General features: G+C 34.6%; 5 protein-coding genes and 1 non-coding gene across 7 annotated transcripts; 3 read left to right on the top strand and 3 right to left on the bottom strand.

Moving 5' to 3' along the window:
* Positions 1–16,698: 16,698 nt before the first annotated feature.
* LOC140748946 (GILT-like protein 2) lies at positions 16,699–20,013 on the bottom strand. Its single transcript, XM_073081916.1, has 5 exons — positions 19,924–20,013; positions 19,775–19,845; positions 19,520–19,675; positions 18,674–18,859; positions 16,699–16,964 (listed from the first exon to the last, which is right to left on the bottom strand). The coding sequence occupies exons 1-5, from the start codon at positions 19,991–19,993 to the stop codon at positions 16,740–16,742; spliced, it is 708 nt and encodes a 235-aa protein (XP_072938017.1). The 5' UTR covers positions 19,994–20,013; the 3' UTR covers positions 16,699–16,739.
* A 25,902-nt stretch (positions 20,014–45,915) lies between these two features.
* On the top strand, positions 45,916–45,997 carry TRNAS-GCU (transfer RNA serine (anticodon GCU)). The gene has a single exon. It is a non-coding gene; the product is annotated as a tRNA-Ser (tRNA).
* Positions 45,998–47,058: 1,061 nt separating this feature from the next.
* LOC140753413 (uncharacterized) lies at positions 47,059–55,480 on the top strand. Its single transcript, XM_073087990.1, has 13 exons — positions 47,059–47,223; positions 48,718–48,959; positions 49,094–49,271; positions 49,561–49,721; positions 50,162–50,460; positions 50,694–50,953; positions 51,255–51,453; positions 51,882–52,151; positions 52,585–52,776; positions 53,183–53,338; positions 53,771–53,999; positions 54,362–54,552; positions 54,704–55,480. The coding sequence occupies exons 2-13, from the start codon at positions 48,727–48,729 to the stop codon at positions 54,841–54,843; spliced, it is 2,508 nt and encodes an 835-aa protein (XP_072944091.1). The 5' UTR covers positions 47,059–47,223; positions 48,718–48,726; the 3' UTR covers positions 54,844–55,480.
* A 2,671-nt stretch (positions 55,481–58,151) lies between these two features.
* On the top strand, positions 58,152–101,123 carry Roc2 (Regulator of cullins 2). Its single transcript, XM_073088003.1, has 2 exons — positions 58,152–58,411; positions 100,560–101,123. Exons 1-2 carry the CDS (start codon positions 58,258–58,260, stop codon positions 100,739–100,741), a joined length of 336 nt encoding a protein of 111 aa, XP_072944104.1. The 5' UTR covers positions 58,152–58,257; the 3' UTR covers positions 100,742–101,123.
* On the bottom strand, positions 60,600–64,107 carry LOC140753404 (facilitated trehalose transporter Tret1). Its single transcript, XM_073087981.1, has 3 exons — positions 63,942–64,107; positions 62,407–62,526; positions 60,600–61,870 (listed from the first exon to the last, which is right to left on the bottom strand). The coding sequence occupies exons 1-3, from the start codon at positions 64,026–64,028 to the stop codon at positions 60,605–60,607; spliced, it is 1,473 nt and encodes a 490-aa protein (XP_072944082.1). The 5' UTR covers positions 64,029–64,107; the 3' UTR covers positions 60,600–60,604.
* Tret1 (trehalose transporter BmTRET1) lies at positions 67,428–77,376 on the bottom strand. Of its 2 annotated transcripts, none has more exons than XM_073087962.1 (4): positions 76,827–77,376; positions 70,225–70,683; positions 69,486–69,599; positions 67,428–69,201 (listed from the first exon to the last, which is right to left on the bottom strand). In XM_073087962.1, exons 1-4 carry the CDS (start codon positions 76,899–76,901, stop codon positions 67,945–67,947), a joined length of 1,905 nt encoding a protein of 634 aa, XP_072944063.1. In that variant the 5' UTR covers positions 76,902–77,376; the 3' UTR covers positions 67,428–67,944. The 2 variants fall into 2 exon arrangements, with proteins under 2 accessions (XP_072944063.1, XP_072944070.1); XM_073087969.1 differs by lacking the exon at positions 76,827–77,376 and adding an exon at positions 76,302–76,438.
* Positions 101,124–119,650: the final 18,527 nt, after the last annotated feature.

The raw sequence follows: 119,650 nt of genomic DNA, 5'->3' as shown, positions 1-119,650 counted from the left end.
AATAATATACGTAATAAAGCTTATTCAGTGTACTTATTAGGATATGTGAATGTATAGTTGTGTTCGTAGATAAGTATAGATATCTCACCGCTTTGTAATTGAAGGAAGCCATTAAATGGCTTAAACGACTGACAATCCTGTCATCCATTTAATGGCATGGTGTAATTTACACGGAACAATGCCAACATGCGCAGTTAAGTGGTGCAAAAACACGAAATCGAAGAAGGAGGAATATCGTTTCATTCCTAAATGACCTAAAAACTTCATTTTTTTAATATTTTGAAACACGAAAATAGATGACAGTGACAATTTCAATGGTCAAAACTTCTGTTCTTGTTAGGAGTGAATAATCTTTACTAATCTATGGCTGTGTTATAACTCTTTAGAAACGTAAAGTCTAATAAATATCGTTACAAAAAATAAAACATTTACAACGTATGGATAAAAGTTATGTGATCCAGTGTTCACACAACTAGGTCATATAGCGATAAAAGTTGCAGAATACTATGAACTGTAACAGGGAAAAAATAATACTTAGATACGGCATATGGGCAAGAGTACCGTCCTGCGTAAAGGTAGAATTGTCCTCAGTTATGTATATGACAGATATCTCTGCCCTTAGGACTCACTGCACGAATTCTTTCTACTTTATAGCACCAATGAAGCGCTGTTATGTAGGTAAATAGGTTATCTCCATATGTGGTCAAGTGATCATTGTTTGTCACTATGCATTCAGTCATAAAGAGAAGCACCGTCCACTTGAACTAGGAAATATATCACAGAGGACCAAGATGGTAAATTAATAAAACTTCTTTATGCCTAATATGAGGCAGAGAAATACGAGTATGACTGTAATACAGAATTCTCTGATAAAGGAGCGTATTTCATGTAAAATTTTAATCATTCCTAAAATATTAAAATACAGCTTTCCTTCAAAGGGTTCGTACACAAAACTGCGATGCGACGTCGCATCGCAAAAATCTGCGAGCTCCCTCGACGCATCGCAAGAACTTGCGAATTGATTCGCATCGCACAGTGGTTGTTGTTGTTGGTCACCCTGAGAGACGCTACGCCGCACGATATCGCATCGCAGCAATTCGCATCGCAATTTTCTGCGTTGCGAATTCGCATCGCGTCGCATCGCAGTTTTGTGTTCGAGCCCAAAGCCGGAAATGAATTGACGAGTCCTCTGAAGTTGCAAATGACAACTTTCCGTCAGGTAGCCCTTCTGCGTTAACGTTGCGTAAATGTAAAAATCAGCAATTTTTTAAACGTCATATTTCTAAAATCTTAAAAGTATTTACAGAAAATTCAACAATGTAACACGTAAGAGGTTTTCATTGTGAGTAGTTTGTGGAAAATGTGTTCCTTGAAACTATTGAGAGCTGCCCACACAATGCGTTTCAGCAATTTCAGTAGCTAGCGACACATTAGTTTTAACGCTGCCATTACTCAGTTGTCGCGTTCGTATTTCGTAACGCACAGTCGTAATTCAATTCCGATGTGGTAGTGGTCAGGGTGAACACACAGATGCATAGATAACTGCTTCCATGCTGCTAACTACGCGATAACTTACTAAGTAATAAGTTACTTCACATTTTATTCGATTTGTATATAAAATGGTGTCTGTGTCCTAGAGGTAACTACGCATCGCGTTTTAAAAAAACACGGTTTAAAAAAGTCTAAAAACATGATATTTGGATTCCCGTAGGGTAAGCTTTTATTAATTAAAAAAACAACCTGGTGCAAGTAAATGCTTTTCGACTTTGAGTGTTCCTTTATTTTATTTTATTTTACAACCTTACATACCGAAGAACATCGATTACATGTTTACACATTAAGACAGTACTATTTCACCCGACACTCCAAGATTTTTTGTTTACATGCGTACGATATACAAAGGTGTGATCGGCACAGGATCGGCAGCCGTTCGTACAGACCACGCGCCGAAGCAGGTCACCGCTAACCTCGCGCATTGTCGCCGCATTAGCGCGCCGATTAGCGCTGACCGCGCGACCACCGTTTACATAATAGCGAACCTTGGCCTTACCTTAATATGCTGAGCTTCTAAATCTCTTCTAAATAAATATGTGTTTTAAATAATATTCAGAAAGAGCTGAAAACATTTTAATGAAAGTATTTTAGGGATTGCTGTTCACAAAATCTCTGTATATTAACATAAAGGTGCGATCGGCATAGGATCGGCAGCCGCTCGTACCGACCACGCGCCGGAGCAGGTCACCGCTAACCTCGCGCATTGTCGCCGCATTAGCGCGCCGATTAGCGCTGACCGCGCGACAACTCTTTACATAATAGTGGGCCTTGGCCTTGCCTCGGTTTGCTGAGCCTTTGGTTGTCACTCTTCTGAATACATATGCTTTAAGGAATACTATAACAGGAAGAGGCTGCAAACATCACACACATAATATAAGAAAAATATGTTAGGGAAGGCTTCAGTTAGATTAATTGCATTAGTTTAGTGATTAAATAAGTGTATAACATTAATTAAGCTTGGCCTGAAACCCGGGATCTTATACATAAATTACTGAAAAAATGTATTTTAAAAATCATTACCGAGCTGAGATATAAAATTACCTTCTTCCTAATGAGATGTATTCCCATTACCTGCGTTACTATTAAGTATTAAGAGACTTTCATAGAAACTACTCTGGAGCGCTTAACACATAAATACAAGCCGTATACATAAATAAGAATATGTCTGTATTATCGAGAAAAGTTTACCATCAGTCAGAAAATCACCCGCTTTGTGCAGCAAGCATTTTATTTGAGAGAAATTTAACTCCGTAACAAGAGGGGTGTAAAATTTGAGAAATACAGTATGATTTTTTTACATACGTTGCTTTGAAACTTCGTGGATTTTAGAATGTTTCGTCTTTAGTAACTATCTATAGTAAACTACAATAATACTTAATACATATTAAATATTTACAAATAATAACTTATTTGAATTAGTAATTACTTGCTACAATTATTTATGCCCACTTTAAAACATTTTTATGGTAAATATCAGACCTTGTAGAGTACGTCTCAGGTATTAACTATGAGCAAATCTAGATAGATCTCTCGTCTTATTTAGATTTAGTGTTAAATATTCATGGCCTATAGTGAACACTTAACAATAAGAGGATTACAATACGTGTGCGATACGTACATACTTATATATAAAAAATAATACACATTAAAATGAATTAAAAATGAAAAATATAAGTAAACCGTGAGGTAATCAAATTTTGTTATGTATTAAAGAAATGGTAGCCTAGTGGTTAAGAAACTTGGCCTCTCGATCGAGGGGTCCGAAGTTCAAATCCCAGGCATGCACCTCTGATTTTTCACACTTGGCCAGCGCGGTGGACTATGGCCTTATCCTTCTCATTCGGAGAGGAGACCAGGTGCCCAGCATTGGGACAGTGATGGGTTGATGATAATCATGATGAAAGAAATGTTAAATGCAAAATAATTTCCATCAGTGGCAAAGAAGTGTTAGAATTTTGACAATTATTTTGCTAATTAACGTGTAAGATTAAAAAAAAAAAACGGAAGCAAAATTTTGTTTACTATTACTTTTTTTTAATAAATTACTAAACAGAGTTAATAAACGGTGTTATTATTAAAAACTTGCGTTTTACAGAAAAGAGACGCAAGACGAAACACGCTTTATTCTGGGGGAGGCTTAACCCTTTCATTCCTGATGCAAAAATTCAAGCGTACTAGACCCTTCGTTTATTCGAGCCTAAAGCTTTTGTCCTACAAAATTCGAGTGAGAGGGAAAAGGGAGGTGAACTGTTCTATGCAAAAAAGATTGCGTTAGTTTAGGGTAAAGGTGGGTATAGCGGGTATGCACGTTGGTATGCATTTTTAACTGCTAAAGTTTCTATTTTATACGATGTAATGATTGTAATGATAGGTGGTAGAACACTTTGTTGTTCGACTCCAGCAGCACCACGGTCATACCTATTTGTACCTAATAACAGCAGTGTTAGGAGCTGCTGTGTTCCGGTTTGAAGGTTGTAGTAAGGGAGACATACTTTTCCAAAGCGTTCCAGCTTAGTCCTCAGGGGTAGTGGCGATCTCAGATAGGAATATCTAATCCTATCTGGGGTTGATTACAAATGTCCATGGGCGGTAGTAGCCATTTACCATCAGTTGGACTATTATAAAAAAATGTTGGTGATGTTACCTGTAACGTTATGCAATAATACCTTTAATAAATTTTAATTTTGTCATTTATTTTGTCGGAAGTTTATTAATAGGGGTATTTACTAAATTCAAATTCAAATTCAAATTCAAATTCTTTATAAAGTTATTCCTGACATTGTATTTCATTTACTACAATTTATCTCCAAATAATTTAATACTTTACGTACCAATTATTTTAAAATGAACCTAAATAGAATTTGATAACTTAGATAAGTTTATTAATCTAAGTTTTATAGAAGTTGTTCAATGTTTGTTTATTCATACTTAGTGTTTACGAGATTTTTCGACTACACTCGTTCACACGTACGTGACAATTTTAATTTTTGCCCAGAAATTGTATATATTTTGTAAGTATAAAGTAGTGTATAGTAAAATACAAGATTGAAAGATAACCACGTACGTACATACAAATGATCATGGCATTTGAAGATTGCACTGACTATTAACACATTCCATACATGAAAATACCTACAGACACTACCATTATATTTATTTGTGTAGAATAAAGATAAATGAGGCGGAAAGGAAGTTGTGTTTTTGCGGTGGCAGGGTCGAATTTCTACCGTGACCTCAAGGTTTCCGACAAACGACCCAATGAGCCGTTCATTGAAGGTGTAAAGTGGTTTGCGAACATAAGACATCTTCACTTCATGGAATAATGTCATGTAGACAGATCAAATTATCAGCCCATCTCGTGTTTACGATCATCACATGTACTGCAGAGATCAACTGCATTTGCGTCATAGGTTATATGTTTGATTGATAGTGTCAAGTTACTTATTGCAATTACTAAGCATGATTTAATCGTTATTCGTTCCCATATCATTTGTACTAATTAAATATCTAAATGAACAATACTGCGTAGGAAATAGACAATTCGCATACGTATACCTTGTGTTAACTGCGCATTGTTTGACATAAATACCTAACAGCGAAATCAGATAAGAAAAATGTTTTACTTAAAGTCAATCACACGTTCTATTCCTAATAACTCATGTAAATAATCGTCCTTTGAAACTAAAATTTAGATACCACCTATAACTATTAAAATTCATGGTGGTAGTGTCACCGCACTATTCGAACGTCCTCAAATTCTACGTTCTTAATCCTATGTGGATTGTAGCATCTACATAACTATGTGAACTTTAAGCTCCTGTAACTTTTTGATAAACCAACGGAACGTATCTCCTATCGGTATACGGTTTGCAAAATTAAATTGTACCTACATTCTAGTGGGAATACGCAAGGGTTGTCAAAGCTAATGATAAATGTTGTGAATGCATCCGCATGACATGACACACGCCGCGGAAATTCTTTGCTGCACGCACGATACCAGCACATAGTGCATAGGGCAAATGTATACTGCGCAACTTAACTATTTAAATGTAACCTTTGTTGTATGGGTTGCCTGCGAACAAATATTTGATTGATATATGAATTAAATTCAAATTCAAATTCAAATGATTTATTGCTCATGCTTATTATCATAGGTCTTACAAATTAAATATAGTGCAAGCATGCACCCTGCTAGGGTATTGCAATATAATATTTACAATTTTATTCTTTAACACGAAATATCTTTATCATTATTAAACAAATATTTTTAATTTAATTAATAGTAATATCAATAAACATACTAACATAGTCAAGAAATAATTAATCAATCAATTATTTTAAAGAATTAATATAAGGTTATAATCATAATAGTTAATTAGTCGTCGTTAATTAAACGCCAATAGTTAAGGGGTAGAAATAAATATGTATATCATTGTATAATTTAAGCTCAGTACGGATCATCTAGAGCATAGGTTAGAATTTGGATGTGGTCGATTTCTTTAAATTTCAAATTTCTAAGATCAAATTAACAATTACAATTAATTAATTAGCTGTGAGTACATTCCTTTGAATGTATGTTACCAGGGTGAGTACTGATCCTTCAACTGAAACGGCAATGAAAACCATCGTGGGTTGTAGAACTAAAAGTTCACCCCAGGAGGCAAGGGTGGTACCGTTGCAACTATTTGTAATGTTCTAGTAATTCTGCTTTTCGATTCAATGTTGTGGATGCTGGCTGTGACCAATTACCATTAGGTGGACTGCAAGCTCATTTGCTATCATTGAGGTAGCAATGTAGCGTATAGGTAGAGATAGCGTATAAAAACTGCTAAAAATACGGTTTCCCAAGGTAGAGTTACAGATTCAACATTATACATATTTTTTGTAACAGACATTACCGATAACACAAGTTTTGCCAGTATTTTTTATTCCAAGCTCTTAACATTGACTCCCAATACACGAAAACCAGACAGTTTAGTACGGCCATTGAGTACGCGCCTTACGCCGTGGTACGAATAAAAAATCGTGCACGCAGCCTACAAAATAAGGACCCGAGCGCTTTTTGAAATAGTTCCATAGTTCCATTCATACCAGTCATTAAAATACGGTAGCTCTGCCAACACTTTTACGCAAATATATTTTTTTGTAATGTATTAGACGCATTGAAAAATTGTGAATACCGTTTAACGTAGTTTTTATTTCAGATATTTTAGATACTTGATAGGTAATATTTTTTTATAAATATAAAACGCTTACGGTAAATGCAATCTTTTATCGACATTTTACCAGATTCTCTTTTGGCGCGTGAAATGAATGTAATACGATGTCACAAGAATATTTATTCACATTCGTTCCTACTCATTCGATTGGCATTCAATTGCCTAACACTTTGCAAAGATTTGGAATGTCCCATGAGTAATTCGACTGTAATTCTTAGTAATAAAAAAAAAATACCATTTACATATACAAGTTTACCATTAATTTATATATTGATGAAATTAAAGTAGAAAATAAACATCCAGTTATGGTGAGTGGTCACTGTTTAAAAACCTTTAACTCTTACTAGGATAGAAGCTGGTTGTCCCTGTAGTCCCGGGACTAGGGCTACGGTATCCCCTGCCTGTCATAAGAGGCGACTGAAAGGGGGTTTCCGGGGTTGCGGCCGGCAAGATTGGGAGGTCGAGCCGTCCAGCAAGCAACTCCGGGAAGGACGGTGGTATGTGTGGTCGCATACCGTCGTAAACACCAGATGGTGTGGTGAGTCCTGAAGCTCATCTAGGAGGAGCCCGAAGGGGCGACGCGTTCAGAGGACTCCGGTTGCGTTCCTTAGGAGATCCCGGAGTCCTCTTGGCAACGCTGAGGACGGCCACCAGGGGGGTTTTAGTGCGGTAAGAATCCCACATAACCCCGTGTCGCGCCCACGACACTGGGTGCCTTTTGAAGGTTTCCCCCTCGTAAGCAAAAAAAAAAGGATAGAAGCCGGTAGTCGGCTGCAGATGAGTCCTATCCTCAGGAATAAATTATAGCCTTTTTGTTTTGTTTCTTCATTATGATGACGTCATAATTATATTTTGGTTTTAAGAGTGTGAGAAGGTTACTTAAACGACGCGTTTTCATAAAAACTTAAGATATAACATTGTCTTAGATTGGTACCTCAATGTAGTCTTCAATAATCCGCTTATATAGATATATTTTAGCTAAATCTGTACATACTGGCTGGTAGATAAAAGAAATAATTGATTTGATTTTAATACAAATAGTTTTTGATAACTAAATGCACGAACGGGAAAAATGTAACAAAATTCAAAACCCAAATTCAGATAGTTCGAAATAATTTTTACGTAGTTATTGAAGATTTTAGTAAATTAACAGTTCGACTCTATTACTGGTATAATTACGCTCCGATTCCATTTGAAGCCTCTATCATATTAAATTAATTGAATTTGGTTATCATGTAATATATGCGGGTCCTCTAAACCAGTTCAATTTTTTGTTTGATTTTTTAAATCTGGGCTGAGTTGGGTCAATGATTAGATACCCTGTCACTATCCGGAATTTTAAAGAACCTTGTACAATAGGTTCGGCTTATTAATAGGAAAAAAATAGTCTTATTAATTATTTCATATCAAATAGTTGAATAGAAATCCATCGGCTACGGAAGGTACTTATAAAAGTAGAGTTCAGATAGAGTCGTTATTAATTAACACAGAAAGTACACAATAAGTGATCGTTAAGACCATTTAAGACGTCGTTTCCCGTCCCAGTATATATAAAACACCTACAAATACACTGTGTAGTCTATTCTTATAGATACAATTTGCTTATCATAAGCCAGGGACCGCTCTGTGTATGCATTGTCTGATATAATTGGACCTCTGGGCATTTGCAACAATGTTCAAGCGATGTTGAGAATTAGCATCATTTGATTGTTCCGTAGAATTTCTGATTGTTCTGTACAAGTTCCTTCGTAGTATTATAATATTGCCGGATTAAAAAATGGTTGACTGTTACCATAATGTAACCATAATTTAATGAGTTAAAATACGAAAAAAATCAATATAGCTTTATAAGTCTTTATAAGTGTGGAATAGCCAACGAACTAGCAGTCCACCTGATGGGTAGTCATTGCCGCCCATGGTTCTGAAGCTGATTACAATTGCGTTGCCACTTCCTAGGACTTAGTCGCTTCAGATACTAACGTTCATTCAGTCAGCTTCAGATACGATTCAGATTCACTAAAACGCAGGACATATTCATGCTAGAAATACTTGTATGTAGGAATTGTAGGGATATCTGTGGTCAAATCCAGACTGGCTTATTACATTTAAAATACTCAAATAAAAAAAGACAAGGAAAAACCAATTACAAAATAGTTACTGATTTGAAAACATAATTACGTGCAGTAACAGCTCGGTTTCCATTTTATAAAATTAGAAATATTTTTCCTCTATCCTCGTTTGTCGTTCCACGTGACGTGTTTCCCATACCACATGACCTGTAATCGATCATTGCCCTTAAATTCAATATTTTACCATTATGATCTGTAGTACGGTTACTCGGCCATTCCAAGCTTAGTCATAAGATAATCGAATGTTTCAAATATTTTCTTTAGTACTCATCAGTGCAGAGTAACACAGTTTTTATGTAAGTACCAACGTATATAGGTAGTATAGAACGAGGTCAAAAGGTATGCAATGTGAATTAAATAACCAAAATTAATGTAATCTTTATAGATAACCGAATCGGATAGTGGATAAGATTAGGAATTTGCAGAAATGTCTTAATTAGGTTAAGTATATGTGGACTTTATAAATATTGGCAGATTATAGATTAAGAAAATCATCACCAACAAAATATAATGAGTGCCTAAGGAAGTTAGATTTTCCTTTACTTTTTATTTCAATTAAGACACCTTACGTGAGCTAAAGTTCGATTACTTTGAATTTGCAGACCCAAAGGTATGTTTCGAATATATAAAAACGTTTCAGTAATGCCATTTAGTAAATCCATAGCAATAATAACTTTAGACGCAATATTAAAATCGGAACGCCTGCTTATATTAAGTTAGCAATATTTTGTATCCGGTTAGTAAGTGGTAAACAACAGAGATGGACCCAAGCAACTGACAGGCACTTTTAAACAATCATTTTGAATGCGGTAGATTTATTTGTGGTTGGTGTTTAGACCACCATCACACCTATTTCAGCCTAGTAACAACTGTTGTTTGTTGTTGTTGTTGTTTTGCGGGGCTATGTTCCGGTTTGAAGGGTGTGTGTTTGAAGGGTGAACTTTTTCGACACGTCACGATTTAGTCCTCGGGCTAGCAAGGACCATGTATCTGTCGCCAATCTCAGGTACGACTTTAATCTTATCTGATTTTAAATTAAAGATGACCATGGGCGGCAGTAGCTATTTACCATCAGATGAACCGCTTGTTTGTTTGTTACTTCTCTGTTATAGAAAAATATTGGCAATTAAATTGTAGGTTAAACTTTTACTAAATCAAACCTAATAACTACTTTACAAATGGCAGCAAACACAGTTGGGATAAAGTTTCGTGTTAATAAACAGCCATGTAATTGAATGTGTAATTATGTTCGGAAACAATAAATGCTGTTAGTTTGGTGTGACATCTAGGGTGACCAAATTTCTAGCATTAAAACAAAGATATTTCTTATGAAGTTACCGTAGGAATTAGACATCAAACATTGTGTCACAAAGTCATAATATTGAAGCATTGATATGTTTTATTTGGACTTTACAATTTACGGAGATAATTTTTGTATTAAAGAAAGTGTATAATCTAAGTAGAAAGATTTGTTAAGTCTAGAAATTATAGCCGCCAATTAAACTAAGGTAAAGAAACATGGGCGTACTTAGGGTTTTTGAGTAGGACTTGCTTTTAATTTTTGCAGCTTTTAATATTTGTAATTTAATTAGCTTCAGCTGAGCCTTCCGTTAGTGAAAGACTGCCACAGCCACTGCCACATAAAATATTAAATTCCCATGGAATTGCATGGTAATCGCTAATATCCTAACGAACTTAGCAACTTTGTCAGCTTTCTTCGTCTACTTATAATTTCGGGACTAACTTATTAGACTAACTAACAGGCTAGCCTCTATAGACTCATGTAGGGTGGGAATGCGTCTCCCACCTCCCGGAAGTGACAATGCTATCTTACATCAAATATACAACGTCTCGGTTAGTTCGGACGTGTGGAAACAGTAGTTACACCCTGACAGCGAGTGTGGGAGAACGGCCACATGCGGCGGAATTGCCAACGCTTCGTGGGGATTGTCGCCGAGTGAACAATAGTCGCAACCATTTACACTGGGATTTAGTGTACGAGTGTCGGACGGCGAATCGATTATCTTTGATAGCGACACTGAACTCTACTACAGCGTCTACAGCTAACTTCAAGATTTGTATGTGCTTGTGGAAGTGCAGGTTTATAGAAATTGATGTCGATTGTGTTCGAATGGACTATAAGCAAAATGTTCTATTTTATTCCTTATCTTTGTGCACATTTGTACGTTAAGTGAAATTTATAATAGGCGTTTTTCACATAAAAATAATACCTAGAAGAAAATACAGATGCAGGTACTTAAAATATATCAGCTATGTAATATAAAAATTGTTTTCGAATTATGTATCTTATTAAGAATAAAATATAAAGTAATGAAATTGTGAGATTTTTGTGTACTTGGATAAATATCAAGTTTTTATTTGGGTTTAGTTACAGTTGAATCTGACGAGTGTGACGGGCGACTAGTTTTAATAAATACTTAAGTAAATTCGCATCTTCATGGTCTTAATAAATACCTAAACGTTTAGTAAAATTCTCGATAAACTCTATAATTTTCTTTCTAAGCCCAACATCTTTAAATAATATAACTACAACCACTCTTTTAATTTTAATTCAGTGAGTCACCGTCACCCTTATAATTGTAATTCTATCGTATTAGATATGTAGAGAATAAATTTACTGTATCATATCAGACAGAACAATAGCAGATACAAGTGTCTCGACAGCAAATTGATTGTCGTGTGTGAGATACCGAATACCGGACAGCCGACTGGCAGGCGGTATAGACCGGAATAACATGAATTACATTTGTATTTCAATTGTGGATATCCGTTGCCTATTACTTTACAAATAGGCTTCATTATGTATAGTTTTTAATATGGCAGAACATTTGGATTTTATGGTCGTTCGATCGTCTGTATCTAAGGAAAACTGGTCGTTTTTTTTAATAAGACGAAAGTAGCAAACGAGCATTCGGTATATCTGATTGTAGGTGGACATCGCCGCCCAGGAGATGTGTTAGCAACTCCATATAGAACAGGGGTTCTACTTGGAGCTGACAGATACATTGACGTTTTGAGAACTAAGATTGTCGCCTCATTTGAACGGTTCTTCCAACGGTTCCGTTCGGAACCTTTCCACTAAAACGCAGAACAGCGCCAGGAATAGCAATCCGGAGTGACGGTATTACTTACTTCTCTGGTGAAACAATACATATTCTCCCACCTTCTATCTTCTTATCAGTTCAAAGCTGTAATTTGGCCTGAACTCTAGAATATCTTACGATTGTTATTAGATAGGTGAACAATCCGCACTTAATATCTTCTTATATTCAAAGGAGTAACGTGATCACCAGTGGGAGTATAATGATGCTGATGCTGATGATACCAAATATCAACGGTTTTGTGAACGCCCAAACCGCTTAAATAAGGACTTCTTAAATAAATAGCGTATCACATATGTTATTCCGTGCAACAAATCGATTATCGCAGGGTAGCCGGGGAAATGGGACCCGTTACACAAAGGGAATTGTATCCTGGCTGTTATCTTTTGTTTATACCGGGCTTTGTGTTAGCCGCACGTGGAACAGATTTTAAGTCCCGTGATTTTAAAACTTTAGGATTATTAATTTTGGAACACGTTTGAGAATTTGAGAATAGTGAACAGATGCTCTGGTCTGCGCGGTGTGGAAGGCAAGACGTTACATACTAACACATTAGGTATTTTACTTTACATTAGGTATTTTTAACGTAACTTTGTTACATAACAATGCTAACAATTTGATAGTGGAACTCTTCAGAAGCTACTTATAAACCCCATGAAGTTAGAGTTCATATCATTCGTTTTGACACGTCCAATGAGTCTTTTTTCAAAAGTCTCATTTAAAATAATTTGAGCAATAAACTAACACAATATTTTCTCTTAATATACTAGTCAAATATATCTCACGTAAAATCATGTCTATGGATGTTATTGGCTTACTTATATTAAAGTTCGGCCGATATACATTGAAACCATAACATCGTTGGCTGCAATATATGCACTTGCAGCAGTAAGTACTGAGTAGTGATGTTGACCGAGTGTAACACATATCGTATCGTTTGCCTGTCCTCAATAACGGCCTGGAGCCACATATCGGTCGAGTCGAGAAAGAGGAGGTCATAACTCTTAAGGAGCTCAGTGCCTCTGTTTCTCATACCCTTGCTATTGACTTCGAGGGGTGCATACAGAGTGATAAATCTAAGAAGCGTTTTAAACGTGTTTGAAATATCCGGCCGTCTCTTAGAAAGGTTGAACTGATTTTCATGTAAAGTTAGTCAGAGGAACAAGCCGCGGCAGGGATTTATTTCTAAATTGTTTACAGTTCGAAAAAAAATTGAAATTCTGTGTATAAGTGTGAAAGTTAGGATGCAAGCAGACAAAGTATTCAAAGGGTGTTTAAGGGTCATATTTGTAAATAGGTTTTTGCTTTATGAGTTGTAGGGGATCGGATTTTTAGGATGAAATGGTAGGAAGAAAGAATAGAACTGATAATAAATATATGGAGGATAAAACCAATTTTTTTGAATAACGGGAAGCTCCACTACATTATTTATTTAGTGACAAAGTAGAATATACCCATCTACATGTCAACATATATTCGGTAGGAATATTTTGGTGTGAAAGACGTAAATAACGCTTGAATATAAATGAACATACATAATATTTAGATATAAAACATAATTGTATGAAAACGACTATGAACGTGAACCAAGTTAAAAACCAGCGTTCATTCCAATTATTTGAAACAGAAGCGTCCGGATCGCGCGACTCGGCGCAAATTGTGCAGTAATTGTTGCCTCTCCGCCGACGTACAAGAGGTAATTATAACAGGCAACAGTCATACGGCACTGCACTCTACCGAAAAAATAACGAAAAGGTAAATCTCACTTTTAATGGTCGCAAAGTCTCAAAGGCAGGAAATGCAGACCGTAGTTGAGAATACCTATAATTACAGGTGTCTATAATATTTTTTATAAGGTTTCATAAAAATATGCAATCTTGGAGTGTTTGGGGTTGGTCATTAATGTGGACTTTTAGACTGTGCCTGGATTAGCACAGTCTTGAATTTGATTGTTTTTCTAGAATTGAGCAGCTTACTCGCCCCTTATCTATTACTGTCCGAAAGCTGGGCACGGGTCTCATTCAAAGTGAGAAGGGTTTAGGTCATAATTCACCATGTTGGTCAGGTGCGGATTGGTAGACACAACCTTAAGTTTTTTAAGAACAGCGTTCAGGCGTGCAGGCTCCTCAACATACATATATAATTGTATTGAAACGACTATGAACGTGAACCAAGTGTACAACCAGCGTTCATTCCAATTATTTGAAACAGAAGCGTCCGGATCGCGCGACGCGGCGCAAATTGTGCAGTAATTGTTGCCTCTCCGCCGACGTACAAGAGGTAATTATAACAGGCAACAGTCATACGGCACTACACTCTACCGAAAAAATAACGAAAAGGTAAATCTCACTTTTAATGGTCGCAAAGTCTCAAAGGCAGGAAATGCAGACCGTAGTTGAGAATTTCTATACTTACAGGTGTATTAAAGACATTGAATACGAATGTATAACGATTTTTATAGAGTTCTGTAAAAAAATAAACAAGCGTTTTAAATGTGCATAGGCAATTTTGCCTATTGCAACTTCTGGGTTTTTACTAGGCATAAGTGATATACTTATTAGACTTCTATCACAAGAATCAACCTTACTTCGTCGTCAATCTATACCTAATATCCTAATGCTAGGCACGGGTCTCATTCAAAGTGAGAAGGGTCTTAGAGGATTGGTAGACACATCTTTAAGATTTTTTCAGGACCGGAGTTCAGTTAGCCTGCAGGGGTTACTCACGATATTTTTACATACGCCGTTAAAGCAAGTGATAATTCATTTCTAATACGCAATTGAGAGGACGAGTTTCTCACCACTGGGACTTGATGATAGTATCTTACTTATACACTTCAATTAATAAATGAATACTTGCATAGCTTCATAATATTTATCACAGCAAATTTGTTATTAGGCTCTTCATTTTTTACACTCAATTTGAATAATAAGGTTATGAATTTGCATGTGACTTGCAAAAAATAGTTCTAAAATCTTATAGGCTCTCAACACGGCCCTGGAGGCACTCGGTCGAGAGTTATATGCTTGAAATGTATGCAAATTTGGAATGTGCCTCGGTTGGGGAAGGCGTCAAGTCATGTCACGGCACTTTATTAAATTTCAGACGAATTTTTTGGTCGAAAGATTTCATGTTGACGAAAAATCGGAATTTCTTCGCTTTACGAACTTAAGGTCTTGAATCTGCTTGTATGTGGCTATGTAGCTACATATACAGGGTTATATGTATACAGGGTTTAATGAAACTTAAAATATAAATTCATAATTTCCTAAAACTATTTTTTGTGCTAGATTTTCATAAGTGTATTTATCACAGAGTTGAACTATTTACCTGTCAACTTTTTATCAAATTATAACAAGTATTAAAAATATACTTTGGATAACATATATAATCTACTTTTGTTGTATGTGTAGCTATTTGTATGTCAAGAACAATAACACATTTTTTAATATAATGTAGGCACGCATACGTCAATAAATATTTTACAATCTGCTGGACTATGTACATACAAACATAAATTCGTAGAAATTAATGACTTTGTTTTAGGTAACTAACATTATTTAATGTACCTACATTGTATATTTATAAGTTGTATTCCGTAATGTAAAAATCACGCCAAACAATTGGTTAAATCCAGAACTGATAGGCGAGTTCAGAGGTTACAAAAAACATATTTTTTCCTTATATTGCACTCTATATATATCTAATAAACGAATAATTGTTTCGAGCTAAAAGATAATACTACAGTGAATAGTTGAAATGAATAGTCAATGTTCGCATGAAAAAATGATGATGCCCTTCTAGAAATCTATTCTATCTATATTGTAATCTAATCTATTTATTTTATATTGTACATAACTATTCATATCATGTCAAATCCCTATTCTAATTAATATTAGAACAACATGATAAAACATTGCGAACTTCCCAAAGTTTAGAAAATCATACTAACTACTATGTCTGTGCTTGTTTCTGTGTTTTTTTTTTCTTTCTTTTTGTTTGATTTATTATTGTGTATTATATTAACTATGTTACCTTTCATATTCCTTCTCCAACTTCATACACACTTCCCACTTTCCTCACTATCTTCCTTACTTTTCCATGCATAGGTTGTCTGGAAGAGATCGCTGCTTAGCGATGAGGCCGCCTATTGCATACGATTAACTATATAATTGTATATCATTGTTATGTTCTGTTGAAGTGTGCAATAAAGAATATCTATCTATCTATCTAACTAATGGCATATCAATGGATTCATCCTACAAAGTTATAAATTTATAATCTGAAATGTTATGACGAAAGAAGCAGCAGACAATTGCATTTACTGTCTAGTGCTTGGGTCGGGTTTCCTCCACAGACGAGTTTAGGCCATACTCGACCACGCCCAGTGCGGATTGGTAGACTACACGATTCAGATTTTTTTAAACAAGTCTAAGGCGCGAAGGTTTCCTCATAATATTTTCCCTTGTTATTAATATAATATAGCAAATGGTATTTGATTTCCAATAAGCACATAACTTCGCATAAGATTTGATCCTCGGACACTTACTACTTGATACTGAGCCTCTAATATCACTATGACTGCTATCCTTCCTATGACTATCCATTATGACTGTAGACCACAAGACGGAGGAAAAAGACTGATAGAACTTAAATATAACAATAAATGTTTAATTTCAATGTCATATAACTTAGTTACTTTTTTTTTTGTAATATTACAAAACCGCAATACACGGAGGAGGTGGATCGGCGAAAGCCGCGCAGACGTCCTTCATGAAGTTACTGCCGTTGCTCTCCTTCCCATTCACAAGGATGTACGGCACGTACTGGAAATGTGCTTTTTGGCTCTCATCTCCGTAATGTTTAAGAAGTTTTGCACCCTTATCGCCTTTTGCGCATGCTTTGATGGGGTCCGCGTCTATTTTCATAGATTCACCGCACTGAAATTAATATATTTATAAAAATATTGCAAATAAAAAGGTTACTGACCGTACCGTACCTGTTAGTATTTTTTAACCGATATAAACTTTGTTTTATTGTTAAAGATGATACTTATTGGTCTATTTATCTGTCATTGAACTCTGAATGTTATCTAACCTAAGACATTCAACTATAATATCTACGCACGTTATTATTTCTCAATTTTTTAATGAGGGCGGAAAAGGTATAACTTGTTTAATTATAACAGTCGATAGTTGTTTATTTAGTTATTTATATTTATATATATGATAAATAGTATGTATTAGTTTATTTATGTGTATCTGTATATAGGTATATTATAATGTATATTTATTTTATTGTTAAAATATGTATATTTCTTTATTTTTAATACATATTGATATATCTGCTGTTTCTATTATTGTCTATCGTTCTTTGTTACTTTCGCATAACACCTGCTGCAAATTCTCCTCATCCACCCAGGGTTGACTGGTAGAAAATGCCATCAGGCATTATGTTTGCCCTTTTGTACATTTCTTTTTAGAGGTGATGCAATAAAATTTTTAAATAAATAAATAAAAATAAAATAGTAGATCATACAGTATTAATAGGCCGAATGTGGGGAGGATGGCGACTTTTTTTTTATATTATAGGAGTAGCAGGAGAGCATGCAGTCCACCTGATGGTAAGTGGCTACTGCCGCCCATGGACATCTGTAATCAACTCCAGATAGGATTAGATATTCCTACCTGAGGTCAGCCACAGATGCGCTGCTACCCCTGAGGACTAAGCTGGAAAGCCTCGGAAAAGTCTGTCTCCCTTACCACACCCTTCAAACCGGAACACAGCAGCGCCTAACATTGCTGTTATTAGGCAGAAATAGATGTGGCGGTGGTGCCGCCGGAGTCGAACCACAATGGGTTCTACCACCTTCACAAATTAAATATATTCCACTATTAAATATATTCCAAACGTCAGTTAATCCAAAATGGTATTAAAATCTTGACATTGTCTGCCCTACGTATTTCATCTCTTTGTCTCGAAAAATATTTGAAAATTGCCGAAGCGTGTATATCATAGAAGTTCTGTCATTTATATAATACTTGACATAAACAAATACGACATTCATGGTTCAAGACGGAATACACCAGATTTCCAACCTGTAAGGCATAACGTAAGGCACTCTGAAGGCAAGAGTTCTCACAGCTCCTTCACTTATCCTTTCACTTGTTTACTTGAACGTGTGTAACTGAGGAACCATTCAGCTTCCAGCTGCATTGGTGACGTAAGACGGGCATCTTTATTTTGAAATTTCATTTTTGTACTTGCATTGCTTTTGTTCTTTCTTAGTAGAGAATTTGGCTACAGTATAGGAACAGTATACAGTCGATACAGACAAGTATGTACTAGACCACAATACATAATATTTCTTCAATAATTGGGAAAAAATATAAAATTCTGGAAAAAACTGATTTATCTTTTACATATATTGCACAAGACATAAACGAATTTTTTTGACATTTACATCCCCATTGGAAACATAGTAAGAAATCTCTACCCGTGTCCGTTTCACACTTGACCATTTCATACACATCAATTGATCTCGTGGTGCTTTGAGATGATAAATAATGTAACTTATTTTTTGTGAAATTAATGATTGATTATACTTTGTTCATTTAAAGTGATATTTTTATTTCTAAAACTTATTTACCTCCTCAGCTGCGATGTCGTCAGACCCGCGATTCTTTTGATTGAAGTCCATCATACACGAGTTGTATAGCAGAGCCTGGGTTTGATTCTTTATGACGTCAAGAGCGCATGCATGTAACATGTTCCCATAGCACTCGCTCGGACCATGCTGGCATTTAAACTTGTATTTACCATTGTCATCAATAGTCTGAAAAATAATCGTGCTACTATAATTACATTTAACTGAAACCTACTTGGCGTTACAAAACGTTACTGACAAAAGATTAATATTTTGAACGTTATTATATTATCTACAGATGAAAGTATGAAATATGTAATACAAAGTACCATATTATGCAGGTGGTAGAACCCTTTCTGTCTCGACTTTGGCACCACCGCCAGCAATATCTATCTTATACCCATAGATTAGTAAAGATTACTCACTCCTAACAAGAAAATGTAACCAGTTTTGAGAATTGAAATAGTTGCGTAAAAAAGTTTTGCCACGTCTCTGTGCTAAAATGTCCCTAAAATATTTGAAATAAATATTTATTTATTATGTAAATTACGCAGTATTAATTATTTATTCGTAAATTTTCTCTAAAAATGTTTTTATTTGTCAAGAATTAAAAAAAAATAACTTACTAATAAGCCGTTTGTGGCTTCATTCAATTTCAAGGCGGCGAAGTATCTTTACTAATCTATGCTTATACCATAAGTTTTATGCGTTGCTGTGTTCTCATTTGAATAGAGAGATATATAAACTATGAGGCGTTCCAACTTAATAAACACTGGTAGCAAGGCATTTTTATATCTATTAAAATAATTATAGTAGAGAAATTAAATAACATGATATCAATTGCCTTACCATGGCATTTCCGTACGGGTAGGTTCGAATATTTAAATATTTGTTCAACTGTACAACCACAGTTTTAAATTGTGTGGTGTCAAAATGTCTGCAATCCCCACATAAACATTCGTAATATAATTGTATGTTTACTACATCTCCTGTATTTATATAAGGCTGGAATAAAAAATATGAATACAATTTCTTATGACAATAAATTGCATTGTATATTTTTAACGATCTTTAAAATAAATGCCGCTATAAAAATTATTTTACCTGTTTATAGTGTCTACGCACATAATTATCGCTCCTTGTAATATGCTGCACATTTATATTTGATACAATTTCTGAAATTAAAGATAGGATACACGAAGGTAAAATATTCGAAACAATATCACTGATATTCACATAAAATATAAACTAACCTCCATTATAACTCGCAATAAAACAGAGTGCAATAGAAATTTGAAACAGAACGCGATTGGAAGGCAACATCGTTCTCGCTTCACTGACAATTAAACGATATCGTACATTTATATAGGTATGTACGAGTAGAGTTCATACCCTTTTATAATTTCATTACGCTTGTAATCACATACATTTGTTTGTTACAACGCATTTACACTTATGTATGAGTTCAAACAAGATATGTGCCTTAATATGTATGTCGAAACCCTGGCCATCTAAATAACATTGATACGTCTCACTGGAATTTTAAAAATAGTCGTATTCTCAACTTATCTGCTATTTGTATGTTACTAAAAATAGATTTAAGAAAAACAGTTTTCTATTGACATACAAGAATATCACTTATTATAACAGATTTTTAACACTAAGACAATTTTTACAATACCCAGTACTCCCAGAATCCCAGTTATCACAGAACAAAAACATTGCGGACTAAATACGAAATGCGACAATTCAAAAAGAAATCCGCCAGATTTACCACTTGCACGACTTGTTTCTTACACACTTTTCGCTTTTACAACCATTTGTGTTCCCGTAACGTGTGGGTACTCTTAAGTAAGAGTACGAGTACGTAGCTCCTTCACTTATCCTTTCATTTTGTTTACTTGAACGTGCGTAACTGTGGAACTGTTTAGTTTCCAGCTACAATGGTCATGTAAACTGTATTGCCGTCAACACATTAGGTACTGTGCCACCTCTGGGTGAGGGTGTCATTCAGACTGAGGGGCGTTTAGGCCATAGGATACCACGTTGGCCAATTGCGTATTGGAAGATTCACGCGCATTTTTCTAACGATTAGGTGAGTCGACTTTCTTATGCTTTCCTTAATTTATTAAAGCAACTCGTTAAAAGAAATGCCTGCGTCCCTAGGACATTGATCCCCCAGATGGGCCCAGATTAAGTGTCACAATTTCAATATGTTTATTTCGGTACAATGTTGCTCCTTTAGAAAGTGGCACTCGATTTCAGATCCACCGCTCTAAGGCACAAATTGTACTCACGAAATCTCACTCTTACATGTATTCTTTGGGGCATTGAACCTTGAAATTATTATGTGTTATTGCTCGTGTCAGAAATATGTTGCCTATTTATAACTGTTAAGGATGGCTGACTAGGCTTACGTGAATATGAGAAAACGCTTACATTATTCAAACAAATGGAAGCAATATTTGAAAGATGATATAGGTAAGTATGGTTCGACTGGGGGGTATCACCGCCTCACTTATTTTTAACGTGAAACATTCTTCAATGAAAGGGTGTGGATATGAAGCTACCATCTGACAGAAGACCTGGTCTACATGGACTTGGTAACAGCTACCTATGGGCGGTAGTGACTATTTAATTTCAGACGGCTTGTTTGATATTTTTGTAGTAAAAAGATTATCACAAGTATCTTTAAACCTATTTTAGTTTACGTTTAAAATTCACTGAATAACATTGACATAGAAATAAAGTTGGTGCATCAAAGAGGCGGAGAAGTAGAAAATACCTCTTATTCGTTTTATTTTTGAGTTAAATTTCTCTTACACTGTTAATTTCGTGAAGGTTGTTGGTACCGCATAAAACGAGGAGAAAACTCTTAGGAATGTACCTTCTCGTTTCTGAAGTAAACTAGCGTAAAACAGCGGATTCTGGGCATACCAACAACATGCAATTTAATTTTTAAATCTCTCACACTTTTACTATATTAATTGCTGTACACTTTGTGTTTGAATGTCAAAGAAATATTTAATGAAACTACGTTTAAATGCTTTAAATTAAAGAAATTGCGTGGTTTGTATTTGTCATACACATTTTTCACGGTATTATTTCATCGCAAATACGGATAGGTACCTACTACAAGGTAGAAATTAATAGAAGGGACAAGTTTTTTTGTTGTGGCTACTTAATACCTATATTTTCTCTTTTGTCAGCACATTTTCAATTTTAGTAGCTATTGACGAGTTCAAACGTATTCAATAAAAATATAAAATGGAAACAAGCAACTTTATTTATTTTCTTAAATATATACATATAAATGACTTCGCTCGAATTTCGAGCACTGGGCGAATGTTACTTAAAATAAATAATGTATCTGTAATTTTTAAAATCTAATATAGAAAGGAAAGAAAACCTACAAATCCTATCAGCTGTCGGTAATAAAAAATGATAAATCTAAGTCATTCAATGATTTATTGCTTATTTTATCGCTTGCCGTGGCCGTAAACGGATTGAGTTAATTGCGTACTTCACGATACCCGGTAATTATTTACTTTTTACCTAAGCGTCTCCTTGCATGGAAATGAGCGGAGTCATTAAGAATAAAAACTGGATGAATATATAAGGTAGAATATAATACGGCTAAAACATATTTACACGATACGAAGGTGCTAAGTTCTAAACATAAATAGTAGTAGGACCTTAAGGTGGTAGAACTCTTTATGGTTCGACTCCAGAGGCATCATCGCCACACCTATTTATCTATACTAATATTATAAAGAGGAAAACTTTGTTTGTTTGATTGTAATGAATAGGCTCAAAAACTACTGGACCGATTTTAAAAATTCTTTCACCATTCGAAAGCTACATTATCCACGAGTAACATAGGCTATATTTTATATGAAATATATTTGATAAATAGATTTTGAGGCGGTACAAAGTTTGCCAGGTCAGCTAGTGCTTAATAACGGTAGTTCTAAGAGCTGCTTCGGCTTGGTTTGTAGGGTGTGGTAAGGGAGATATAATAACCCGAGGTGTTCCAGCTTAGTCCTCTGGGGGTAGTAATGTATGTGTGGGCAACCTCAAGTGTCCTACCTTCTTAAGCTCTGATCGTATCCGGAGTTGATTACAGATATCCATGAGCGGCAGTAACTACTTACGATCAGATGAACTGCATGCTCTTTAGCTAATTAAATATTATAAAATTAAATACAGTAATTACATAATAATATATGTACCTATATTTCTATATATGGCGATGTATATAAATTAGTTAATCACAGCAGTCGAAAATACATACTCGAAATATCTCTACCTCCTCCTAAAAAGCCCTTTATACGGTTTATGGGTTAAAAATAAAAATAAACAACCCGGGTCAGTGCTCAGAGCAAAGGTGAATTGGATATTTTTTCGATTTTATACCGGCAACCGTCGCTTTCGTGTCAACTTTCCTGGCTTACAGTTGACAGTTTATTGCCGTAAAAAACTTTTAACCTACCAACTTATATTTTTCTGTATATTCTGTAGAACAATATATATGTATGTCGCATGAACGTTAAACATTATATATGTTTTAGTTTTGTAATGGATCAGCTGTAACTTGTAATCGTGTATGCTCATGGGCGCTTCCAGGATTATTTTCATGGAGGTGCATAGCCATTTGGACCGTAGCGCGTACTATCGAAATTGCCTTATATGGATTGTTTGGTCCTGGCGACCTTTTTAGGGTTCCGTACCCAAAGGGTAAAAACGGAACCCTATTACTAAGACTTCGCTGTCTGTCCGTCTGTCCGTCTGTCCGTCTGTCACAGGGTTATATCTCCGGAACCGTAATAGATAGACACATGCATTTTTTACAGAGGATGCATAACGATGGCAGCTATAACAACAAATACTAAAAATAAAATAAAGTTGAATATTAAAGGGGGTCTCCATACAACAAACCGGTATTTTTCGGCATTTTTCGATCTAACTCTTAAACCGTACTAAGAAGACGGTTTAAATGTTTACAATTCGTTTAATATTATAACTGGTATTATAATAAACACAAATAAGAACCATAAAACGTATTTTAATATAGTTAGTTTAATTTTATTGTACGTTGTTAACGTATTATTCATCATCACCCCACCCCAACGCCATCTATTTTTGGGTTATACAACTAAGTATTGTTGAAAATAATAAAATGAATAAAAATAAGTCATAAATAATGAATGGTGGTACGGAAGCCTCCATGTGCGAGTTCGACTCGTACTTGGCGAATTATCTTCATTGTCAATCCTATTGATTTTGTCTTTCGCTAATACACATTTCACCGATTATGGTCCCGACGATTTTATTTTTCTTGCTGGTAAAAATTTCTGAGATTCTTCGATATATACTTTCTTTCTGGCTGGGAAATGCAAGTGCACCCCCTTGCATCTCCCTGCCGGCGCCCACGTGTATGGTGTTTTATTTGTCTGTAAAATAGTAGTGTTATTTACTTCCATAAAGAACTCTATGGTAGTAATAAATCTGTGCGAGACTATACTATATGTATACTATACTATACAGATGTGTTTCGTATTGTATTACGTATTTATCATCAGGTAGACTGGACATGGATGAAATTAGTTTTGTGAACATAAGTGTTAATTTTACCATCCATCCTCTATCTTTTTGCTTACAGACGTGATATAATCATAAGATTTTTTTAACAGTTGGCTAAAGCTATGCTATGCTATTCCTAGAATATTTAAATTTGTCTTTAACCCAGAATATTAACATTCATAGTGACTGTGTAGAGACGAGCATAACAATACATGAATAATATTCGAACAAGTCATGTTTCTGTATATAGCCGAAAACAAATACAAATACTAAGTAATCAGTAAATAATATGTAACAAGCTTCAACTACATTTAATTTACAGACAATAATCAAATATTCTCCGGTGAGTTCCCACCCTTTAGAATTTCCGGCATCAGGATTATTGCAATTAGCCGATTGTTTGCCCTTTCAGTTGACTCAGCGCCCCGAGCCTTTCGAAACTGTTTTTTTACGGTCGCAAATATTAACGAGCTTCACAGCTAGTTAATAATTTAGTTCTCGCATTTTTATGACTGCATGCAGTCTATCAGCTGATGTAAAAAATGTCCTAGTAGGATTTAATTTAGTTTTGTATCGACATTAAAACTATTTTTAATATAGAACTACCCAAGCAGCATGCACTCCATCTCATGGTAAGTGGTTACTATATTCGATAAGTCGATCCCAGATGAGATAACACTTCTACCTGAGGTCGGTCACAGTTGCTTTGCTACCCCTTAGGAAGATGTTAAAACGCCACTTACGACGCCCTTCAAATGGAATACAGAAGCGCGTAACGCTGCTGTTATTAGGTAGAATTAGGTAAGGCGGGGGTTCCTCCGGAGTCCACCATAAAGGGTTTTACTACAAATCTCTGGATCCTAACTCCTTACAGAGAACTGTAACATGATACATTCTAATTTAGCTATTAGAAACACATGCTTTTAATCACACCCATTAGAAACGCAAGGGCTATTTATTTGCCTTGTAGTCAATTAGCTTTAAAGACATTTAAACGTTTATACCTGAACGTTTAAAGATGTTATAAGCACACATAATAGGTTATATATAGCCGTTCCATACTACCTAGATTGAGCAAATAAAACTCAATTTTCATTTCGCTTTAGACATGTAGGTACCGGACATTGTTTAACGATACGCTGGCCATCTGTCTGTATTTATTCTTGTTTTTTTTACCGCGCGTCCATCTTGTAATTTGTAAATAATGGTTTTTTTTCTCAATACACATACTTGTAATAATCTGGACATACTCGTAACAAGTATATTGGTAGGAATCTATTAAACCTTTGACGAAAATCCATTAGACGAACAAATGATATTAATATGCTATTTGCTTTCAAATTTGTATCGAGTCTGTACAGACTGAAACATAACCTTTCATAAACTGCATTCGTATTCAATTCGATCCGATGTTTTCCTTATATCTTGATGAAACGTTCATCGGGATTCAGGAGTTGTGCCGGCAAATTGGAGTCACTATACGCTGAGAGGCTTCATGGTATCTGATAGGCAGACCGAGATCGAATCAGACGATAGATCACGACTCAAATTCAATTTTCAGTGCCACCTGTTCGTACACAGCCACTGTATCATTGTTCTGTTCTTGACGTAGCATTCTTTTATTTGCAACAGCTATTCAATTTGCATCTCCATACCTCGGTTCCAACGATAGCGGATCTAATTTAAATCATTGATTTGTTCTCTATCCGATGTTTCTATCAACTTTTTTCTTCGAGAGGCAGCATATAAACAGCGTGGATAAAAACAGAAAACGTTTTCGTATACGTTTACGCGTAAAATGATAAATATAGTATTATGATGTTTATATAAAATCTAAATTTTATTACTTACTTTTAAAATATATAATATTATGTTTAGTATAATTTATTTTAAATTTCCCATTGGGAATGGGTTGTTCCGCTTAACTGGGTCAAGTTTGTAGTATCCCCATCACGCCGCTTCAATGCTGATAGAGACAGTATCAGTGTAGATTTTCTCCCGATGATTTCGTTTTGATAGTGATAAGTCATTTCTATTACACACATAATTATGAAAAATCACATATTTAGCTTAGTATTCGAACCTCGGACCCCTCCGATTCTGAACCCTTGTTTCAACCACAGGATCTTTCTTTGTCACGGTCTGGGGTGTGTAAGGATAAAATTCTGACGGTTAAATAAAATGAGGAAAATCAAATCATTAATGAGAATTAAGGAAAATTACGAGAAAGTCTCTGGATGTATTTTTATCGCTTTTTCATAACCATTTCTATAAAACTTAAACAGATGTTTGTGAGATGTAATTTACAGACGAATTACAGAAAACAACTTGATATTTTAGAAATAATTCTCCTTATGAAGTAAGTACTAAAAACGGAATCTAGTAAACTTTCGTGTACTTTTTCAGAAGGGATAGGGCATGAACACGTCCGTATTGACACAAGGCAGTGTCAATGCCACGCCGGTCCGCAAAGAGAAATAAAAGCCCTATTTTTCTCAAGACATGTAAAGGCTCTCTAAATAAAAGGGCTCCAAGCATCACACGGTTACACATAACTCCACGGTTAGTGGGTTACGGTGCCACCTTCTTTATTTATGAAGTGCAAATGTCTATGAAATGCCTCCTTTCAGAAGGAAACTACTAGTGACAAAAATCGGCTCAAAAATAAAACCTGTTCCTGTGAAGCTTTTTTGGTAATAGCTATGTTTACGTGGAAATAGCCTCATTACATAATAATACGCAATCTGTAAAGTCTACCAGTAAGAGAGAAATATGATTATTATGGTCGTTAATTGTGGACGTTTTGTAAAATACCTGAAACATGCCTGAAACTATTTATTGAAAGGATTGAATCAATCTCTAAAGTCAAATAGCCCTTATGTGTTTTATGGGGAATTTACTATGTTGCTTATTAGAAAATAAATAATATAAGAATAACACGAAATAATTATTTATAACTGGGCTGTAGAGTATATTGGTGGAATTTTCTGAAATAATTAAAACGAAAACTGAAAAAGTTCTCACAGACCGCGTTCTCATATTTTACTGGCCATACAAGTGTAATTCCTTACAGGTGAATGCTCTCACGCAATCTGCTTTTAAATGGATTAATGGTAATTAATACAAAAAATATTTTGATAAAAAATTATGGGGAGTTTTAAAGTTATAGCTTAAGTTATAGTAGGCAGTTATAAGTGTCATAGAGGCTATCGTTAAAGAAAATTACAGCGTGATGGTAATACATATTCAATTATTAGTGATAAAAAATTTTGAGATTAAAGTTGTGTAGCTGTGGTAAAAGCGACATGGGTACTTAACCGAGGCATTGCGATTTAGTCAGAAGGCATCTGTGGCTATCTTCAGATAGGTCTCATCTTATCTGGGGTTGATTACGGAAGTCCATGTTGCTGTACCTACTTACCATCAAATGGACTATATGCTCATTTGCTACCATATTATAAAATATTGTTCTAGGTGTTTAAAATATTACACGTAAATATGAATGTTAAAATAACAACTCATTTTTACGAGAAATTCATGCGATGCAGGTAGACGTCACGCTATCCGGGTATTACACAATACCTCCTCGGGGGTGGATACCCAATCGACGTTAAATATTAATTTGTTAATGGCCTCTACACCAAAAGCACTCTAGTTGTTGATTTACGGTATACTTGATTAAATAAAAATGTGTAAAGGAAAATTTTGTAATACAGTAATTACAGTACACAGAAACATACTTGAAGTAACTGAAAAACAGTAGCAATACGAATTTACTTAATAAGTATTTTTGTTATCATTGAAATACTTTATTTTAAAGAACGGTTACTACTGTCACGCAGAATAAATCACCGTTTAATAGATACGAGTATATAATAATTTTATATATCTACATTAACGTAACATGAACATACCCCATTTACTAATATTTTATTTCATGTGTATTGGAATCTTTAATAGAGATGTTATTACAAGTCGATATTGTTAGTTGATTCTAACATGATACTTAAAATAGTACAAGATTGACATTACATACAATTTAATCTTTTATTATACCGTAAGGATACATAAAGCTAAGTGCTAATGTCGTCATTAGGACTGCGGCCCTCCGGAGAATTGGCGGTAATATCGGCAATTGGAACAAAATCGCATTAGGCAGATGTAGGCGCAAGGGTTTACAATCTAGTTTAACGATTACCTCTGGCTTTCGCACTGAAATTACATTGTAGTCTCATTATCGTTATAGTGTTTCCTATCCAGAATTGGAAAAAACACGTATTCTCGCTCTGTACCTTTAGCATGAGGTATTAATTTTTTACAAAAATGACTGTTTGTATTTGTTTACGTATTTGTCCATACATTGCCAATTAGCGCCCCTAGCAGGCTGTATCAGAATGTATGTATTTCCCATACATTTCGAATCAGTTCTGATACAGTCCACAAATATAAACAATTTTTTTATAAATAGGAGTAACAGACTTGCATGCAGTCCACCCGATGGTAAGTGGCCACTGCCGCCCAGAAGTCCATCTTCTGTGATCAACCCCAGATAAGATCAGATATTCCTACCTGGGGTCGGCCACAGTTGTGCCACTTCCCCTGACGACTAAGCTGGAACGCCTCGGAAAAGTATGTCTCCCTTGCCACACCCTTCAAACCGGAACACAACAGCGCCTAACACTGCTGTTATTAGGCAGAAACAGGTGTGGCGGTGGTGCCGCCGGAGTCGAACCACAAAGGGTTCTACCACCTTTAAAATACGAAAACAGTCATCTTTGTCAAAACTCATACTAAGGGTACTGTAGTGCTATTCTGTAAAATACAAACACTAGTTCGATGCCGATATATCATAACCTTGAATGCCACTCGTATAATGAAATTTTAATAATTTATTTCGAGTTTCGAAAACATTTCGCTTAACATTCAGCTGTGAAGGTTATAAAAATATAACCTAAATAAGATAAGATAAAAATCTTATCTTGTAAAATAGGACTCCTGGGCTTTCTGTCCGCTGGCGCACTTTTATTGTAATAACCATGACACGACACTAGAAACATTAAAAAACCGAAGCAAGAATAATATTTTAGATTATTATATGGCATATCAATTAGTTTGTGTCTACATATGAAGATCAAAATTGTGTATCCAACTATCTACGTTGGTACTTCATCATCATCATCAACCCATTACTGTCCCACTGCTGAGCACGGGTCTCCTCTTAGAATGAGAAGGATTAGGCCATAGTCCACCGCGCTGGCCAAGTGCGTATTGGTAGACTTCTCATACCTTCGAGATTTTTTTTTATAAATCTCTCAGGTATGCAGGTTTCCTCACGATGTTTTCCTTCACCGTTTAAGCAAGTGATAATTAATTTCTAATACGCACATAATTTTAGAAAATCAGAGGTGCGTGCTTGGATTTGAACCTCGGACCGAGAGGCCGAGTTTCTTAACCACTGGGCTATCACTGCTACGTTGGTATTTATTTTTGTAAAATTTATTATATTAATTAAAACTAAATAATAACAATTCATATTTTATCGCCATACTCTCCATAAAGTAAACAATAAAGAGAAATCGCTTTCAACTGAATCCCCAATGTACCCTTTGATAATAATCAATTTGTAATAAATGAATTCAACCATTTTGTGTCCAGCTTTATCATTTTGCATGAATTTTAAAGCTCCATATATTTGGCGGGTAGGGAGAAAACAAAGAACCGTGGGGAGCAATGTTTGACCTGAGTCAGACATTCCCCGCAGAGAATGGAGTAAACCGGGGTTGATCGGAACTATGTATATATGCATTTCATATTCGAAAACTGTACACATTGTTTTACAAAAGCTATCACGGTTTTAATCAAGCAAGTGTGAAATTTAATAGTTGTCAATTTTCATTTTATTAGGTTTGTTGTAACATTTTGTAGAGTAAGTACTCTACATAATGTTACAACAATGTAGGTACATGAAGTTTAATGACCCGCGTGTCACATATTTATGTATCCTTTACTAAGTACAACATTTCCAGTTTAATCTCTGGTAAAGCATATACTCGTATCTAGATGAAAGTCTCCAAGAAGTCTCTACATCGTGTGTCGATATGAATAAAGACAAAAGATAAAAGAGAAAAAGCATTTGTAAGTCTCTTTTTTGAGCTTCGAATATAGCAATTATTTTGAAGCCGGCAGATACTTCAGGTTTTCGTTTTTATACACATACACATGATTTTTTTTTTCTTTACGAGGGGGAAACCTTCAAAAGGTATCCGATGCTGTGGGAGCGACGCAGGGTTATGTGGGATTCTTACCACACTAAAACCCCCCCGGTGGCCTTCCTCGACGCTGCGTAGAGGGCTCCGGGATTTCCAAAGGAACGCAACCGGAATCCTCTTAGCGCGTTGCCCCGTCGAACTCCGTTAAGGTGAGTTTGACGCTCGCCACACCGTTTGGTGCGTACGACGGTATGCGACCACACATACCGCCGCCCTTCCCGGGGTCGCTTACCGGGCGGTTCGAGGCCCCACTCTTGCCGTCCGCAACCCCGGAAGCCCCCTTGCCTTTTGCGACAGGCAGGGGATACCGTAGCCCTATTCTAGTCCCGGAACTACAGGGACATATACACATACCTACTATTAAACTTCCCGTATCCACGAAAAGACGATAACATGATGGAGAAACGAACATCGATTACTTCGGCATGACAAATACGGGCAATAAGAAATACCTTCTATAATAAAATGTTATCGTATAGTGAAATCTGTATACCCTTCGTTGATAGCGCTGAATTATTGCGTCATATCAGGCGCGCAGGTAAATTGACGGAAAACGTTGTTGATCCCTCGCCAGAGAAAGTAATACATATTTCATGAATGTTCGTGTAATGACGTCTTATTATTTCTTGCTTCAGTTTCTCGTATCACGTTACATGAATATGAATACGCACTGTAATGTTCTTTTAAATGTTGAACTCGTTGTTGATTTGATTGGCGCTACTGCTATACCTATTTGTACAACAAAAGCGCTGCTTATTCTAACTTAAAAGTAAAAATGGTACTAAAAAATTGAACTACAGAGTTCATTATCAACTTATTATTGTCCCACTGTTGGACACGGGTCTCCTCTCAGAATGAGGTGGATTAGGCCATAGTCCACCGCGCTGGCCAAGTGCGTATTGGTAGATTTCACATACCTTTGACTTTTTTATTTTTTTAATTAATGGCCGGGTTTCTTAACCACTAAGCTATTACTGACTAGTGGTTAAGAAACCCGGGTTATTAAGTACATATTTAATTGTTTTATTTTTATTATATTTCTGTCCTAGTAGAACTTGGTCCAAATGTCCACACACATTAGTGACTATTAATCATCATGTGGGCTATCCGTTTGCTACTATCAAAATGAGCTGTCGGGCAAACCACTCCTGGTTCAACTTAAAATAATCCCGCATTCCCTTACTTATCTAATACCATTCACCCCGTAAAAGCTTCGTTTGTTTACCTGCACTAAATTAAGTTTACCTACTGCATCTACCGTTTCCACTTTAGGTATCGTTCTGTGAAAACACTTGAATTTTTCATGAGTTATCAAAGGCCGGGGGCTAGCTTCCGTTGAGCGAGTTTCGCGCCGACAGCAAACGAGGTAAAAAATATCTTTTTTCACCCCAAAGCAAGCTTTACGACATGCAACAGCATAAGCGAGGATATTTACAAGAAAAATAGAGACTATTCATACAGCGCCAACACACGACGCAAAGACTGCTTTTGTATTTCCTTGACCACCAGTTTCGCTATTGTGCCCGTAATGAGCTTTCAAAAGCATATAGGAGAAGGGTTTGTAATGAAAAAGAAAAAGTATTTTAATATCTTTAATATTAAGTTACATAGGTAAATTTACATTCATCAAGATATAACCATTATAACTACACTACAATAATGGGTAAGAAATATCTTTTATAAGCAACATTATGATATAGAATAAAGAAGAAACAAGTAAACGAACCCATATATAAGACAATATTAAAAACTAACAAAGAATAAAACATCTAAAATTTGTTTGAAATTGAGTATAATCTGATAGTGTAAATGAGAAGTTTATTTTATAATAGATAATTGACTCAGTGTCTACGATTTTCTAGATGGACATAAGCCATGGATGGGCAATTGGGCATGCTATGCTGTGATTGAGTAACGATGTATTATTATTGGTATTCTTATTTGCAGACAAAATGGGATTTCAAGATAAAAATACCAAGTGATGGCGACTTATATGATACGCTTACCCGTTATAAATATACGTACACATATAAAGTTAACGTATAGATCAGAAAATATAACTCTGAGGTGCCTCAGCTACGTGTTTATTTATGAATTGAGGCAGAAGAGTTTCAGCTTCCACCGAATGCCGTCCCATAGGATTGCGTTTCCCGTCTAACGAAATATAAGTAAGTACGACTATATACTGCCTCCGTTCATTTTCCTAACACGCGCACATCAATTTTCCGCTGGAGTGATATTTAGTTTATTAGTCTGGAAATATACAACGTTCTACGATATTCGAGTGAAAAAATATCAGCCGGTTTATTTTACCAACGATATATTTTTTCATTTATTCGTAAACATCAGCAAGCGCCATTTATCATCAAATGAGGCACATGGATATTATTATATTGAAATATATACCCTAATTGAAAAAACTGGATATGATCAGATACTTCCGATTTAAACGACGTTACTTAACTAAAAATTGTTAAAATAATTTCGTTTAAACATTTTACGCAAAAATTAAATGAATGCGTAAATAACATATTAATATATGAAGCTTAAGCTGCAAGTTTTCAAGTTGAATACATTTTATTTTTATACGTTAAGTATTAAATGTAGCTTAGCTCGTTTTGCGCATAACTTTAAGATAAAAATGTCATATCATGCACCTGTTTCGTCGCGAGCTCGTAACGAGACGGTTTTGTTGTACCGGGTTCATCACGGGGTTATCGAATCTTGATAGGTCGGTTACCTCTGCATCTGACTCGTCTGCAGTCTGGAGCATTAATCCCATAAGTCTCAGAAAGTGCTTGCTCTCGATGTCTGCACGTAGACGAATCGCAGTAGCCGTGTGTGGTTACAAATACCTCCGGTTTATCATTCCGTCTTTGTATCTGAAAGCGAACTTTAACTTTATATTTCTAAGCGTACGCAATTGAAAGATTTATAGACTATTCCAGTTCTTTCGTGGATAACTGAATTTAAAAGTGGCTACGGATTTTCAAGTGAAACGAAAACGATCTCTAGTTTTGTAGAGTAAGTTGGCGGTATCAGTTGTTAGGATTGGATTGTCATCATCTCATTACTGTCCTACTGCAGGACACACGTGAGATGGACTATTATGGGTCCTAGTAAGATTGGATACTAATCTTAAAATATTTTTGGGGTCGTTACGGTATTAAAATTGTCTGACGTGAGTTGGCTAGGGAAGTGTACCATTCTCCCCCAATTTGCTGCTGAGCTGAGAAGAATATGCTCCCTTCCCTTTGTGGGAGAGATCCATGACCAACAGTGGGGCTAAGAGGTGTTGCTATGAAAAATATACTTTGATATATAATATAAAGTTACTTTTGAAAAAGCGTGTTTTGTTAAGATGCTTAAAGTCTGCAGACAGAAATAGAACTATAAATGAAACGAAAGCACTATTGTCCGATGGGAATTCCTTTCTTCGCTTGGATAGAAAAAGTTTATAAAATGGTTTAGATAAAAGATACCGAAAACTAGGTAGCTGGTCTCTTAAGGCAAGCTCTTGCTGTATTAAAAAGAGGGGTCAAGTAGCGGGTCGCATTCTACTTATTAATGCATCAACCTCAACCCGTGTGGAAGATGCTGTAAATATTTTACATTATCTTTTCTTTGTAGAGGAAAACCTTGACATTAGCATTTTCATTTACATTCGACATGACGCTTTTCAGGTTAATGGCCATAAGAACAAGGACGTGCTGCTTGAGGCTTGAATATTTCGTTCTGAGTAAGGTTCTGCGTAATTTATAACTTTTTCATATTCCGTGTAAAGTATTGTTTTAAGTTTTAGGTCAAGTAACTTTCAGACGTTTTATTTTTCAGCATAAATTGTTAATAAATAACAGTAAGGGTAATAACAGACGAGCGACGGCCGAAGCTCACGAGCGTCGCCAGCGTACGTCAATCGACTGCCGCCGTTATAAGCAACCGACGATAGGCTAGCTGACAATCGTTAGCAGTCGCCTTTTGACCCGTCGACAACGACCACCGCTGACTACCATCGTCGGTAACGACACGAACAATTGATGCATGCATTAGTTCACAGTGCCGTTAACGGTCGATACGAACTATTGATCATGTATTCACAGTCGCTCGTGTGTTACCACCCTTACCATCTTTTGTACACTTCACATTTAACTTTTCCATTAACCTCGTACAACCTTAACTACTATTCAGTTGTCTATTAAAAGCTCTAACAAAGCCATAATGTACACATTCGTGATCTTTACATATCTACACACTTTGATATTCCGTCACGCAGAACTATTAAATACGTATTATTTTTAAAACAAACCAAATTACAGTTTCAATGTGCGTGATACACGCAATTAACTTGAATATTTAACTTGTTTTGTTCAGGCGTAATTTGATAAAGCCTTTTCTTTGAACTTATATTTTCAGCCACATTTCATAACTTTGTTATACTTTATGAGTAATATACATTTTCAGTAACAATTTAATTGTGTTTAAAGAAATGCACTTTAATTGAAGCGAATAAAATGAAATGAAATATATATTTCATAAGAAATCTAGATCTACTCTATTGTTTCATTTTTGCTACCGGCGACCGTCGCCGACGATCGCAGACTGTCGTTCGTGTATAAGTGTATGTTGCTCGTATGATATTTCCTTAAGTGGCCATTACTTTTGTGGACATGCGTAACCAATCATGTATGTTCTATCTGAATACTTATGAGGCCTAATAGTAGCCACAAATATAAGACAGCTGGTGTACTTAAAAACAATGTTAAAGTATTTTTATTTACCTACCATTTAATCTCAGTAACCATGACTGTAGAATTGTCGCAATTAATCGGACTTCGCCTTTCTCCTTTTTTGTCGTGTCTGGGTGAAATCCGCATCGCACTGTTTCGATTGCTTTTTGCTTTTGGGATTATCTTTTTCCGTTAAATCTTTTTGACATATTTCACTTCCATCTGTAAAATTCTGAAATCTCTTCAGTGAACGTTATTTATTCAGTGTCATGTTTTTTTCATTTCACTTCACATATACATACTAGCTGACCCGGCAAACGTTGTATTGCCATATAAATAAAACAATGTTAAGGGTGAACAACCCTTATCACTTAGGGGTATGAAAAATAGATAGTACCCGTACCCGATTCTCAGACCTACTGAATATGCATATAAAATTTGGTGAAAATCGGTAAAGCCGTTTCGGAGAAGTACGCTTACTAACATTGTGACACAAGAATTTTATATATTAGATGATACGAATAATAGACATATTCATTGTACAGTGGTGGGTACTTGGTTAGTGAAATCTAGCCAGTAGCAGTAGCCAGGACAGTAAAATCTATGTTACTTTCAGGTAATTTATCTGAACAATAAAAAATATTTCAAAAACTTTTTTACATGTAAAGTTTAACGATTAAGTTTAGCGAAAACAACTTAATAGCGTGCAATTTTATATTTGATGATAAATGATATTAATGTAACTATTCACTGTATGTTTTCATGCTAAAATAAACAAAATAAATTACAAACAAACAAACATGTGTTCTCTTTATGAGTAGTATATAATAGCAGTACTACAAAATCTTATATACTAAACATAAATTTCAAATTCCATACTGATTTTCTTTAATTCCGTTATGTGTATAATCTAAAGGAATGAAAATTGCTTTCGCACAAAGTTCTTCTCCCAACAACCTTAGTCTTGTGAACTTTTCCACTTGTAAACTCATTTGCGAGCGAGATGCTCATATTCATAATATTTCATGAAAGCTTCATGCAGACGTGGGAAATTGGAAAATGCATACAGGAACTTCGTATTATAAAGGCGTTATTTAATTTGTTTGAGAAATTACTCTGCTTTGTAAGCTGGGGAAATGGGGAATATAGGATTAATTGTAGACGTATAACAATGAACATTTAGCAGGTATTTAATAGATTATGGCATGCGTTTGTTTTTGTTTTTCTTCATTCGTTAAAATTATTTACTCGTCCTGATAAGTAAACAAGATATATACTTATATAAGAACATAATTATTAGAAAGTGTAAGTTAATCAGTTAGTAAATAAGTAATAACAAGAGATTATTCGAAAACTAAATTTATTTTCTACTAATATATTCCATATACGAGAATAAGTATTTTTTAATCTAAATTAGACTTTACTTACGTGAACATTGTAATAAAATTGAACATTATATAAAAAGTCAAACAGAGAGTTTTTCGTTTCTTGCAAGAGAAGATGCGAAGGAAGGAATCAGACACAAAGGGAGTAATTGGCGTACCAGCTCTGCTGCAGATTTTAGTTTGTGAACGTAAGTCCGGAGCTTTTAATTGTCATGCACTGTCGTAATTGAGTTTTATTATATCCTTATAAATTTAGCTAAAAATATTAATTAAGTACTGAGTTCTTCTGAGAGTAAGGCGCCAACGCCATTGCAAAGAAATCTGTACCTACAGTTGAGTGTTCTTTAAAAAAGTTCTTAAAGGTGTGTGCAGACTATGTATACCGATTTGGCCAGCGCAGAGGACTATGGCCCATTCTCTCTAATTCTGAGAAGAGACTCGTGTTAAGCAGTAGGACTATAGTGGGTTGACGGCATGTTCATCGTCATTACTGCTCTTGTAGTACTTAGTAGAGTGTTTCACAGTAGTAGGTATAAATAATTACCTGTTTGATTAGTTTTAAAACTTTTAATGTATTTTATCCATCTCCGTAGGCGTAATACATCTTCAGCTCGCTTTATAATAATGTTGTACAACATTATATTGCGATAAATCCGTCACGAGACCGTCGTATTCTCGTTAGTGGTGAGAGATAAGCTCCTTGGCATTGTGCTCGGTGGGCGTCGACGTTTCCCGATCCCTTCCCAGACAGCGCATCACAGCCGCAACGGGATAACCCTGCCAATTACACGTCCATTCATAGCGATGTACTTCATCAACAGATTATTGTCCCACTGCTGGGCACGGATCTCCTCTCAGAATGAGAGGACTAGGACTAGGCCATATCCATCGCGCTGGCCAAATGCGTATTGGTAGACTTCACATACCTTTGAAAACTTTTTAAAAAAAAAATTCAGGTATACAAGTTTCATGATGTTTTCCTTCACCGTTTTTAAGCATGTAATAATTAATTTCTGATATGCACATATACATAACTTTGAAAAATCAGAGGTACCTGGGATTTGAACCTCGAACCCCTCGATCAAGCGGTCGACTTTCTTAACCACTATTACTGCTTAAGCGATGTACTTAACGGTAATAAATATTCTGTCATCTTCATCGTCAAGCCGATACTGTCCATTTGAAACGTCTTCGGCCATCAGCCTTGCATGAAAGAAGAGTTGCAAGCCGCAGTTCATTCCGCTCTTAAACGTGGAAGTGTTCAGGCACAGTCCACCATGCGCACCAAGTGTGCTTTTGTGAATAACATATATGTTTCAGAAGAAAGAAAGTGTCGAATGACGTCGTTACATCTCCATTGTCATAGTCACATACTTCTTTTGTAACAGACAAGAAATTTAATATAAGATCCCAATACATTTTATAAAAATAATTTCTTATTCATGTATATATTTAATTTATCCTTAAAAAGCATACAAATCCGCTAAAATGCGTATAAACAATGCGCAAAATATTATTTTTATTTGTACGTTTAATCGTAAATATTTCATAACAAATCATAACTTGTAGAGTCTTTAAAGTTATTTCATTTGGAATAATGTATTTGGATTTTTCTTTCTGTTACAATACGTTTTTTCAGGTAAATCTTGTTACAAAGCTCCCCGCTATCGTCTTAAGCCCACCCCATTTCGAACAATTTTTCTGCACCCACAATGAATGAGTTTGAAGTATCACCCTGGCACTCCATTGTCGACAATGGGTATTTAATTACTGTTTCCGAGGGGAAATTCGGTGAAATATATCAAATTATGTTGAAACTTTGAAAGCTCTTTAAAAATATTCAAACTTCCCTCGAATTTGTTCCCATTCAAAGTAATTAATTTATTGATCTGTAGAATGGTGGACATTTTGAATACGTGGTCATGATTCGTGCATAATTTTGTACTTAACTTTTGTGGGCATGTTGTAAGTAGCACCTATTTTTAACAAATGTAAGATTTGTAAGGTAATAAGATATAAAACAATACATTATTAATTAATGCTATTAAGATTGATACGATATTACAAACATATAAAAGAACAAAGAACAGAAAAGGATGGTACAGTAAGAACAAAGAAGTGTACTTATACTCCTTATATTTATGAGTATAAAATTACAATATTTTCGAAAATCACTTCACAAAATGTCATCGACAGGTATTTAAATCACGTCCGACGTAAACTGATTAATTAAATTCCAATCGCAATACTTTACTCCTGTCAGCGTATATTATCCCTTTGCCAGACTAATTGTATTATGGGCATAATCAATGCCGATGGACTCATTAAATCACCGGCTAATTACATTTGTCGTCGAAACCCAAACCGCAGCGCACCGGGCTCTATTGCCTTAGAACCAACATTTTGCTATTGTAGGTACTAGGTACATATGTGCTACTATTTGTTTGAACAAAAACTATATCATAGTTATTATAGGTACATTTATAATGATGCACCTTTTTCTTTTTTTTGTTTTCCAGGCGGAACCCTTCAAAAGGTACCCGACGACGAGGGAGCGACGCCGGGTTATGTGGGATTTTTACCGCATTAAAACCCCCCTGATGGCCATCCTCACCGCTTGGTGGAGAACTCCGGGATCTCAGATGGAACACAACCGGAGTCCTCCGAGCGCGATGCCCCGGTCGGGCTCTGCCCTGGGCGGAGCAGTTTACGCTCACACATGGATCACACACATCGGAGCTACAGGAAAATATAGTGATGTACCTATAATAACTTCGATATATTTACATGTTGTTACAACGATTTAAAATATAACAAAACAAAAATCAGTTGATTCTGTAAGCACTGAACAAGATTTGAACGTTATTAAAATTGTAATATGAGGGCTTAAATTGTGGCAGCACTTAGTTAAATTTCATTGGGTCTACGGTGATATAGTCATTGTTAACCCATTAATTACTGACCCACTGCTACGAAAAAAAAAAATTCTCCTACCTTTGTTCTACCATTGACAAGTCTTCTATATACATGAATTATTGTTCCAAAAAATAAATATAAACTCGTAGCACAAAATATTAAAACGACATAACGACTGTAGATTCCAAATAAGTCTGAAAGCAGACTTCGGGTGAAACAGCTGAAATTCTCGTTAACGAAACCATAAGGCGAGTGAAAAAAGAAACTTTACCGTAATCCGACGAATTGAGCGAGCCAGAAGACCTGCGACGCCCGCCAATCCCGCTATTTGCAAGTTAAGTCCTGGCAGTTTTAAGACTTCCCTGTAACACAGATATTATTATGCTATTCAATGCATATTCTACTAAAGCAACCGTATAAATATACTCGTATAAGTACCTATATTAATACATAAAATTTGAATTCCTTAATTACTTGCTGTTAGTTTATCTAATTGCCAAATTTATTTTGGGCCAGTCTTCGGTACATTGACACGTGGTACATACATACTCGTTACAAGATACATTATCATATAGATAATATCTTCAACTTAGTAGGCATATCAGAAGTCTTTTTTTTATATTATAAAAAGTAATAAACGAGCATGCAGTTATGTGATGGTGTGTGACCATTGCTGCCCAAGGATACTCCTGGGGTCTAAGTTAGAAAGCCTCATATAAGTGACTCTCTTACCCCACCCTTTAAAGCAGAACACAGAAGTGCTGTAATACTACTCTCAAAAGACTGAAACAGTGGCGATAGTGCCACCGGAGTCAAACGTAGAGCTCTATCCAACCAGTGTACCACCGCACGATACGTATTTTAAAAATATCTTCACAAGAATTAGGTACCCTTTGTAACCATAAATATAAAATCGCAGCCATACCCTTTAATAACCAAAGCTAGAATCTAAACTCGGCTCTCTACTAATTAATCATAGCTAAAAGCTTAAATCCGCTGTCTACCGGAAGCGTGTCTTAGACAACGCTAATAGGTTCTGAACAACAAAGTTAACACTCAACTTATGTTAGCAAGTTACGAATAACAAGACTAGAGACGCTATCTTAGGATCTGGTATAATGAACATGGCGAGTCCTCAGAACTTCCCTATTACGCGAAGGGGAGCTTCTGAAACTGCTGACGAAGTGGAGATAGTTCGATATGTTCGAATATACCCATATAGAATTATAACGTATAAGTATAACTTGATAGTAATATTAATGGTAGTACAATGAAAAAAATTAACACCTCGTTTAAATTTTGAAGGTGGTAGAACGCTTTGTGGTTCGACTCCGACGGCAACACCACCACACCTATTTCTACCTAATAACAGCAGTGTTAGGCGCAGCTGTGTTCCGCTTTGAAGGGTGTGGTAAGGGAAACATACTTTTCCGAGGCGTTCTGGCTTAGTCCTCAAGGGTAGCGGCGCATCTGTGGCCGACTTCAGGTAGGAATATCTAATCCTATCTGGGGTTGATTACAGATGTCCATGGGCGGCAGTAGCCACTTACCATCAGGTGGACTGCATGCTCGTCTGCTACTCTTATGTTATAAAAAAAAAACTTCTGAGCATCGGTGTCGTAGTTTGAGAACACTTTGAATTATGGTACTAATACTAAGCATTGTGCTTTAGTATATTTAAGGCTTCCTCGAGTTATGACGTATGCCCGCGGCACATAAATAGCGGCCAATCCAAGGTTTAAGTAACTAACAAGTTCATGTCGCTTATTAAAAATAAGTTATGTAAAATGGTAAACATATTTCATTAATTAAAAAACAACATTTATTCGCACAAAACATAATTTTGGCAATCAAGCTTCGTTTGTTGGTTGGTTGTAAAGTTCTAAATTATGATTATAAATACTGGAATTACATTTATTTATATCGTTAGATTTTTACACAATGAGAAATAACACGAAAAACACAAAACCGATAAAGTTCCCATCAGATTTCTTAGTAGATTTAACACAAGCCTCAAAAAGTAATTACATTCAAGTCCTACAACGTCGCAATATCGCGACAAATTGTCACCATACACATTTACGGATGATAAGGTTGTCACGCGTTCCATGCAATAAAAGCTCTATCCAGCATTCAAGCAAGTGTTTACTAACTTTGCCAAAGACCGCTCCCAAAGGACGAGATGAAAGTCTAGCTGACACCGCTACCCTCCAGCAATTACGTGGCGAGGACACCGGCGGAAATAACTTCTTTCAAACACGAGTTAAACGGGAAATAACTTTTTAACCAACCCGTATTTTTAAATAACTTTTACATTGACTAAAATTAATAGATTGAATTATCGGAAATAGCAGCCTTTGTAAACATGATTTATTTGTTAGAGATATATTGTGAAATATAATTTTGCAGACCCGTAGCTTTAGATTTTCTCGTGGTTAGACGTATAATAGATATAGTAGGGATTGCAATTTTACAGTAGAGATTATACCTAATTAAAAGTAAAAAATACGAAAATAGTTTAAGTAAAGTAAATCGTTAATATTATCTGATCCATATAACACTACAAGTCGTATAACATGAAATCTCTTTTTTTGTTTTACCGAAACTTATTTCGAAAAGTACTGAAAGCTTTTTTCAGCGAACAAAAGTCAGAAGAACAAAATATCGTACTTGAGCACTGAAGTAAATTCCGACCCGTCCCGTTTATGTATTTTTATTCAAGGTTTTCTTATAACTTATAACAATAAAGTAGGTTTAAAGAGGTGGTAGAGTCTGTGTACCTAAATCGACTGGGGATGTCCAACACCACACATTTCTAACGTGAAGCAGTAGTGCATTTAAGTAGAAGGATGTGGATACCGGCAATTATATACGAGGCAAAAATCTTGGCCTTTGCGAATGGCAACGTATCTGTCATCGGCTTCAAGTAGATCATGTTTTATATGTAGTCACATAGATGCAAGAGCAGTAACAATTTACCATTAGGTGGACTGAAAACACGTTGGCTACTCCAATGTTATAAAAACTGTATAATAAATGTTAGTATCCGACGTCGAGAGTCCAAAGTCTTTGTTTCCATAAATTTCATGTTGCCGTAAAGTGCCGAGCCGAGGTCTGTAGTCGTTCAACGTAATAAATACCCAGCTCTAGGTGCTTTTATAAAATAATTTTAATAAACAAAAACTGTTTTTGATAAAGTTGCTTTATGTGTGCAATACTTGGGGTACAGCTATTATGATATTTAATTTTAAAAATACAATGTGTGTGTGATAAAATTGTTTTATTTGGTCTATATATAAATAGGTGAGATTTTGAAGGCGGTAGAACCCTTTGTTGTTCGAATCCGGTGGCACCACGGCCACACCTATTTTTGCTTAATAACAGCAGTGTTAAGCACTAATGTTTTCTGGTTTGAAGGGTGTGGTAAGGGAGACATACTTTTCCGAAACGTTGCAGATTAGTCCTTAGTCAAATTTAATTCATGTTCGAGTAATCTACATTGTTTTAAGTCATTACTACAAGTATGATAACTACTAGGATAGGAATCCTACATCGGAGTTGATCAAAGCGCTGCTACTTTGTCCTCAAGTTGGAACGCCTTAAGTGCGCATGGGTATGTATGGTACGTTGCTCCATACGTTGTACAAAGCACCTAATACATACTAGGTGGTATATATCCACCATGCTTTTTCTTACTTAATTGATTATATGCCAAACCAAAAACCATTGACTATTATTTTTAATTTCAATAAAAAATAAATTCAAATAGGTACGCATGCAAATGAAATTCAATTCCTGTAAGATAACTGAAATCTGAATCATTAAGATTCGCGATTTAGTGTTGCAGATTGCGATGCAAATTAAAGTGTCAAACCGAATGTAAATTATACACTTGATTTAGAAAGAGAAACATTTTAATTTTATTTATGGAACACTGAAAGCGCAGCCTTTGTAATCTATTACAGTAGTAGGTTACAACAAGTAGGTACCTAACCTACCTACTTTTTCGATGCTTCAGAACGATAATAATCTTTCTTGTAGAAATATTGACATTAAAACGATCATATCACATTATTTGTATGACTTATCTTTAATTTATTTTACAACGACACTTAAAACGCCGATTTTATATTTTCCCAGTCTTGAGTCCTCCGAAACAAATGCAACAATACAAATACAAAAAAATAAAGTGTTTTCAAAAGGCTTTAGTTTCCATAGATTTACATGATAATAACACAGACAGACCATTCGTACAAATCAATGTAAAGTGCCGGTGCGATGCAGCGATCCCGTCTAGACTGTGCTCAACATGGATCCATGGATTCCACTTCATTAACGAAGCCAAACTGACTGTAGCGTTCATGCATATCCGATATTCATACTGATCATGGCTGACCTTCGTCATTTATTATTTTTTATTTGGCAGCGATGTCCTGACTGCAGAAGTAGTTAGGTAACACATAATCTTTAATTTACTTAGTTGAAATTATGATGGATGTGCCCATACTTTCTCCGCATAATTGAACAAAAGCTTGGGAAAATGGCTATCTGGAATCTGGATGACAATATAGGTATATATGTGTAGCGTTAGAAGGCGATTTAGTTAATTCGTCGTATTCATCATCAACCCATTACCGTCCCACTGCTGGGCACGGGTCTCCTCTCGAAATGAGAAGGATGTTGTATGTTAACTAATAAGTTTTAAAATCAGTCACTTTTCTAAAATAGCTTTAAATATGACAACGATCCCGAACTAGCACACAGCTATGATTTCCTCCGTACCAAAAGTTTATTGTTAGGTAATAAGATAAAAATTGTAATTGGGAAAACCGTCTAAAGTTAATTACGTCTATCAAGAGAAAGTTAACGGAACCTAAACAATCATATTTGATTGTTTAGGTTCCGAAGGTTATTACCTTGCGCGGCAGTTTTCCGAAGTTTTTGTTTCCATAAATAAATAATAAGAGTAAAACAATACGAAGTGGTGTACCGGAGCAATTTGAATGAAAGGTAGTCTAGACTGCGCTGAAGGACCGGAATGGACACCGCTTCATTACCGAATTCAACACAATTAGGTATCTATTTGATTTGAAATTCTCACATTATTAAAGACATCAATATATATCCTATATTGATGTCTTTAATAATGCGAGAATTTGTAATATTTATGTAAGAGACCAATGTTTATCGTTTTTATTTTCCCTAGCTGCAAATTCTACTTACCTGCTACGGCCGAAACCCTTATTGTTTTCTACTACGTACAGCTTTAAACGATTGAGGAAGGGCTCAAACGTACCACCGAACTCGAGACCCGAATAATTCCTACCCACCCCCATATTGCAAATGCAGACGCGGCATTTGAGAGACCGGTGGCTGTGAGACAACCCGCGTGGCGAAGGGTCACCATACCGGACTGACGTGCAAAGGGTCCCGGGTTCGATCCCCGGCCAGACAGCCATATCTAAATGATGAATTTAGATTTCTGTTTCTGGTTCTGGGTGGGTTCTGGTCAACAAATCTCTAGCCGCAGTATAAGTATCTACCCTTATACTGTGCTCTAGCCAACCTGTATAATATTTGTAAAGCGCCCATAAGTCATACGACTTCTTTCCAATAATAATAACTGGGACAATGGTTCGACGTACCATATGTGATCAAATTGTATTACCATTGATAAAATAAGTTCATAAAGTATCGTAATTTTAATGCTATCTGTATGTATAACGTTAATATTGTTTTTAAAACAAGCAAGCCGGTAATTTTTATTAACTCCATTATAGCGACATCTAGGCGCACGGTGTTGTTACAGATTGTTTTCGTATCACGACCAGGTTAATGAACGAGCACATAGATGTCGCTGTACGAAGCGGCAAATTATATTTATTTTCATTAATTTGTGTTATTCATAAATATTATAGCTACCGTACATAAACAAATATAATATTTCTTGTAATTTACTTTATTGGTATATTAAAATTATATACATTTTCTTCGCGTCATTGACAAAGATGTTGTGACAGGTTCTTAGTAGTATCATATAGGATGCATAGGTGGCGCTAGTAACCTCAAACACACTTTTTGGAACAAAACATTTTCGAATAAGTTGCTGGAAATAGTAATGTTATGATTGAAAAAAGTTTACTATAACACTTACCTTCTTATCTTTAATTGTAAAATAAAACGATATCAAAGGTCTAATAACGGATGTCGTTTGCTTTATAATTATTTTGAGTTTTAAGGCAATATAAAGTAACATGGTATTTTTAAAAAAGTAATTTTATAGAAATTATTAATATTTTAATATGTTTATACATATATTTAGAATAAAAACTATCTAGTCATAAAATTGAGCTCCCTGGCTATAAGACGAGGTGGCCGAGTGGTTAAGGCGTTGGACTGCTAATCCAATGTGCTCTGCACGCGTGGGTTCGAATCCCATCCTCGTCGATAGTTTTTGGTCCTGATATGTTTCATTAAATGCCTTAACTTTTATTTCAACTTCTAATAAATATTATAGAGAAAACAACAGTCTTATTCAAAGTTCATTAATCATTAAAACTCGAAAAAGGAGCAATAGTAAATAAAAAAAGTTATGTTCTTTTACAATAATGGAATTTTTATTAAGAATGTCAATATTTAAAATAAACATCGACCTACTATTTACGTAGTTTGTTGATATTATTTGAATGCTAATTACCTATATGTAAATTGTTGATGATAACACTTTAGGAGCATTGCATTATTCATTCAAATATTACACAGTAGGTACTATTGAGTGTGAACTGTCCGACCACGTTTGTATCAATGATCAGTTTCTAGCAATTTTTTATAAATTATTATGCCTGATTGAAATGTGTACTTGGTTTAGTATACTTACCAACTGTTAATATTATTTGTATTTATACCTGTAGGTATCATAATTGTAGGAATAAGGTTTAAAGTTGGTAGAATCCTTTATGGTCCGAATCCAGCGGCACCACAGCTACACCTGTTTCTATACACTATAAGAGTAGGGCTAAGCGCTGCTGTTTTATGGTTTGTAGGGAGTCATACTTTTCTGTGGTTTTCTAGTTTAGTTCTCTGCGGTAGCGACGCATCTGTAGCCGACCTCAGGTAGAAATCTAATCGTATCTTCTGGGGTTGATTACAGATGTCCATGGACGGCAGTAGCCATTGCCACAGTACCATCAGGTATATTATAAAAAAGTGTACATGACAATAGTAGGTATGGAGGGAAGGTAAATTCCTTAGAAAATTCAAATTCGATCCGAATAGCTCGATAATTATAAGAATAATGTAATACTGAGTAATAAGGCTTGCCACAATCGGCGTTATCACTGTAATCGCCAGCAAAAACAGATATAGCTGATAACAGCGCATACGGCGTATAGCTATCATCCGTTACGAATTTATCTAGACCTGCTTTTATTATCTTATCTTGAATAGCTGGTGCCCTTTATTTTACAAGTCTGAGCTATGTGTATGTTGGGCGCGACCGAATCCAACAGTTCTAGAAAAAAGTTTTCTTTGTTATAAATCAAACTAAAATTTTGTGAAGACTGTTAATTAGTAATTAAGTGCTGACATGTAGCTTTGACTTACGTGGAAGTTTTGGTATATAGTGCAGTGTAAATTGGCAATACCAAGGATTTATTTTCAAAGGAGAACACTAGGTGTGTATTATAACTTACAAAGTTGTGTGTAGTAGGTGAATGGGCACATACGTTCCGATATGTATACAACATATAGTATTAATTAATAGTATTATTGGACTAGCGTTCATAACTTAGACTTCACGCGTGGCATCGAAAGCGGTAGGTAGATTAAGCAACACCGTACACCAATCGATCCTTAGACGTGTGAATGTAGCGCCATCCACATGCATTCTATGAAAGTGGTGTCTTATGATCTCGAGGTCTCCACCAAGGAGTTACCTTAGGCCAAATAAGTTATACATCAACTGTTATATAAGTACCTACAATGATGTTATTATAATATTGAATCACAACAAACTTACACGTGACAGCCATTATGAAAATTTAATTAAGCATTAGGATCGATTCGCAAAAGTTAAACAGTAGATAGGCAATGATAAAACGGGTAATAAAATAGATGACACAAATACATATCTATGGTCTCTCATTAAAGAGGTCGGCGTAGCGTTAAAGATAACGATAATAAGTGGTATACTATATGAACTTAATTGTGTGGAGTTAAAATGAATAATATTTCGATATATCTTATGTTAGAAGACAAAAGAGCCATTATTAGACACTTTTGTGTAATATTTACTTTAAAACATTATTAAATAATTCCTATGCACCTAATTATGCACCTTCCGAATACAATAAATCATAGTAATAGTAATCAACGTAGTAATCAACGAAAGGCATAAGTAAATCAAATTTATAAATATGTCAACAAACTTAATTTACAATTGTTTAATTTATGGACGTCGATAAATATTTACTTACACGCAATATTTACATACAACGTGTCTTGACCCAGCGAGCAATTACCTACATGCATATATTACTGTTTCATGTGTACATTTTACTTACTTATTATTCTATATGACATTAATCAGGATTAAAGTTTCTTCGACCGCTCCCTGCATTTACTGATAATTCATTTAGGTATATCATGAAGCATTGTTACTCACTAAATACCATACGGATATCGTCACTGATATCTGTTATCATATCAATATTTATTTCTTAGTAATAGGAAATACAGTGAAAGCCTCAATGGGCCTCAAATGGTCGTATAAGTTGTTTATTGTGTATCTTACATGAAAGTGCTTTTTGCCGGAAGATTCGAGTTCAGCAGGCAAATGAGACATGTTTTGTTGTCCAGACTGGAAGGCAAATATTTTTTTTTTAATTTGTACCTAACAAATGCAGTAGGCAATCGATCGTATACGTAGGTACCTACTTTTATGAAGTGGCCACTACAGACCCATAGATATCTGTAATGGACACTAAGTAGAACATTCATTCCTGATAATATCGATGTGTAAGCCCTAAGGACTTCACTGCTTTCAAACAACAGAAATCTGTGATATACTGACGTAAAAAGAAAACGCTTAACAAAAATATGATCAAGACATTCAATCGAAGTATTTATTTCTAGTCTACATCGGTATCATGTAAATAAACTCTTTCCAGATTACCAACATGTATTGGATCTTACTGTTGGTAGCTGCCGCTGGATGCGTTAGCGCTCAGCTGACAACCCAGTCGAGTGTGGCCCCTGATCTGCGGGAATGTTACACCAACGGGTCTCTCATAGACAGAAATAATTTACCACCGATGACTATTAATGTTCTTATCGATCTCATCCAGAAGATCGAAGACAACCCTAATGTCAACGTCGACTTGAGGCAACTTGCAGTTCTATTGCTGCATACGTGAGTATATTTTTTAATATACATATGTATGTAAATATATAGAAAACAAGTATGTAACTTAATTAAATATTTGAATAATCTCCAAAAATAATTTGATCATTAATTTACTAAAATTGAGGCGTACAATTTCACAGATACCGTCAGGATGGCATCGAGTTCCATCAACCAGGAATTGGTGTGGCAGCATCAGCTAATATCCTCCCTTTTGCACCCACCTTTCACTCTTTCCATAGACATCGATTGCTACTTTCAAGAATTATTCCGGGAAATAATCAAGTTTTACCAAACAACACTATTAATTCTTCTCTAAAGGTTAGTTATATAAAAATAGTTATTACTTTAAATCTTTGTATATAAAATGTTCTGTGTCGTACCTAAACTTTTTCATTCATTTATTAAAGGTATCACATTATTGCCCATTATTAATAATAAATCTATCCAAATTTTAGTTACCAGAAATCGAAATTTGTCACGATTTAGTATGTAGAGATTCTCAAACATCGATCTTTCGGAGACAAAACATTGAATAGACTGATTATTAACGACGGGATACTTAATAATTGATTTATAATCAAAACTGAACAAATCGGTTTCATTGCAGTGTGGAATTCACCAAATGCTGTCAACGACTGTTGACGCTCGTGTACGAGGGAACGAGAACCAATGCAATCAACTTTCACAATACCGGGCCCTCAGAACCGTTAGAAGTATCCCAAAACGCTTCATGAAGGACGATGTGGAACTTTTAGATTTATCTAAAATGTAAGCATTTCGTTTGATAGCAACTTCGTCTTTCACCAGTCAGTAGTATTTTTATCAACGTCAGTATTTTGAAGAACAATACCAATATATATATTTTTTTTTTATAATATAAGAGTAGCAGACGAGCATGCAGTCCACCTGATGGTAAGTGGCTACTGCCGCCCATGGACATCTGTAATCAACCCCAGATAGGATTAGATATTCCTACCTGAGGTCGGCCACAGATGCGCCGCTACCCCTGAGGACTAAGCTGGAACGCCTCGGAAAAGCCTGTCTCCCTTACCACACCCTTCAAACCGGAACACAGCAGCGCTTAACACTGCTGTTATTAGGTTGAAATAGGTGTGGCGGTGGTGCCGCCGGAGTCGAACCACAAAGGGTTCTACCACCTTCAAATTAAATTAAATTGAATTAAATTAAATTAAATTAAATTGTTTCAGGAAAACTGTTGGTAAAAATGGCCAAATGAGACAATTTAATCCCAATGATGACGTCGAATATACTAACGTTGAAGGAACACAATCTGAACGTCAAGTATTGGGAGAAAGCACGTGTCCATTGTTGGGTGGTGTTGTCTATTCTCGATGGGGAGCCATTTCGGCTGGAAATCTAATTGCTGGCATAGCGGCTGGCGCAGAACTCCAACAAGTACCAGTTTTAGAATTGACTAAAGGCTCAATCTTGAATTACTCCAACGTGCAACAAACTGTGACTTCTATTTATCCGGCGACTTTATCAGGTATATTATTTACCTTTAAACAGTACGGTATAAACCATACAGTACTGTATCCTAAAACTATTTACTCACTTTTAATAGCTTGTTATAAGTATTTAACCAGCCTGTTAAAAGTATGTACAATTGTACATGTATACTTTTACCGTCAGTAGATACCTGAGAAGTCTACCGTTGGCAGACAAAAATCTTATTTGCATTTACTTGACATTTTTAAATAATAAATAATTTTCTTTTAGGTGATTTAGCTGAAGCTGTGCTTATTCAGGGTACGGAAAGAGGCACAACGTCTATCTCAATAGGTACAGCAGGCAATTGGAACACCACTCAAGCACCCAGGTTCTTCATGCTGCATAGCCGCGTTAACGTTGAGATGACGGATCCGGAGATCCGTGGTGGAATTGATGGTTTCGTTTTGGGATCCAGTTTATCTTCAGTTTTGGGAACATTCAATACGCTGAAATTGTCACAACTCTTGGACATGTATTACTCACCAAGGGTAAATATGATATTGATGTTATCGATAAGTAATTGTAGATAGTATAATTATAGATAAATAGACGGATGTATTATGTTTGTATATAATACATCCGTTTCCGCATTCCGCAAATGTGCAAATGTCTACACATATGACTCAGATATTACAGATTATTTGGTACATTATATGCCTAGCTAAAGAAATAGATTGTTACTTTTATTTTAACTTACGTGGTCGGTTTATCCACCCATTTGTTTAAATAGACTAGTATATTTTTAAACTTTAACGTGCTAATGTAAAAGAAAATACTTGTCTATTCCAGAATGGGGTATACAGTGTTGTGTTGAGAGCTTGCAACCGTCGAGAACTAAGTCAGCAACTCGTAGTCAATACAAACCTCATAACAGAAACATACACATTTGCTGCAGCGTTGGACACGAACATGCCCTTACGTGGTACTATTACTAGTGGCCTCGATCAACTTGTTACTAGTGCTGTTACCAACTTCCAGACTTACGCTTGTAAGTAGAATTAAATACTACGAGTTTCTAATAACAAATGCAAGTAACTTACAGGTGCACTTCATATTTTCATGTTTCTCCCGGACTTTTCCTAAGTACAAGAGGCTTAGAATTTTGTTGCTTAAATTATCCTTTTCAGAGCTTAGTCAGCTCATTCTAAATAACAATAGTTGGGACTGACATTTGTTGTATATCTAGTGATGGTATTATTTTCCACAATGATTACCTACGTCAAAGAATACTAACAATCGCCACTAGCCTTCAATCTATGATTCAACAGATCCAAGACTATTTTGTGGTCTATGTCAATTAAGATTTGCTATTTCATAAACATGTGCCAGCATTATTAAATATTTTCATTTTCATATTTTCAATGCACACTTTGTTCATTATGATGTTAGTGTAATTTACATTTTATTTTATTCCAGCAAGCAACCTAAACGACCTTAATTGTATCACCAGTGATGCCACATCCCACGATTACAGAGTGAAGGCCAATCTTTACTTAGTGCTGGATGCCACATGGCCGTATCAGACGGTATATCCAGCTGTTTCGTACCTCTTGGACAACATTGAAGTCGGCAAATTTGGATCAAGTGTAACATTGATGAGCGCTTTAGATGGCAGTGTGATTATCAATACAACAAATTCGTTAGCAGATTTCCACAGTGAATATACATTGACCAGGCATCAAGCGAGTAAGTCAATTTATATCTACCCATAAATATAGGATGTCATAGCGAAAAAATTCTAAGTCTATGTATCTAGGTAGGTAGATTTTACTATAGTGAGGAAAATTTCTTGCTTAGTGACGCTGACTATACCGCGCGCGATTACAATTTTTCTAGATCCGCTATCTGGAAAATGCAGAATTTTCTACTGCGAATTTACGATTGTGTGTCAAATAGCTTTGATAAGAGGTTCGTTGTATTTTTTATTTTTGGTTTTGAACATTCCGACACAAATTTAGAAGTCTGGCGAGTTTTATAAAACGTTTTATCATTGGATTCATTGGTACCAATCATTTTTACTCTAGATGTGGAACCCCATAGCAACGGTCTTAATAAATAATTATTATTCAACACTCATTTTGATTTCAGTAGGTATATACAAAAAAATAATGTGTTTCAGTGTTATCTGGCGTAAATCTCGAGCGGACTCTAACAAATATACGAGTAATGATGCACAATCAGCTGAATCAAGAAAGGGCTACTAACTTTGTTGGCGGTAGCTCAACTGTCCTTTTATTCTTACTTAACTCCGCGGTGCAAAATAATCAGCAAGTTTGGGAACAAGCAAGAATCCTTAACGAAACTGTTCCGGGTAAGTATTTAAATTAAAATAAAATTAACAAAAAATACAACCGACTTGTATGTCACTACAAAGTAAAAAATAATTGAAATAAATGTTGGTTTAGTACATATTTGTGAAGTCGGCGCTCAATATATTTAGTTGGATAACGATGTAAACAGCGTGTCTAATATAACGTGTCTAATACACAATATAAAAAGAATTATTAAAATCGGTCCACTAACGGCGGAGTAATTCGTGTACATACATAAAAAAAAAAAAATACCGGCCGAATTGATAACCACCTCCTTTTTGAAGTCGGTTAAAAATTAAGTCAACTTTGCAATTGAGAATTATTCAAAATATTTCCTTAGAAATCCTTTTTAACCGACTTCGTTTAAATAAAATAGCATTTTTTATATATATATATATATTTCAGATCTAAGGATAGTTTTTGCCACTGCCTCAAATCAGTTCGACAATCTGTGGAACTTAGTACGAGATATGCATAACGACATTAGAGTGGTGTCCTTGAATTCTGAGGGCACAAATGTTGAATTGACCATGGCTCCAGTACTTGATCGTGTCTTACAAGGTACACATACAAATATTTCATAATTTATTTGATAACACTAGAACTTTATAAAACACAGCATTACTGAGTATTTTTCAAAATGTTTTGTGTATCTAACTAGGCGTCTTGTTGAATCTCATTGGATCTTTTCATTTTCCATTTTTTCGTCGTTAAGTAATCATAATATTTTTTAAGAATTATAATTTCAATTTAAAACATATAATACATTATACTTTTATCTTCTTTCTTCATTCGTTCATTGACGTAAATATTTACGCACGAAATTATTGTACCTATTCCACCGACGTCGACACAATTGATGTAAATTGATATGATACTTTGTCCTGAAAACTTAAGATAAATCTCGTTTCAGTTGGTTCAGTTCATAGTACGATCAGAACAACGTTTTTTTGGATGTATAAAAACATAACAGTAAATTACATTACATTACAGCTGGAAGAAGAATAGTTAACTCTAACTGCGGCTCGACCTATGAATCCGATGCAATCTCAGGAACACGGCAATTCGACGATTTCGTGGAACCTGGCTACATCAATTTCTATTCCATCAGTCCTAATTACTTTTACAGCAACAACGACAACAGAAGGGTGCGCATTTCTAGAGCCGGCACTGGGGTTGGGAATCTTGTCGTTTGCCATTCACGTGCCATAACGCAACCGAGGTAAAATATGAACAGACTTGGTTCTTGGTTGAAGAACATTAATCGATTTTTAAAGTTCCGTGCCCAAATGGGTAAAAACAGAATATTATTATTATGCCTCCGCTGTCTGTCCGACTGTCACTGGGCTCTATCTCCTAAACCGTAACGCTTGAATTTTTTACAAAGTATTTATAATGGTAGTTGCTACTAATAGTAAATTAAAGAACAATTTTGGTCGGACGGAACCCTCCGGGTGCGACTTCGACTTGCACTTTGCCAATTATTTAAATTAATTCAAGACTTCATATTTCTCAAAGAAGCAAGACTTAACTAGAATAAAATAGGTTATTTTTTATTCAATTTCAATATTCTTATTCTTTCAGACAAAACGCTACAATCATAGGAATAGATGACCATGCAATCACCTGTCAAACAATAACTGGCAGTGGTAATGTGGAAATAAGTCTGCAGAACGCGTGCGACGGATACTGGACCATCAATTCGTGTCCGTTCTTCTACATATCCGTCCAGTCGTCGGTTATTGGGCCTACAACGTTAACAGCCACTTGCACTGGTAAAACAATTGACTAATAGTTGATTTACTAATAATTATAATTAATGAAACGAATAAAAACAGGAGTGATTTATGTTCTCCAGAATGTATGCAAGCATGTGCTGTAAAATATGGTACGAATTTTGTTAATTCGGATTTTTTTTTGTTACAGAGAGTCACTGCAGGTTCCCCTACGATATAAGGTATCAAGTACAGATTCAAGATTTCGGGTGCTTTAGCAGTTCCAGCAGTATTGGGGCCAGCATAGCTTTGCTGTTTGCTGCGTTCTTGTTCCAAGTTTTACGACTTTAGGATATCACTTAAGATTTTATGGTTAATATAATATTGCTGCTATCTGCTGTCGTGAGATTCAATTGTAAAGTAACAGCGAAGTAGGTATAAGAAAAAGTATATAGGTTCATATATTTATAATGTTATAATTTTCTATTGTATCTTAGATGTACCAACGACATGAACAAGTTTCGCCCATCGATTTTTAAATAAATAACTATTTTGTTGTTTTGTTCATGGAGTCTTATATTAAGTAGATAAGTTTGAGTATTACTGTATTGATAAAATGTTTGTAACTAATTTGTATTGATAAGGTTAAGCGCATAAGTTACTGTGGCGGAAAGTACTTAAATGCGTTTCAAAGCATTTTTACTACACAATTATATTATATAAGTAAGTAATTGACGGAAATAAAACAGGGTAGGTATTCCATCGGATTAACCATAGGTACTTAATTTTTGCTTAAACGGAACTTTTTTGCATTTATTGTTATTAGTGTATTATCCTTATTACATGTTTATTTATAAAATAGAAAATTATTTTAATAAGATTAGTAGGTACCTATATTTACGACATATTTATGACTACTTGTTTTAAACCAACAATTTTTAAACTACACACTACGATACACAAATGTGCAGGAAAGTAATAATGTGAAGATGATGAAATTATTTTTTAAGTAATAAATTGAATATAGAAAGATTACATGACTTTTTACTTAATTTTATGGATGATTTTAAGATCACGGTGAGAAGGACAAAATTTTAAATTATTAAGGACTATTACCACAGTATAATATCCTTATACTGTGCTATTACTACTGAGTGACTCATGACTCATGACTGAGTCCATTATTATTTGGATACTAAAATACCAAAGATATTCTACTATATTATAGGGGGAATGTTGTTTTTCCATTATCTTTTTTATAATATTGAAGAAACAAACGAACATGTAATTGGGTACTTGACAGTTATAACAATAAAATATGAAATATGTTGGATATGATAGCTTATAAGTAAACATAAATTATGCAGTATTTCGTTTATTTTTTAATACGTTCTAAGTATTTTAATTTTTAAAAAGAAATTTTCGATTTTTTATCTGTGGATTTTAAATCCCAAAACGGCGACAGTGCTGCCTCAAATGTCATGTGACGTCACTACATCGAAACCAAACAAGACAAATAATAATTAAATCGTTTGCTGTTAGAGTTGGTTGAATTTATGTTGTGAACCGAAATGAAGCCATACTATATTAAAGCTGATAGCGTGAACCTGCTTAAAGATCCATATATGCAGTGCAATAAATCAAAATGGATACAAAAACTTCCGTGAGATAACCTATGGAAATATCAAATAAATAACGTAAGTAAAACATTCTTTATATTTACATTTAATCATATCGGACAATTAAAACATTTCTTAACTGACTTCAGACAGAAAAAACCTTTCTTCTGTCTGAAGTCTTCAAGTGATTATTAATATTTTTTTAAATATACTTATATTCTTATGTGAACTGTTTTAAGGTTATTAATTGGTTATATTTATATTTACAGATCTTCCCGACAATCGTATCGTGACGACGTTATAGAGTATGTGCAGTTTAAGAGGAAGGCAAGTTTGTGTTTCATGAAAAGTAAAAGTTGTCCTGAACACAAGGTACATCAATGAAAATGAAAATGTGATGACTGTCCTGCCTAGAATAAGTGAGGAGTCAAAAGTTTCGAAAGTAGGCACCAGTCTGAAATACATAAAGTAAAGTACACGGGAAATAGTACTTCTTTACTTGCGTAACCTACCCAACAAGATGAAGGAAGAAAAGTGACCATACAGTTCCTATTATTGCATTGCAATTTAATTCTGAAAATGACAGTGATAAAAATATATATCCATTTGTTACGGAAAATAATTTTAGTAATGAAGAAAAGCAAACACGCAAGCAGCACAAAAATTTAGCTTAGGTGATCTGTAGTAATTATTGTAACTGTAACATATGATAAATATATACAAAAGTTCTACTGTGTGTACTCACTAATAGAACCATATAAACCAAATAAACAAAGAAATCGGTTAATAAAATACTAATATTAGCAAATCATGTATTTTTAATTATACAGTCCTGTAACTTAATCAGTGCACATGCACCATCAATAATAACACAGTCATGAAATATTTTAATTGTGTCCTATTAATTACAGAATGGACCCTTAAAATAGAATTCTCATAGACGTCTTATAATTCTATTCTTATCATAGACATCTATATAATATATGAATACTTCCACTTGCTGTTTTGTTTTGATTACGTCCCGTTCCAATGATTTGGAATTGACGAATCACTCGAGAGTTACTAAATTTATTCCTTTTTTTCAATAATACTTCTCTTACATAGATAGTATAAAATGTCATTGCTTGCAAACAGAGGATTTAAACATATAAGAATCTGCAAGTTCTTTAACGTTTATGAGATTTGGGTTTAGGAACTTGTATAAGCAAATTTGTTAGGATATTTAGCGATCGTACTTGTACACATCGTCACTGCACACGCCTTGTAATTTGACATTCTTGCAATTGTACTAATAAAAGTTAAATAATTCCCAAGATTTCCCCTGAAGTATGTGTAGCGTCGAAGTTTATTTCTATATTTTCAATGTGTTGACGTCACGCTACGAAATGACAGTTGACCGCCTATTTTGGCGTAACGTTCCGTTTACCGTAATAAAAATATGTTTTTTATTAATAAATAGCCACTTTTTCGAAAAAATGATCAATGAAAGGCATATATAATACGTATATGAATTCATTAAAACAGTTTCCCAAAAAGTGTCAAGTAGCCAATTCACCTAATTGAAATGGCTACAACCACCCATTTACAACTGTAACCCCAAATTTGGAATGCCTTGGATAAGTATGTTTTTTTACCATACCCTTCGAGGTGTGCGGTGTTGGCTCTGGAGTAGTCTGGAGTCAAACCACAGAGTTCTGAAATTTATTTAAATTTATTGAATGACATACATTGTCTGTATGATCAATATTATTGTTATGTCAGAAGCATTATACATGAACGATAACTAATGTCATGACCAGGTATGTCAACTCAAGTGACATTAGCTTAATGACGTTTGCGTTTATGGAAACACCTACGTTACATGTACAACATTTTTTTCCTTTTCACTAATTACAAACAAATTTGAAATTATTTCAAAAAATAATTTACAATGAAAGAATTCAATGAATTATTTTATAATATTAAGTAATGTGCCAAACACTAATTCGTAATAAATGACAAAATGCAATTGGAAATTTCATTTCTATATTATATCTAACTTCGTAAACATCAGAGTAAACAAACAGATAATTGTCAAATGAATTTGCCCGCAAAATAATATTGAATATTGGTTTAGTACACAAAAATAATAAGCTTTTCTCTGGAAATGTCCAGCGAAGATTATGAATCTCTGGAGCGTGGTGATGGAGATGGGCAGAAGTCGGATAAAATGTTCACCCTAAAGAAGTGGAATGCCGTAGCCATGTGGAGCTGGGATGTAGAATGTGATACTTGTGCTATATGTCGCGTCCAAGTCATGGGTAAGTCTAATATTTACCAATATGTGTAGCTGGTAGAGTCTTGTTTGTCTGCTCCTCAGTTACGTCTTGTCTTCGAATTCAGGATAATGTATTATAGTTTATATGGTAGTAAGGACACTTTTATGAGGTGCTCTAAGAGCCAAATGTATTAACAATTCGTTTATTATGGTCTTCAGGACCCCTATTTTTAGTAGTTAGTTACAAATGCTCCTGGTCGATTGCAACCACTTAAATGAGGATACATGCACTCTTTTACTATTTGTTGGGAAATGCCAGACATTCAATTTATGTTTTTGATTCTTTAAATCTTATATGACTTTACAAACTGGCCAGCCTAATCTGATGTTAACAAAGTCTCGGGCCATAGGAAGTAATAATGTTGTAAGTTGTGTAAGTTGTTATATATATTGATATAAGCGTCTCGCTGAGAGTAGATCAATGAAATGTAAAAGGTTTTTGTCCACTCCCTAAAATATGTCTCTAAAACTAAGCCGAGCCTCCCTCGCAGTCCATCATGGTACACAGAATTACACTTTCTGGGTATAAATTGTAATTCAGCATTTTATTATAGTCTGCGCCAAAATGCTAGTCCACTCTGAAGTTGTTCCGAGCAGGTGTAGTCATACAATTTGTTATGGTGACGCAATTCATTTATTTATTTACAGTGGACTAGCAGTTTTAATGCGAACTATAACAGATAAGTTCAGCACACAATAAGCCAACAGAATGAGTATTAAATATCAAAAAAACGAAGTGCCCAATTCTTTTTAATTATATTTTCTTACAATCCATCATATATAAACATAAAAATTATAATTATATTAAAACTAATACTATTATACTAATTAAATATATCTTAATAATACTTCAACTTTAAATAAAAGAAAAAATGTAAATCATGAAAGTAAAATTATCATAAGGAACATTAAAGGAAATATATAAAGCCAGTAATTAAAAATTGCTAATAAGTTTACCAGAGGATAAGAAACTATGTGAATATCACATAATGTTACACTTAATTACTATACTTAAACAATTAAGAAAATGTGGTCGTGTATTATAATTGACCGTTTAATTAATGAATATTTTTATCATACATTTTTACTTCTGGCACTGAAGGTACATAAAGAACTCATGAGGATAATTAATGCTTGAACTCGGTTTAAGCCAGCAGTCAGCAAACCGCGGTATAAAATCCTCTCTCCTGTCTGACGGGTCTACCTAGAACCTCATTGTGGCTCATTGAACATGGAACCTAGAATTATTTCTTACCCATGTTACTTCACGTGTTTAATGCAATTTATTGTCAATATTTATTACTTGACAATGTGTTTTTCCTAGTCACTGAATTTCAAAGACTATTTCTGAATGCAGCCCAATAACTTTATGTAACTGTCTGTGGTCTAAGTAGTCAAAAAGTTTGTTGACCACTGCTCTAGCCTCATTATGTTTATAGTTTCTTGCATTGTCTATACTAATATTATAAAGAGGAAAACTTTGCTTGTTTGTTTGATTGTAATGAATAGGCTCAAAACTACTGGACCGATTTTAAAAATTCTTTCACCATTCGAAAGCTACATTATCCACAAGTAACATAGGCTATATTTTATATGAAATATATTTGATAAATAGATTTTGAGGCGGTACAAAGTTTGCCGGGTCAACTAGTTGATAATATGCTGATGGAACAACAGGTCTATTTACACTTATGCCATACAAATGTACATGTTAGAAAGTAAAAATGTTTTTAACTGTAGTATCTTTCATATCCATTTAATTTCCCCAAATTTATGGAAATTAAATATTATCTTATTATGAAACACAATGTCCATTCAACTAAGTATAAGATGATAATACTGGAAATAGTTCCTTAGGAATGTGTATTCAGCAACAGAATAACAGTTAGAATATCATTTTCAGTGACACACCTAAGTAACTAACATAGAATGTAAGAGAGCTCATATGTGCTTTTTTGACATGGATTAACATCTATACCTACTCTTCCTAATATCCTATCCAGAAAAGGATCAGGAGATTTCTTAAAAAAAATTGTGTGCTTATCCAAATATTTCATTATAAGATTTTTACGAGATTCATATAGGCACGGAACCTATTCCTTTAATGCTGTAATAAAGCAAATAAATCCGACTTTCGTTTTAAATACGCACTTTTTATCTAGCATCCACTTTTTATCTAGCATCCACTGGGTAATGGTTTAATATTCGCTATGGAACTCATTCTGCGAGATCTAGGAGTTTGCCGTCCGGTCATTTTATTTTCAATTTGTTCCAGACTCTTTCCACGAGTTTCTGGTACATACACTATTACAAAGAACAGCCCAATAAAGCAGATACATCCAAACAACCAAAACGTGCCCGCTGGTCCAATGCCGACTATTATGTTATGGAAAGTTTTCGTTACTGCAAATGTACAGAGCCAATTAAAGGCAGTACATATTGATGCAGCTGCACCTCTTATTTTGGCGGGTAATATCTCACCCATCATTAACCAAGGGATAGGTCCGAATGCTAAAGAAAATCCTAACAAATATATCATGAGAGTAGTAAGTGGTAGCCATCCTAAGTTTGACACATCTAAGTGAAGATTATCTCGCACATAGAAGAATGTTCCTAATACTACCAAAGTTATTGTCATAGTTACAGAAGAAATGTATAAAAGTAATTTACGTCCAGCTCGGTCTATGAGAGCTGTAGCTAAAAATGTAGATATAAAATTAACAACTCCAACAATAATTGTTGATAAGTTTTCATCTACGGAACTGCCTGACATCTGGAAGATTTTGACTGTATAAAAAATAACTGCATTAATGCCAGATAATTGCTGAAAAGCCATTAATCCAAGTGAAATCAATATTGCTTTAAGATATTTCATTTTCAACATTTCACTTATTGAAGAATCACTTTCAATTTCCGCGTCCGTTAATGCGATATCCCGCATTTCGTTATCAATCTTGGCGTGCTTTCCTCTTAACCATTGTAAAGCTTTTCGTGCTTCATCGTTTTTTCCCTGAGATATATACCACCGAGGCGTCTCAGGAATCATAAACATAAGAAGGAAAAAAGGTACCGACAGAGCTGCGCCAAGATAAGCGAGTTGGGACCAGTCCAGATATTTTCCGGCAGCATAACATATTAGAATTCCGATATTACCAATTGCTGTGGGAAATAATCCTAATGTTCCTCGTACTTCTGGTTGAATAGTTTCTCCGAGATATACTGGAAATGCTAATGAACCAACGCCAACACATAATCCACATATAGCTCGTCCCGTCAGTACAAGATGAACAATTTTCGCGGTAGCTATAAGAATCCATCCAATGAAAAATGGCACTGCAGTAAATAATATTGTTCTACGGCGACCCATGTAGTCGACCAGAGGTCCTCCCAATACTCCACCGGCTAAAGCAGCCAAAGGCATTAATCCTCCAACCCAGCTTGCCTGTAAATAAATACAGAAATAGAATATGAAATAAAACACTGAAATTTGGCAATAATTATACATCTTAAATATTTTTATGTCATTTTTTACGAGACTGAAGATGTGGAAGTTTTTATGATATAACATGACGCACGTTAATAAGATAATGGAATTTAAAATAATACTGCAGTGGCATATTAATGTATTTGGTTGTTAGAAGAATTTATCGTATAACTCTTTGGTATAACAGACAGTATGTTATAGTACTGGGCATGAGCAATCCCAATTTTTGTCAGTAACAATTGAACTCGTCTGCCTCGATCTACATCGTAACTAGTCTTCGCAAGCCATATAAATATAATTTATGTAGAATTAATTGTTCTAGTTTTTCATGCAAATTAATGCCCGCATAGTCCTTGAAATAAGCTTTGCGATTAATTATTTTCCGAGAAGACGAACTCTTGTGAAGGTCTAATTATTATGTTATTGATCTAGACTAGAACATGGCATTGTGCAATATTTATGTTGATTTTCATCTTCACAAGTTTTATACCCACCTGTTCTTCGGTCACAGATATTCTTGTACTATTCTCCATCGTTACTAGAGCTGGTGATGTATAGGCTGAGGAAAATCCTACAATCATTGAGCCCATAGATACGGCAACGGCAGCAAGCACCTGTAATAACAAAGCTTGGAATACAGTAGGTACTCTAAACATACGGGCAATCTCTGAAAGAAAACTGCTTGTAATTTTTCCATGAGCTTGCAAGATGTCGAAGTCCATCTGACTTATCGCTATAATTATAAAAAAATAAGCCGCAGAACTTTTCTTTTCATATGCTTGGTCAGTTGTTTTATATAAATCCCATACATAATTAATTGCATAAAATGTTTACGATAATATTTCAAAACATTTACCAATCCGCAATTTTAAGATTGATTTAGATTTCAAGTAAAAAAAAACTAAACATAAACCTGTTCAACATATAGCTATATTTCTTCGAACTCCACAAAAATGACACCAATAACCAGGACAACGTTTAAGTGGTATCATTATTCAGCATATAACTGTATGAATTGGTTGAAGTATGCAACAAGAGCAAGAAGCCGTACGCGTTTTGTTTTTACGCGATGAATGTGTGACGTTACTACAGGGAGGTGTGCGCGGACCGCCTACGACCAATTTAAGCAATCATCAACTATGATTGTCTCCACTTACACGTCCACATAGCAAATCACATATGGTATTATGTGTTTTAATTTATTTTCCTATCGCACATTTTATCTAACTGCCTATTAAAATGGTAATGGTATTAATTTATGTCTTTTTCAACGTGGGGTCGAAATGCCTGTAAAATATCGCGATGGGACGCGGAGCCTCAGTAAAAAGACAAAAATCAATAAAGTAATAAACTTTAAACACTAACTAACAAAATATTAATAAATTATTACTGATATTAAATGAATATTAGAATTTGTAAGAACTTAATTATGTAACGTTATATTAAAGCGATGCCGATATGTCATTTAAAACAGAATGAAATACAGTTTAAATGCAATTTTATCACATACTATGGGGGTCGTGCCATGAAAAATGTAGAAAACGCTGATTTAAATAAAACAATGAAGAACAAGGGCAATTATTATACCGTTAATAACTCGAATTTTCTAAGGTTGATAATGTAATGGAGCGTGGCATAGCAAACATTTATGAAGTCATGGCGGCAATAACTTTTTCTTGACGTTAAAATCTTACGTAGCAATTAGTTACACTTTTCTGTTTTTTAAATAAATTCTAATAAATAATTAAGAAACTATTTATTACTATTATTATTAGTAGTACTGATTTAATTTGCTTTTGGCATAAGGTAGATCGGTATACTGCTTTTATTTCTTATTCGAAGCAAGAATCGCCAAATATTTTAATTTATTAGTGGATTTGAAACTTTTGGTTTAAGACACAGTTTTGGTAGGCAAGAGAGCATTGAATTATAGTTGTCACTTTTAACAAGTTATTTGTTATTAGTATACATGATTTAAAATACAATGAATCAAAAAGCACTGATAATAATTGAAAGTATCGATACACACCTGTGAAAAAGTATATTTGGGCTCTTCATAGTCACTGCCGCGTACAGTGATACTGTAGTGTGTGTCTGCTCTCATTAAGATTTTCATGGTGTAAAAGTAATTAAATCTCACGAAACATGAAAATTTCAACACAAAACGACCTGAAAATGACGCACTGAGAGTGAACCCAAGGAAGTCACTGAAGAAATGAACATCTCGCCGCGATGGCGCGATTTATATGAGCACAAATTGATTGACAAAACTGATTGGCTTTCGAGGTTGTGTGATTCAAAACAATATAATTCTTTATTTCTACGTTACATTTCTAATATTAATTCCTTATATATGTCTAACGAGTACCCTCTGGAACGGCGTCTTTAATTCTGAATTCGTTTATAAGAAAACCGCAAATTGATTTTAATTTCAAGTCGTAGGAATAATATTAATTTGATTTATGTTCAAATTTAACCTTAATTAATTCTAAAGCAAGGTAACACTCACGTTCGTATTATAATAACGTCCTTATACAAATAAAGACATAAACTTACAGCTACCAATGTTATTATTTCCTTAATATCAAGGAAACCGTAAGATGGAATAATATGTTTTCTGGGGCTAAGTTGCGATGACGTAAATGCGTTTGTAAGGTGCTATAGGAGAATTAATTCTCCTCAGAGAAAAAGGGGTTTCAGTTATGTCCACCCTTCGATCAAATATATACTCGAAGTGTTCAGCATACTAGCCAATTGCAAATTGGTAGACTTTACACGTCTTTGAGAATTTTTTTTTGAACTCTTTTACGTCTAAAAGTTTTCTCGCGATGTTTTACTTCAGCGTTAAATAATTTAATGTCTCAGCTATTTTAATCATCGTAATTGTTTCAGTACAAGAATTATGAATCCTACTTAATGAAACTTCAGCATTGATTGATAGATAAGAAAGTTTATAGTGAAGTATTTTTTATAACGAGCACTAAGAGAAGATTATCTACAAATTCCCTGAGGCCCGTTAGTCGGTAAATCAATCTTGATTATTCTTGTCAAACATAGTTAAAGTACTATTTAAGTAGGCATCAATTGTCAAGCTTTGGTTGACAAAAATCGACTATTAGGTACTGATGGGTATAAGTAGCGCCTTATGAAAGGGTTTACAAAACTAATTTTATTCCTACTCTTTTGCTTAATTAAGTGTAACACCTTCTACTGTTAAATGTATCGTTGAACGATTCAATGTAAAAATAATATAAATAAAATATCATATAAAATCTTAAAACTGTAATAGTTTTTTTACTTTATGTTATATTGTCTTTAAAATGTATTTACATATTGAGGTGATTATAAAGATGTATTTGTAGATAAGAAAATCAAAGGCGTTAATGCTCACTACATTAGATGGATGTACGATGAAAAAGTCGTTCAACGATACTTCATACATATGTATGTATACAATGCATGGATAACATCTTTGCGTGTTTTCTGTATATGCACGTCACAATTTTATCACATCATCAATTGCACGTGTTGGTCAATTTTGGTTTGCTTACATACCTCTACATATACAGTTTATAATTTATATCTTGATTTTTCAATTATTTATTAATTCCATAAGCGAATTTACAATAAATAAACACAATGAAAGATATAAAAAAGTATATGCAAAATGGACAACCGTAACTATAAGAAATAGCGAAAAATGCTTAAAGGAGTTACGAGGCCGATTTTAGTTAGATTGAGTGTTCGATTTTTCTTTTAAATCTTTTTTTCTAGCTGGGAAACGAACGAGTTAATTTTGAAATAAATTAATTCGCCAAGTACGACACGAACTCGCACATGGAGGCTTCCGTACCACCAAATGTTCATTATTTATTACTTATTTTTATTAATTTTATTATTTTCAACAATACTTAGCTATAAGAAACAAAAATAGATAGCGTTGGGGTGATGAACAACGTATAATATTATTAATAAAATTAAAATAACTATACTGAAATATGATTTATGGTTGTTATATGTATTTATTATAATAACAGTTATAGTAGTAAATAGACAAAAAATCATGTGTCTATCTATTACGCCCTTTATATAGCCCTGTGACAGACGGATAGACTGCGAAGTCTCTGTAATAGGGTTCCGTTTTTACCCTTTTGGTACGGTACCCTAAAAAATAACATAATCTGTATTATCGCGCCATCGGATAGTGTCGATTAAATGTACGTGTATTTAATTATTTGTGAACTGAAATGTTGTTGTTGTCTACTTTAAATTACCGATAGATAAATGAAATCCTTTATAGTTTATACAAACAACCCGACTAAGAAATTAGAAAAAGTGAAGTCCTCGTTTCATATATAAAATTCGTATTCTTACAGAGAAATCGTAAATAATTCTAGGCATATATAAGAATGTTTATTTTCTACTTATTTCCTTATTTCATACCATAAAGATGAAAAGTACTGGTTGTAATATTTTATGCTTTTACCCTAACAGATCTTTAAAATCTCCACTGTAGACACTATTAAACAGCGCTGCTACATTAGGAATAATATTTTAAGTTCTTAAAAAATAGACAAAAAAATAACTTGATACATCAACCTTAGAATATTGCCTAGCGTCTTTATTTATTATAATGTACATAATTTTGCATAGCTATAAAATGTTTATTTTTTTACTTGCGGAATGATTAAAAACAACTAGGTATCTAGTATATTATCTATTATTATGGTATATTTATCGTAACTAGGTAGTAGTATATTATTTAATTTGACATATTAAAATAATGTGTAGCCATACTTAGAATTAAACATCTCATCATTATAAACCATCTCGTTTTTTTACTCCATTCATTCAACATTATTTTATTAGATTTATACAAAAAAATATTTTGGTACTTTTTTGTACATGGCAACAAAAAGAAAACTGCACTTTTTAATAGTATTTATTGTATTTTTGTGATTGAATACTACCCTTGAATAAACCCTAAACTTAAAGCTTTAAATTTTAAGTTAATGTACCCAGTACGAAATCGAATTTGCAACCCTTTGCATTATAGACTAGCATTATGGCAATTTGTACGAGACGAGTCGTGTAATTGAAATATTTCTGAGCATATATTTTACTTTAATAACTTGAGTTTGAGGAGTATTTTTTTGATTGTTATAAGGTTTATTAGTAGTCAATGGATTAGGATTAAATTTTATATCTGTGTATAGGTAATCCAAGATATTGTTCCTTTGAAAAACTATCCTGTTCAGTATCGACGATATGAATATATAATGTAAATAAGATAAATAAAAATTTAGGACTTATTTTTTTAAAATACCAAATTTGGTTGTGTTCTGGTTAGTCGTAAAATCGTGTGTGTGTAACTGTAAATATGTGTAATATAACTGTAAATGTGTTTTTATTTGTAATGAACAAAATTAAAATCTTAGTATAAAACTGGGATTATGGGATTTTGTTCCATCAACTAAAGTGGGTAATTAATTCGGAGGTAATAAAAAAACTCAAATATGTTTACTACTTGTTTTATATTAAAAAATAACAAATAAAAATAAATATAGCCTTCGTAATATACGAAGTCATATGCAAATTATAAAGTAATATACTTAAATTAATCTACGGATCTAATACCATAGTTTAGTTCAACACTAAAATACATTATATTATTTGGTTACAATAGTATTACATACTTTGTCATGATCGGATAGATGTATTCATAATTTACAGATCTCACTTTAATTACAATAAAGAATTTTCACAATTTAGCTAATAAAATATATCTATATATTATATCTAAAGGAACTATAAATTACCTATACAAATTAAGGCATTTGCTATATTTACAAAATGTTCAACCTACAAATACAATCCAAATCAGTCTTCAGCATACACGGTGAATATCACAATCAGCGTGTTGCTCATTGCACCGCCTGTTTTTGTACCTAATTATTTCTCTTGTAGGACAGCACAGGGCACGTGCAAGCTGTACCCTGGAATGTATATTGCTTTCCTCTCCCTTACCCATTTCAACAAACATTCTGCCCCTGTTTGTTGCCGTTTATATTTCGCACTCTTCTCGATCCACCCGTCAGTTTCTTCTCAATTTCTTCTAGACTTTTGCCTCGCGTCTCAGGTACGAAAAATATAACGAAGAATAGTCCTAACACACACAGTACGGCAAATACCCAAACAGTGCCATACATATGGATAGCATCAATTATATTGTGGAATGTCTTCGTAACGACGAATGTGCAAGTCCAGTTGAAGCCGGTGGCCAGTGATGCTGCGTTGCCTCTAATCTTTGAGGGCAAAATTTCTCCAAGCATAAGCCATGGAATAGGTCCGAAACCAATCGAAAATCCTAATACATAAATTACCAAACAGGCCAATGGTAACCATCCGTAACTATTTACGTCGACTCCAGCATCTTTTACGTAGAAGTAGGCTCCCAATGCCACCAATGTGATGATCATTGATACTGATGAAATATACAACAACATCTTTCTTCCCAAGCGGTCAATGATTCCCGTAGCAATGAACGTCGATACGAAGTTCACAACTCCGATAATTATGCTACATACATTTTCATCGAGACTGCTTCCAGATAATTTGAAGATCGTCGAAGCATAGAAAATAACAGCGTTAATTCCACTCAATTGTTGAAACAACATGAGTCCAAGTGAAATTAGTATAGCTGGTAAATATTTTTTTGAAAACAGTTGTCCAAACGCATTTCCACGGACAAGATCACTTTCCGCTTGAGATCTTGTTAGATCACGCATTTCCTTTTCAATGTTTGTATTCTTTCCTCTTAACCACTGTAGGGCTTTGCGGGCATCTTCGACTCGGCCTTTGGTAAAGTACCAGCGAGGAGTTTCTGGAGTCGCAAGCATTAATATAAAGAATGGAACTGGAAGTGCTGCGCCTAAATACGCTAAATGCGACCAGTTGAGATAACTTCCAATAAAGAATGCCAGGAGGATTCCCGTGTTACCGAATGCTGTAGGTAGTAATCCGAGGGCTCCGCGAACTTCAGGTTGTAGTGTCTCACCAAGGTACACAGGGAAGGCGAGGGATCCAACACCGACGCATATTCCGCAGAAGGTTCTACCGATTAAAACCATGATGACGTTGGGTGCACTTGCAATTAATATCCAGCCGATAAAAAATGGTACTGCTGTACACATAATTGTCACTTTTCTTCCCAGATATTCTATTAGTGGTCCGCCCAAAACACCGCCAACCAGCGCCGCCAAGGGCATTAGGCCTCCAATCCAGCTATTCTGTAAACAAAACAATACAGGTCTAATTAAAATTTGGGAGGTAAAACGATAAAATGGCGATGAGAATAATATCAAAATCTTTAAAACTCCTGAGAAATATTTAGTAAATTATGATGGTCTTTGATAGGTACGCCTTTTACGCTTAAAACTCATGGTATCATTTATTTATTTCATATCATAATGCGTTAAAGTAAGATAGGACAGAAAATTGTCTTAGAAATTATGCCTTTGTATTACACTGTTTTACTCTACATATTTTCTCGCTAATAAAACGTATAACTTACTTCTTCAGTTGTGAGGCTCAATGTAACATTCATGCTTGGAAGTGCTGGGGACGTGTAACCGGACGAAAATCCAACGATGAGGGAACCCATCGACACAGCAAATGTTGCTATTATCTGTAAGGAAATATATATTTTTAATTATTATCACATACGTTTGTCTTCTTATCTTAACGAAACCTACAACGAGGACCTGAAATAACTCGGATTTTAACATGGTTTCTGTATTTCGATACAAAGTTTATTCACTAGTCCGGAAGCGTTGTCGCGCAAACCCCATCAGAAAAGCTCTGGAGTTCTAGTAGCGTTTCGGTCCATTTATGTACTTGTTGCCTGTTTCTATATAAGTATGGGGTGTGCATACGATTGACGTTTCACCCTTGTGTTGTGTATACAAGGAAGTTAATACTGAAAAGTTTACCCAGTAAGCTATGCAAACAATATGGACGCAAAAATATCTTCACTCACAATGGATATATGGCTCTTCCGAAATTTCATTGAAACTTGTAGCATATTTATATTCCTTGTATAATTGGCAAGTTTCTAATTGAAATAAAAAAGTCGTTAAGGAAATATACATCATTAATTTCTTGAAAAATTATAGCTTTCCATTTTATTGCAACCGTGGGCAATAAAATGCTAGGTAAAGAATATTCAAGGCATAGAAGACTATGTAATGTTGTAAGTAAACTTTACAGACTGTTTTTAATTGAGTATACAAACACAATAAATAAAGACCAACCTGTGTCCACAGATACAGCCGCTGTGTTGTAGGTCCGTAAGGTTGAGCATCTCCGTTGATTGAGTAATCTGCCTTGATTTTATTATTTTCCGTGCTCAGCTGTTTCACGTATGGCACGGAATTCCGCAAGTTCTCTTCCTTTGCGCTTTTAATTTCCATCTCCATTTTGTATTTGAATTCGTTTCCTAGACTGATTTGACGTAATTGTTGAAAGTGACGTCTGGTTTTTTCGAATGAGTCCTGTTCGTCCTCGCTGCTACTTTCCGTAGAGACGTTTTCTGGGATTGTTGCGTAATTAGGCGCGAGAGTGCCTTGGGATCCACAGGAGGTAGCAAGGGAGGTGCAGGTCGTAGATGCTGAGAGTGTCGGTCGCGACGGCACCCGTGCGTATTTGGGCCCGCGAGTACGGTATAACCGCTCCTCGTCGTTCTGCCCACGGCGACTTTGCTCGCTTCCACCCTGCAAACGAAACACATATCAACATTAAAACACGAACTGTGAATCCTTGAAGATCCAAAAGAAAATAATTTTCTGGAACTTAAAATACACGTTACCCGTGGAATGCACCGGAATATTGTTTAAGCTAGCACACTTAACATTCAATACTAAACTATACATCCGCAAACACGGTCCATTTATTATATTCCCTATCTTATGTGCGTAAGTCTGTCAAGACGATAAGAACTGTTGAACTCAGAGAATCTGAGGTCAGATAGAGAAAACATTGCTTATTGACCACTATACATATGGTCACTGCATGTTTTCGATAACCTAATGATATGTATAGCGCCCACCCTGACCTAATCAGCACGTCAATTCCTGTCTTAGACATCACTCAGGATCAACAAGAACGCTTTGATATTTAAGTGTAGATAATTCATTTCAATGAAACTCGTGTGAAGACACACTCTTTTCATAATAGAGTCGGCGGTGGTGTTCCGATCGATTGTTGATGTTATCATACGACTGTCCAGCACCTTTAACGATGTTTATAAAACATAGCTACATAAACGTAAACATTTCATTAAATATTATATCCGATATAATCAATACTTGCCCGAAAGCAAGCTGTAGGTTCATTGTACATTTTAGCCAAAACATTTTAATAGGTACTCGACAGGATTGCTGTAGCGGCTGTAGAATTCTTGGTATATTTTACCTTTTCTTCGTCATGAAAGGTATTATAATTTTTCAAATATTTTGCTATCATAATCTGTTGATAATAAACTGTAAAATTTATGTCGACATTGTTATGACAATTCACATTGTTGTACGTCACGGATCAAAACTGAATGACTTAAATAAAAATATTATGTAATAGGTTATCTATGGTCAATAATTAAAGTGCCGACATGGTTATGAGTTCCAATACATTTAAATAAATTATTGTTATGTTTAACCAATATAATAAGATTACGTCCATGTTTGTTAATTCTAAAAAGGCACGTAGACAAATGTAGTAGTAAAACATAAGTATGTTCTGGAAATTCCTTTTTTTATTTTATACAGCATTATGTAGTTTATTTATTTAAATAAGTGTATTTATTATTATATACTATCTCTACTACTATCGAAGTCAATTTAGTTCCTGGTGTCCAAATTAGGTGAAATATAATTGCTTTATGAATGTCGTACTGGATCCTGCGATATTGAAAAAGTATTAAAGTCAGTCGTTGCATATGTTCTATAGAAATTAATTAATAACTTCCTCTTCTTTGCATTTGGGGTGTCAGGTTATTACTACGTTTACCCTTAAGATTTGATTCACTGATCTGGCGCTATCACTTTTATCCCATAAAATCTAACAGCCTTTTTGTTTTTCATCATTGCCAACGAATTACGATACTATGATAGTTTGCAAGTTTCCTTGTCAAATTATCGAATTTTGATAATATTGCTAATATTTTGGCAAAGCGTGATCATACGTTTGCATTATCCCATCAAAGCTACTAAATATTCATATTTAATACAATTCCTTATGTTATTTGAAATTCTTGTTATTATTTTTTTGGCACATCCTAAAGATACCTACTTAACGCCTATTACGCATTTGTTATTGGTGTCTTGAAAAATAAAAGGTCAAGAAATGCATCACGTGTTTCTGAGATAGATTCAGGACAAATTGAGGCATTCCGCTTTACTTGTTTACTGACACTTTTGAATCGATAAAGATTAATGTTCGAAATTAGTGTAGCAACTAACATCGTTATGTTGCAAAATCTAATTTTTCTTTCTTCGCTTGCCACATGTATCGTAACTGTCTCGATATAGCTTGTAACCTTGAACTTGTTATTGAAAACAGTTATCGATGGAAATGCCCTACCTCTGCCATAACTGGCTGACCCGTTGCCTTATCGCAAACAACGCGAACCTTATGGCACCATTCCATCGATCTAAATTATTTTTAGATAGTTCACCCTTTATTTCCCTATCAAATGTATGTAGAAAAAATACTTAACTACTAAAAATGTGCAATAAAAAATCGGAGACTATTGTTACTGTGTGCGTCGCGCATATCGATTATGCTTTACATTTTAATCCAAAGTTTATTTTTTGTACTAATAAATGATAGTCACTTAAGTAAAAGTTAAAACTCTTTAGAGAAAAAAATGTAACTTCATCTGAAGAAATTTTCTTCATTTTACAAATCTACCAATTGCAATGATAACCAATTTTAAATAAGTCGTGCCCAAACAAAACTTTTTAAATTGCAACAATGGTGTTCTCATCCTTGTCAATTGCGATATTTTAAATGAACGCATATAATTTTTTTCGAAGTATTATCATGAGTGCCCTCTGTCGGTGTGTGCTGAAAACAGTTGCTGAGCTAGTTGAGTATGTAATTCCACAACTAAAAAGATGGCGCTTTCTGTTCTTTCTAATGTGAACAGTGTCGCCACGTGTGGCGATGGCAGAAACAGGAACTTTTATTTTTCTGATATAATATAGGGACTATATTTGTATGATTTTATAATATATTTGCTTAAATGTACATACATTTTGCTTATTTAATTTCTGTTTCAAATTCAGGCTAATGTTTTTAAAGATTTTCATATGACTACATTTTATTTTTCAAAACCTGAAAAATCATTTTCATTCGATTAAGTTTATAATCATTTCATAACTTTTAATATACTAATGAGCTGTAATGAAGTTTCATGCTAAGAAACGTATAACTCCTATTATACTCCTATATAGTGTATCAACACTAAATATTACTATAGCATTATAAGATACAGGTATAATAATAATTGGAACCATTAATTGTAGCATAAAATATTAATAGTATACCAATTAAAGCTTTTAGCATATGTTCAATGACATTTTATACTAGACAGGTTATACGCCTAACTTAAGAGAAAACTTGAGCGAAACTGCTTTGATAGCACACATGCACGTTTTTTATTTTACTTACCTTTAACTACATAGACAAATATTCTATAAGGGACAGAGCTATTAGAACAATGTGATAAAAAAAGACAACTAGTGTTTGACCTTGCGTTTCAAGTCTACGCAAACGTAAATATTGACCATGGAATATAGTGACCAATGCTTACTTCAGTTAAAACGGGACATCGATTTTTTTTGTCAAATACTTTTTACTTGAAAAAATATAGTTAAATACTTAAAAACACGCTTTTATGATAAAATTAACTAAAAAGTAGAAAATAATTTTCAATCTATGAATCATTTAAGGAACAGTAAATAGTATAATTGTGGAAAAAATGTGGGGCGCTTTTTGAAAACTGGTAAATGGAGCACCCCATGTTTTTTTCACAATTATACTATATACTGTGACTTAATTGACAATGGCAACGGTTCATTTCGGAGACAACGGCACGAAGCATCGGAAAAAGGGACTGTCCTGTTAAAAACGAGACGTATGGTTTTTGCTTTCCCATTGATGCGCATGCTTGTCAAAGACAAAGAAATAATGGAACAGAAGGTAAAAAATGTCCAAAACTGTCGATAATAGTTTTAGTACGTCGTTTACGTAAAAATGTTATAGTACAGTTTAACTAAATAAATAATTATTAAATAAAAATATAATTTGAAAGAATGTATCTATACAGATGTATCGACTGGTTTAAAATATATGATTTAAAAATAGTTTATATTTATTATTATCAGTTTTATTTTGCACAAGACCATTAATTGCAAAGTTGTGTAAATTTGATAAATGTATTATAATTTATTTCACTGTGGTATTTTTGAGGATTTATTTCCGGCTATACAAAGATTGTTTATTAAATTATGTTTAGGTGAAGGAAGAAATACGACCTTAATGATTAAAATATTTATTCAATTAAATAAAATTTTAAAATACCGTATACAACAAACAAACAACAAAACTTAAATCTACTAATTAAAAAAAAACGTAACATGTATTTTTATTGAAAGAAGAATTTTCACAACAAAAATCATACAAAAGAATATATACCTAATATTTTCAATCACAATACTAAATGAGTACTAAGTGTGCTATTATAGTGTGCAAGGCGAGAATTTATGACACCCACACGCATTCACGCGTGTGAGGTATTCCATACGCACGTCTATGTATGTTTCTATTATAACTTTTATTAGATTTAGACGATGATTTAAAATGGGTGGTTGTCTTTTAGAATGTTCTATGAAACTAGTAGAATTGAAAACTTTTGTATGAACAAACATTTCTAAAATACGGTTTCTTAACGCTTCTTTACATTTGCTGTTTGTAATAGTTATTCCATTTTCATTTAGATACGATTTGATGATATCGGAAATAGCCATGTCTTCAAGACTGTTAGGAGAGTCATACCGGTGAGACACATTCTCACATTTCTAAAAACAGAAATAAATTATAATATTAAAAATTTAGAAAAACCAGAATTATTGAAAATGGCCGAATCGAGATTAATAAAGATAAATAAATATAAAAGGTGCAACATTTAGTAATATATAGATGTATTAAGAGGATAGCAAAGGATATTATAGTATCGTTCAGAGAGAGTTCTTAACAGTTCTTAATTCTGTGAAATTAAATTGTTCAGAGTTAAGGTCACATAAATACACTGAACCATAGTTTCTATCTATTACGGTTCAAGAGATAGAGCCCTGTGACGAACGGACAGACAGCGAAGTCTTAGTAATAGGGTTCCGTTTTTACCCTTTGTGTACGGAACCCTAAAAAGGAATGAAGATAGATGCTAGACGTTGTCCCTGTAGTAGTAGTGGGACTAGAATATGGCTACGGTTGTAAGAGGCGGCTAGAGCCGTAGCTCGAAGGTTTCCCCCGCCTAAACAAAATAAAAATATTAGACGTACGATGACGCCGACATACATATATGGATTTTACATTTTGCAACAGTTACCTTTAATAAAGGAATGGCCATTTTTTTCAAAAGTGCACGACCTTTAGCTGAAGTATATTTACTATCTGCGTCAAAATGCTCCGAACAAATTGTGGTACGTTGCGATGGTACCCAATCATGTTCGTTTCTTTGTTTGCGAACTACTGCAATCCACTTTTGGCGCATTAGTTCATTTGATGGGAATCTAGAACGTTAACAAAATGTACATATTATGAATATGTCGGGCCATACATTTGACAGCTTTGGTTTTATTAAATATTTCATTGTAATTGAAATATTTGCGGCTATAATTTGATCTCTGATAGATAAACAGAGGTAGATAATTTACTAATTAAGGTAGATTAATTTAATTTATGTAAAAAAATCAATATTCAATAATAAGCTCAGATAAATCACGTTTCATACGTAAATGGGAATGAGATTTCAGAATATCCCATATATCGTTTTTATTTTTTAAATTAAACTAAAAAAAGTTATCTTTTGAATAAAAACACACTTAATATAAAAATTAAGCAGTGGGATCTTAAACTATAACATACGACATATGGACATCGTCAGCTTCAATAAAATGTCACTTCTGTTCTGTTGATCTATGACCATACATTTTGCGTCGTTATCACTTTCATTGCCAAAAAAATACTTTGTCTCTTTCTGGTTACTCACGTAATCATGGCGGATTGAACACGAAAAATAAACAAAATTTAATAATTTCTCTTCACTTACGTGTGATAAGTGATTCCAAGAAGCTTGTTTTTTTTTCGGCCATAATTTGTGCATTTACGCATTACACAAAAAGGCATCTTGAGGCTTCAAATTCCAAAATAATGACGTTTAACGTTTTCAGTGATATTCGCGTGCGATATTACTACGCGGCGCGAGAGCGACTGGACTTGGCTGGAGTCGTTTTACACCACATGACGTATTTTGTTTGTTTCAAGTTTTGCCCGCTTGTGGCGCATCTTTAGTTATAGATCGATGCATATGGTTGCCAGGCAACCGGTGGAAGCGACGCACCGAGGCGGGACGTGCCGCGCGCAATACTTTCCAGAGCTTTCGGAACCTTAAGGTAGACTCGCAAAATAACACAGTATACATTATTCTTATGACAGGTTTAATTTAAAAATCTTTAATTGACAACTATTTTATGATTATTGTGACACTTTCCATAAGCTCTGGAAGCACATATGCTGCACACTACTACTACAGTGCATATGCTTACATGTAAATAAATTAATATTAATGACTTACCATCTCGGTGGAGAGCTGCTTCAAATATCCCATTATCTTCCCCATTGGGTTTGGATTATTCTTGTTGAAGCTCATCTTGATCACTTCACTTCGTAGTTGCTCCGACAGTAATATTTAAGAGTTAATAGTTCAATTAAACTTTATCAAGGAACGTCAAAGTGGTAATGTCTATAATAAACAACACTTGTAATAACGGTATTATGTCTAAATTTTAAATGTTTTTTATAATCCAGATTCGCGATTATCACCAATATTCAATATACATCACTCGTCCATTAAAAAGTCTTAAATAAATAATGCCTATTTCGACCAGCTGTAGAGCTAGTCTGCCGATTACAAACGCGATTCGACACAGTTATGCCGCCGAACGTTTTAACGTACAAGTTCGTGTTCAAAGACGAAAAAGTGTTTTCGTGAAACAAAATATCTGTTTCGCGCGCTTTCCTACAATGTGCACAACATTCAGTTTTTTTCAAATCTGCACAACATAGGAAAATGTTGGCAGCGCGTAACCGATTTCTTCAGAGTTCAAGTTATCTATTGAAACTTGCAGATGGCAGCGCAGTGTTTTATAGGAAGGTTGGCAGTGGTCGGCGGCGAGCCTCCCGCACCCCGCGCCGTCGCGCCTCCGTGACGGTCGACGTCGCGATACGCGCTACGTATGTGGGTGAACCGTTTTTGGTGTGTGTGCACACATGTAAACCTTCGCCATTGTACCTGAATTACTTTAAATATTTGCATAAAATGTTAGAATATAATTATCTTAGTCAACTACTTGGACTTTGCATGTCATATTTTCTGATATTTATTTAACAAAAAGTACAAAACGCTCGAACCGAATAGTATCGGTTTCAGACGGTATCCGCTTCATACCTACTTATCATGAAAATTTAAATTGGTTCTATTATTGTAACGACTATATTTATTTTATTATTATATTGATATACCTACAATTTTATACTGCTGTAGGTATGCTAAGTAGGTGAATAGTATGATTAAAATGCCATTACACCTTGTTGAAAAAGTTGTTGTACCTTGTTTCATCCTTGATATAATTTATTATCGGTACTTTTAACTGTACCTTTGTAAGCTTGAGGAAAGGGATCGATAAAATTTATTGACATGACATTGCTTATGGTTCCTTACGGCGTCGTTGTAGTCATAGTTGGGACCTAGGGATCTAGACTCGTCCCAAACCGGATTTTTATTTTCAGACGAGTTCGTATAGTCTTATCGGCACTAAAAAGAATTTATTGCATAAGAAATAGTTCGGCGGTGAATAGCAAATTTTATACTTAATGTTGTTCTCGTTCTCGATGTTCTTCGATGAATAATGTAGAATTTGTTCGGATCAAATCGTAGGGGTGGTGGAATGTTATAAGTAGGGTAACTTAAAATAACGAATGAAACACAAAATTGGCCAGAAAAATATTTTTATTATTAAATACAGGCATGTTTATTCAACATTAATTGTGTCAGTAGATACTGCACCATTGGTCCTTTGCGAGTAGGTATTTTTACTAAAATTCCATAATAAAAAAATAAAATATAAAATTCCAGAATCGTTTCATTGGGAACTAACTCGCATAAGTACATGTACATGTCCGTCCTCGTGTGCAAGTTTCAGTAGCAAGTGTGGGTTGTTGTTTTTGCGGTTTTGCTGTATCGGTGAATTGTTCGGAATGTAGGCGGGTCGCACACGTCACAGCTTGCGTCGCTCGTACCTATTGTTTGCTGCCAGCGCGTGTTCCCACTATTGCTAGATCATCGGAAATTGTCACGTATACTTATTGTATGTAAAAGCCTAAGGCCTAAAGTAATTATTTGGTTAAATAAAATTGATGTATGTTTTTTGAAAACTTTTAAGAGATCATCAGGTGGTTGAAATGGTTGAAAATGGTTATAGTTGTTTCTATTACAAAGCTTATTGAAATTTTATTATTTTAAGGAAAAAACACAAAAATATGGATGTGTTGCTAACGTCATAAATGGGCGCGGCATTTTGCTACAAGTAGGTATTGTGGGGTTGAGGTTGCTAAATGTCCAAATCCTTATTTAATATTATTATTATATTAAATGTATGGATTTAAAATTATTATTATATTACGGTTGGATTTCAAATAATCTTGATTACGTATAAAAGTAATTTTATCTATCTTCCTGTTTTACAAAAGTTAAAAAGGGATTCTAATCGACGTAACTACAAAACCTTTGATACCTATAAGACGTTATGTCGAGCAAAATTCTTGTTGCTTTAAGTTGTGTAACTACGAGTATTATAACTTATTAAGTTTGGAAACGTGACAACCCTAGTACACTTCCCCAATTCGGCTGAATAGAATGCATCACGCTATACATTTAGGACTCATATCGGAGCCGCGCCTCCAATAACAAGATAACCACTTGAATTGTAAGCACGCATGTCTTAGTCATGCAGTGACGTCACTATGACAGGACATATCCTAGCTATCACTGAATCAATTGCTTATCGATTTGCATCATATTCCTTATACCTTATAATTATCTTGATCATTTATACATGCGATTCATTAAGACTGAAGAACTCCACTGTTTCCGTATACGCATGAGACATTCCACTATATTATAAAATAAAATGTTTGTATGGCGATTTATTTATTTAATAAAAAATGTTCACGCTAATCTATAAATATTCTGCTAAGCTGTGTAATAAAGCAATTTCACGCTTATTTAAAATGTACTTAGATGACATCAATTAGCCAATTTCAGTACTTCTTAGATATACATACAAAAAGTGACCCTGACAATTGACAAACACGAAATCATCTTTGTTTCTTCAAACAAAAACTGCCGGTATATTCTGGAACATCATTAAAATCGAAAAATAAATTCGGAGTGAAATAATTCGATTCCTTAAAGTTGGTAGAGTCGCACTTTCGAGTACGAGATGAGTTGAACTGCTGACAGCATTCTATAAAAAGAATCTGGTTTCTTTTTCTTTAAACACTTATCACATGTTTATTGTTACATATCCGAATCTTCATCCTTTCAGAGCATTCGAAATTGTAATATATTGGGATTCGAATTCATGTATGTATTTTTACAGAATAAACCACTCTGTGAATAGACATTGACACACACATACACCGTGCTATTTCGGAAACAGAGGTTTATTGTAGTATTGTATTATGACATCTATATAACGTCGTAACGTTTGTTCAATGTATTCTTCTACTGTGTAGAGTTAAGAAATAATTCGTCTCACTTCCAGAGCAGTCTTGAAAATTATGACACGTTTAAAGTTGAAAAACTGAATTAATGGAAAATGTATAACACGATGTTACAGTTTCAACTTTCTGTTCCGGGGTTTTAACATTGTTAGTTTCATTATTTGACACATTACGCACAAATTTGATTCATTATGAATATATTCTCATAATTCGCTGAGATTATGAGATTCATAACCGCTATAAGCTTATTATATGATAACTCATAACGCTCTTTACGTCCATTTCTGGGTACAAGTACTTCGAAGAATTATAGGGACTCGGAGAATCACTCTGCTATTTTACTTCCATGTAGATTTGTATTGAAAAGTATGGGCTAGGACGAAACCCGTTATAAATGTTTTATTCCGCCCCTAAGGCCTCTACCAATGCTTAACGACTGCTATTCCATTATTTCTACTCGGATAAACGGCTGAAAGTGCCATAAAGCACTCTTTAAACCATTTTTATTACTGATTATTTGCACATCAGAATACAAAGTCAGCCTTACATACTGGCACTATAAGGCATAGTGCTTGGACTCGAACCACAAAGTTCTACCACTTTTAAACCTATTCTTAAACAAAAGCTTATTATATATATTATTATACGTATATAACAAGACATAATAATACTATTTTCCTTAATTTTGTATCCATAAACGCTAGCTCTAGTAATTTATAACGTGCGTGAAGTCACGTGCGCCTGGCACCGTCGAGACGTGCCGTCGGTGGTGGACGCAAGTCCGTGGGCTGCCCCGCCCCTACACACCCAAACAGCGTCGCTGCGTCACAACGATCGATACGTCACGGGCAGGACCCCCATTATATTAGCTTAGGGGAGCCCGGTCCATTCCCTCAGATGTAAAGATGAGACGTTAGATTAATTATGGAAGCAATAACGAATGGCTCTTGGGTACGTAGGTGTTGGTATTGAAGATGTATCAAAATTATCTATTTGTAGCCTATTGTAGAATATTTGGAATTTGTAGAGAGCTAAACGTGCAAGTTGTAAAAACTATCAAGATCACTTGAAAAAATGTAGAGCAATTTTTTTTTCTAACAAGATAATATGCATAGGATCTTGTCGTTAAAATAGACATTATTTTTATTTTACAACTGTCAACCATACAGATCTAAGATTTCTACAGCATAATTAATCGAGATAAAAGTTTTTGCACAAAAGCCTTAATGATTTAGACGCTTAGTAAGTAGTAGAGCTGTGATTGGCATTGCTAACAGAATTTCTATTTTTTATCCGGAATTATTTCCCTACATTATGGTTATACTGGTTATTGTTAAATCAGTACTGAAAATGTGTCTTAAAATAAATGTGCGCGTGACATACCGCGTGTTTCACATTGTTGCCCAACAAATGTCACACCTACTGTATTCTAAGAATACGACTTGTCTTTGATCTCAAATAACCTTTGTGGAATCATCTTCTCTCCTTGTATTTACTACACACAAGTATGTATAACTAGCAGAACCCGCGGCTTCGCCCGCGTAAAACAATATTATATGACATACAAATAACTGTAATCGTAAATATGTACCTTTAACAATTTTAACGATAAAGAAGCATTAATATTTAATTAATAAAAGCTTTCTTTTTTCGTCACTGTGTATCTAAATTGGTCAATTTCTTCAGAAATATACACAAATTTTTTAAGTGGACTGTAATGAAACTTTCTTTAACATATAAGTTTCATGTAGGATACAATAATTATTATTTACATTATTCCATAGGAACCGTCCATGTTATATGGGGCCTTACATACAGCGGTTCTTTCCAGGGTGTCTGGCTGGGCGGTTAGAGCTCCCATTCTTGCCGCCCGCAACTCCAGAAGCCTTCCCCCTTTAGTCTCGTACGACTGGCAGGGGATACTGTAGCCCTGTTCTAGCCCAAAATTTTAATCCAAGGTCTATGTATCTACCACATCACCACCACTAATCCACGCATACCTACCATAACCATACCCCACGGCAGGACAAAATGTTGGCACGCAGTGTGTCCAAAGTAGTTGCGATGTACCTAATCAGTATACCAAAATGTAGGCTAAATTGAATACACTTACGCATTATCATATATGAAATTTGCACCCCTTCAACGTTGTCGTGTATTTGTCTGAATAGACGTTATCTGAAATTTCACGTTTCTAACTTCGAACCTAAAAGATTCCCGTATACATACATATAACACTTATTTTACCTCCTTAGTAGAATTTCAAAAACATTCCTATGTGGGTAGCGTGTGGCCCGCGACTTTCCCTTTTGGCCCGCGGGTCTGCGCGTTACTAATAATTGGCCAAGTGCAAGTCAAACCCGCGCCTGGAGGGTTCCGTACAACCAAAATTTTCATTTTTTAAATTTCTAGTATTTAATATTGCAGCAGACATTAAAGTACACACATTGTGAAAATTTGAACTGTCTACCTTTAACGGTTCAAAAGTTAGTTGGAAAAATATCGAATAGCAGTTTGTGTTGTATGGGGACCCCTTTTTGTTTTCAACTTTTTTTTTATTTTTATTTGTTGTTATAGCGGCCACCGTTATGCATCCTCTGTAAGAATTTCAAATGTCTATCTATTACAGTTCCAGAGATAGAGCCCTGTGACACATGGACAGACGGACAGACAGCGAAGTCTTAGTAATAGGGTTCCGTTTTTATCCTTTAGGTACGGAACCTTAAAAAACCGCTGTTCTGCACTTCAGCATGCGCAATACATTCCCATGTTAAAAATATATGTTACGTCGGCCCATGGAATTTCGTCCTACACTAAACTTCTCTGCTTTTTTCTTCTATGTTCTTTTTTAGACACGCCAAAGGAAGTGACTCCAATAACGGTTTTTAAAGAAACTTTCTTTACTAATAGTACCCTAATGGGGTTGATTGTTAAGTTGCTAAAAATGCTGAAACAGATGTGTAAACAGAAAGGCATAATGCATACACTCTTTTATAGCCGTCTTAAGGGTTGATCTAAACAAAACAGTGACTCAGATGCTTTATTGAGTCTAATGATAATTTTTCATAGTGGTTCCTTCCAAATAAACGGATTATAAAATTAAGTTCCAACCTCTATTTAACGACCTTAAGGGTTGATTTTCAAAAAATGGAAAAATAAGTGATATATTATTTACAACCAGAAAGCAAAATACCAATTTTCATAGACTTTGCTTCAAAATCTGCGGACTTCTAAACGAACCCTATTATACCCTCTTAAGGGTAGATTTTCCATAAATGGTGTTAAAAAAGTTCTATCATTTCCAACCAGAAAGCCAATTACCATTTTTTACAGTCCTTGCTTCCAAATTAACGGTTTTTAAAATAAAGTTCCATCCCCTATTAAACGTCCTTAAGTGTTAATTTTTCAAAAACGGTGAAATAGGTGTTCTATTATTTTCAATCAGAAAGCAGAATACTAAATTACATACAATTTGCTCTAAAATCTGCGAAATCCTAAACGGAGTTTCTACCCCTATTTTATCCTCCTAAGGGTAGATTTTCCATAAACGTTGTTAAAGAAGATCTATTATTCCGTACCAGAAAGCTAAATCCTATGTTTACAGTCCTTGTTTCCAAATAAACGGATTTTAAAATAAAATTCCATCCCCTATTAAACAACCTTAAGGGTTGATTTTCCAAAAACTGTCAAATAAGTGTCCTAGTATTTTGAATCAGAAAGCCAAATAACCATTTTAATAGACTGCTTAAAAAGCCGCGGACTTCTAAACGAAGTTTCCACCCCTATTTTACCTTCTAAAGGGTAGATTTTCCATAAACGGTGTTAAAGAAGCTCTATTATTTTGAACCAGAAAGCTAAATTCTATTTTTACAATCCTTGTTTCCAAATTAACGGATTTTAAAATAAATTTATATTCCCTATTAATCGAACTTAAGGGTTGATTTTCCAAAAACGGTAAAATAGGTGTTCTATTATTTTCAATCAGAAAGCTGAATACCAATTTTCGTAGACTTTGATTCAAAATCTGCGGACTTCGCAACAAACTTTCAACCCCTATTTAACCCACATTAGGGTTGATTTTCCAAAGACGGTAGAATTAAAGTTCCACTATATCTAACCAGTAAGGCAATCACTTTCGTAGTGCTGGCTTTCAAATTGGCAAATTTTAAAATAAGCTGTCAACCCTTATTTTATCAATTTGAGGGTTGATTTTCCAAAAATGATGAAACAGGTGTTTAATTATTTTCTATCGAAGACCCAAATACTGATTTTCATATAGTTTACATCAAAACTGGAGGACTTTCATACAAACTTACAACCCTTATTTATCCCACATAAGGGTTGATTTTCCAAAAACGGTAGAACTAAAGTTCTATTATATCTTACCAGTAGAGCAATGGCTATCTTTCATAGTGCTAGCTTTCAAATTGGCAAATTTTAAAATAAGCTATCAACCCTTATTTTACCAACTTAAGGGTTGATTTTCCAAAAATGGTGAAATAGGTATTTAATTATTTTTAATCGAAAACCCAAATATCGATTTTCATACAGTTTACATTAAAACTGGGGGAATTCCATATAAACTTACAACCCTTATTTTACCCACATAAGGGTTGATTTTCCAAAAACGGTAGAACTAAAGTTCTATTATATCTAACCAGTAAAGCAATGGCTAACTTTCATAGCGCTGGCTTCCAAAATGGAAAAATTAAAAAAAAGCTGTCAACCCCTATTTAACCACCTTTAGGGTTGATTTTGGAAAAACCCTTAGATTAGATTTTTATTACTTTAAATCAGAAAGCTAAATACCAATTTTCATCCAGTTTGCTTTAAAACTGACCGACTTTCGTACTAACTTTCAACCCCCATTTAACCCTCTTAACGGTGGAATATCAAAAAATCCGTTCTTAGTGCGCATCTACATTATAAAATGAAGCTATATTCCAAATTTCATGATTGTAGCTTCAGCAGTTTAGTCAAAACCTTGATTAATACGTTTTGAACGTGAGTATCTTTTCGCTTTTATATATATAGAAGATATGTATGTGCAATTATGAAAACGGTATTCTTACTTCCATATGACTTTCAAAGAATGGCCATAAATATTAATAATTATTAAAAACAATGATTCTGAATATTTAACAACCATTTATTAACTTGATTCGCCTATTGCACAAAAAACAATAGTTAAACTAAAGTTTTTAAAAAAACTGTCTTTAATAAAAGAAAATCGTGATTATATCTACATATTTAATTACCTACTTAAAGATATGTTAGAAATATATTCATTTAGTTTTAAAAAAATTGAATTTTATTAATCTTTATTTTAAAGGTACGAATTATTTAATGGCAACACTTAGCAATGAATTAAGGTATCATTCCTAATTCATATTACCATAAATGTAATTTTAACATGAACTCGGATTCTTCGGAGAAATAAGACATAAATATGTTCAAAACAACCTATGTTTATACAAGTAACATTGCAAAGAGTATCTTGTGCGATTTACTTACGAGTAAATATACAATTAATATTTACTCAATCAAGCTATTGGGATAAGATATTAGAGCGACGATGGATACGTACATTTCTTAATGTAATGATCATAGAAAAGTAAATAACCGTACCGGTAATGACGCACATTAACCAGAATAATGATAATTCGATGTTCGGCTCTAAAATATGTTTACAGATTTATAACATTATTTTTTAGCAAACAAACTATTATCTGCAACTTGAAATTTAATTACATGCATACACAGTAGAACTTGAAATGAGGAAATTGTATTATTATTTTAAAATGCAAGTGCTTGCTATCGAATACGAGTTATTTTTTTTAAAATAAAATCCTTCTAAATTTATGCATTTATTCCCTTGATTACGCCATAGTTTGACCGGTGATTCAGTCGGCGTATGTATTTTAGGCTATGCGCTGACTCGTGTACGCGCACTTTTACCATACATTCGTCTTTCACGCACACATACGTCACCGATTCAAAAATGTCAGTGGAATATTACTAGCACCAGGCGGGCACCGGTTCTCGAACGTTCTTTGAAGGAATGTATGCGCGTGCGCAAGTCGCTGCAACTCGCCGGCGTCTCTTCAAACCGCATCTGTAACCTTAAAAGCTTTACCAACGCATATTGCTAGGTTTTTGTCGAACGTAGCTGTGTATGACATAGAAGTGATTTATTTATAGTACGGTTTCTAATATTCATTTAATTTTGTAGAGTAGTAGAGTAGTAATGTAGAGTTAAGAGTAAGTCTATTTTGGATAATTACTTTTAGGTAAAAAGTAATCTGTGTTACTCTCTGTGTAGTCCTCTGTCCTTTGGTGATACCAAGTGCGAAGGGAAGTCTCGTCCAATTATTTTTCAATTTACTTATACAAAAACACACACATGTACACAAAAATATTGTAGATTTAAGTAACATAAAAATAAGGTGACAGCTCTATTTAATCTTTACTTATTGTTTCCATGTTTACGTCAATAGACAGACTTAATGTCAAGTAGCACTCTACTAGTGGAACACTGTGATAGTGTTAATTAACTTTTTTGAAAAATAATTAAATTGTGGCCAGCTCCTGCCAATCCCCCACTTTCTTCGAAAATGAAACAACGAACCTCAAAAATTGTTTATTTCATTTTCACAATTTTTTATGGATACATTTTCCTTACTTTGCCTTTGTTTTTACGAGCAAGTTACGAAAGAAAGTGATGAAAAGGTAAAGTATACTTGCGTTACCTACGTGAAATCTATGATTATGGAAAGTGCGTAGAGTTAAAATCTTTTATAGCACACTCTACATGCACTCGTCTGTATAATGAAGCAGGACGTCACAGTTTTGGTTACTTTCCGAGATGCTCAGATAACAGATTATTATAACAATATGCACATGCCGGTGTGTCACACGTCCGTCTGAAAGAGACTGTTATCTTATCATTTAATTCAGATAAGATGGCGATTAAAACTTTCCGTTAAATAATAATTTATGAGCAACATGGCAACCTAACTAACTAGGTGTTGAACACGAGTTGGTTTTCTAACATTTCGCAAAAGGGGAAAATTAATACGATACCGAATATTGTGCCAATCTATTACCTGAGTCGCTAGTGATTGTGATCGAACTATGGAAGATCTATTTCATGTTTTGATAAACTGTTTCGTTAGTACTGATTAGGCTATATTTCGCTGAGAGCAATAATGACGCAACTTCTTTTCAATATTTCGAAGCTTTGATTATTGATAGAAATGTTTTACATTTTTAATGTTTCTATTATTAAAACCATGATATTTGCATCCCAAAGCATGCATGTTTTAAGTTAATTATATTTTCTTTTAATTGCTAAGATAATCGCGCCTTAATTGATTTGTCTCAATTTCATCACCAACCACTTCATGAAATCAATCGTTTATACTGAAGGTTATATTAATGCATGCATTGCCTCAGTAAATTTCGGTGAATTCAAATGGCTTCATATTGACTAATTATATACTGAGACTTGACGAAAACATTCATGTGAAATAATCAATTTATTAATCAGCATGTACTATTGATGTGTGTTTTTCCGGGAAGTTATGTTTATGTTCATCTTATGAATGTCTTAACAAGACATAGTAACAACTTAACAAGACCTTATAGTAATAACATAACAGAAAAAGGCAGAATTTATCAATCAGTACATTAATTAAAACATGAGATGCAATTAAATACTACTTATATTAATGGATTTATTTCCACTATTTCATCTCTCTTGATTTTAAAATACAGCAAATATACAGGTGTAATATAGTGCTAATAATCCCTTGTTTGTCTTTACAAGAACAACAAGTTTAACGCTACTGTGACGCCAAAGAATAATCCACGGCGAATTATAAAATTGCCGTTTTCCAAGAATCTTTATGTGCCATTCTTTGCAGTGACGTCAAAAGTGCGTAAACAAGCGTAAGGGTCTAATTCATGCTTATTGAAATGTAGATGAGACAGTTATGCTGGCAGCTGGACTGGTGGCACTAGTTTGCGATATTGGACGTGTGGCAACGGCCGCCCTTGTGTCAGGTGCACTGTTGCGTAATGAAGAAGGTCGAACACCAAGTTCCTCAACACGTACCTACCCAAACGCGTTGATTACGTTAAAACGATTGTTTTAATTGAACGTACAACGATTTAATCGCGGGTTCAACGATAAGATAACCCAGCGAAATGTTTAAAGTTTAATCACATTTTACCAGTTTGCTCAACCGTTTCATTGTTATGCTTCTTAGCATCTTCACATTGAATGTTATCGCATCTACATTGTTTGTAAACAAAAGATCATGATCGGAATTGGTGTGTAGTCGCATTCGTGATAATAAAAAATGTTTACTAATACATTATATCAATTTGTTCGATGTCGAACGTTTATCATAGAGACATTTTGAAACCTATCATTAAAATAAATAATAGCTTTATTCTCGGGATCGTTAAGTTGTAACTTTAAACCTGATGTAAACTAGTTTAGTTCATTACGTGCATGTTACAGTCTTATTGAAATTAAGTCGAATGTAAATAACTACCTTTTACAAAGTAAGCTCTGTAAATTAGCTTTACAATGTGAAAATTAAACATGACATCACGTGCTACAAATATTTATTTTTAGAGTTACCTACGAGAAATAATTGAAGTATACAATATTAGGTTTCTTTATACCGTAAAACGTAATTTGTTTGTTTTTATCAATACTTGATTTTTTAAATACCTACTAAGGAAGTTTGTGAACTGACAGAATTAAAATTATGGATGCTACAATGCATATCACAGCCATGAGCGATGTAGCCACTTTTTATATGTACAAAAATATATCAAGAAGCCTATGCGTCTATTTATAATCTGGTTGCACTGGAATGACAAAAAAACTTCGTCTTCAGGGCATGTTTCTTAGGGCGCCAGTCGACGCTCGTCTGCTCGCTAAATAAGGATGTAAGAGCTAGAACGGCAAACGCGATGCTATTTCTGACTGTACTTGCCTATCGGGTTATTTTAAAACTTATATTACATCAGGGTCGTAATAGTTTGTCGGTTTTGAGGTGGTGGAACCCTTTGTGGTTTGACTCCGGAGGCAACGTCGCCACACCTTTCCTGCGTAATAAAAGTAGTTAATATTATTCCTCTTTATAAGGTATGTCTCCCTCCAACGGCGTTGTGAGGGAGACATTCTTGTCCCAAGCGTTCTAACTTATTCTTAGGAGTAATATCTGTAACGCATATGTCACTAACCTCAGATAGGAATCTAATCTTTGATTAGAGATATCCATGGACGGCAATAGCCACTCGGCTTAAATACTTTAACACTATCCCCCAAGCCGAACTGGAAGACGCAGATTTACTTATGTAAGTACCTAGAATAAAAAACCTTAAGGTGCCTAGAATAAAAAGGTGCCCGAGTCAACAAGGCTGCAATTACACATTGTTCAGCTCTCAAGCGATCAAAAGGAGAGATGTTTGCAAAAATTACTTCCTACTTGCAAGCTCCACTGTGAATTTTATGTGGCAACAGTTACTTATGCAATGCTATTGTGTTGATTCTTTTCGTAAAGCTTTGTTATGTCGTTGTAATAAAATAGATATTAGGGATGGCGATTCTTTCCGAAAAATATCGATTCGAATCGAAATGGAATAAATCGATTCACAAAATAATCGAGGCCCAAAGAATCGATTTTCCAAAAATCGATGTTCGATCTTTTCAGCTGTCACAGGGCGTAGATAGTTAAAAAAGGTCATCAGGACCTAACAAGCACTAAAATACGTATTCGTCAGCAAATAAATTTAACACATTTAACCAACTTCAACATTCTAGGATGAAAGATCCATTCACTGGAGATTCTTCAATTAAACGATCTCAGATCGCCATCCATAGTGTATTGTGTCAATTATTTTAGTAAAGCTTTGTTATGTAGTTGTAATAAAATAGATATCGCGAAGTAAGCTTTTGTGAGTTTGTCTGGCATTTTCGGTTTAGTTATGAAATTTAGTTTGCCGTTTTCTTTTACAAAGTAGGTTCTATTAAAGTAATACTTCATTATTTATAGCGATGCTTTGTTATTGGATTGATTTGGAGAAGAGTAGTAGTGTTTCTTTAAAATTAATTTCTTTGTTATTTGTATATTACCTGTGTACTTTTACATCTTATATTATTATAACAGCTTACGTTTATTTAAAAAAACGTTGGTGAAACAAAATTTAATGAAGTAAATGCAAATGGTATCTATAGCTTTTTCAAAGCCATATTATTACAGTAGAATGAATTTCGGTCTGCCGAGCTAGATGCAAAATTCGTGTAGGTGGCTATTATTTTTTCGTAGGCCTGTGTGTGTACACGTACAGGCTTTCAGATGTGGTAATGCAATATTATCATAGATGTGTGAATTTTACGTGCATTTGGTCAGCGTGAAGGCGTTAACCATGCAAATTCTGAGAATAGACGCGTGTCCAACAAAGTATTGATTTGACTGCGTTGCATATTCCTCGTCAAAATAGTTAAAGCAAAATTATGACCATAAATAATTATCTTTCCAAAGGGAAGGTTTTTATTCGTGATTTCGTTAAAGATACTCATTGGTATAGCGAAATGTGACACCACTTGTAAGCAATCGAAGGCTTCTATTAATCTTTTACTTGCGCACTAATTGTGATGGAAATAACCCGCAGTCGGCATGCAGATCCTTTATTTACGAATAATAAAGTAAAAGTTGTCAGTTCAGTTGAAATTATTAATGAACCGCGTTGATCGCTCGACTGGTGATGGCGCCATTGGTCGAATGCCGGTTAAGAATTTCTTACGCATATTAATGTATGGATTTATTTGTCGTACCTATGCCAGATGCCTTTTATTAATGAAAGTATTTTTTGTTTATATTTTTGTATTTCTTTTGTGGGGTTTGAAAAAAATAGGGATTTTTTACAAAAACCAACAATTCGATACAATTCGACACCATAAAGTTGGCTAGTAAATATTGTAAGTTTTGCAGATAATTTTATTGTTTACCTACATGAAACGATACCTACGTTACTTGTGACGTGTCGTATTTTATTGCGGCGCGGTGTCGCTATGCACCTCTCAGCGGCACCTTGTGGTGCGGCGCCGCGCCGCAGCGCGTTTATGTTTATCCCTAGGTGTTCAATAATAACTGGCAAATAAATATTTATTTCATTACGATCCTAAATTAAATTCATAGAAGCATCCAATTATTTATTTTTGCAATCTAAATATAGTTTAAAATTGGTGTATTGCATTTTATCGTTGCACCATCAATGTGGATTAACGTGTGCTCTAGAGATTTTTATCAGGACAAGTTAAGCAATCATTCGAATTGCACCAAGTTTCTACTGGAAAAGTACTAATAGAAGGAAAAGTATGCAGATAAACTTTCAATCATTGTCGGGTATCCTTAACATTTTCCTTTTATTAAATTCATAAATAGTTTAAAGTGTTCAAGTGATCACCACAATTAGAAATCATTATAAAAACAAAAAAATAAAAGTAATTAACTGAAGGGAAAATCAACTAAATAGAAATACTATAATAATGAAATTTATACAGGTATTAAAGTAGAAATTGCCTATGAGGCCCTTTTAAGTTTGCGCGAAAAGAAGTTGAGCATACCATGCACCTGAATCTCGCCGATTCATAATTCAGTGTAGTCTAGTCCAAAACGCCTTTGTCTCCCAGTAGAAATGTGATTACACGCGAAAATGTCGTAAACATAGTTAATTTTACGTTGGCCGTATATCCATGCAACACGTCCATGCACGCGTCCATGGAAATTTCCCATATGCCTTATGGAATACCAAATGTACCTACGTAGTTCGCGCCCATTATGGTTACACCTTGTTTTTGTTAGTTGAACAAATTTTATTTATCACTTAAGTACATAATTGAATCATTTTCGTGTAAATGGCCTTGTGGGTATTTTCAGTAAAGTACCATTGGCCAGACGGAGGATCTACACACTGACATGAAATGTACACTCTCAACATTCTGCAATACGTACAAACACACACAAACACGGTTATCAATGTGTGGAAGTGTAAATCGAGGCGCCTTGGGTGCTTAATTTACTCGTACAAGCTCACAGCTATGTGTAGGTGAGAGTACTACACGAGTGCATCTCTGAAATAATTATTAAAAATAATAAAGTTTGAATTCTGTTTTAAATACTCTTAGATTCTCAGCGTCATTTGCGTTGAAAATTCATAGATCCAGTGGAAATAGGAAATAGTTGTCTTAAGTATTTGGTGTATCATGCTAATCTATTCCATAGTTGTTTAACAGAGGTCTTCGGATGTTGATTCTCCATTTCGACCATCAGCAGCACTGATCCCAAGACATTGAATCTTACGATATGTATTCTTCAGCTTCAGACGAAGTTTACTTTTACTCCTATTAAGAAGATCCATTTTATTTTCTTAACCAATTTTGAGTGTCCACAAACTTTATGATCTTAATGTTATCAATGCAGTGTATACTTTCCATAAAAGCATTTGCATTAACTTTTACTGACCTTTCTCGAATTTGACCGATCATTGTGGCAGTTAAATCTTCATGGAATGTTTCCCGTTAAGTAGAATTCCACGTCCTCACGGAGCAGTACCCCTACCATGAGTTTTTAGGTGTCGACAAATATGACTGTTTTGGTATTTGTTTACGTATTGGCCCATACTATTTCCAAGTTCCGACACAATCCGCTAGGGGCGCTGATTGGAAATAGTATGGGCTAATACGTAAACAAATACCAAAACAGTCATATTCGTCGACACGTAAAAACTCATGGTAAGGGTACAGATTGCATTATCGATGAGGCGCCTGCACCGGCGCATGTCTGCCACTTGCGAACCTGACCGGTAACAAGGTCGCCGTTATTTTTAACCATAAAATAACGAAAGTAATGCGTAAAATAACAACGTTTACGAAAATACTTACATGCATTTTGGGACGTTTTCTTTTCACTCTCGAAACTTGATAAGGTTTTATAAGGTTAATGTGACTTGTTATGTGTATTTCTTATTACGGAATTTGGGGACGCACTCCCTGTGTTATATATTGTCTTAACCAACAATAGGCATTCACCTTAACTAAATTTATCAAGAAGAAATCCGGTTCCTCACCGCCATCTACGTTGCCACCTCATAGTCCCGAACGTGGATATCACTCTGGGCGCTAACATTGCCCCAGCAAGTCACCACTTGGGATAGTTAGTTTTAATTTAGGTTAGATTTAATCCAAAACATGTAATATTCTGTTTTGATTAAATACGTATATATAAGTAATTCGGTCTTTCTGTATTCTGGCTGCTGCATCCCGACGCATTATATAACTCCTGCTTCTTGATTTAGATAAACAAAGGATTTTTTTATATAAATAGTTGAAAATTACGTCTTATCTATACTAATATTATAAAGAAGAAAACTTTGTTTGTTCGTTTCGTTGTAATGAATAGGCTCAAAAACTACTGGACCGATTTTAAAAATTCTTTCACCATTCGAAAGCTACATTATCCACGAGTAACAAAGGCTATATTTTATATGAAATAAATTTAATAAATAGATTTTGAGGCGGTACAAAGTTTGCCGGATCAGCTAGTTAACAATAAACTATTAGGTATAAAACAATATCTATATGTTATATTACTTAACTAATGCTATAAGTTACAAACTCATCAGATCAGAGCAACGCTTACTCTCCTTGAAGAGTGATAATTACTCATCAACGTGACTTAGGCGAGTGTGTGATCTACAAAAGTTCTAAATATATACGCAACGAGATCAATCACCTCATGTGGATTAAAACACGCGCTCGCGCTTAGCTAAGAATTGGCTTATTACGAAACCTTTTTACTCAGTGGATGAATTTCTAGGAAAATAGGTTTATGTAGACTAAGAAAGGGTAAATTGACATTATGATTGCTGTAATATGTAATTTGTAAATTTTGACATTCATGATTGTAATAATTTGTATATATTGTATAATAGCTTAAAATTAGCGACTATAAAATTGTAATTTTGCATGCCTTAAAGTTTAAATAAGTGGAAGTCATATTCTTTATTATACCTAATTTGCTGTACCTTATTTAAGCAAATAAAGATTTATTATTATTATTATTATTAAAGAAAAAATTGCATTTGTATGAGGCTGATTCACAATGGTTAGATACTTTAATAACCACTATAAGTCCTTTTATAAATTCGGCTTTTCTATCAGGAATCCGAGGTTCGAAACCCAGACATGAGCTTCTGATTTTTCGAAGTTATTAGAAGTTAGGTATCACTTGCATCCAGGATGAAGGATAACATCAGGATGAAGGATAAAACAGTTGAAAAGTATGTGAAGTCTACCAATCCCCATTTGACCAGCGAAGAGGCTCTCACACTGAAAGGAGTTCCGTGACCAGCAGTGGATACAACTGGGTTGAGGGCGGCTGCACATGTGTCTATATAAAGGCTTCGCATCCTTCCAATGTAATCTTTTACAGCTATTGTGAAATTGGTAGTTTAATAAGTAGAAGGGAATGTTCAGTTTCCTATCACGATTATTCATAAGGCTAATTAACGTACCAAGTTTTCAAAGATCATTATCATGAACTCATTACTGTCTAATACGTGCGCTAGTGCGGCTTGTTAAACTTTAAGTATATTTGAAGTATATACTCGAAAGTAACATGCATTTGAGTTGTTGTTCGATTTGGAGAATAATGTTTCCTCAGGAATTTTTCACCATTACGGCTCAGCCAGACTTGATACGTTTAGTATCGGCGATTCGCATTTTGACGATTGTATCAATGCTGCAGCACGTTTTGGGAATTTTTGAAAGCGCTTTTTAGCGCCTACAATAGTTGTTGCATCGAGCATCCAAAAGTAGTTGCGATCTTACTTCCAAAAAGCAGATAAAAATCTAACACCGATTATAAAAACAGCTAGTCTACTCTTAAAGGAAGCAATACAATATATTCATGTTTTCAAAACGTCAAAATAAGCCTTAGAATAGTTTTAATTGTATTTTAATAATTTTGATTTAATTATCATGCCAATTGATGTAAATCAAATTCTTGTTATGTAAGACACAATAAAGTAATTATTTCTTTATTATTGTAAATTTCTCATGAAATACACATAAACCTTCCACTTAATTGTTTATCTCGCGATAGGTGGTTTAATTATTCTATAATCCTTTTAAAACATACAAACAAACGTATTGCGCAGCATTAGATGTGCTAATACAATAATTACTCAGATTCCTATTATCATGAATTACATCGCAATATCTAATAGGTGTTATTGCATGCATTATTTTCCACTTAAACATTTACGTTACCTGTTCCGTGTTGTTATACCAAAAAAAAACTTTTTGGTTGTAAGTAATATAGATTTTGGCACTCCTCTGACGAATGCCAAAGAGAAAGCACTAATCTCGGTCGAAAAAAATTGTGTTTCAGATATATTTGAAGTTTACAGATTAATATGTACAACACAATTGATAATTTGAAATAAATGCAATAATGAAATGTTTTTGAAGAAAACTTAGGCCGCTCTGCTAATCCATAGTTTTTTTTTTCATCTAATTCCATTATCATATAGGAGACAATCATATATTATAACAAATATGCACATTTGCACAATTAATTTTTTTTTGTTCGTAACGCATGCATCTCATCGTAAGCACACTCCAAAATTTTCAACGGTAATAGTTTAGCCACTCAAAATAATCATGATAAGTAATATGTCTTGAGAGTTTTAACTTTTCCCCTTACCCTATTTCAATTAGCTAGTTATTTATTACCTTATTCAGCATTTAGTAAATAGAAAAAATATATAGTATTTTCCAATAATCACTATATCTAATGTATAATATTAGTATTAAAGTCAGTTATAATTGAATTGACGTAATAAGCATATTTACTGACTTAGGTATACCACGTCATTAAATATTTGCTGAAATGATACTGTTCTCAGCTTCTGCATAATGTATATAATACATATATTGTATATAGTATATTGATAATTTTCATAAATAATAGTTAGATTCATAAATGCAAGGAAACTTAAATAAAAGTCAAGGAAATTTAAAAGAACTTAAATAATTTAGTACTGATTCAAAAAATAACTTACTTTTAATAGAAAAAAAAAACTAAGTATTAATGTATTTTGTTTTGAATTTGAGAAATATAATTAAAATATCTCAGGATGAAGCAATAGTCTTTCAATTAATAAAACAACATCATTTCACAATTAATTTTTCGCGAATAATTAAATGAAACATCTCTCAGTATGTCTGAATGTTATTGGTTTTCTTATATTCGATGTTTAAAGTTGTTTTCTTTATAATACGATCGTGCAGCTATAGCATAACTTTACGTATATTCCAGCAATATTCCTAAAGGTAATTGGTTATTTTTAACACGTTTGCGTTTTTGTATGTAGAGTTTGCTTTTTAAGACGCTCTACCTGTTTATGTTTTCAGTTTCCAGAAAATTTTAATGGCTGTCTGGGAAATCTGGAAAGTTATTCGATTGTTTTCTTGTTTGGTTTGTTTAAAATCATTATTGTTTTGCAAAAATATGATAAGTTTAGGTTAGTCTTTCTCCTCAGCCTCACTTACTAGCGCTCTCTCTGTAGATTAATAAAAGGCCCCTGAAATTTTGATGGCATAGGTAGGACTATTAATAAGTAACTATTTGCCACTTAAATTTATTATTATGAAAAATATTGCTAAAAACCAACATTCTTGATACAAATGTATGAATTCACCCAATAAGTAGTTACCAAATGTAGTTAATTATGACCTAAAATGTACACATTTTGATAAAAGAACTTTACCCGGCAACGCAGCGCTAACAAATTGGTTGATGATGATGATTAGAATGACATATTTATTTTTTATCCTTTACAATGGATTGCATTATGTGTAAATTTATTATTTACACCCAGCGTTACGTATTCTTTATTAAGTGCTAACTTTATTACCATTTAATATACTTGTTGACAGAATTATAAATCTATGGCGTGATGGTGTTTGTTAGCTATACCGGTTTTATCTACGGCATACAAAGTTTGTGCAAATTAGCGTTACATAAGTGTATTGTTGAATTGATTTTGCATATGCATTGTGAATATTTGCATATGGATGCAACAATCTAATGCGCCTTCGTTTTAATAAATATTGACAATCCCACATTACATACAGACATACAGAGTTTAGACAAGTGAGAAACTACGCAGTTATTATGTTTATTATGCAACGTTAATACTTCCTGTCAGTTACTACACATAATTAAGATAAATTACGTTACATTTTAATAAATAAGCTACGTATATAAATTTTGTGGTGATTTTAAGTTCCATTTTTCCCAAGTCTTTATGTTCCACAGATAAAATTGCCTTCCTAAAAGTGAACACGACGCCATCGGTTCCCTTTTTAACACGCTTTTATTAGCTTGGGTTGTTACTCAATTGCAGAGGGTGATGTTTTCGAGCACAGAATGCAACATGTCACATTTTTTGGCACGCCTAAAACGTCAGTTTAAAAGGATTAACAGATTTTAAAACATGACGTGTCGTTAGATTCGTCTAAATTGTGGGAGTGGCATAGGCTACATTACTTCCTTTTTCACTTAAATATTTTTAGGCACTCGCGGTCTTTGTTTTTATAACGTTTACTCGTTGTACCTATCTGTCATGTACGGAACTAAAGCCTACATGAATTATCTAATAGAATTGACGCATTACCTACCATCTAGTACAAACTGTTTGTTTTCTTACTCATTGACGTCTTATGAATCCATCATAAGGGATAAATATTTTCAAAATATATTTGCGTATTTCCTCGTTGGAACTACAGTGATCTCACGCGTAACGTTAAATTTCAAGGACTGCGTTCACCGTGTTTGTGAACATTTATCGGGTGCAGTGTAACACGTTTCCGTTATAAATCGGGAGTAATTTCTATTTTGAACATGATTTGTGAACGCTAAACTTTCTATAATTAAGCATGTGTCATGCAGCATGCGTTTCAAATGACGCACAAGCAAAGGTTGGTAAAATCTTCTAGCACCTTCTCTGGATTTTTTACGATTCGTATACCAATTTCAAATAGGTACATGGTCATAATCCAATTTCATATAGGATCTTGATTTTATATGAAATTCAGTGGATACAAAAATTATATCGAACATCGATCATTTTACTTGTGATTAGTACAATTTGATGACTAGAGTAGAATATTCAGGCTTCGCGGGAAAACTTACAAAATCACTTTCATATAATACTCAATAGAAACTCCTTATGACAAATTAGCAAATTTGAAGACGCAAAAAATTATCGCCTCGGGCTAGAATGGGAACTGAGTTTGGTAGGTCAACCGCGCGAGGACAGACAGACAGGCATCCGGCAATGTCACATTAATATTCACAGTAATTGTTTGTTACACAGCTCGAGACTGAAAAGCGCCGTTAGCAATCGATTTATTTTTAGGGTTCAGTATCCAAAGGGTGAAAACGGAGCCTCCGCTGTCAGTCCGCCTGTCACAGGGCTCTCTCCTGAACCGTAATAGACACTACACTTGAAATTTTTACAGAACATTTATCACGGTGACCGCTATAACAACAAATACTAAAGAACCCGCTATTTTTCGATGTTTTTCACTTTATCTCTTAAACCCATAGATAAGTAAAGATGACTCGCTCCTAACAAGAAAATGTAACTTTTTGACAATGGTCATTGTCAACTATTTTCGTGTTTGAAAAATATTAAAAAAATGTAGTTTTTAGATCGTTTACGAATGAAACGATATTTCTTCGCGCTTATTCTTCGATTTCGTGTCTTAACTGCGCATGTCGGCATTGTTCCGCGTAAATTACACCATAACAGCCATTAAACGGCAGACAGAGACGGCAAGTCATTTAATGGCTTCCTTCAACTACAAGGCGGTGAGATATCTATACTTATCTAAGCTTGAACCGTTATAGGTAAACAGTTCAAATTTTCACAACGCGTTTACTTCAAAAACTAAAAATAAAAAAATATGAACATTTTAGGGGTACGGAATCCTCGGTGTGCGAGTTCGCCTTGCACTTTGCCAATTATTTTCTGAACAGCCGATCGCTCATACCAATGTATTTTCGAATCGGAAGTCTAATTATTACCTACTGTAACGATTGCGTGCACATAAATTTAATTTGAATATCCTTAACAAGCCCTATCGCTTGCATTTCTATGAGTAAGTCAAGGGCAGCAGGTAACACGAATGTTTACTTTGTCCCTCTTCGCTTATCACCATCATGATCATGGTTGTATTTTTTGTAAAATTATGTTATTTATTCGAAGATATTTACGTTATACATTTCTTTTTTGCTTAACTGTCTATCTCAGAGTTTTTTTCTGTCCGTAGTACGAGTAGCTGTTTACGTTTACATTTTCATTCTTTTTTTGTTAAAATTTTAGATTTTCCTTTCCACCTCTTTTACTTTAGTTATATAATGTATCTCACTCACTAAATTATGTCTCGTCGATGGGTTGTCTACTCTAGGAAGGCTATGATTGTCTAGCGCGATGTAGTGAAAATTCGCGTTAAGTTTAAGTAGTGAGCTTTTACAATGCAGCTGTAAGCTCGCTTATACTTAACACAAGGTATCAAGGACTGACCTTTGCTTTAATATATACTGATATTTACTATAAAACTATTTACTGATGTTTACCATAAAACTAGACGAAAATCTAAAGTTGCAATAAAATAACGCTTAGGATTACGAACATAAACCATTCCAATCGATATGTTTGATGAATGCAAATATAACCAGCGAACATTACAGATATTTCCACTAGGGAATATTTTAGATTTTATTAAAGGTAGATTAACATCGATTGCTCATATTTAATTACATAATGTACCAGTATTCACGTCTAGTTTCGCTATGGAAATGGAAGTTTTACGTGCGGAAATATTTTAATCGTGCACTTATACGTGACTTGTTAGATATTCATTGAACTCGGAATATTTACTGCTATTGCCGATCAGTATCGATAACCTGTCCTATTAATTAATGAAGCAAGCAATGTAATATCTCATCTTTAACGTTGTATGCATGTCTAATGATACTGAAGAAATTAACGATTTTACAAAAACAATTTCAAATATAGGTACAGGGTTATTTTTCTATGCTCTTATTTGGTAAAATGTAAATTGTGTGTGAACAATAGTGTCCGGCCAAAATTTCGTTTTCGGCCGAAGATTGTGTCGATAGCCGATCAATTGGTTTCGGCTTTGGCTTCGGCCAGAAATCTACCTTCGGCCGGAAACTAGTGGACAATGACTAGTAGAGATAGAATGTTATATCTTTTTCGTTAAATCTTACCTCGGAACAATCATATGATTTATAACTTATATAAATACCTACCTATACAGAAAAGGCCTAACAAATCGAAATTTCCAAACGAAGACGAAAGGTTGAAAAACAGAATGGAAAATTAAATGAATAATTTATTGTTACAGATGCATGCCTCAGGTGTCAAGGTGAAAGTAAGAAGGACTCGTACGGCAAACAAGATTGCGTGGTCGTGTGGGGCGAGTGCAACCACAGCTTCCACTTCTGCTGCATGTCGCTCTGGGTGAAGCAGAACAACCGCTGCCCGCTGTGCCAGCAAGAGTGGTCCATCCAGCGCATGGGCAAATAAACTCGGCGTCTAGGAATCACCAATGCTTAAAAATCTCAGCTTTTACGGTCCTAGCAGACTAGCTACTTTAAGTATCGGCGATTCGCGTTTTAACGATTGCACAGATCTGCATCATATTTTGTATGGAAAACGTTTAGGCAACTTCATTGAAGTTGTATCGTTTTTCGCGTTCAGAGTGCAGTGATGCCCAAAAAGTTGCTTTTTGCGTTTGCGATGGGCGATTAATCGTGTGTTTTAATCGCTACATAGAGATTCCAAAAACATACAAATCTTCGAACGCCGATACTTCAAAAATTATGTTTGCTAGGGTTTTACTATACGAGTATTTCAATGATGTAATCAATTCAGGAATGATGTAATAAAATCATTGGTTGTGTAGGTACCTATGTTGTTTTCATTACAGTGTTCATGTTTGAAATTAGGCAATGAAAATTTATTGGACGCTCGTGCGACATAATGCGCAAAAAGACGGCTTTAATTGCTGGCCAAAGTGAATAATTTACTTGCCTTTGTGTTTCCATGACGTCCACAGGCTCAAAACACAGTCTCGTTGTATAATAGTACCTATACAACATTTTTCTTATAATATTTTTTTTATAATATTGGGGTAACAGACGAGCATGCAGTCCACCTGATGGTAAGTGGCTAATGCCGCCCATTGACATCTGTAATCAACCCCAGATAGGAATAGATATTCCTACCTGAGGTCGGCCACAGATGCGCCGCTACCCCTGAGGACTAAGCTGGAACGCCTCGGAAAAGTCTGTCTCGCTTACCACACCCTTCAAACCGGAACACAGCAGCGCCCAACACTGTTGTTATAGGTAGAAATAGTTATTATATGTTATAGGTAGAAATAGGTGTAGCGGTGGTGCTTCGGGAGTCGAACGACAAAGGGTTCTTTCAAATATAGATACAGCAAACGACCCCATCTGATGGTACCTAAGTGGCTAGCTCAAGGACATCTGTTTAATTACAGATGTCCTTGAGCCATGTCAGGATTAAAGTCCTACATGAAATGATCCACAGTTCCGCTGCTCAGGGTTTGGGGGTGGATCTCAAATGGGATTTGAAACGTAGAAGGCAATGTAAGATATCAATAGTATTGAGTTAGCAATTGTATTTTGTAAACTCCGCATTTTTCTTTAGAAATTTGTAAGTATCTACAGTTTATAGTTTGCGTATTATGCGGGAAGTGTTAATTAGGTATTTGTGATGAGGAAAGCCATAAGGAAATGTATAAACGCACGACATCATGCGGTATTATTTTATAGCTTTTCGAATATTGTTTCCTCGTTATGATCAATTTATAGCGAAGGGGTCTTTTCGTTTGACTGTTAGTTCATTTCTGTACGGTTTCATGGACTGTACGTTAAATGGTAACTTTTTTTCTAACTAAGAAATCGCCTATACATAAAACACACAAACAAAATTTCAGGCATTTTTGTACGTTATTTACAAATCGTATAGTTTTCCTTTTTATCATATAATGTTAAAAATAAAAAGTCTAAAATACCATAATATGTCCCTTTTACTCTTAATGTTGCGGGCTCTTTACTAAAAGAATTTGCCGCATACTCTAAGCCAGTCAAGGCCCTTAATTATGATAATTATCACCACGACTTAAGAGATAGGGGCTATAATTAGCACTTTAAGTCTAGGTCTAGCAGCTAGAACATTACTCCCCACGCATGTTTATAAATAGCAGTATTGCTGTAGGCGAGGGCACAGACGTGTGTACCAACTTGAGAAAGCAAAGATATTTGTTGGCAAAGTCTACTTATTTATTTGTGGATGTGATTACGCAATATAACAGGTGTTGCGAATGGCCATTGAACTACATCGTCACGCGCAAGGTGAATACTACAATAAATCACTGAAATCTCTATACATTTTTATTTAATACTTTCTATTTGACTTATTTTATACACTGCGACGTGCGTAACTGGTACTTATTATACGTTATTCTTAAAACTGGCTTTTACGGAATGATGCGGTCCTTCGGATATTATTCAGATCTTTGTTGGTTTGTGCATAACTTAATTAAACCCTTAACAATGCCGTTGTATTACGAAAATACGTAATGCAAACACGGAAGACATTTATGATTTAAGGCTCACCAGAAAAGTCCTGTTACTTTATCTTGTTACCAAAAGTAGAGACGGGTCACTCACCATCATAAAATCCTTTTAATCAGTTATTCAAATTCAAATAATTATTTACAATTACTTCAGGTTTATAAATTTCTAAAAAGTGATTAGATACGTGTTTTAAACAGCTGTGTACATAATCGTCATATAAATACATAATGTATTGGCCAGAGCTTTCCGCTGGCCTCACAGTGTCATAAATATTACAATAAACTGAAAACTAATGATGGTAATTAATCACAAGTCCAAATAGTCATTCATCATGATTAGAGTGAAATGAATTACGCATGTTCAAACTGTTTGTATTTACGTAATTAAACGACAACCACTATCATAACCAAACAAAGTTAATTAAACTAGATAAATGTAAAGCAAGATACTGGAGCTAATGCTTTATTAATTATATGTAAAAATAATGGCATTTAAAAAAAATGAAAAAGAGAATAATTATTTTTAAAATTAAAAAAGACAAACCCACTGAGTTTCTTACCGGATCTTCTCAGTTGAGGTCGCGTTCCGATCCGGTAGTAGTTTAAGAAAATATTGTAACTGACAATTTGCAAGTGCCGCCGTTGGCCTATACAAAATAAATATATTTCATTTCATTTCATTAAACTACTACTATACTATGGTACTACTACTATGGTAAACAGTTTCCTTGTCTGGAAATTTATCAACACATCATTGCAATGCTAGCATCAGCCAGTGGCGTAATTATACCGTATGAAACCAACTTAATATTTGAACTTGATTTTTACCCACTTTGAACGGTCAGTTTAATTCAAAATTTTGAACAATTATCAAAAACCGATGACAATACATGATTTATATCATTTTGTCCCCATTGTCCTTTTTTATAATATAGGAATACAGACATACATGCAGTCCACCTGATGGTAAGCTACTGTCGTATGGACAATTGTAATCAACCCCAGAAAGGATTAGATATTCCTACCTGAGGTCGGTCACAGATGCGTCGCTACCCCTGAGGACTAAACTGGAACCTTTACTTATACTTTACTGGGCCCAAAGAAAAGGTCCTGGCAACCTTTTTTCGTGCACATACCTACATTTAAAGAGAATTTATTTTTCGATGGTTTATACACATTTTAGAAGTTTTATGGTTACTTGAGTTCACATCCTTTCGGACCAGGGGCCCCGTCAGGCCGCGGGCCCATGGCATTTTGCCAGTTACGCCACTGGCATATGCAATACCAACACTAAAAACCCACCGGTAAGCTGCGTAGAGGTCTCCGGGACCTCCAAAGAACCGCAATCGAAGTCCTCTAATCAGCAATAAAATATTGATAGCATATTAATTAAAATTTAAAAAAACTAAATTGAAAGCGAAGTAACTACTTACAAGTTATAAAATTTATACTGAAAATAAAAGCGTGGATACTGGATACCTTAATAGTTAAGCTCTAGATTTTGACATGGCGCTCATTTTAAATATTAAAATTTAGTTTCTCCATTGACGACCGTAACCATTGCAGAAGTAGAAAAAGTAAATAAGTTGGCAGAAGTAATCATTGGCCTGGAACAAGCCTTTCAAAATAAAAGAGGTTTATTGCATAATTTATCCAAGAGTCTTAACAATATTAAGCAGGATATTTAGAAGAACTTTCAGTTACCTACTTATGTAGTTTTTAAGACAACAGAAATAAATCAAGCTTGTGACAAAAATTCAATAAATTTTCGATTCCCTTTAAAGTAAAAACTTTTAAGAAAATTGATGAATTCATCTCATATGCACATCTTCGATTGTTTATGTAGTTATTGCCTTGAAAAACAGGAATTAAGCGACCTCTCCAAAACCTTGAGGACAGGTTCGTTTTGGAATCAACAACGAACTTCGAAATATTCTTATGGCTATTCCTTTTTCCGCATGGCACCTACATCTATGTGATACAATTTGTCTGTAGAGGTTTTTATAACCCAGTCAATATCAACGTTAGGTAAGTAACGCAGATTTTGAATGTCTGTGTAGTATGTACATTATGTATGTGTATTGCTCATTTTTTATGTCAACTTGAAATAGGTAGGTTATTTCATAAAATTAAATAGTAAACGATCATGTAGTATTGTTTGAAGTTAGAATAATTTGAAGGTGGTAGAACCCTTTGTGGTTCGACTCCGGCGGCACCACCGCCACACCTATTTCTGCCTAATAACAGCAGTGCTAGGGGCTGCTGTGTTCCGTTTTGAAGGATGTGATAAGGGAGACATACTTTTCCGAAGAGTTCCAGCTTGGTCCTCAAGGGTAGCGGCGCATCTGTGGCCGACCTTAGGTAGGAATATCTAATCCTATCTGGGGTTGATTACAGATGTCCATGGGCGACAGAAGCCACTTACCATCAGGTGGACTGCATGCTCGTCTGCTACTCCTATATTATTAAAAGAATAGGTTCCACATGAAGCAGAAGAACCACCTTGGACTATCTATACTAAAATATAATATTATAAAGAAGAAAACTTTGTTTGTTTGTTTGATTGTAATGAATAGGCTCAAAAACTACTGGACCGATTTTAAAAATTCTTTCACCATTCGAAAGCTACGTTATCCACGAGTAACCATAGGCTATATTTTATATGAAATATATTTGATAAATAGATTTTAAGGCAGTACAAAGTTTGCCGGGTCAGCTAGTCTAGAATATTCTACACTGTCTAAGGGAAGGCATTTCAACCAATGCCGATGACTTCAGTTTCAATAACTTGAAGATCTCTTATCGCCTGTACTAATTTGCTATAGAAACGTAAATTTGTTTACTCGATATGAAAATACAGTGCACTCTTGTCCTTTAGAAGAACGAAGGTACTGGAAATGTCGACAACATGTCATTATATCGACCGGAATAATACACTATGAGTGACTAAAGACTGTAGGATGATGATATTATACAGAATATGTGACATAAATATTCAATAATTTCCACAGTGCCAAGTAATTCAATCTAGAATTAATTTATCGTTGTCAATAATTAATTAAGAACTCGTTTCCTATCTTGAATAAAAATGGGTGTGCCGGTGATACCTGCCCCGTCGAACTATACCACTTTTCATAATAATAATGGTTGTCGAAAAAACACGCAAAATCGCGAATTCTCAGAAATGAACGAATTATGTTGGTAAGTATTAAATTGATACTTTCAAAAATTACTACGTTGGTTTTTTACAAGCATATTATTAAGCGCATAACTCAGAGAGTTGTAAAAAGCAGTACCTAAGTTGACCTTGGCTTATACTACCTGTATGATTGTATAATAAATATTCACCTACTAACACTTACTGCATACAAAAAATATACGTCGATATCTTTACAGCCATTGTACAAACAAATGATGCCATCATGCCAGTTACACCTGGCTGCTTCAAACTTTGAATATGAAAATAATGCACACAACCGAACATAGCTCTTACCTACCTCCTTTTTTCGAAGACGATAAAAAAGTAAAGAAGTCAACAATTTGTTACAAAAAAAATAAAGTATTATGTACCTATGATCTAACCAATTTTTGAGGTTCCGTACTTACAGGGTTAAAAAAGGAAACTTATTACTAAGGCTCCGCTATATGACCGTCTGACCGTCTATAAGGTCGGTAACAGGGTCCCTCTTAAACCGTAATACATAGGCGGTTTAGTTTACAGAGTTACGATATGCTATGGCTGTTATAAGGCAGAAAAACATTCTGACACGTAAAATAATTCCTTCTAGAATTATTCACATGTTGTTATTATTTTTGCTACAAAAATATCTTATCTATTCTACTCTATTCGATAGCTATTTTAAGCCCGTGTCAACAATTGCGTTGAAATCATCAAATCAACCGATGGTGCCAAAGATAAATATTTTATTTGCAATAGATGACACATATTGCACGACTCATGATGCGAAGCATCAGAGAGTGCTTTACGATCGAAAAATTTTTTTCGCTTCATTTTGGCGGCTATTTTTATTATTATAGCCTTGATAGTTCACGGAATCAAGATATTTTGCATACCATTGTCGAGATAATTTAATGAAGATTAATTCCATACTTTTTAAAAATTGATTTACTGCAATAGAATTGGAAAAAAACACCAAAATAGGTCAAAAAATTTTCCTGTCCGTCATGTGTGAAACCTGAAAACACTGTAACTTGTGAAAAAATTCATCATTTGAGTTAATTTTTTTTTTTTAAATTCTAATCGACGATTGTAGGTCACTGAATGCGAATGATTAATTAATTCAGTGTCGTTTAATTGCAATTTATAAAAAACGAAAACTACAAGACTGTATATCTATAGATATTATGTACATTTATTCCACCAGAGGCGCTTGTGCAGTACCTTCTTCCTACTACAGCTGTTTTTTCGGCAATTAATTTTGAACGACTTAAGTTTTTTTTTTTTTTTTTTTTTATATTTCATAATTAAATGAGCATTATGAGTCGTGCACTCTTGGATTTTCCAAACTTTTTATTGATTTTTACCGCAATGGCGCAGACCACACAGAAGCGACGAGAGGCGTGGAGACGGAAAGGTTGCTGCGTTTGTTTATACGGGTAATGGATGGGTACACATTTGCTTGTGTAAAAATTAATAATAAATTTCATCTATACAACTTATTTTTTGGAAAAAGAAAAAAACGTTTAAGATTATTTTGCAAGTTAGTCAAAAACATAATTTGCTATGAACAAAAATTTTATGACTTGTTTGTGCATTCTAGCTTATTTCGCTTGTGTCAACGAGTAGGTAATCGAAATTCGTAAAGTAAAAAATGTCAGAGTTAGAGAATAAATCCCAACTTATTTATTATTTCAATAATAGTTTCGTAATAGGTACATAGGTACATTTTAAAATAATTTAATATCGAAAAAAGCAATACCAAATTGTAAATCATATCGAGTTGGCAACTTTAGCTCCGATATAAAACGTGCATGTAATGCTGAATTAAACAATACCGCTTAAGTACATGTCAAAAACAATCTTATAATAGATAACATACCGAAAATACATTTATTTAGATATGAACTAACAGGTCTTAATCTAGATCCGTGATGAAATTTATGTACCTACCTATTGAATATATAATAACATTTTTTTATAATATTGGACTTAGCGGACGAGCATGCAGTGCATTTGATGGTAAGAGCCTACTGCGGCCCATGGACATCTGTAATCGACTCCAGATAGGATTAAATATCGGACCTTAGGTCGGCCACGGATGCATCGCGACCCCTAGGGACTAAGCTGGAACACCTCGGAAAAGTATGTCTTCCTTACATCCTTCAAACTAAAATACAACAGCGTTTAACACTGCTGTTATGAGGCAGAAATAGGTGTGGCGGTGGTGCCGCCGGAGTTAAACCATAACGGGTTATATCACCATCAAATTTTACACTCTTCTCTAGATACAAATAAAGATATAGGTACATGAAATAATCGTTTACTGTTATTCACCAACAACTTGCCTCGAAGATAAAACTGCTAATAAGTTACGAAAAAAAAATGAAAAAAATCCTGCATTTTTATTTCATGTGGAATTCAATAAGTGTAAACGTTGTCTTATAAAATCCACATACTTTAAATGTTTTATTAACTATAAACTAAACGTAGTAAAACTGTATCTCTATAAAAATCATGAAGTAGGACGTATTCCCTACAATCTCTATATCAACTTAGGTACTAAAGAAATTAGCAAAATATTTTATTTTACCACGAAAAAAATAACAATAAATTAATCATTGTAAAATGATTATATTATGAAACGTGAGATATGTCCTAGATCTAGATACGGCCGTAGTTTAAACACATAAAACTGGGCCTGTTGTAATAAACAATGATTGCTTGGTTCTAGTCTAGGCAATCTAGGGCGCATCTGACGGTGGTCTTGGGCGCCAGACTAATAGTCTCAATTAAAGGTGGTTTGTTAACATCTCGTGCTGAATTCTTTAAACACAAGATGTTAACAAACGAAAATATCATAAAAATATAAATATCTAAGAGTCCTCCATTATTATTCTGAGTGTCTCTACCAAATCATACTTTAACACAAACCATCGCACAGTACTATTTGTTTTACATTTAAATATTTTTTACGTCAGTTTAATTATACGCATTTAAGTAACACTTATCAGAGGCCTTGAATATATAAAATTTAAAAACTTCTGAAGTATTTAATAATTTTTATTACAAGGGCTCTAAAGTAAACCTACTCTTAAAGTAAAGAACCGGCTCCTCCGTAAGTCCGTACGGAATTCCACGTATAAAACCTTGTTACGTGTACTAAGAAATCTAAGAACTAAACAACCTCGGAGTTTCTTGGAGTGAGAGAAAAAAAATCTCAATTGCTATTTTTAAACTCGGTGAATCGAAAAAATAAAAGCTTCAAGTCTTTAGAAATCAAGTTTAGATAAATTGACATTTAAACATGAGGACTGAGTTCCTGGTAGTTCATTTTTTGTGGCAGCCAAGTACCTTGAAACTCGAGTGGCATTTGATCGGGCCGAGCGGCGACACGTTTCGCCACACCCGGCCAGGCCTCCCCGGCCAACCAATCAGAAGGCTCCACCGCAAACTGTAATCAGTACTTTCGATGCATTGGACTTTATTCAGCCTTGGTTGGAAATAATCATTGCGTCAGCCAACGATGACTTCGGATCTAAGGCTATCTAATCATTAAACCGATTTACAGATAAAATAGCTAACTTAGGTAATTTTAGTGGATTTTTGCATGCCTAGACGAATTATTGTTTTTTAAACTCTATTTTTTTTATATAATATAGGAGTAGAAGACGAGCATGCAGTCCACCTGATGGTAAGTGGCTCTTGCCGCCCATGGACATCTGTAATCAACCTCAGATAGGATTAGATATTCCTACCTGAGGTCGGCCACAGATGCGCCGCTACCCCTGAGGACTAAGCTGGAACGCCTCGGAAAAGTCTGTCTCCCTTACCACACCCTTCAAACCGGAACACAGCAGCGCCTAACACTGCTGTTATTGGGTAGAAATAGTTGTGGCGGTGGTGCCGCCGGAGTTGAACCACAAAGGGTTCTACCACCTTAATATATACCTACTTAACTTACCTACTTACTTCTATATTATATACCTACTTAACTTACCCAATAAAAGTACACAGGAAAATAAATGCATTTTATTATTCATTATCAATATGTAGGTATTTAGTGGCTTTCGATATCTGGTGCTATATTTAGCAAATTAATTCAGATCCCAATTAACTTCGTAATGAACTCCAATTTTCCTGCCTAATTATATAGTATTACATCCTCTGCCTCGTGAACCAACAATTTTAACAATAGATATGATTATTTAATTAGCACCTATGATAATTATAGTGTTTTAGTGTACATAAATTATTAAACAAATATTTGTTACATTCACATGTTGAATTGTTAGTTTAGTCTGTATAAAGCCTTTTAAAATTAACCTTTAATTATCGCATGGCTGACCAAAGTTCTTAACTAATTAATCCGATGTTCTTTACCCATTGCAATCGATTGAACAACGAGGCCATCATAATAAATCCATTAATTAGAACCAATACCTACCTACTGTTAAAGTCAATTTTCAACAATTTAAGATTCCGTTTAATAAATTTAAGTGACAAATACTAAATCCATGTAGTTTACATATTATTTAATTTGCAAAGAAAAATGGAATAATTATTTTAACTCAAAAAAAATATTCAAATGGTAAACATCTTTTTATTGTGAATAACGGTGGTAACAATTGAACTATTTTTAGCTGTATTTATTTTCCATTATATCTATTAATGTGCGTCATATGTAGAGTGTTTCATATGTACCCATGAAATAAATGTGGAATTTAATTATTTAATACCTAAATTTAAACTGCATCGAATCGTATACCTGTTAGGACAGAAAACATTCATACCAGCTACTCTTAATATAGAAACTTAGTAGGTATTCGAATTATAATTAAACTTAAATATCCTTGTATTCTCTACATTAATAAAAAAACATTGTTCCATTTTTTTAAATAAAATATTTTTCCTTACTCTACCTACATTTAAAATTAATTACAGACTCTACTTCGTTTTCATACTTACGTAATTAGTAATTAACTTTTGCATTGTAAGTATTATTATGTAACATTATTAATTATAACAAAAAACACCTATGATACATCGAATTAGGAATATTTTAGAAACGCAAATACTATTACTTTCATGTCAAGTACATATTAGAAAGTAAGTGCGCTGGGCCGAGTAATGGAACGAGACATTCTCAGACGGTACCTCACTTTACCTACAGTAAATTTCCATTCGTCAGTGCACTGAATCGATGTTTATGAAACAGTATGCGTAGGGATCCGTATACAATTGTAATCCGACCCGGGAACCAGAAAATTCGTCCGTTGCATTCGAGAAAGCAATACGACACCTTGGGTAGGTCTCTTTGTTTGAGGCGCGAATGTTCTAGTCGGTGATATGCCATCGGTTACACTGTATGTCGTAATATCCGCTCACCGCAAGTTACTTGTTTGCAATCATATACAAAACTGTTCCACTAAAAGATATTTAAATGTTTGTCAAATTATCATACAAAATCCTAAAGTGACATCGAAGTAAATACATACATAAACTAGTTTCTTATTTAAAATATTGGAAATGATGTGTGTGATGAGTTTTACAGGATTAAAGTGGCATGAAGGTAACTTGATGGTAAGTGGTTACTGCCGCCCAAGGACGTCTGTAAACAGCTCTACATCTGGAGTTCTGCCTGATACCGATCATTGATGCGTTTCAACTGCTCGAAACGAAGATGATCGACACACATCTATGTGTTAGTATGTGTGTTGTTATCTGGATGTTTATATACGGGTGATATAGAACATCCGCCGTATATAAACATCCAGTCTTCCACCGAAACGCAGAAGTGATTACCTCCCCGGTCAATTCATATAGGTTCCACCAAGTTTCAAATAAGTAGACCCATGTAGAATAGTACAGTGAAAAAGTTTTGTAGTGAAGACATGGATCTAAACAAAAGCACATGAAGCGATAATTGCGAAGCCAAAGTTTTACCAATATATATAGTTTATGGCTAAAGATTTCGTAATAATTCTTATTCCAGCTTTAGTATTTTCTTAGAAATGACAATTTTTGCCAATTGACTTCAGTTAAGCTTGGACTGAAACTGTTCATGTCTGATCATAATCCACACTTTAATTGTGTCATTGTAAGCGTTACTCGCGTGCAGAGAAATTAGTTATGTCGTATTCAGAACGTCGGGTGTCATAAACATACAAAACTGTATTGAAAATTAGCTTACGCTGGATAAATCTTATCATATTATGAACTAATGTTCATAATATTACATTTAATTTTCATAATATTACATTTAATGTTCATATTATGAACATTAGTTCATAATATGATAAGTAGGAGGATACTCTTAGATTTTTTATGTAAGTATTCATGCCCTCTCTTCAATAGATAATTTTATACTTATTTATAAACATGGAGAGTCGACCGAAAATGCGTTTTAATTTAAAACTAATTACTTACAGGTTAAACAGAAAACATCTTATATAATCGAATAGAAATCAAAAAGTAAAATATTACGTGTGTACAGAGAAACTACAAATGAAAATGTTATATACCTCTGATACATCTCTGATGGAGTTGCTCGAATACGTTACCTTTATTATTTGACCTGTCAGGGGTTCCTATCCTGGTCAAAAGTGGGAGTGTGTAACGCACTACAGAAGGACCTTTCCAGAATAGTCCCTCGGCAGTATCGCGCGAACAAAAAGTGTGGTGTTCAATTATAGCTACTACCTGTCACGTCTCATTATATTTCATAGCTGGTGCTTCCACAAATGTATGTGGCTTAGCAGTGTGCTGTTTGCGAGGATAAAGCTAAGCTAAGCGACTAAGATATGCTGTGAAAATACTACAAATATAAACATTCATTGGGTTTAATGCTGTTTAAAGGAGCGCTAATCTGCGAGAGGTAAATATTTTGTTACAATTCCACTATGTATTTTACAACTAGATTCTTATACTAACATTACGCTATAAGGAAAAAGCAATAATATGCTATACACCTACAGAGTTACAATTTTTACGATGTGTGATAATGATAACTGATATTATATTTTTATCTTGCATCTAAAATTCACACACCTTTTTCCGAGGAATGTAATTCGAATGCGAAAACAGTAGGTATATTATATTTTACATATCATAATCTTTTATTTAAATTGCTTTGTTAGGTCGTATCTACCCGAGAGATAAATCTTGCATCTGTACCCGTAGTATAAGTTTTTACGTTTTTACAAAAATGACTGTTTTTGTTTAAGTATGTCCCTTACATTTCGTAAAAACCTAAAAACTCATACTAAGGGTACTGAATTGTAAGTAGAACCTAATCTTACCAATAGAGCTGAAATTTTGCATTAACTTTTAGTTCAGATGACAATGTCGCTAACCTAAGTGACGACACTGACATTATAAATCGAACATGGCGAACGACTGACTAATTATTATTTCTCCATTTCCATCTTTTTTTATCCCTAGGCAATGGGACATGGGTATCAAACAAAAGGATATAGGTATTCAAAAGAAAATACGAAAACCCTTGCTCTTTAAACATTATATTTATTATTCATATATAAATATTATAAATTATTTTAAGGAATGTTTCAGATAGACATGAATTATATCGGTAGCAAAACTGTGCTCGTATTTCACAATATCCCCAAAAATCGCTCACGTCAGAAACATTTCATAGTGGGTGACACAAATATAGCGACAACCGGCAAGCGGGCATTATGAAATCCACATTTAAATATTCTGGACTTATTCAATGATACCCTTCGTAATTTGAAATTTGGTAGAACCGTGGATTGACTCCGGCGACACCGGCGCCACACCTTCTGGAGTTGCGGCGGTGCCACCAGGTAATCATAATTATAATTATCTAAATATATATAACTCAAAGGTCACTGACTGACATAGTGATCTATCAACGCACAGCCCAAACCACTGGACGAATCGGGCTGAAATTTGGCATGCAGGTAGATGTTATGACGTAGGCATCCGCTAAGAAAGGATTTTGATCAATTCTACCCCCAAGGGGATAAAATTTATCTAAATATATATAACTCAAAGGTGACTGACTGACATAGTGATCTATCAACGAACAGCCCAAACCACTGGACGGATTGGGCTGAAATTTGGCATGCAGGTAGATGTTATGACGTAGGCATCCGCTAAGAAAGGATTTTGATCAATTCTACCCCCAAGGGGATAAAATAGGGGATGAAAATATTACTTCGTAACGCGAGCGACGCCGCGGGCAAAAGCTCGTTGAAAATATATTATACCAGAAGTCCTATTATAGTAATATATTGACATTCCGTGTGAAGTGACAATTCCTATTTTTGTTATTTGTCTACGAAAACCCAAAAATAATATGAAAACGTTAGTTACCTTGACTGGCCGGATGGAATGAGGACACGGAGAAAAAACGGGTAATTCGTGAATTAAGATAGGACTACAAGGTGAGTCGACAATTTTATTAGTATCTGTATGCAAACAATTATTGTGTTACTATGCCAAAAAGTATTTTAGTGTTCAGGATGTAACAATAAAACAAGTATCAAGTTTTTTTGTGCAATTTACCTGCTACCCAGTCGGTACGCTATATAATATCATAATGATAACGTTATTTTTAACTTGACATTAGAACAATAAACGTGACTTAAACAATATGCAAACAAAACGAGCATAACATGAAAATAATGGCTGAAACCAACCAATTTGATAAAAAAAACATGACTCGTTTTAACGTTAGCGGCTCAATTCATTATATTGATCCTAGTGATATGAATAAAATGTCCCGATATCTTATCATAATGGCCAAATGGAAAGCATTATCGTTAATGTCGCATTTATGTATTCATACTTTTAATATTAGTATCGCATTCTGACCGACTGAAATTATAGACAAGACAAAAAGGAAATATTTCTGTGAATTTGCTAACAAGCTAGAGAGCTGCAAGATAAAGGATCAGAAAAATGGGTAAAATATATCAGTTTTACGATGAATTTAAGGGTTCTACCCTATTAATCATACATTATACGCCCGTTTAGATAGTAACAATTCTATTAAAAAATAGAAAGTAATTAAATACACCAATGTTTTTTTTGCATCTATTAACTTGACGTCGTATCAAAGTTCATCCTACTTTGCATCTAGTTTGAATAAACAGTGGCGTAGGTCTCACCTGTCAGTAATGAGCGTGCGTGTAGTATCGTAATATATAATAAATATTGTAATATGTAAGCCTTACATGGACCGTTTAGTTACAATCGGAAAATTCCACTGTTGATCGGTAACAATTACATCAATCTAGCCCGTGGCCGCAGCGGCGCCTGCTTTAAAATAGGCTTTCCATCCATTCTTTTATTTCCGGACACCATCGAGTCTTAGGTTCCGTTTAAATAAAATGGTGTTATAGGATTTAACTACGTTACTAACATCTAAGTATAACGAAAAGGATGAGGTTCTACTCAGATTGACCATGCTCTACTATTCGGTTTACACTTTTTTGCCCCGAACTTGCAAGATGCGGAATCAGCTTCCTCTCATGATATTTGCTAAGCTTTACGATATGGGACTATTCCTATTTCATTGTCTCCTCCTACTCCTCTAGTATTTATTGTAACATCAGACGATTATACAAAACCCATAGGGGGTTGACTACGTTCCATCAGGCAGCCCGTCTGATAAAAAAAAGCATATATACGGTCGAAGTGAGTAACCTCCTCCTTTTTTAAAGTCGGTTAAAAAATACGATCGTATATTACTTGCATTGCTGGTATTGAGACTAAAATTAGCAGGTCTCATGACGTTAGTAAGTGTCTTACGCCAGCTGCTACAAGACAGAAATAGGTGTGCAATACAGCCGCTGCAATCCAACTAAGAATAATCTTGCCACCACCAAACTTTCTTCAGCTTTCTTGGTATTACATCAGCGCACATATATTTACATAAAATATGTAACTTAACCCATTAATATTTCCTTTGAATTCATTGTGTTTTACCTGCAAAGCTTATTTAATGTTTGTGATGTCAAAATATTACGATGGTAAAGTTGTTATAACTGAAAACAGTATTCACGTTGGTTAAAATAACATCCCATTTACAATATTATAATTATGAATACAAAAACGCTTATTATATGGGTAGGTACTTTTTGCGATATCCATTACAGTAATTTAAATTCAGTTTAATGACATATACTTCCTTCTCGCATATCTTAATACAAATTTAAATAAAATATATAGAGATTTTCCGAACGTAGTCAATTTGAGTGAAGTTTTGTTTTGTATACCAGTAAATATTTCTGAAAATGATTACCATTACAAAGCATCTATATGTATTCATATATTATCCTATATTTAAGCAATCCTCATTTTAAATTAAACATTGTGGCAACGCTATTCCTAGATTAATTGTCAACGACGCCGTCACGTAGTCACTCAGTTAGTTATTCTATAATAACGGCAATTTATACAGCAATTTTAATGCCAATTTTGAAGTAACAACAAAGATAATTCTATTAGAATTAACTTAAATATGGTAATAATGTCTTTGCTAATAGGAAAATTGCCGTCAAACAATTAAAACTAGAAACGTTAATAACTAAATGATGTTGACTTACGATGGGGATATTAATTATATTCCTTTTAATGCTTTATTTATCGTAAAACGCTAATTAAATAGAAGTAGACTGTTATATAATACAGTTTTAATCTTAACGAGGATATTATACGCATTACATTTCAATTCAACGTTCTCCAATTACCTCTATCCTTCAATTTGATAGTATAATATAACTATTTTTAGTTACCATTTAGATGATAAAACAGGCAACTAAGGCATGGATTGACTAAAAGCACATAACATAACATAACATAACATAAGGCAGTTGTGACTAAAAGCACAATAACCTTTTTTAAAATCTGTTTTTAAAATATTATTACGAATATTATCTATTTATGTACTTACATTATTTGCGGACGTTGTATATTCTAAACTCTATATTCTCTACATTTTAATTAAGTAAATAAAGTTCAAAAGGGTTCATTTCACGTCATTAAGATACAGTCGTTGTCCTAATTACAAATGTTTACTAAAGTGTAGGTACTTCATATAGTTCAATTACATGACTTAATTGAAATAATACAATTCAACGAACAATTATGTTATTACCAAATATATATTATGCTAACCTTGCCGAAGCAAATTTTAATTATGTATGATGAAATGCGAAACGATTGAGATTAAACAACTTTGTCTTTTAAACACTTACACTGGGAAAATAAGTAAGTATAGGTTGGTTAGTTAGTCGATCGGAAAATTTCATCAAATTCCATTTAAACGTGAAATAGGGTATGATGGTGCAAAGTCGTGTGGAGGTCAATGACGTCAGCGTTAGAAAGTCTAGTCTCGTGGTCGTGGTATCTGCGCGAGTGGCGGAGGTGTGGCGCTCGTCGATACGCGCACTGCCCGTAGGTGTGTGCGCGAATAATTCCTTCACGCTAACAGCAACCGCTGTGCAGTATTGCATCAACCATCAAATATCGCTGTTTTATCGCGTTTGCCTAATTGTATATCGTTTTTTTCTATCAGCTCACGTTTTGGTCACCTCCAGCTTCATGCTGTTGTTAAAAAACACAAGCCTTGGTGTTACGTAACAATGACTAATCATTAATACCTAAGAACAAGATGTACATATTTATGTATACACGGAGTCTTATAACTCTAATTGGTACATAGAAATATGTAACTGAGCAATTTTAAAACCACAAACATGCGTAGGTAGAATATCGCTTACGGGTTTTCCTTTCATTAGTTCGTTAAATAATTTGGCCCGTGTTTGTACTGTAAATGTTTCACATTTTCCTTGGCTGACGCGCCAGCCGCTGGCACGCGCTGATTGGTGGGCTCTACCAAGCCCCCCGACGTCATACGATATCGCGGTGCCATAACAGAAAACGCGTGACTACAACCACACACTACACTATACTCGTATTATACCTATATTTATCATCTCATATTGTACAATTATAATAAAAACTAGGTATCGCGTGGGTGCGCGAGCTGCAAGCAGCTCGCGGGGAAATGTCTTGTTTAGTTTTGCGTGCAAGATTTTTTACAATTTTTGTTTCTATATATTTATTGAAAATTTGTTAATTTTTGGGGCCGTTTGTAAAGGATATGAGTTAATATTTGCAAAATACCAAGAATTTTTTTGTCTATAAGCCATACATTTTAAAAACATAATAAGGAGACAATAGCTTGAAATATTACATACAAAAATACCTATTTATAAAACTTGTTATTTTGTGTAGTCTATTAATACATACAAACGCGTCATACATTATAAGGCGTTCAAAAATATACAGCAACTTGAAAATTACATAAAAATAGTTCAAATCGACCCAGGAATGCGTTATTGCTGTTACTCCAAAAAATCTGGAAATACGTTATATATACATATTTGGAATCAGATTTTTTTTCTGTGTTGAATGATCTAACACTCGTAGCTCTAAGAGCATTTTAAATTCATTTACAGCGTAGAAAATTTCAATGAAATGTTTTTTTTTCGACCTTAAAATGCAGTAACCCTGTAAAAATCCTTCGTTTTATTGTACTGCGCCTATTACACTAATTTCATTATCAGAACATTTAAACACAGCACGGGTTACAGCGTTGTCGCGGTCCGAGAATTTTAGTCCCTGCTCAGTTACAGTAGTAGTATTTCAGGTATAAATTGAATATTATAATTACAGTCTTTGTTTTGAATATAAATAAATTGCAAAAAATTACGCGATTAAAGGGAAAAAGCGCTAGGTATACTTAAAATTATTGTTTCTATCCATTTTTTTAACGCGGGGAAATCCAGAAGAGCATCCATGAGGATTGCATATCAGTTCAGAAGATCGGAGGAACAGAGGGGGTACGTCAGACTCTTACCAAGTAAAACTCCGCGGCGTTCCTCAGGACGTTCAGAGGCGGGTCACGAGAAAACGTTAACCGGGCCGTCTATTCGAGGCAATTCTCACAGTGATGGCACCTGGCCATCGACACCCGCCCGATCCGGCACAGATAATTCCAGAAACAACCATATACCTAAAGTACGTGTGTCCGACGGAAAGACAGGACGCCCTCGCGCTTACCTAAGCACTACTTCAATAACGGACGAATTGTCTCAATAGTCCTCAGGACGGCGCTAGGACGCACCAACCTTGAGTTCCACGTCTCGGTAACCCATTGGCGCAGCTCAGCTCTGTGTCTCTTCAGTTCCTGTCGCACTGGCGGGCGGCCAGTATCGGTGTGCTTCCTCGCGCTACTAACGTAGCGACGCAAAGGTCTTCGCTCCCAAATCCCAGGGCAAACTTCCCGCCAACACGTAGGCTGCCTCACATGAAATTTTACCCAAGGTCGCCGCCGACCTTAGGCGCTGAGGGGTCCATCCAAAGCGGGGTCCGACATTTCACCGGCTATCCAGGATGAATCTCAGATACGTCCGCAACGGCCTCACGGCGGTACGAGCTCCGGACACGATATGAGCACCCTGGGGCGGCGCCTTTCGAGGGCCATGCCATGAAGCATCGCCATGATTGCCATGAAGCACAGCCTCGGATTTTTCAAGATTTTTAAACACAACCGCCGTATGCAGCCCACTATGAATACCGTACTGGCGGTGACGCG

This window comes from Epargyreus clarus, unplaced genomic scaffold (genome assembly GCF_041222505.1).
Source record: "Epargyreus clarus isolate Ecla_fem2 unplaced genomic scaffold, WU_Ecla_fem_2.2 ptg000003l, whole genome shotgun sequence".
NCBI classification, from domain to species: domain Eukaryota; kingdom Metazoa; phylum Arthropoda; class Insecta; order Lepidoptera; family Hesperiidae; genus Epargyreus; species Epargyreus clarus.
This window is presented reverse-complemented; position numbering and strand designations above follow the sequence as displayed.

Excerpts from the sequence above, each read along its gene's own strand:
- LOC140753413 (XM_073087990.1), top strand. The coding sequence starts at position 48,727 with ATGTATTGGATCTTACTGTTGGTAGCTGCCGCTGGATGCGTTAGCGCT. Across the intron at positions 48,960-49,093 it reads GCAGTTCTATTGCTGCATAC|ATACCGTCAGGATGGCATCG; the intron begins GTGAGTATATTT and ends ACAATTTCACAG. Across the intron at positions 53,339-53,770 it reads ACTTGATCGTGTCTTACAAG|CTGGAAGAAGAATAGTTAAC; the intron begins GTACACATACAA and ends ATTACATTACAG.
- LOC140748946 (XM_073081916.1), bottom strand. The coding sequence starts at position 19,993 with ATGTTGCCTTCCAATCGCGTTCTGTTTCAAATTTCTATTGCACTCTGT. Across the intron at positions 19,846-19,923 it reads TATTGCGAGTTATAATGGAG|AAATTGTATCAAATATAAAT; the intron begins GTTAGTTTATAT and ends CTTTAATTTCAG. Across the intron at positions 16,965-18,673 it reads ACGACATCGCAGCTGAGGAG|TGCGGTGAATCTATGAAAAT; the intron begins GTAAATAAGTTT and ends TATTAATTTCAG.
- LOC140753404 (XM_073087981.1), bottom strand. The coding sequence starts at position 64,028 with ATGAAAATCTTAATGAGAGCAGACACACACTACAGTATCACTGTACGC. Across the intron at positions 62,527-63,941 it reads CCAAATATACTTTTTCACAG|GTGCTTGCTGCCGTTGCCGT; the intron begins GTGTGTATCGAT and ends TTGTTATTACAG. Across the intron at positions 61,871-62,406 it reads TATCTGTGACCGAAGAACAG|GCAAGCTGGGTTGGAGGATT; the intron begins GTGGGTATAAAA and ends ATTTATTTACAG.
- Roc2 (XM_073088003.1), top strand. The coding sequence starts at position 58,258 with ATGTCCAGCGAAGATTATGAATCTCTGGAGCGTGGTGATGGAGATGGG. Across the intron at positions 58,412-100,559 it reads ATGTCGCGTCCAAGTCATGG|ATGCATGCCTCAGGTGTCAA; the intron begins GTAAGTCTAATA and ends TTATTGTTACAG.
- Tret1 (XM_073087962.1), bottom strand. The coding sequence starts at position 76,901 with ATGAGCTTCAACAAGAATAATCCAAACCCAATGGGGAAGATAATGGGA. Across the intron at positions 70,684-76,826 it reads AGCAGCTCTCCACCGAGATG|GGTGGAAGCGAGCAAAGTCG; the intron begins GTAAGTCATTAA and ends TTTCGTTTGCAG. Across the intron at positions 69,600-70,224 it reads GGCTGTATCTGTGGACACAG|ATAATAGCAACATTTGCTGT; the intron begins GTTGGTCTTTAT and ends ATTTCCTTACAG.